The following is a 144,179-nucleotide window of genomic DNA, read 5'->3' as shown; positions in this document are numbered from 1 at the left end:
AACAACAAAATAAATTGGGCAGATACTGCAATGGGTGACTTCAGGCCATGAGCTCAACATTGTCCCATTGTGTGTTATACCTTCAGACAATCCTAGCCATTTATCAAGCATCACTTCTCATTCTGAGGCTTGAAATACCACATGCAGAACAGCAAAAAGTGAGCTCCAAGTTCCAGAAAGAATGAGGGTGCATATGTGTAGAGATATTTTGTGGTGTCGGCCGTTACCTACTGCAAAAATGCTTTTCCACATATACAGAGCACAAATTGTGATTTGATAATATAGTAACATATCGTAATTTCTGTTTAGTGATTCGGTATCTGGAAGGGGCGTGTTTAGGGTGTCCCTTCCAAATACGGAATATCAGTGGTAAATATGAACTTTTTGCTACTGAATTACAGTCGCAAAACATTCACTTTTTACCAACACCTCTAAAAGTACCCATTTGCAAATGGAAAGGGGTCACCACGGGACCCATTCCCCTTTGTGAATATTGAAAGAAATATTTTTTAAGAGCAGGCATTGGTCCAAGGTTTCACTGTCTACTCTTACAAAATGAAACTTAAATGATACATTTTTGTTTTTTTTAAACACATCCCATTTTCTTTTAATAAAAAATCTGCTGCATTAAAAAAAGAAACTTTACCTTATTAAAAACAGTCACAGACAAGGCGGTCTGCTGACCCCAGCATACTAACATCCCTGTGATAGTAGCGATTCCTAATGGGTCACAAATTGTGACCTACAGCATTAGCATTCGTGATGTAGATCTATTGCAATCCCATTACGTATCGCTATTACTAACTGGTACATGTTAGTACATCAGGAATTTTGATTTCTTAACTGTGATTCAAACAGAATCATAATTAAAAACTCACAATCCATAAACTCTGTACATATGGCCCTTGGCTCATGGCAAAAAGCAAGGACTTGCAGATGGTGCTGCCCCTGGCAGATAAGAGCAGTCAAACATATATGGACACATGAACACAACAGGAGTGAAAGGAAGTTCAGCAACTGTGCTGCTGTGTCAATGGCATGTCCTCCGTTCACAGACCTATCAAGTATTAAGTGAAGTATGCCTGACCAGCCGCCTAAATGACATTTAGCTGCACATTGAGCCTAACCAAAGTGTAGGAGAGAAACTCCAACAACACTTCATCAATGACATTCAGGTCTGTATTTGGGCTTTAAGAGCCCATTTCAGTTTTCTTGTATTGCATTGTTTACCTTGTAGTAGTATACTTTATTGTGCTGGGATTACAACTATTTTCAGCCCAATACAAGTACATTACTATAAATACTTTTTAAAAGGTGCTATTAAAGATGATGGTAGTTATTCTTGGAGAGGTGTCTTCTGTACAAGCCCTGTAGTCATATTTCAATGAGTCAACAATGCTTACCCAGTGGTCACTGACATCATGACCCAGCTGGAACTTAGACCTGGCAGTATGTCAACTGGGCCATGGACTCATGTCCTTAACTTTACAGGCAAAAGTACTGATTGATTTTTCAATGAATGTAAAAACCTGTAATGTAATCTTTGTCAGCAATGCAGTCCCTGTTTACATTTCATATATTTTGCTTCATGTTACACCCCCTGAGAGTACTTTCTTTTTCCATATGTTGGGTTTCATGTGTACTTTTTATCATGCAACATATCACTTTTGTATAGTGGATACTGTGAACTGACTCAACTCCAGGTTTCCTGCTTAATTAAGGTTGTGGGCGGGTGTTTATGACAGGACAAGATTTAGCACTTTGCTGCTGCAGCTGAAGGTAGTGTGAATTTCTCATGGTGCTGTCAGTACATTATAATAGTGACTAGACTATATGCACATACAATCTTTGGCCTCTCAGCAGAGCACTCATAGTGATGGTCAAATATGTGCCAATTGTTTTTGCGAATTCATGGCAAAGTGTGCGAAGGGGAGCTCAACTATGGAAATATTGACAGCACCAAAGAAAAAGAAAATGCAATTCTTACAGGTGAGTGGATGGTTTACATTTGTGTGAGCGATGGTGAAGTGGGGGAAATAAACGGGATTACAAGCAGCAGCGAGTGAAATGGTGCTAAGGGGTAAGAGATGACAGGTTTGATATGTAGGTGGATGATTTTAGATAGATGGAGGGGAGAAAAGGGTGTTGGTGCCTAACAGAATGAGCACCTGAGAGGAAAAAAGCAGTAATTGAGATACTCTGGAGCCAACACCCTTTCCCAGACCTTGTTAATCATTAATAATTCATACTGAAATTTTCAGTATTTCTTATTCACAGCAAAATATTTGCTGTTGTCAATTTATTTGATAGTGCTAACAGCAGCCGCGGCCCGTGGAGGGAGTTCTGGTGGGGCAAACAGGCGGGGCGGGGGAGGGGCAGGGTGGGGGGTGATAAACACCGGAATATGGATGACTGCAGGTAAGTAAACAATTACATTAATAAAATGAATTTCGTAGCGCGACCTGCATCGCATTTTGCGATGCAGGGCATGGAGCGAAATTTGTTTCCCACCATGCCCCTCCCCCGCCCCGCCTGCCTGCGCCCCGAAACTCCCTCCACAACCGCGGCTGGCTAACAGACACGACGAAAGCTAAAAGGTCTGGACTGTTTTAGGCATATGCCCTTTGATGAGATATACATGGCTGGTTACCACAACAGAAAACTTACGAAGTGGCACCTATATATTAGTTAGGTGGCATTATATGTGAAGCACAGGCAATCGGGACACATTTTTTTGTCACAACCTTAATTGCATAGGTCACTCCTCTTGGAAAGGAATGTTAATTACATTTCTTTGGCCACATCTATTTTAGACATTCCCAGCCCCTTTTCATCCCAGTTAAAGCACTAATCAACATCATTAAGAACGTTATGGAGTTTAACCATGAAATAACGTTATTTCATCAAAGAAATTTGGTCTAATTTTTAGAAAACTTGATGTGTCTCTGCAGCTGCAAAGTCATCAAATATGAATGTGAAGCGAAGCTATCTCGGGCTTCTCCACTTAAATTATACAATGGCAATTTAACGGATTCTAAAACGACATTATTCAGTCGTCTTACTTGCCTCTGCCATGCTTTCTTCTTGCCAGGCTGGGCTTGTAGGAAGGACTCATTCATGTCTGGTTCGGAAACTGTCAAATAAAAACTGGCTAGTACTGTGAGGGAAGGTGCTTATTAAAACAAAAGTAGAAACTCAATACTTCAGACTGCATAGTAATTACATTTTTGGAAAAATCTACTCAAACTTAAACCACATCTGACTGTGACAGAATTTCCAAGAACTGGCATTTGGGCCTGAAACTATACAAATCCTTTGCTTGTCTATTCTTCAAGGACCCACTAATTTCTTCATTCAAATTTATGAATAACCCCAGCTGAGGGAAATATTTTAAGTCCTAAAATTGGAGAGGGTGGACACTGTAACGATAGCTAGACCTCGGCCTATTTACCTTTTCGTTGCAACCATCTAATACTGATGAAGACCCCATGGGAGTCTAAAAAGTGCCACTCATACATGTGGACTGGCAATCATTGTAGTTTGTTGGAACTGTATTTAAAGTTTGTATTTAGGCTCCTTCAGTAGTTCTCTTGTTGCAACAAGTACTCAAGAAGTGTTTGCCATAGTTCTCCTTCTCTGACTATCGTGCTGTCTTTGTGCTGCATACATTTGTGTAGGTTCTGTCTCAGGTGTACGTGCCTCCACTCATGACTGCTGTGACATGGTGGAGGTTGCTCCAAAGCCTCGTTGATGTGATGGTCATGCAATTTTTCTCCTTCTTGTACTTTCACATTGCCATCTCCTTCCTCTCCTCTTCTCCAAGCTGCGCTGTCTTCAGTTCTCCATTCCTTCTTTCGCTTTGATCCCATCAGCTTTCTGAATACATCCAAACTACCCACTTTTCTTCCTCCTCTTCATGGGCAAATCATTTTAATTGTCCCATTTCCCATTATCCAGTTCATGTCATTTCTTATTTTTTTTCCCAGACTGTACATTTCCACCTGAGCCTTTTGAGTACACTACAAAATCAGCAGCACATTCCGTATCCCTCTCTGTCTCCCTTTTCTCTTCAGATCCTTTGCTGTCAAGCATCATCTCTCCCCAGAAGAAAGCCTTCCACCCTCTTTTATTTTAATACCTTTTTCTTCTTGCTTAGTTGCACACTGCTCTCAAGCATTTTCTGTTACACCACCTTTTCCTTGGGCCTTCAGAGCTCGCCACTGCAGCACATTCTTGGGATCTTGAGTTTAAAATGGTCTTCTGGAGCAGAGCTTCTCCCATGATTGTCCCCTGCAACAGTGATTATGTTACAGACTTCTCTGTTATCCAGGCCTCTTTGTTATTCAATTACATATACATTTTATCTAATTATAACAAATGCACTTGATTTGATAAATATAAACATAAAAAGTGTACATATATTTACTTAAATACATTTTATTAACTATTATCTTTATTTAATTTATACATTTTTATTAATTATATAAAAATAAAATAAAAACATATATAAATAATGTAAAATAAAATATTCTATATTTAATTAACACATTGAACTATTAAAAAAAACCATACATTTAATAACAAAATAAAAACATTAGTAGTTAAAACATTGGATAACGGGAGGGTAAAAATGACTATTCCCACTCCAGTGAGTGCAACAGTAGGGAAAGCACTGGATAGCGTAGGGGTAAAAATTACTATTCCCACTCCAGTGAGTGCAACAGTAGGGAAAGCACTGGATAGCATAGGGATAAAAATTACTATTTCCACTCCAGTGACTGCAACAGTAGGGAAAGAGCTGGGTAGCGGAGGGGTAAAAATGACTTTCCCCACTCCAGAGTGTGCAACACTAGGGAAAGCGTTGGATAGCATAGGGGTAAAAAATACTATTCCCACACCAGTGAGTGCAACAGGAGGGAAAGCGCTGGATAGCGGAGGGGTAAAAATTACTATTCCCACTCCAGTGAGTGCAACAGTAGGGAAAGCACTGGATAGCATAGGGATAAAAATTACTATTTCCACTCCAGTGACTGCAACAGTAGGGAAAGAGCTGGGTAGCGGAGGGGTAAAAATGACTTTCCCCACTCCAGAGTGTGCAACACTAGGGAAAGCGTTGGATAGCATAGGGGTAAAAAATACTATTCCCACACCAGTGAGTGCAACAGGAGGGAAAGCGCTGGATAGCGGAGGGGTAAAAATTACTATTCCCACTCCAGTGAGTGCAACAGTAGGAAAAGCGCTGGATAGCATAGGGGTAAGAATTCCTATTCCCACTCCAGTGAGTGCAACAGTAGGGAAAGCGCGGGAACCCAAAACAATAAAAAACTATCAACTGACCCCTGACCCCTGGAGCCAACATAGATGCAGCTCCCCTCATTGAAAGTTTGGTGAGGAAGGCCTTAGCAGTGATGTCAGCGAAGGGCGGTGCTGAGGGCCCCCAGAGGAGATATGACTAGTGACTCATGGATTATGTCATTTTGAATTGTCACAGCATTATGTGTAGGAGGGTTGGTACAGGGGTGGAGAGGACATGTGGCACCCTAGGATTGGGCAGGTTGCCTAGCTTCTGGAACCTTCCACTCCCCTTTAAGAACTCTTACACAAGAGGGAGACTTTCTCTTTCTTGGTGTTTATCTTTGCTTCACTGCTGGACCCTGGGCAGTCAAGGGCAACCAGAAGGACAGCACCCTGATGCCCACAAAGGACTAAGGACTCTGTTCAATTGACCCAGACCCAGTGGGGCTTCCCTCCTTAGAGGTCCTGAGAACCAGTTGGGGAAAATCCCTGGACTTCAGCACCCATAGAAAAGGACCAGGAAGAAGGCTGGAGCAGTAAGCCAGGAGAACCAACTCAATGTGGAATATACCACTCTGAAGGTGAAAGGTCTGCTGCGACTGTCCCTGGTGGCTAGAGCTCATTACTAGGATTACAATGAGCCCAAGATCTTCAAATTCGGCCCAAAAGGCTCCAAGTTGTGACATTTCAAAGACTGCTAACTTTTTTACAGACAGAAGTGTGGGGCTCTGTTGCCGTTTCTTAACTTACCTGTTGGACATGGAACTTTCATTAGGGTCACCCCCAAACCTTTTCATTCCTCCTACACTTATTCCTGTCCTCATTGTTGTTGCCTTAAGGACTCTTGACACTTTACCACTGCTAACCAGTGCTAAAGAGCATGTGCTCTCTTCTAAAAACCTGGTAACGTTGGTGTTCCGTGTCTCTTTCGACTTTACCCTGCCCGACACTGAGGACCTGCTCTCCACGCCTCCAAACCCATTTATTTCAGCCTCAAGCATGTGCCGCCTTTTGAGCTGGATTGGGCAGCAGGATATTTTCCCTGACGCCATAAAGAGCTAGTTTCTACCCCTTTTTCGGACTTCATCAAAGACTATTGTTCCATATCATCTCTGCGCTGGTGTTTTCTTCACTTCTAGGGGTGGCGCGCCTGTGAAGCATGCTCTGAAAACCTTCCCCACTGACCGGTATTTGATATGATATCCTTTGATGCGTACCCCCATCCTTGTGCCCGGCGAGCCTCCCGCTCTATATCTAGCTCCTTGCTTTTGATAATCACGTTGAATTTGGATGTACCTTGCAACCATTTCCCCTATCTGAACTTCTGATTCCGGATTTTTAGATTTGTGCTGTTGTCCCCCTCCCTTCCACGTTGTGCCCTGATGAATGTTTGGCCCTAGCCCAGGCCGAACACCAAAAGCGCATTGGCGTTTGAAGATTGTCCTGTCATTTTTTCTTCTAGTCTCTATTGTTATTGACACCCATTTGAGACCGGAGTCATTTATAAGAAGTGGCAATTGGTTGTGTTGTGCTGTGAGAAGGGTGAATAATGAGTATTGAAGTATGTGTGGTTTGGTATGATTACCAGAAGGGATGTGTGGGACTTGATATGAATAAGGTGATTTTTTATTATGTGAATGTAAAAATTGTCCAAATTGATGTCTAATTTGATATATGCAAAAAATTCAATAAATATGAAACTTCTTTTCAAATTATGCTCCTTATAATGTTATAATTATAGCTGGTCTAGTGGGCTTATGACTTTCTATGCAAACTTGAGTCTCTTTATGAGCCTTTACATTTATCCTATCTAGGCAGAAGTCTTCTTTTGTTTAATTGTGGTAACATTGATTTATCCGCAATTGGCATATTTAATTTACATGGAAGTCCGTAGTACAGTGCACTATGTGTACCCAGGGCCTCTAAATTAAATGCTACTGTTAGGCCTGCAGCACTGATTGTAACACCCACTTCAGTAGTCCTTTCAACATGTTTCAGGCCTGCCATTGCAGAGTTTGTGTGTGCCATTTTAAAATGCCCTGTTAACCTAGCATGTTAACCCTCTTGCTAGGCCCAGACCTTCCTTCTTGATGCATATAGGTCACCCTTAAGTTAGGCCCTGGACAGCCCCAAGATCAGGGTACAATGTATTTAAAAAGTTGGACATGTACTTTTAAGTTTTACATTTCCTGTAAGTAAAAAAACTACAAAATTAGTTTTTCAATATTGCAAGGCCTGTCTTTCCCAAAATATAACTTTGGGATTTCCTTATTACATTTTTAGAGGAATTGCCAATTGGGAACAAGATGAATATTTGTAGTTCGGTGTCTCCAGACTTACAATTTAAAATCACAACTTATGGTAAAGTCGAATTATAATTTGCAAGTCTGAAAAGCAGTTGGCATTTTCCTACTTTAACCATTCCGTGCATTATGCCTGTCTCTAAATACATGTCTGGGTGGATGACAGTTGGACCTTGTGCATTCCCTTCAGACAGCCACGCACACTTAGGTGTGACTTGATGGGCCTTAATGATCCATTAACTGGCTTGATGGGGCGGAGATAAGCACAGCCCCATTTGCACCCTAATAGGGTGTGTCTTGTCTCTACACAATAGGTCTAACAATCCCGTAATGTCACTTCAGCCAGCCGCATGAGAGGAAGGGGATTCCTTTCATTTCAAAGCCACTGTCTTCGAGCTCCTCCCAAATTCCATAATCAGGGCACAAAAGTGTAAATACAGGACCTTAGACATCACCCCTTCAGTATACTTCTGGGCCTGTGGATACTCTGTCAGGAAGAAGGACTGGTGTGTTGCTGCAAGGACTAGCACTCTGCTGGACTACTGCTTTGCTGTTCTGATCTGCTGCTTGCAGCCCTTTTGCCTGGGAGTAAGAAGGACTGGACCTGCATTTCTCCAAGCCAGAACCAAAGTGACTCAAAGGGCTTGTCTTCATGCCTCCTGTTCTAAAATCTCAGGCACATTAAAGACTTCTAACCACCCTGCTACAGCACCTGGACTCCACCATCTGTGGGTCTTGCCCTGCCAGGTGCTGCCCTTGGAAGTAGGTATAAAGTGCTGCTCCTCTAGAACACTTATGCATTGCTTGGCTGCACCCCACATCTTTGTCGACACAACATTAAAGTAGTTTTGTTTTGTGGGCCTCACTGGGTCCCTATATTTAGCCCGTGCTCCATTGCAGCTGGTCTGAACTCTTTACTTTGTCCTGGTCTAGCGCGATCAGATAACCCACGTAAGCGCTTATTGCTTACAATCACTATTTTGCAGTTTATACTTTAAAACATCATATTGCAAGGTCTAGTTATGGGACATTTGTTGTTTTGATCTTGTTTTGTTAATTAAATTAAGGTCTATGTTTCCAACCAGGTGTGGAATATTTTGTGTGCTATTTTTACTGTTTTACTGTTTTAAGTGTTGCACAATTACTTTACACATTGCTTCTTAAGTTAAACCTGACCGCTCTGAGCCAAGCTACCTGAGGGTGAACACAGGTTAATTTAGGGTGTGTATCTGACTTACCCTTACTGTGATTGTGGTCTATAATTGGACATGGTGCATACCTCTGCCAACTAGAGACCAATTTTTAACATTACCCCTGAGGTGAGCCAGGGCCCGGATGTAGGGGCAAGGATAATGTGTTTATTTACACCCAGGGCATGCATGAAGCCCCCTCCTCAGGTTCATTCCTCTCACCATGGGCCTAATCTCCCGGGGTCCAACGGTTTAATTTTTTCTGGGGATGGGGTATGTGTGGGGCACCTGCCTCAAACCCTTCTTTGGCCAAGGGACCCCATTCCACAGCAAGTACTTATCAGGAAGGGGGCTTATACTCCATACCTGAACCCAAAGCGGCACAAATCCAGGGGGAGCATTTTCTCAATACCAAGTGCTGATGTGCCTGCCCGCTCCCCATGACCATGTCTGAGGGGATTGAGCTGCCTCCATGAAGAGTAGATTTTAACAAAGAACAAGGGAACCCACTCGGTAAGCAAGGACCTGGGGTATCAATTAGTTAAAAGACAAAGGTCCTTGACAAAAAGGATCAACGTGGAAATAATTATAGGCCACAATAAGCACTATAATGAAAAAAAGTCCAGCCGGACTTGAGTTTTACTCAATGTATGAATATGTTAAATTAGACGAACCAGCATTTAGACAGCGGGACACAGTCCTGCATCCACAATGCTACAATACATACACTAAGGGTATTTCAGGCATACACAAATTAGGAGCAACCAACAAATTTAAAGTACATTTGCTTCACATATGTGGAAACATAAAGAATTTAGGCACATAGTAGTACACTACTGTTTAACCACATATCATGTCGACGGCGTTTCGATCCTACTACCATTAAAGGATCATCATCAGGACATTCATTGTCAGCCTGAATGAAAAAGCATCATCTCAAGATGTCTGGTTGGGGTATCAACCTGTGCGTCAGATTGCGGTCTCAGTTTGAGGGATCGGAGTCAGGCAGATCAGTACAAGGTGCCTCGAGGGGTACTAACAAGAATTACCAACTTCCAATGAGGTAATTCAATCATTCGGGTGGTGTGGATTCAATTAACCTGTCAACCACTCAAGGAGGTCCTGGGCAAGTGTGAGCCTTGGGGGATCGTCACGAACCTGCAGACTGGTAGTACACACTCCCGTTAAGGGGCTGCAATCTGGGAACTCGTTCCGAGGCGGCGATCAATTAGAATAATGAAGGGGACAACTCCGGGTTTGGTGATAGTCCTAGGGCTGTCAATTAAAAATTAATAACTGTAACAGCAAGGAGGTCAAGGTCCGCCTCCTTTGGGGCGAGACGCGCGGAAACGAAGCCTGTAATAGGACTCCTGCCGTTCTTGGTAGAACGCCGATAATCGTCCCGGTGCTCAGTAGCGCCGTGGAACTTTGTGGACTTTTTTTCATTATAGTGCTTATTGTGGCCTATAATTATTTCCACCTTGATCCTTTTTGTCAAGGACCTTTGTCTTTTAACTCCATGAAGAGTAGAGGCTCCTGTGGGAGGCGGCAGGTCAGAGAAGGGGTGGGCTTTCCACCCAGTCCCCAATGAATGAAGGCATGGGGTGCCCAGGTGAGAACGAGCACCATCCACCAAAATAAAATAAAAAAAGAGCTGCACTGGAGGAGGTCACCCAGCAAAGAATAGGCTGAGATTATCCCTGGCACAGCAGGAGAGCAGATAATCAAATATTCACTGCTCCAGCTGAACCCCCTCATAATGCCCTGCAGGGCTTTTGCAATTACAAATGTTCCTACTTGTGATGGCCCCACTTTGGCTGCGGCATCACCAATGAAAGACTGGACATGGTGGGGGGATTCAGGAGTGCAGCAGCTCCCACTTAAGAGAACTGACCCTATGTGTCCGGGGGTCAAGAATCCTGGACCTTTCAGTGATTTTGCTTATGTTTTAAAGTCTTCCTAAGGCTGGAGTTTTGGTTCTACAGCTGGGAGTACAGAGCTCTTTAGGTGATTATTTTAAGGTTGTAACTACTGTGGCCTGAAAATGTTCAAAAGAAGGTACATGTGTACCATGCTCTCGAGGGGCTAAGTCTATGGTTGCAAGTTATGTGATCAAATGTGAGGTTTCCCGGGGATATTTATGATTGCTTTATTATGGTTTCCAAGTTTATGAAAATCCCAAGGACAGTCTGCTCAATTTTAAATGTTTTAATTATATAATAATGTGGTATTACTCACAGTAATAAGTGCACGTATGCATGATTAGTACCATTGATGATTGCATTTACATACAAAATGATCTCTTTAACATGTGATTTGTTGATATTGAACCCTTGACCAAGCCAATAGACTTATGTATATGTTTGTGTGACCCCTTTAGGGGCTAAAAGGTGATTTATGTGATGCCATTGATATTATTTTCCATCTACTGATGTACATATTTGTAAAGTAATGCCTAGTATTTCGTAATGTATGTGTAATAAATGTACTTTTTCTTTTGCTAAAGAAAAAGTACTGAATGGACAATCATTTATTGAGTGTTATTATTGCATGCCAGTAAATGGTGATTACTAGCCCACACCACTTTACTTGAATAAGCCTTGGATTGCTCTGCTTCGCTAGCCCTAGAGAGTCAAGTGCTACAATGTGATGCTTGATTCCCAGTAAGGGGAAATTGTGGACCTGTTTACTTGTGCAGGCCACACAACTATAGCGCCACTTTCTACAGTCATAGATAACCTTGATCTTTGTACTCTACCACAACCATTGCTAATGATGGCCTTGATAATACTGGAATCTGTCTGAATCCCCAATAAGAAGTAGCAATTGCCAGTGCATAGATATTGCATGAACTCACACAATATGGTCTCAGACACAACATTTACTCAGAATTACCCTTTCATTAAAAAATAAAAATCTACATTCCTTAATTCCTATCATGAAAAGAGTCCACTCTTCAGATACTGTAAACACACACTCATCCTTTCAGCATAGCATACATAGATTTGCTGAACATCAGGGCATTTTAAATAGGGGAATGCAAAATTGGCATGGTGTGCTTTCACATAATCATGTGAAATTTCAGCAAAGAAATAGAAATCCGTCACTGCATGCTGTGTTTCAGTGTGAAATGGATCCTCACAAGAGGTATTGTCACCAGGATGCATTTTGATCTAAAAAAAAAACAAGAGTACCACAAACAACAGTTGTTCGTGTTCTTTTGTTCCCATGTGAAGCACCTTTTTACCATGAATAGCGCATGCATGGTACGCCACATAACTAAGCAAAGTGAGAACATTGAGTAATTTCAGGAATTTCATGTAACAAGTGTAACCCAAAATTTCTGAAATAGCTCAAATTGCGCCAGCATAATTTAAATTAGAAGCAGCCTTATTTCTACACCTGTTATCTCTCAATTAATTTTCAATAATATTTGAACTTCTAACAAGTAGCACACAAAATACTGGTGTCACATAAATAGTAAGCATGATTGTGTTGTTGACATAAATCACTGCCTAGAACATTAGCAAAGACTTCTGAAGTTCTCAGTTATTAGTATGGTTCTGTTGGATGATGTTTTCTATCACATTTTCCTACCAACGCCATGCCTTATTGTATCCGTGTATAAATTGATTTAAAATACAGCAATGACATGTTAACTACATCCTCTTTAGGTTTCTCACTCAAACTATGGGATGGATTTCACAATATTTCTGAAAATTTGCAGGTAATTGCAGGAGAAGTGTGGCTCACCGGTTAGAGGAGGCAGACCCAGGCACAGAGGTCAGACCCGAGACCAGGGTTCAATTCCCGACACAGCAGGGTCTTGAGCTCAAAATGTCCACGGACTTGATAATTCTCACCTCGGTGCCCACTTGAATCATGGTTTCACACTCTGCAACTCTGGGCAATAGCTTGCTTATTCTCCACTACAGCCCCACTGCGATGGGATGCCTGGCTTTCACCTTGGGGATGCCCAGTAGGGGTTATCTTGCAGGGAAAAGCCAGGACGGGTTCCCAAAGCAAGCGCCTTGAGACCTTATGGTGAAAGGCGCTATATAAGAATGTATGATTTACGATTTATTTACTTGGTAAAATAGAGCAAAAGGGGACCATGTGGGCTAAACAATTATATCCTGAGATGTAAGGCTGGATATTTCTTTGTTGAACTGATGTAATATGAGTCAGGCTTTCTTTCTTAGGATCATCTATCCTAAGCACTACCCAAACACCAGTCAGCATCTTCTGTCTGGATCATTTCAGCACTCATGGCTATTCCTGCCTTCCCATAGAAACCTGGATCTTCAAAATGGAATCCCATGTGTATTCAAACTGTAAATTGCTTTTACCAAGGTAGGTACTTCTGATAATGACCTATATACTCTGACTACTCACCGTATGCAAGAAAAAACGATCTGGAGGACTTTTTGAAATTAGATGTGTGTGCCCCAGGATGCTGTTGTGCATTAGCAAAAACATGTTTTGCCTCCCTCCCTATCCGTTTTTTATTTTGACATAATCCCCAAAAGATGGGTGTGTCTTCTGAAGAAAGATCAGTTGTACACTTATTGAATAATCTTTTGTCTCTTGAGAGGCTCTTTAATCCCCTTATTTTGATGGTGTTCACATAGCTAACAAAGTGGTAGCAGAGGATGATTACGTAAGAACAGCACGCTTTTATTGGAGATTTATAGACTAGCTCAAAATATTTTTCGGTGATTTCTAAGTCTTCGATGCCCCGTTGGATGAAGTAAGTGGTTTTTGGAGTTTGCCACCAGTTTGCCGCAATTCCCGTGCTGGAGACTTCCAAGAAGTGATTTGCTGAGTTGATTTGGTGTGTAAATATAAAAAAAGGTGAATTTATTTGTGTGTGGTGTATGCATCTGTGATGTATGTTGGAGTCAGTGTTTGAGACAAGGATATTTGTTTCTACTTTGAGTTGTTTAGTTGTTTGGATATGCAATGATGAATGTGGTTCAAAAGGAGAATTGATGACTGTTGTATTGATGTAATATTCATATTTGTAAATGCATTTAAAGATCATCTGAAGTTCTATTGGTTGATTTGGTTATCATATTTGGAGAAATTCAAGCTCACCAGATATATTGGTTTTGCTTGTCTGGGATTGTGGTGTAAAGAATAAGGTGCTGCACGCATATTGATAGAGATTCTGAACTAATAGGTTTGCATTTCTAGGTTACATGCTAAATTTGAGTAGGTGATTCTTGCTCTTGAGTGCATAGGATCAAGTGCACCTAGTGTGATTTTTAGTTACTGTGAAGGCTTTGGTCTGTTTTTCTGTTCTTAGTTTTGAATTTTGTTCTCGTTTTCGAAGTTTCATGTTTGGGAATGAATTGTCTCACTTGATTTACTCACACTTTCAAATGAATAAAACAGGTGAGGGTTTATTTAGTTTATTGGTTTAAAAGAAGTTCTGCAACTGTTTTCCTGTACATGGATAAGTCATGCTGTGATTGGTTAGTCTGCCCGGGAGCCTGGTGGGGTGGGTGAAATGTCATCTTAAAGCATCACTCTGATTGCTCGGTTGCGAACTAAGCTGCGCTGTGATAGGTTGACCTCTGACACAGCTGAGTTGGGATTGTTGCTCACTAGCTTGTTTGCTGTGGTTTTGAGTTTATTTTTGAGTCATTTGGACTGGAAATAATGGGAAATTTAATTGTAAAGCCCAAGGTTAGTGTGGTAACTACAGAGTGTCCGAAATTACCAGCAGAAGGAATGCCAGCATATAAAGTGATGAAAGAGATTGGGTACTTTACGTGTCCCTGGATTTCAGATTGGAAAAGGTACACTGCACATGATGATTTTTTACAATTACCATTAGAGGGTACCTTTATCATAACAAAACTAGATTTCTTAAGAAAAACCATATCCAGCATTAAGCTGATGCCTAGACCTACACAGTTTAAAGCGCTTAATAAATGTGATCACATGGGCAACAGAGAAAGAAAGCCCCAAAGCAGGTGAAAATCTGATGTAAGCATTTGCTTGAGAGCAAAATAAATGGATCAGTAGAAACAGATTTGGAGGGAGGATGTGATATAGAAACACAGTCCCTGCTATAATTAATGAGAATGATGATAAAGACAGGAAAAATAGAAAGGAGAAACAGAATAATGGTTCTGATGAGGAGGATAGTTTTGTAATGATCTTTTGAAATCTAGACTGTCTCAATACACAGCAAGATCAGCAGGGACAAATGGGACTAGCTCAGGGCCTGATATGGGTAATGGGGCAGATGGTAGTATAGATGTACAGAAATGTATTGCTACTGGAGTGGTACTGAGTGTACCAGAAACAAGATTAATGGCTGCTCTGCCCGAACACAAGTGAAGATATGCAATTGGGAGTACAGACTCAAGCTGCCACATCTGTAAGAACAGTGGTAGTTGAGGGAAGTTCCTAAACAAAAAACTATTGACATTTTAACATTTTTATTTGGTGAAATGCTCCAGAGCCATATTGTCTTGAATATGCTGTTGACCTCTCCCCTTCTCAAATACCTGCAGAGGCGGGCCTACCTGTTGGCGCACGAGCCCCGGAATTTGCACCAGAAGCACTCTTTTAGAAGAAGGCCAGTCTGGAACACTGGCCAGAACAAGAGAGGGGGTCGAGAGTCGAGCAGAGATGCCTTTCTGTTAACTCACTGGGGACCGATCCCACAACTATAGCGCAAGAACGACAGGTGGCGCTAGAGACAGTACTCAAGGATACAGCAACCCATGGCGGCTCATGATCTCCGGAGGGGCTGCTGCAAACAAGTGTGATACGCAGAGCCGGTTGGGGACTGCTGGGAGCGGGGAGGCGGGGTCCTTGAGTCCACGATATGTCCCTGGTATTTCTTCTTTCCAGGGCATTGCAACTAGGCCTTGTGGGCGCTGCTCAATTCGGGGGGGGCGGGGGAGGGGTTAGGGGGGGGGCTGGGGTATTTAGGTTGGGGTTAGGGTGGGGGGAACTGGTGTGCTGCGAATGGGAACCCGACTGAATAGGCACGATGCAGAGAAGATCGGGGGAGGGGGAGAAGAGGTCACACATCCGCACGATGGAGGGGAAATTTGCTGGTGAAACGATGCACCTCCGATCATATGTCATGTCTCAATCCACAATACCAGTCGCCACCCTAAATGTAAGGGGCCTGACCAGCCCTAATACACAAAAAGCCATACTGTCCTATTTAAAGAATTTGGGGGCAGATGTGTGTCTCCTACAGAAGACCCATATCCTCCCTAAAGACTGGCACCGGATGATGTCCAGGGCATTTCCCCAGCAGTTTTGCTCTTCAATGACGGATAAAAAAGCGGGAGTAGCCATACTCGTAGCTAACCGCTTCCCAGGGCAGATAGGGGATAAACTAGCAGAAGTGAAGGGTCGCCTTTTAGCCTATAAGCTTTGGTTGTTGGGCGCTCGACCTCGGAGCTGGGGATCTGGGTTCGAATCTCGGTAACGATGCCAAACATTCTGATTCTGGGCAAATCGCTTAATCTCCCCGGGCCTTATTTATGAAGAGTGACGCATCGCTGCGTGAAAACAGCGATGCGTCACTTTTCACTGCGCACTCCTTGCGACACCAATGATGCGTCATGTTTAATGTATGACGCATCATGTCGCAAGGAGTTACAGATACGTCAGTATTTCTGACGTATCTGTAAGCGCAAAAGTGACGCATTGCTGGAGTGTGTCACAAAAGTGACGCAACTCCAGCAATGTTTCCTTTCACATGGGGAAAGCCCCATGTGAAAGGGCTTGCGTCAGTCTTACGCCTGCTGTGAGGCAGGCGCAAGATTTTGACGCAACAGCATCCTAAAAGTGACGCAGTGAAATCTATTACGAGGCTTTTTGCGGGGGAACGCCCCCTCTGCATACATTATACCTGACGCAGGTATAATGTGTCGCAGGGGTTTCAAAAGTGACGCATCTACCTAGATGCGTCACTTTTTAGGTTTTGCCTAGCCAATGCGTACGAAGTACGCATGCGCTAGGAAAAACTTAATGATATCTGTGTGTGGGGACTGGAACGTCCCCAGTCTCCCATTGGCTAGCTCCATAAATGGAGGCTAGCCATTGGGAGACAGCTCTGTCCGTCAATCCCGGACCAGATTCGGGGGCGTTCCCGAGAATTTTTGGCTTTTGGCTACGTCACGCTACGTCGGCCAAAAGCCGGGAACGCCCCCGAATCTGGTCCGCCATTGCCGGCACCCGCCTTCCTGCTCGGGGCCGTGAGAAGGAGCCCCGGAGAGGAGGAGTTTGAAGGTTGGTAGGGGGGCGGGGGCATGGATGTCTAACGTTAGCGGCATTAAATACAGCTACTGAATTCAGGTTTTACTTGTTCAATTCCGGAGACCAGCACTGCCCCTTATCCCCGTTTCAGCTCAGCCTCTCATCTTGCCCATGTCGTTCACAAGAGTACCACCGAGCCCGGTGATAAAAAGCCCCAGTAGGATTGTAGGGCAGTGTGCTAATAGCAAGCTGTTACTACCAGGGCACCTGCCGGGAGGCTGGCATGTGCCCTCGTTTGTGCACACTTCCTGGCTCGCCTGTGACTCCCATTTCACAAGTGCTCACATGTCAACGCCCCGGCTGAGGACCGGAGGGCACTGGTTCCTTGTGTGTAATAAGGAGGAAGGGACTCACCTGTGCCAGGCCCGCTGCAGACCTCACCCCACGGCCGCTCCTTTCACCCTAATTATCCGGAGGTGAAATCAGGTGTCTGAGACCTCGCCGTGCATGCCCAGAAGAGACGGGCACCTCCGTCGTCAGAGAGACGAAGCAGGAAGTCCACTGGGCAAGAAGCGAGTGTGGAGTAATAACTGCCGCCCTGGACCGCTGCACACCAGTGCCAGCCGGGCCTGTTTACTCAGCGGCGCGCTGCATTCTGGGGCTTGTATTTTGCGTTTACCTTCCGAAGGATGAGCGTTACATCTCAGCACACAAAGTTAGGTGTTCTAAAGTGCTTAATGAACTCGAGTTAAGTGCAGAGTGAAAATCAGCCATTTACACAGGGCTTTCAGTGGGAGCGAAAAAAGGTGTGTGTGTGTGGAGAGGGTGGTCTCTAGAAGGTGCTGAACTCAGTGCTTCGCATTATGTGGCTATCTCAGCTGCTGGCATTGCCACGGTCCCCCATAAAGGCTTTTTAACCAGCTAAAACTTCTGGAGAGCGATGTGGACCACTCCAGTGTCGCACTGTATTTGAGAATGTGAAAACGTCTGTCTTTGGCTACTACATCCTGCCTTGGCTTTCTAGCAGGGTATGTGTATAAATGCCCAGTATTGACATTTGAAAGTATACTTCAGGGGTGCGTGTATGCATGTGCAGCAGGGTATGTGTGTGCTTTGAAATCTGGGTATCTTTGTCTTCAAGGTGAGTGCGTGTGTGTGTCAGCCTACTGGGAGTATGTACTTGTGTCTAAAGGGGATCTGTGTGTCTGTACATGCGAACGTCTGTGCATGATAGAGTTTCTGCATTAGTGTGTCTGCACTGTGGTGTGCCTCTGTAGGGAGGGCTGTGTGGTACTGTGCAGGGGTGGGTGCATCTGTGTAGTGTGGTTGTCTCTGTGTAATTGGGTTGTCTGTATTTCCAGTGGTTAAGCAATAGGCGAAGACAAAATGTAAATACCCATTGGTAAAGAATTAGGAAGACAGCATGGAGAATTTCCAGGTTTGAGCTAATAAGACAGAATCAACAATATTTTGGCGTATAGACTGAGTAACAACTGGTGAAAGAGGTAATGAATGTCAGTGCTGGAAGCGAAGTTAGTGCACACCCATAAGGCCTAGTACCACATTCAAAATAAAAGCCGTTTTTTTTATGGACTCTGCTTGTGCCTCCATGTGCCCCTGTTGCGCCTCTGTGTGCCCCTGTTGCTTGCTTGTGCCTCTGTGTGCCCCTGTTGCCTGCTTGTTCCTCTGTGTGCCCCTGTTGCCTGCTTGTGCCTCCGTGTGCCCCTGTTGCCTGCTTGTGCCTCCGTGTGCCCCTGTGCCCTGCTTGTGCTGTGTGGGTGTGTGTGGAGGGCTCTGTGTGGCTGTGTGTGTGGGAAGCTTTGTGTGGCTGTGTGTGTAGGAAGCTTTGTGTAGCTGTGTGTGTGAGGGGCTTTGTGTGGCTGTGTGTGTGGGGGGCTCTGTGTGGCTGTGTGTGTGGGGGGCTCTGTGTGTGTGTGTGGGGGGGCTTTGTGTGTGTCATTTGCGGGAGATAAAGCTAGTGGCATTGTAAATGACAATGCCATTTATTTATGTTAAAAAAAACATTAATAAAAATAATGTCAAGAGCAATGCCAATAGCTCTAACTTTAACAAAGGCAAAACCATTGCATTGTAAATGCTTGTTAAATATGGCGCATGTTTTACGCCGCCGATGCGTCACAAAAAGTGACGCATCAGCAGCCCAAAACTGACGCAAGGCCTCATAAATGAGGCCCCCCGTGCCTAACAAAAAAATGAATGTGTGTCCTCATGTAATGTAACTGGTGCTATGTAAAGCGCTCTGATACCCGATTCGTTTCGGGTCAAGTTCGCGCTATATAAAACTCCGCAAAAAAAAAACTCTGGACAGGATACATTCCTGAAAGCAGCCATTTCCGAAGCCCTGAGTGCACAGGAGAGGTGGTTATTGGTCGGAGGCAAACTTAGTAATGGACACGACTATGGATAGATCGAGCCATCGCTATACTCAAGCAGGGGAACTGTCTTCCGAAGGCAAAAGTTGGCTACAGACTAGAGGGCTAGTAGAACTTTGGCAGGCAGCCAATTCACACGCCTCTCAATTTTCTTTCTATTCACACGCACACAGCACGTATGCCCGACTCAACCACCTGTTAGGCACCGCTGAATTGAAAGAACTGGTAAGGGATGTGGACATTACCCCGGCAGCACTCTTGGACCATGACGCGGTAGCAGTGGCCCTGTGGGTTCTTTAGCAACGTCACAAACCAGGAGTTGGAGACTACGGGAGGGAACACTGCATAGAGGAGCGGGTAATGGAACAGATCCACAAGTGCATTACAGGCTACCTGGATCTGAACAACTCCCCCGATATTTCCCTGACCACCTTATGGGGGGCAGTCAAAGCAGTGGTGCATATAGAATTGATAGCTATATCCAGGGCTAAACACAGAGAATGCAGAGAACACATCATGGTGCAAGTGTTGGAACTTGAGAGGGTGCATAGCAGGACCGGGGGCGCCTAGAGTTTGGCGCCAGCTGAAAGCGGCAATGGCCCTGCTGGCGGGGCTCGATCTGGACATAGCTGAGTACGCATCCCTCAGACTCAAACATTCCTACTACATTGGGGGGATAAGACGGGGGCATGCAGGCAAACAAGCTTAGAGCCCGCACCCAACAGACGAAGGTCCAGTCCCTCAAGACGGGTACAGGGGAAGTAATAGAAGAAGATGAAGAGATCGCAAAGGTTTTCCAGACATTCTATTCTGATCTTTAATGCAGGGGTACCCCTCTAAGGTTCCACATTAGCACGTACCTACAGGGCATGAACATGACTGTGCTAGCTCCATGATTGGCAGATGCATTGGCGGCACCGATAAGGGTGGAGGAAGTGAAAGGGGCGATCTCGCGCCTCAACTTATGAAACCCCCGGGGCCCGATGGCTTCTCGGCGGGATTCTATAAAGCATTTTGCCAGATCCTAGCTCCACTCCTGACGTGCCTTTTTAATGCATTACTAGACCTGGGTCAATCCCCCCTGACATATTAGCGGCTTCTACAGTGGTGCTGCCGAATCCTGGAAAAGACAAGACCCTTTGCGGCTCCTATCACCCGGTGTCGCTACTTAACGTAGACTTGAAACTGTTCACCGGGGTTCTAGTGGCCAGGTTGGGCCCCCTCATGCCAGGCATCATTGAACCCGACCAATCTGGCTTTTTCCAACATTGGACGGAGTAGTGATAACACCAAGCGCATTCTACATCTCTTTGACGAAGCCCACCGAACCACCATTGACGCTCTTCTATTGTCTTTGGACAAGGAGAAAGCATTTGACTGGGTGGACTGGGACTTTTTAGACAAGACCCTGGTGCGCTTTGGACTGGGGGACCGGTTTTGAGCCAGGGTGATGAGCTGTTATGATGCAACCACTGCGACAATCAGAGTAAATGGGATCTCATCTCAACCCTTTGAGATCCAAAGGGGACCCAGCAAGGGTGCCCATTGTCGCCCCTCCTCTTCGCCCTATATATCAAGCCACTGGCACAGAAGATAAGGGATAACCCTGACATCCTGGGCATTCCCTTTGGCAGAGAGAGACATTCGATAAGCCTCTATGCGGATGATTCCCTTGAGTCGCCAGAGCAATCGGTCTCCGCATTCTTACAGGAACTAGAATCCTTTGCCAGGTCTCGGGATTCCGGGTCAACGTTGGGAAGTCAATGATTCTCCCAATCAGCCAGCGAGGGGCAACGTCAGAGACGAGTAGAGACGCATATGCAGGGATACAGACAATTAAGTCTATCCCATATCTGGGAATTGAACTGGCCCCATCCGTGTCACAAACAGTCATGCTGAATTACTCCATGTTAATCATGCAGATCACTAGATAGTTAAAGCACTGGAAGGGTCACCAACTGTTGCTTCTGGGTCTGGTAGCAGCAATCAAAATGTCTATTCTTCCTAAGGTATTCATAAATTGCAACACGTGATACAGCAGTTTGTATGGGCAGGGGCACGTTCCCAGATGCCAAGGGAGCTGGGCTATTTGCGGCAGGATGAGGGAAACCCTGGGATCCAGAACGTGTTGAGCGGCACAACTCAGATACCTTGTAGAGTGGAATAGACCGGAATCTGAAAAGAGATGGCTGTTTCAGGATAGGGCGCTAGCGTAGCTGTCCCTCTGTTAGTCCCTTTTTTGAAGAGTGCAAATCTCCAGGTCTCACCCCTAACGCACACACTACTGATGGTTTAGGATGGGGTCACCACTAAACGAGGATTGTAATCTTTCCCCTCACCCATGACCTCTCTACTAGACAACAAAGACTTCTCACCTGGGCTAGACAGGAGGGCGTTCGAAACATGGATTGGCACTGAATGCAAAGCAGCAGGGGACTTCATTGACACAAAGGGGATTCTCTCATTTTCTGACCTCAGACTACACTTTAACCTCCCTAAAACAGAGAGGTTTCATTACCTGCGGATCTGCAATAGGCTCCTTCAGCCGGAAGGGCAGCCAAAAGTGAACAGGAAATCGACTAAATATGAGCGATGGCTGTTGAGGAAGACTACGGACAGGAAAATGATCTCTGAACTGTACGGTAGTTGCGCCCCCAGGCTCCTACAACGCCCCCGGCCAGCCAGAAACATTGAATGAAGGATAGGGGTTGGGACCTTACAGGAAAGGAATGGAAAGACATCTATTACTGGGACACCCACACTGCAGTTAACACCGCCAGCAAGGAAACCGCAGTCAAGATAGCCACGTATTGGCACTTGGCGCCGATACGCCTTAAGAAAGGGAACCTGCATCTTAACGGGACTTGATGGCGGGATGCAGGGAGGAGGGCACACCGGTACATCTGCTTTGGGAGTGCAGGGAACTAACGGGATACTGGACAGCGATTCTCGATGATGTAGACAGAAAATTCAAGACACCAATACCGCAGTTTCTGGCTTATTTAGTGCTGGGACTGGCCAACTCATTAACTTACCCTCTAAGGTCTACAAGGGGGAAACAAATGGGACTGGTCCTGTGGGCACTGGGCAGCCCTCCAAAACATGTTATCGCATTGGGGGACACAGATAAGACTGACGTTTTTGGGGTGGTTACATAGGTTGTGGCACATGTTAGGGATGCAACGGATACTGGCTTCCCTCACTAATTCCACTGAGGGTTTCAGGGAAGTCTGGCAGCCCACAGTATCAATGTTGGCCATTGAAATGAATGAAATCACACGCTCAAAATATCTGCACCTCCTTCGCCTCACAGCCTCTATTGAACCACCTACAGCATCATGAGCTACACGAGATAGGTCCAAGCACACCAGTTTGTGGGTGGGAGTGGGGGAGGGGATTGTTTTCCTTTTTTTTCTTGTTTTCTCTTTCTTTTCTTGTTGTTTTTTTCCTTTTTAACATTGCTGGATAACTGAGAATTTGTATTACGACGAAGCATGCAGATACTTTCCCGGGGAGGAACTACGAGGTATGTATGTTGTCTCATTGCTGCAGAATGTCAATAAAAACAAAGTTAAACCTAAAAAAAGGCTGTTGACCTATAATGCTAATGATATGAAATTTTTGATTAAATAAGCAGCCAGATGTGAAAATAAACACACACTATAAATGGAAATACTTAGCTGATGAATGAATGAGAGATTGGCATTAGCATGATGAAGAATGTGAAACACACTCAGAAAATGGAGTTGACACATGATGAAATTAAAGAGATGTGTTCAATTACATTGAGAGCCCATATTAAAGATTTAATAGAGCATATGAGCGCTTGTAGTGATTTGAAGAAATATTAATAGAGATGGTAGAAAGGGATGGAAACGAGACCGAAAGGGACTGAATGTAGGGTGAGGAGTGTCACAAGTGATTCAGAAGTATGGACAGGAGCAGCTTTGGAGTTTCCTTGGAGAAAAGTACATGGTGGAAATTTTGTGCATGTGCCTTGGGCTTGAGCTGATATGTATGTATTACTAATAATTTTGTGAAATTGCGAGAGGATCCAGGAAAAAGTTTTGAAAAGTTGCATACATACACTCTCCTTTCCCAGATGCTATGGGCTTTTTTGAATATGCTATTTGCTATTGTAGTTCCTAGTGATTTGCGGGGTAGCTGTAAGGCTGTTGTTAAATGGCCTAAACAAGAACCAGTAAGGATTACAATGAGTGGTGCTTCTTTTGAAGAGGTAGTTAGATAAACCGAGTTCCTTAGAAGGATATAAATTGGAATACAAGTTTGATATTCTCACAAGAGTCAGTGCATGCTTTTTATGAGAGGGTTATGTAGATTTTCAAGAGGCATAGTGGAGTCAAAGATCCCTAAAGAGAGAGATGATGCCAGTGAATTTATGTCTGCTCTCCTCAATGGTTTGAGCCAGATATTAGTAGTCACATTGAGCAGAAGGAGATGTGTTGGCGGACAAGGGGCATTGATGAGTTTTCTTTAAATAAACAGTATATAGTAGTGAACATTTAGAAATGAAATAGATAAGGATCAAGGAGTAGTACTTGACTAGTTAAACAAAGCAGTTGAAAAAAGAATCTCAGAATCAAATAGGTTCAAATATGAACTGTGTTTAGTCTGGAATGAATGGAGTGAATAAAATGAAGATGCAAGGTGTAGACAGAGGAGCCGGAATGAATATGAATGTTGAAGTAATGAAAAAGAATATTGCTTGTCACTTCAGTGGGAAGATTGGGCACTGTAAGAAGGAATCCTAACAGGATTCAGGAGAATGTGGTGCAAATGCCACAGATGCAGAAAAATAATGTGATGATTCCGAATATAAACAATTCTGAACAGATTGTGCAAAGTCAGAAATCATTTTATTTATTATTATTTATTTATTTAGGAGTTTTATATAGAGCTAGCTGGACCCGAGGGTATCAGAGCGCTTTACAGCAAGTAAATTATGAGCAAGTATGCAGTACAGAGTATAGTCAAACATGTGGATCAAGCCAAGAATTGGATGAACAAAGGCTCAGTTGCATGGGCTGGCAAAGAGGATGCAGTTCAAACAGGATTCCCCCCCAAAGGTTGCTTTGTTCACACCGGACGAGAGTCCAGAAAGATTTTCTTGATCCAAGTCAGTGCCACTGGTCAAAATATAAGGATAGTAAGAGTGCAGGCTGGATGCATCCTTGGCTTCTATAGGTTCATTCAAGAGTGGCCGAGGAAGTGGATTTTGAGCAGATATTTGAATTTGGGAAATGAGGGTATAGTTCTTATGTGGAGGGGATGGAGTTCCAGATTTAGGGGCGTTTCCGGCAAACAAATTTGTCGCGGTTTTCTGCTTACGAGATTTCAGTGGGATGAGTAGCAGAGTGTTGGATCTCCTGAGGTTTCTGGACTGGCCGGCCTTTTTGAGTTTGGCAGCCAGGTATTCTGGTTTGCCTGTGTGCAGGGCTTTGTGGGTGAGGCAGGCTGCTCTGAAGCTGGCTCTCAATTCAATTGGGAGCCATTTGAGTTCTTTGAGTGCAGGGGAGATGTGTTCAAATTTCTTAGTACCAGTGACCATTCTGGCTGCTGCATTTAACGTTGTTTTCAGAGGGGCGAGGTGAGATTTTGAAGTCCCAGTCAGGGCTGCAATCCCGTAATCAATTCTGCAGAGCACTAGTACGTGGGTGGCTTGTTGAAGGTCTTTGGGTGGGAGGAAGGGTTTGATTTTGTACAGTAATTTCAGATTGAGGAAGGCACTTTTTGCGGATTTTGTGATATGTTTTTTCATGTTTAGTTTCGGGTCTAAGGAGATATCTAGAGATTTTACCAACTCCACCAGGATGAGGTTGCCATTGAGGGCATCAATAGCTTTGAGCCATTCCGCGATTTATGGGGTTTAGTCTTTATTGGAGATGAGGTGTATTTCCGTTTTCTCTTGGTTGAGGTTATTATTTGAGAGCCAGTCTTGTACTTCCCTGAGCGTGGCATTGAGTCTCTGGATGTCAGCAATTGAGGAGGTTTTCCAGGTAGAGTTGTGTGTCATCCGCATATAGGTGAAAAGGGATGTTAGATTTACTGAGTAGGGAGGTAAGGGGTTCGATGTAGATGTTGAAAAGCTGAGGGGAGAGCACTGATCCTTGTCGAACACCCCTGTTAACGGGGTGGAGGTCGGACTCGAAGTTTTGAATTTTTATTCTTTGTGAGCGGTTGTGGAGAAAGGAAGAGAACCAGTGGAGTACTGTCTTTTCTAAACCTGCCCTTTCTTGTAGAGTCTTGAGTGACCAATTTGTGATTGCATGTATCTAATGCAGCTGATAGGTCTAGGAGTATGAGAAGGCAGCATTGGTCCGAGTCCAGTGATTTGTGAAGATCGTCTATGACATTAAGGGTTGCAGTTTTAGTGCTGCAGCCTTTCTGAAGCCAGATTGGTGGGGGTCTGGGAGATTGATGTTGTCCAGGTGTTGGGTTAGCTGGGGGAGTACACAGCTTTCCAGGATTTTGGACAGAAGGGGTAAGTTTGATACCGGTCTAAAGTTGTTAAGATCATCAATATCTAGCTCAGTCTTTTTCAGCAGTGGCATGACTTGGCCAACTTTGAGGCAATCTGGAACGACTCCTGAGCTCAGTGAGCTGTTGATGATCTTGCACCATAGCGGGGATTGGACAAGCTTCATGTCCTTGGTCACTTGAGGGGGAAGTTGATCCTGGGCGTGGGATGAGAGTTTAGTATTGGATATTAGGTTGATTATCTCTGCTTCCTGAATGGGAGTGAAGGAGGACCATTGTTTTGGGGGGTTTAAGGAGGCGCAGTTGTTTGATTCAGACACCTGGGTCACGGCGGAGGGGATGAGATTTGGGCCAAACGCGAGGTCAATCTTAGCAACTTTGTCGCTGAAAAAGATGGCAAAGTTTTCACAACGTTCATTGGATGCCTTAATTGAGGATGTTGCTGGCTTAGAGTTTTGATTGCTGATGATATTGAAGAGTTCTTTAGGTCATTTTTTGCGGTGTCTAGTGCGGAGCAGAAGAAAGATGTCTTTTTGATCTTAATGTGCCTTTTGTAGATCCTGCGGGCTGCTTGGAGTTGCTTGTGATGAAAGGTGGTGGGATTATTCCTCCAGATTCTTCCTGAGCCTCTTAGATGTCTTCTTTCTTCATTGATGTCGGTGGAGAACCATGATCTGGAAAGAATGCTCCTGGGTTTTTTTAGTTTCAGAGACGCAAGGCTGTCTAGTGTGAGTGACATATTGGAGTGGTAAAGAGAGGTAAGTTCAGTAGTTGAGAGGTGATCTGTGCTGTCGGGGAGGAGCAAGCTTATTTTTTCTTCTAGTGAGGCTCAGGAATCTGAGCTGTGTTCCTAATCCATTTGGGGGGGTCCTGGAAGGAGAGTTGAGTTGGGATCATTTGGTTAATGCCAAAAGGATGAGGTGATGGTCGGGCCAGTCTACGGGAAGGATATGGTCAATGGTGATTGCGTTGCTTTCGGCAATGATTGCGTCTAGTGGTGCTCTTCTGTGGTGAGTTTCTTCTGAGCAGTGTTGGGTCAAATTGTTTTCTAGTAGGAGGTTGTTTAGGGATTGAATGAGTTGGTTTTTAGATTTGTTTCATCTTAGATTGAGGTCACCTGGAATTATATTATTTGGGATACAGAGAGCACAATGTGCAATTAAGTCAGAGAGGTGTTCCCCGAATGTAGAGGAATTGCCAGGGGGGTGGTAAAGGAGACGGCAGATTGCTTGCCTGTTATCACATGTCTTGATATTGACTGAGAGACATTCAAAGGTGCTATATAGGCAGGATGTAATTTCCGTGATGGAGATGATGTTCTTGTGAATGATAGCTATACCCCCTCCCCTTTGCTCTTGTCGGTCTTTGTTGATCATAGTGAATCCCGGAGGCACCAGCATGTCCATGTTGGGGTAAGAAAGATTGTTGAGCTAGGTCTCCGTGATGAAAGCAATGTCTATATCATGAGAGAGGATGGCTTCTGCTAGTTCGGTTGCGTGTTTAGAGGCCAATCTGCGGTTTAGGAGCATGCAGTTAATGGGGGACCCTTCGATGTTCCCATTCTTATTAGACGGGGCTCTGGGAAGAGAGGTTAGGTGGGCTGGAGGTCTAAGGATTTTTGGAGGAAGGTGATCTCTTTCAACTCCCGTGATTACTTGGATCGAAGATTTGGGGGAGGAGTTAGGTGGAGAGTCATAGGTCGAGTCTAGTTGTGCCGCTTCTTGAAAGGAAAGTGCGGATTTTGCTCTTCTGGGTCTATAAGAGCCATTTTCCATGACTGATCTGTTGGTCAGAGGCCAGGGCGGGGTAGGGGCCCCATTAGAGGGTGAAGCCTTGCCGTGCTTGGAATAGGTGGGAGTAGGGGGTGCTATGTGCGGCTGGGTGGGCTTTCAAATCACGGCCAAGTTGGATAAGGTTTTGTTCAGGCCTTGGATGAGGGTTTTGAGCTGAGTTTCCAGGAGGTTTAGGCGCTGATTTGTGATGTCTACGGAGGGCGGAGGGGAGACTGGGGCAGCATTGCTGGGGGTGAGGGTCAAAACGTGCTGGCTATTAGGGGGAAGGAGCCTGGTATGACTCTGGAAGGAGTCCTGAGCAGGGGTAGTACTGGCTCATGATGAGGGTTAGGTCTCCATTGGCCTGGGGGTGTGGGGGAGCTGGAGGAAGATTAGGCTAGGGGGTGTGGCTCGCTCCTGGTTGGCAGGTTGGGATGCACGGAGGGGTAGGGGTGGGGGGGTCGTCTTCCAGTGGGGAGGGGATTTTTGATCGGAGATGCAGCATTGTGGGCGGTGTCCCGGGATGGCGGGATGGGGATCTCAGGGGGGGTATGAGAGGGTTCTGGTGTCTCATCCGCCGTCGAGGACTCGCTGGAAGGGAAGGGGGACAGGTCTGATTGCATGTTGTGTACTGGAGCCTTTCTTAGTGATAGGAAAAGGGCGTCAAAACCCTTGAGGTCGTCATTGTTAGCTTGTATCAGGACTGTGCCATTTGAGTAAATGGTTAAGGAGATATTTCTATTCAGCATCTGGTGATTCAGGAGAGAGGACCTCAGTTTGCGGCTATGGGATGTAATGGTGGTTTTGGAGATATGAAGATGTGTGTTGAAGATGCTGAACCATTGTCAGGTCTTCAGTGTGGAAGATGAGGTCCGTTTTGATTGGCCCTTTAGATGAGCAGTGAAAGGAGCCTATGAAAAGTGTTTCAGGGTGCTGTCTGATCAGTCTATGTTTGAAGTGTTTCTTTGCTTTGTCAGAGAGGTAGGGGGGGAAGGAGATCGCAAATGAGTTTGGACCGTGGGGTGTCAGATGCTTCGGTGATCGAGGGGCGATAGCCATATGCGAGGCCGGAGGCATTATGTCAGGGTTAAGAGGGGGGTAGAACTTTCAGAGGTGTGAAGGACAGACTGTTGAGTGAAGGGGAGAGTGCTAACTAGTCTGGGGAAGTTGAGGACCTCAAGGGTTAGCTCTAGTATGAAGAGACCAGGTGGGGGAGGGGGATGGGGAGCTCGAAGAGATACTCTCCGATGGGGGGGAGACCAGAAGGGGGAGGGGGGTTCAGGTGGAGTAGGGAATCTCCGAGGACCCGGTTAGGAAGACTCCGGTAGTCTAGAATGGCTGTTTACACTAACCTGAGAGTCTTTGTTGCGGTGTTTAGCACGTTGTAGGGGCTTTGGGTTGGAGCCCTCAAGTGATCGGTCATAGGCGAGGTCTTTGAGAATTCCCAGAGTTAGTCGTGAGAGATTAATGGGATTAGCCAACGGGGAAAATCCTTTTGGTCATTGCTGAATAAGGCAGCGAAGAATTAGGGGGTGTGAGGTCTCAGGGTTCCTCTCCCTCCTCCGGACAGCCTAGTTGTTATTGGGAGACGCAAAAGACACTGCTTCCAATGATAGGAGGGTCCAGGCTGCCAGGGGACTTAGGTGTCTTAAAAGCTGTCTGCAGTCTTATGGTGCAACAGAAATGGGCTCCTAAAGTGTTGCGTCTCGGGGGCTTAATTTTTGATTCAGTACAGCCTCATTGAAATCTGGGGTCTCAGCTGCCCCACTACAAGGGGCTTCAAGCGACCAGAGGACTTCTGGTGGAATAGAATTGCCAGCTTCTGGTCGGACGTCTGAATTTGGCGGCATTTCCGGGGTCAGGCAGCCGGGGCTCCATGTATGCAGCACCCCAGGGCCCTAGATCAGATTCAGGGCACCCATCTTAACGTTGTAGGTCACAGATGACCTGTTGCAGCGGTTGCAGGTTCTTGAGGGGTTCACTGTAGTTAGCTGGGCGGTGTGTTTCCTTGTGAGCTTAGGTCGGGAGTCTGAATTTGGTGGCCATTACAGGGCCAGGCAGCTGGGGCTTCATGCGTGTTGCACCCCAGGGCCCTTTTTCTGAATCTGGCACCCCGCTTAATGATGTAGGTCACAGATGACCTGTTGTGGAGGCTGCAGGCTCTTGGGGGGGTTAACTCTTGTCAGTTGGTCCGAGTGATTCAAGGAGAAGCGTCCTCGGGTGGCAGCCATTACAGGACCAGGCAGCAGGGGCTCCAGGAGAGGTGCATCTCCGGGCTCTACTCTCTCTACAGGATGATCAAGGCTTCGTCGTGGCCCCAGAAGACCGGCCCAGTCCCCCACCGCCGGCCACTGGCAACCAGGGGTCCTCCAGGGGTTCTGGTGTAAAGCGCCTCCCACTCCGATCACCCCGGCCAACAAAATATGAGGAACAAGATACTGTATAGTTCAGGGAACCCGCAAAATCTATTGATTCTGAATGACAAATCAGCGGGGAGTAGCACCTATTAATTTTGTGGGATTTAAGTCCTGTGAACCGGTTTACGCTGCAAAATGAATTGTGTTATTTATTGCACACCGGATGAGGATTCTATGTAGAAAATAAATTCAATAGTTTAAAGAGGTGAGTTATTCCCAGTTTTAGCTAGAAGAACTGTCTCTCAATTTAAGACATACAGTCAAAGACGAGGTTTGGGATTTCACTGGAAATGAGATTGGATTGAATGAAAGTGCAAAGCTAGTCAAAATAGTGGTCAATCCAGATGCAATAGTTGATAGAACAAGACAATACAGACTTACAAATGAAGCAGAAGAGAGAATGTAGCCAGTGATTTAAACTCTGATTGAGCAGGAAACTCTTCAGGAGTTACTTGGTAGGCCTTGTAACATCCTGTGATTGGAATTAAAAAGCGGAATGGCAAGTGTAGAATCATGCAGAATCTTAGCAGAATTAATATGATTGTTGCTCCATATTTTTCAGTGGTACTGAATCCAGCAGGAAGTTTGTTTCTGGTTCCATCAGAAGAAGAATGGTATACAGTCATTGACTTATGCTCAGCATTCTTTTCAGTTCCTTTGCTTGAGGAATTGCAATTCATTTTTTTGGTTTAATTTTTGAATAAAATTCTCATGTGGTATAGGATACCACTGGGGTACCCACAAAATCCGTTGATTTTCAGTCAAGTCTTAGAAAAAAACTTTGAATTTTCCATGCAACTTAGTCTTAGTGCAGTATACGGATGACTCACCAGACACATCTAAGACAAAAGAGGGCTGTAAATTTGATACAGTTCCCTTGTTAAATCATCTAGCTGACAACAAACATGGGCCATATTATCAAGAACGGGCAATAACATTATCGCCGCTTTGGCGGCAGGAAACTGCTGCTAAAGCGGCAATAAGGGGCTTGATAATATGCCCTATAGAATTCCAATAGAAGCCCAGGTTTGATGTCCTTCACACCAGAACCTGGGCTTCTATTGGAATTCAATAGGGCATATTATCAAGCTCATTATCGCCACTTTAGCAGCCGTTTCCTGCCACTAAAGCAGTGATAATGTTATCGCCCGTTCTTGATAATATGGCCCATAATGTTTCCACAACTAAAATGCGGTATTGTAAGAAGGAAGTCATCTATCTTTTACACCATATTGAGGAAGGTGTGGGGAAATCTCAAAAGAGAGTGTTTCTGCAGTTCTAAAATTAAGTCAGGTAACCACCCAGAGGAAGGTTTGAATGATTCTTAGAATCATTAGGTACTGCTGTGAGTGGACTCCAAATGTTTCCTTTATTGCAAGACCTTTAGTAAGCTTGATATGTAGTAAATTCCAAGATCCAATACCATTTGAAGATGAATGCATTGATGCATTAAAGAACCTGAAGGAGATTTTGTGTCATGAGATCACACTCAGATCTCTGATTACAATTTGTAAAGTGAGAAATTGATGTGCTTTTTCATTTTTTACACAGAAACATGGAGGTGTAATGCGCCCAGTGGCATATCTTTCTGCTGTGTTGGATCTAGTAGCTGTAAGTCTTCCAGATTGTTTGAAATCAGTTGCAGCTGTTTGCATGCCTATTGAACAAAGTAGAGGGATTGTTAAAGGACATACATCAATTTTATATGTTCCATATTCTTGTGATTTTCTTTTGACTAAATAAGGAATACAATATATACCCAAAGGTAGATTGACTTGCTATGGGAAGACTAAAATTGCAGCAGGGAATATTTCTATTCAAAGATGCAATGTTTTGAACTCAACAACACTGCTATCTATTTCAGACAAGAGTTGTGAACAAGAGTTGTGACAAGAGTTGTGAACACAGGGACAATAATGAGATTGACTGTAAACCAATAATAACTACATAGAAATTACTAAGTTATATAAACAGCCAAGACTAGCCATTAAAGAGACACCTTCAGAACTGGCTGATCTGAACCAGCTTGTTGATGGCTCTTGCTTGAGAGACAAATATGGAACATTTAGAACTCCTTATGCAGTGTGTTCCATTTCTGAACTTTAGAAGCTGTTTCTCTGCCAAAAGTAGCTTCATTATAAGTGGCAAAGTTGGTTGCATTGAAAAGAGCTTGCTGCTTATCAGAGAATTTCGATGTGATGATTTATACAGACAGCCCATATGGTTTTGGAGTTTTCCATGGATTTCGTTAATTATGGTTACAAAGGGTTTTTATGACATCCAGTAAAGCTCCTATAAAGAATATTGTTTTTGTACCAGATTTGTTGAAAGCCATACAAAAGCCAAAGAAGATTGCTGTTGTTAAGAGTATAGCAGATAAAGCTGGAAAGGAGATGGTGACCCTTGGAAGTAAGTATGCGTCTTTGAACGAACTGAGAGATTTAAAGGAGGATGCCTCAGAAAAGGACAATAGGAAATGAGAGAGACTAGGCTACAAGAAATATTATCAGGACATGTATGTAAATGCTTGGGCATGAATATGTTTTACCTGACTCAATGTTATGTCCCATGTGTAAGTATTTGCAAAACACATGCGGGTTAAGATATCCTGGTGTGAATACTCAAAACTTACTATAAAATAAATGTTTCCAAAATGTTGCTGGAGAGATTTGCAGTCAGTGTTGCTGTGTCATTTAAATAATCAAGGCAAAAGAACAGATCCAAAGAGGATTATAATGTTCCTCCAAGCTCAGGGAGCTGGTGTGACTCGAGGGGGGTTGTGGTTTCTAATGGGAAAAGAACAACATAAAATGCCAATCAGCATAATGTCTGCCGGAGGGCAGGAGGGGTCACTTGCACAAACAATAACAATAACCAGCAAATTGCTGATTCCAAAGCCCTTCTTGAAAAGGTTGATAAAGAAATCTTGGAATTTAAGGATTATACAGTGGCGCAAAAATCCAACAAATTTGAAACTGATAAAAATAATTACTCACTTGAAAGCAACTATCCATACCTAAACAAAGATTTTTACACAACAACCAATTCCAGGAGATTCCTTAAAAACAACCAGGGACGATCAAAAAATAGATTTCTTACGTTCTCAGATACTTCCTCCTCCTCTAGCTCTGAAGCAGGGATAAGTGACCAGGACAATAGCGGCCCTAACAAAAAAGGTGGTCAACCCGCCCAATTCCAACAAAGAAATAACCAGCAGCCTTTTTTAGGAAGAGGCCAACGGAGAACCAGAGGCAGACCCCGATACAACGCCCAACCATGGGAAATGACAACGAGACGCCAATTTAACAAGAACTAGGCAGATCAGCTGTTTTCAATTTATCAGATAGAAATCTGACTCAATCAGAGATATTGGTACTGGAGAAAGGACTCTCTTTTGTTCCTTCAAAAAGAACGGATTTTGTAAAGATGAAACTAGAAATTTTAGAGTTCTGTCGTAAAATCAGATTAAAAACTTACTTTAAGGACCAGGAAATCGAAGTTAGTGGAGAAGTGACTGGCCTACGCCGTAAATCAAACTTCTGTCCCCCAGGAAATAAAGTACCTAAAGAGGTCTTAGCCTTCGAAAAAACGTTATTGTCCGCAATAACTGAAATGGAGTCCAAAAAACAATTTGTCAAATTTAACCTATCGAAAGAACAAAAAGACGCTATGCTTTCGTTAAAAAATGATACAACTTTGACAATCAAGCAAGCGGATAAAGGTGGGGCTGTAGTTGTGTGGCAAACGGACAAGTATAAAGCAGAGGTGATGAGCCAATTAAACAACACTGAGTGCTATAGAAAAATCAGAAGCGACCCCACAGCAGATCTACAGGGACAACTGTCAAACATCTTACAGCAAGGCCTAGAAGATGTCTTCCTGGGGCCTAAAGAATTTTCCTTTCTTCAGAACAAAAAACCACGAATACCAATTTTCTATGCTTTACCTAAAATCCATAAAAATGAAGCCAATCCACCTGGCAGACCTATTATTTCTGGTTGTGAGTCATTATGGGAGCCAGTGTCCAAATACATTGATTTTTTTCTTAAACCTTTCATTTCGTCAGTTCCAGCACATTTACAGGACACCACTGCTTTCATCAATAGATTAACCAATATTGAGTATGACCCATCTACACAGCTGTTAGTCACCATGGATGTGGTTGCCTTGTATACCCAGATCCCACAGGAGGAAGCACTGGAGGTCCTGACTTACTTTTTAAACACCAGGGAACAACCGGTGAGAGTACCCACAGATTTTATCATTTCATTGGCCAAATTAGCTTTACAAAAGAACTTTTTCACGTTTGGAGCTGATTTTTACTATCAAATAAAAGGGGTGGCGATGGGCTGCCCCTTTGCCCCAGAATTGGCGGTACTTTTCATGGGCCTTTTTGAGGCCAAATTCATTTGTGGCAACAATCCATTTTCTGCACACATCAGACAGTATATGCGTTACATTGACGACGCCTTTTTCTTATGGAATGGCTCTGAGGAACTACTCAAGGATTTCCTCAATTGGTTAAACAGACGCACCAAAGAGATTAAATTTACCATCAACTCTAATGCATACCAGATTACGTTCTTGGATGTCAAAGTGTATGCACTTAATGGCACATTGGCTACAACGTTATTCAGAAAAGATACCGATCGTAATCGGGCATTACACTATACCAGCAATCATCCACGCAGCCTCCGCCAAAACCTTCCATTCGGCCAATTCCTCCGAATTAGGCGTAACTGCACAGTGAAAGAGGAATATTTTGACCATGCCCAAAATCTAGTGGAACGTCTTATGGCTCGGGGCTATCCGAAAAAACTTCTCAAAAATGCAATGCGCAGGGCCTGGTGGATGCCACGTGAAGTTCTTCTCGAAAAACAGGTGAAACCACCTTTGGAAAGAATAGTCTGTGTGACCACGTTCTGCCCACAGGCTAATCAACTCAGGAAGAAAATCAATCAGAACTGGCATCTAGTGAAGAATCTAGAAGAGAGCTTATCCCAACCACCTCTTATAGCTTTCAAAAAAGAAAGTAGTATTGGAAATGCCTTGGTTCGAGCTGCTTTACCAACAAAGGAACCTGCTACTCTACGCAATCTACTTGGATTGGCACCAGTCCGTGGCCACCACAAATGTGGAACTTGTGTATGCTGTGACAAGACCATTGAGGGAGACCTATTCTCTTATAATGGTATACACTGGAAACACACAACATTTACCAACTGTAAAACTAGAAACGTTGTGTACGGGATCTTATGCCCGTGCCAGAAACTATATGTGGGCAAAACCACTCAAGAAATTCGCCAGCGTGTCAGCCAACACAAATCCAGAATAAGGAAATCTGTTGCCAATGCCCCGCTAGTGGATCACTGGATTAAAGAGGGTCACACTGAACATGACCTTAAATGGACTGTATTGTGCAAATTAGAAATGGATTCGAGGGGAGGCGATCTGGATATAAAACTCTGCCAGCGTGAGGCAACCCTCATCTTGAAAATCAACACGGTTAACAACGGACTTAATGAATTATCTGAAATTTCTAGAGCTTTTTGAAAGAACTACAACTCCCACAATCAGAGCAGGTATCACATGACCCGCATCCTCTTATGAGCCGCCACGTTATTACCACCCACACGCTGAACCCGGATACTGCCTCTGAATGATGGCGCTCCTGAATTCTTGAGCGACCCGTACAGCACATCTGGCGAGCTTGATTTAAGGTAACCCCCCTCCCAGGATGGGAAACATTCACCCGTGTGATGTGGTGATTCCCTCTCACGCACACCTCTTCCTTTTTCTGCAGCCCGCGGTGAACGCGACCGCCCTCGCCCCTCCTTTCTAAGTGAACCTTGCCTTTGGATGTTGCCGTCCTTCCACTTCTGAGCGGCCCGCGCGAAAAAATCTGCCGAGACTTACTGAAGGTAAGCCTCTTCCCGGCTTAGTAGCAACCAACTCGTGTCCCACGTTGTGACCTTTCATTCATCAAACCCACTTTTCTTTCCAGCACGCGTTGAATGCTTCCGCCTCTGATCCGTCTGCCATTTGAACTCGGGCCGCACGCAACTTTCCTTTGGGGACAGGTAAGACGCTGTCACCCATGTTTGTGCAAGTGACCCCTCCTGCTCTCCAGCAGACATTATGCTGATTGGCATTTTATGTTGTTCTTTTCCCATTAGAAACCACAACCCCCCTCGAGTCACACCAGCTTCCTGAGCTTGGAGGAACATTATAATCCTCTTTGGATCCACGCTTGTGCACACAGCGCATGCAGGTACTTATAGACACAAAATTTTCCCTGCTTTTAGCTTCACACGACTATAGGGTAGACCTGTGTTCTCATGTTGTGTTATACTCTGTGTTTACAGATTCTTCACTGTGTCTGCATTCTCTGTCTTCACACTCAGGTAGGAGCCCGTGCAGGTTTATAAAGTCGCTTTTCTCCTTCTTAATTTCACTAAAATTCTAAAGGAAATGTTTTCCTTTTTCAGATTTGACGGTCTGGTCCTGATGAGAATCGGACAAAGGGTCCGATTCGAAACGCGTCAACCTTATTAACGCTTCTCACCTTATGTTTGCTCTTGGGTTTAAATAATTGTACTTTGACATAACTGTTTGATATTTAGTATCTGAAAGAATACGTATTGATTCAAGATTGTGATTTGTGTTGCATTTTTGCCATTGACCCACTTTCTATTCCTTTGTTGTTGTTTCGTGCCACATGTTTTTTATGTCTTATGGAGTTGAAGGAGTATGAGTATGTATGAAGAACGGCTGTGTTTTGATTGAAACGTGTCCAATTTTTGTTTAACGTCCAAGAAGTGTGTTTTGTTCCTTTTAAATGTTGTTCTGGTTCCCCTTTTTTGTCACACATATATATATATAAGACAAGGTTTGTAATTGTTTTTGTTGTGTTGTCCAAAAGTAATTTTTATACCAAATTTAAATAAATAATGATGGATTGATTCCAATTATCGGCTGATAATTGAACACTTGTCGGCTTTGGATACAATTTTGATTCTTGAATAGGACTCAGTACTAGCACTCCTTTTGTTCATTTGATTGTCTAATATTACAGCAAGGGTCTGGCTGATATGGTGAAATCTGTCTCTAAACATAAAAATATAGGAATATTGTGTACAGTAGCCTAATTTCTGGAAATTGGATTGTAATTCAAAATCATATCAGGGAGGGGTGCTTAAGGGAGCGTTGGAGGGACCATATAAGATAATCCTGACAACAAACAACGCCTTGAAATATGCAAATGTGCCAGAGTGAATCCACACTACTCAAACAATGAGAGTGAGATTAGCTAAAGTAGAGGCCGAATCAGCTGGGACTCTGTCAAGCTCACAAAGATAACCTCAGTGACAAGCTCAAGTTTGTGACAGTGATCCAGAGGGAGTGAAAAATGTGAGCCTGAAATAGGTGAAGACAATGAGCAAAAACAAACTGAAGGGGTGACATTTCAGGCAGGTTAGAGAAAGTCCTAAAGAAGTAATTTAAATTCATGAAGTCCAGGATCACAGTAGAGATTAGAACGAAGAGCTGGTACAGTGCAATAGACAAATGCATGACTCACAGAAAGAAGGAGCAGTCTCTGATTCAATCAAGGAAAGGTTGTAGTTGGAGATCAGTTACAAAGACCCCAAATGAAAGAAGAAGTTCACAGTGAACATGGCAGAGGAAGGGAAAAGTGATTAAAGTTCAAGTTTGAACTCAAATGAAAGTTCCTTACACAGTAAAGAAACTCTGGCGAAGACTTGCTGAGAGAGAAAGAGTTGAGAAAGACATTCCAAGGGAGAGAAATTGTTTTTAAAAAGCACTGTCAACCAGAAGAAGAGCCTTAGAGACAAATGGATTCTGAAACTAGTGGAAATGAATCACCAATGGCCACAATATCAATAAGGAAGAGACTTCCAAATTAAAAATATGCCTCGCCTGAATTGGAATATTTAACTACAGTTTTGGAACAAGAAGAAGATGATGCCCTATTACTTACCAGCAATATGTATTAATCCTGGTCCTGTTGTCCCCATCCCATTCATGACAAGGGAGATAATCCTATCTCACAAACAGAAAATAAGAACAATGGAATGCTGGATCCTACTCCAATTCAGAAAAGGGGGTGGTGATGGAAAGAGCATCTGAATTAAGCAGAACACTTGTACCCAGTCAACAGATCAGGGCTTGATCCATCACCGTTTTTTAGCTCACTGCACCATCCCAGCTCAGAACCTGGCTACATGCAAATTAGTCTGTCCCTGGCCCAGTGCATCATGGGAACAGGGCAGACCAAACTACCAAGCCAATTCTTTTACTGGGAAGGAAACAAGCTTCCGGGGACTGGTTTCTGGCATTACAGCCGTCTTCGGCCCGGCTTGCTTGAATCCTGATGGTGCAATGAGCAAGGGACTCATGTCTGAGCATACCCTTCCACGCTTATGGTGGACAAAACGATTCAGAAAAGGGGGTGGTGATGGACAGAGTATCTGAATTAGGCAGAACACTCGTACCCAGTCAACAGATCAGGGCTTGATCCATCACCGTTTTATAGCTCACTGCACCATTCCAGCTCAGAACCTGGCTACACGCAAATTAGTCTGTCCCTGGCCCAGTGCATCATGGGAACAGGGCAGACCAAACTACCAAGCCAATTCTTTTACTGGAACCAAACCTACCACCCTCAGATTGAGGAGCAGCTGCTCCTGAGAAAGAGCATGGGCCCGCCATTAATCCAAGTAAGGGTAAAGCATGATCCCTTGAAGGTGCATGGAGGCCACCAACGAAGCCACCACCTTTGTGAACACCCTCGGAGCAGAAGGAAGACCAAATGGCAGGAAACAAAACTGAATATTACTGCCCCAGAGGCAAAACCTCAGGATCCTGGGAAAGCAAGGATAAACTGGGGAATGGTAGTAAGTGTCCCGGGAGAACCAACAGAATTACACTCTGAAGAGTCTCTATTTTGAAGGGCGGTCAAACCACAAAGTTGGTCAGAGCATTTAACTCCAGAACCATACTGAACCCCACTTTCAACTTGGGCACCAGAAACATGATAAAGGAAAACCCCCTCCACCTCTTCATAGAAGGTAGCATCTGAATCACCCCTTCCCGCTGGAGCGACTGGACCTCCACAGACAACTCTGTTCTCTTGGACTGAGAGGACGGCCAAGGAGTGGGACGAACCACAGAATCTGGTGGGGGCACCGTGAACTCAATGTAATACCCAGGCACACAATGTCCAAAACTCACACATCGAAGGTAGACTGCAACAAGGCCAGAAGAAAGTATTACATTTGTCCTCCTGAGGCTTCGGCTGGGGGCACTTCGCCTTCCGGTCCAAAATCCTACCAGAAGAAAGCCTCCCGTGACCCCTAGAAAACTGCCACCTGGAAGGTGGATGAAAGGGGGCCTTAGGCTTTGAAAAATCCTTAACAGCAGAGGACAACTCCAGTGAAGAGGAGTGCTTCTTTTTTTTAAAGCTTATGCAACTTGCCCTCCAACTCTTCCCCAAACAGCATAGTCCCCAGAAAAGGCAAATGCAGGGCTGCTGCCTACTGAGGGCAATTAGTTTAACAATCCCTCAGAATCAAATTGCTCTGCACCACCACACAGGCATCCCCAGAAAGAGCAGAGGCCCTCACAACGTCAAAAGAAACATCTGAAAGGAACTCCACCTCCCTCTTGATATGTTCCAAAAGCTCCAAACAGTCTGAGGTATCATGCAGGGATTGAAATAGAGCATTAACAATGGAAATAAGAGACTGAGCAACATTAGTCCCATAGTTCCCAGCCCTCACAGCCAGATGACACCCAGAGAACCCTTTCCTCAAGGATGCATCTACTTTCTTATCCACAAGGTCTGTAATTACTGAGTCCTTAGCCAGCAAGGTACGACCCATCAGACTGGCCACGAAGGAATCTATCGGAACAGCGTCAGGCAAGACAGGGGACATGTCCTGGAGAGGATACAATTTGGCCACACACCTGCCCATCATACTGCAATCAGGGTTCTTCGACTCCTGTTGAAACACCTCATGGATATAGAGATTAACAGGCACATAAACCTGTGCCGTACTCTGGAACTGGCGAAGCAAGGACCCACCCCAGATGTGCTGGGCACTTCATCATTAGAAAAGCCCATGTTGGATTTCACATGTTGCTGCAAATCTGGCAACATGACTTTATCAACATATTTTCCTTTATGCTCCTCACCCCCCATCCAATCCACATTGGAACTGGAAAACAGAGAGGGTAAACAAGAACAGGGAACTTGGGCTGACCACTCCCGCCCAATTCTTGCAATGTCTCCTTAGTTAGGTGTTTAATACTGGCATCACCCCTACCCTGCAGTGTTTAGAGCATGCCGGATAAGAAGAACAAAAAAAAAAGAACAGGAGGAATGCTGGGTACGTTTTTTTATGTACTCTCGGTGGGAGGGGGGAGGAGTAGGGTCCAGCATTACTTCATTCTTTTTTTCTGTACGTGAGATAGGATTATCTTACTTGTCATGAATGGGATGGGGACAGGAGGGTCCTGGGGGTAGTGAAACTGTGTTGGATGATTATACACGTATGAATCAGTGCCAGAAAAAGGCTGAGAGTGAGTCAGAGACTGAGTTTAAAACAAAAGAAGAGCCACCTTGAATTGAATAAAAAGACTTTATGAGGAAAAATAGTTTTGAGACTGCTGTTGAACAAAGATAATTGAAAGTCAGACTGCAATGAGCTTTTGAATGATCCTTTGAAAAGGAAAAATGAGAAGAGCATTTTGAAATTTTGCTTTGGTTATTGTTTTAATAAATTTAGAATAAAAAAGACTAAAATATTAGTGAATTAAAGAAAAATGTTGTTGAACTTAAATTGTGTAAAATTGCAGGGTTAGTATTGATATTAGCAATATTAGTAGTTTAGTAGCACTGATGTTGTGCTTACTGACTCTTGAGGTAAATGCTTCAGATTGTGTTTATAATGTTAATGCTTTTGTCACTACTAAATAAACAAGCATTTGCAATGCAATAGGTATCGCATTCGCGAGAATTTAAGTTATTGGCAGTGTAAATTACAATGCCCTTTATATGTTTTGCTAATTAACACATAAATAAAAGGCATTGTCATTTACAATGCCAATGGCTCAAACTCCTGTAAATGCGAGAGCTATTCAAAGAAACGGCCGCGATTGGTCAGGCTGCTCAGAAAGTGAAAGTACAAATGGCGTGCTGAACGTTGCAGGAAAGCATGTCGTGCCTGCAGTAAGAGAAACATATTAAAGAAAATAGTGCTAGCAGACTAAAAATAAGACGTACTGTGTAACAACCGAAGTAAAAGGGCAAGTCCTTATGGAAGGTTTCAAATGAAGACAAGGCAGTACAAAGGAGGGATTAACAAGCCTATTAACGAATCAGAAGCCAGCATTTACGAAGGACAATGACACAAGCCAATGACAAATAGGGGAGGAGAGTGGGCGGGGCTTCTATTCCATACTCAATACAGCATGCGCAGTGCAGCGCATGTGCTGCCTTGGTTTGACCTAAAAACTGGAAAAAAACGCACACACGCACACATCACCATTACACAAGACAGAGATCTTTGAATGGAACAAGGCTGAAGAGCCAGAACAGGCATCTACAGAGTTCAAAGTAAAAAGGTGAAAAAGGAAGGCAACAGGTGAGTAAAGTTGGAAAGGTGACTGGTTAGAGTGTAGGGGGTAGAAGGGACACATAAACAAGGAGTACTGTTGTACAAAAGGGAGGGAGGCAAGGGCCGCACCAATGGTGGAGATGGAGGAAGTAAAATTATTATTATTAGAGAGCAAAGCATGGACAGCTGACAGCCCTGAACTGGCCTAAGACTGAAACCCACCACTACACATACTTTTGGAAATGGCTGCAGCTAGCATGTTCATGCACAGGGAACGCAACTCAAACTGTTTGATGAATACATAGTTATTTAGGGGCCAAACCAAACACCCTGTTTCTTTCTGTTACTGCGCCATATTTGTTGTCCGTCTCAGTGGACAGATAACTACTTCCCACAAAAGCCAACTTCTCAAAATTCTGAGTCTTTCAATGTGGGCTACCTTGCACCTGCCTTGGTAGTAGCGTTTGAAAGTGGTGAGTTGTGTGTCTACAACATACAACAGATCTGTCTGATGGCTTTTCCATTGCACATGTGGATCATGAAAATCAAATTGGTGGTCTGGTGGCTGTGATATACCACTCAAAATGTGTCTGTGCATGAAAAAACTTGAGGGCATGGATAAGGCAGAAGACCTTTTCTTCTCACTACAGCTAGCAGACAACTTCTCCTTGTCAGGCTTAGTGGCTTACCACCCCCCAGGCCATTTAATCAATTTTGGGGAGTTGCTGGAAAAGGTGTTAGCAACTTTACACATACAGTATGCTCATTTAACTGTTTTGAAGGACTTTCATTTTCATACGGATGATCCGGAGTGCAAACTGGCATTGATTGCTGCTGTCCGAAGCACCAGCATACCTAAACCTCCAACAGAGTCAGATGCCCCACTCATAAAAAGGGGGATACACTTGACCTTATATCTTCCTTTCTGCCCTCTTTAGTTACAGACAATCTTTATCCTGTGACTAGGTCATATCATTTTCTAATTTTCTCGGATACTTCTGGAGACTCTAATTTCCACATCTAAAATGATTATGACTTCACAACCTTTGCATAAAATCACTGGAATCACTCTACTTCTAATTCGCCCGGAAGTGACATAAAATGTAGCAGTTGAAGAGTTGGTAAAATTTGAGATCTCTTTGGCAGGTTTAAAAGGAGGCATTTAATTGGATAGCTCTGGCGCTCCACTTGACCCCTGTCCACCTAATATTCTTAAACTGCCACTTCCTTTTTTAAATGAACCTATAAATTACTTGTTCAATGGCTTCCTGAATTCCGCTATTGTACCTTCAACGTGGAAAAAAAGCCTTAACGTTTTCTTTGCAAAAAACCCTAAAGCTGACTATGAATGCTGGAGTATTTATAGACCCATATTGCTTGGGAAAATGCTAGAGCAGTGGATCAAAAAACATCTTTCTACATTTATAGAAAATAAAGGGACCGTGCCCTACTCCCAGCAGGCTTTTGACAAGTTTATATAACTGTGAGAAGGCAATTTTGAATGTATCCTATGGATCAATGTTTCCAGCACAGCAAACACCAATCTTTTACGTCAATGTAACACATTAATATACTCTTTGAGTTATTGTCTTGTGCCACTTCAAAAGAACAAATTGGACTGCAGTTACCGTCATGCAACTGATAAGACAGAAATCATGTGCTAGAAGATATGTTGCCCTGGTGAGGTAAAGATAAAAAGGTGGACCACGTTAGCAACTTATTTGGGCCAGTTTTGGAACTTTTCAAGTCACGCAACAAAAGTGTTTTGTAAGGTGTTGAAAACTACATGGATTTGACTGAGCTTGCTGCAGGCAATGTTTGTTTGAAGATCAGCAGTAAAAATCGAGGCAGCAAACCACAAAACAAGCCCACACACACCCGCAAAAACAGCCCACGTACTGACCTTTCAGTCCAGCCCATCGGGCACTGCCTACCATACTGCCTGAAAGACTAGGCTGATCCTGGTAGGTCGTACAATAATTGTGCCTTTGACCTCCTGTTCCTCAGTGTCAACTAGGGCATAGAACTCCATTGTGCAAGACGTGCAGGGCTCGAGTCGGGGTACCACGCGGGTGGACGGCGTCCCCCCACTTATTTTACCAGGAGCTCGATTACTGGAGTAAATGGAGCCACACATTCACTCTTTGGCCTCTCTGTGGTGAGATCGGAGCTCATTGCAATCGCATCTAAGGGGTGAGCGAGGGGAGGCAATGAGTCTGATGGTGCTAACCACCTTTCGTGACATCACTTCCTGTCTTGACGTCAGCGTCCCCTCAACTTCTTTTTTGGGACTTGTGCCCTGAAGACGTGGATTGATTTCACTGTTCGGCAGCTCGAGGAGTCCCCTGAGCCCTGTGTATTGCTGTTTTGTACAACACAACTAAGGATCAGAGGGTACACTTGCAACACCACTGGTGTCACGTTGCTCTTTGCCAGCTGAGATGCGCGATACCTCTGGTGAGTGACGTGCCCATAGGTGGCTCCTTACCTGTACACATTCAGGAAGACGTCAATCTCCACCACGCACAGCGCCTTCGCGGGCTTCTGGAAGGAGAAGCGCACAATACATGGACTCATCATCTCTTCATTCTCCAAGGACCGAAGTGGCCGACAGAATGCACGAGATTCACCTACCATTAAGGTACTGTCTAGTAAACTTCAATAATTGCACAATGCCAGTGAATTCATCATTACTTAATGTATTTAATCCCGTGAAAGCAAAGCCTTCACTTTCGTAGAGCTTTCCACAAGCAGCAGTTACATTACACAATGACATATCCATATTTTTTGTGGAAAAAGAGAGGACATGGCTCAGCACTTAGAGCTGCAGAATTTGGAGCTGGGGATCCGTGTTCGAGCCTTGGTGTTGGTTGTACATCCTGTTAATAGTTGTGGGCAAAGCCTCGCCCTAAAATACACAAAACAATATAAAAAAAGTATCAATCGATATTGGAGGGGTGAGGGTGGAGGGTGACGGCCCACACAAGCACTATTGTGGGAGGGGTAGGGGTGAAGAGCTCAGGAATAATTAAGCGGGTAGGCAAATAAGAAGTGAGCAAAGGGTGTGCAGGAAAATAAAATATCAAGCCTATCCGACCTTAAAGGGACCCCAAACCAACCTAACCTACCAAAAGAAGCCCAACTCGTACATTTAAAGTGCAAATTCGCCTAAATAAACCTAAATAGAATACAAGCAACAGAGCCGGAAGCACAGCAAGAGAGGCAGCAGCAACCTATCTGTGGCATGAAGAGGGGATGAGAGTAAGAATGCTATATTTAAATGTATGCAGGTAGGGGGCTGGAGTTGAACACAGACAAACAGAGCAGGAATCCAAGCAAAAAATAGTCCTCCAAAGAACAGATAAAGAACCATAGTGAAATGAGACAGTACTAAGTATTGCTGGAGTAACCGAAGAGAGAAAGGAGGGACACATTGGCAGTACTGACCACTAGCAAGCAGGGATTTTTGAAGGACTCTGGCATAGACAAATAAAAAGCATTGTCAAGAAACTGATTACTGCAGATCTCAAAGAGACAGTTGCGCTGTCTAGCTCGACCTAAGAATGAGTTAGAACAGGATGTTGCAATCCAACCAGTGCATAGAGAACATTTATTTAGTGGATTTAAGAATAATGTGTATATTAAAATGATTAGAGAATATGAACAAAATAATGAAGCTTAGTGTGTGCTACCTGTGCCCCTACCTTCCTACATCAGCTGGAGAGGGTTCTACTTACGTACAGCTACCTATTTTACTCACTGTTGTGTAACTTATAAATTGCAATTTTGAATCATGACGGGCTCTTTCTCCATATTTGACTGATTTTAATGTGCCTTTAAAGAATTGGCTTATTAGAGAAGTTCAAAAAGTCAATGGGGGAGTGAAGAGGAAAAAAGTAGAATCATCCTTCTCTTGATATTGCCATTCAACATAGGGATTCAACCATGTATTACATGGATATATGTGTGCATATGTGTGTGCTATTCTTATTTGAGGTGTTAATCATGCTTAAGTGATGGTGTCTTCATAAGATCTAAGCACCTTCTCTACTATGATGACCTTGTAGAAGGTCACCCATCATAGTACATCATCTACACCTCCCCATTTTTACTATTCTCAGCTAGGGAAGGCAATAAAGTATATTTTTTCCACTAGCCAGAGAATTTTTAACCATCACACAATTTTTTCATGATCCCACGCACTACTCATATTCACCAATCACTAAATAAAGTGCTCCTGCTCTACGTAGGTCGTAGCACGCCCCGTCCCGTAGAGGGGCGGGAAGAACCCAATGATGAAGCATGACACTGAATCCGGTTTAAGTGTGAGGGGTATTTTACAATTTTTGAAACACTGCCCTTCCTTGAAATTAAGAGAAGGTGCTTAGTTCTTTTGAAGACACCATCACTTACGCATGATTAACCCCTCAAATAAGAATAGCACACACATATGCACACATATATCCATGTAATGAATGGTAGAATCCCTATGTTGAATACAAATTATTAAAGAAGTTAACAGAGAAATTTAAATGTAGTACATTTTTTAGAATGATTGCACAAAACAAGTCAGAAACTAGCACCAATCAAAGATATGTGTATCTTTGGATCAGTTAGAAGCATACTTTTATTAGAGAATACCATGAGATAGGAGTAAAGGTTGTAAAAACTGACAAGAGCAGGGGGTGAATTAGAACAGATACAAGAGAAAGATACATTCTGATTGTATGGTTTACATCCTAGATTGAAAATGGATAAAGAGCGAACAGGTGAGTTATTAAAGGGAGGCAGGGATGAATTTATAGGAGAGACTGTGTGTGATAGAACTTATGAAGTTAGTGGAGACTCTTTGTTAGATGGAGAACATATTTTCAGGAAAATCCATTAGGTCTGTGGGAAACCTGCTTTTCCAATGTACTGAAACAATTGGTTGGTTGGTTTTATTTAGCTTTAGTGTTTTCCAGGGTCTAATATTTGGATGAATTAGGAAGTCGACATAGTTTGAAAAGAGTGGGACACAAGGGCTTATTACGATGTCGGGCGTATTGCCCCCCCCAGGGTGGCGGTAGCCACCGCCAGCCTGCGGGGGCAATCCACCCGACATCCACACTTGTTTTCCCCCCGCCATATTAGCTTGGTGGGGGGACCTCGGCAGACGGAAAGACCGTCCGCCGTTTTTCCGCCCGGTCGCCTTGCGGCCGGGGCGGAAAAGGAATAATATGGTGGCGGTGTCTATCACACGCCGCCAGCCATATTAGGATGGGTAATTGTGGATGCCTTTCCTTGACGGCAATGCCGCCACAGAAAGGCATGCGGTCTTCACTCTGGGGGCCCCCTGTGGGCCCCCAGAGTGAAGGAGGGGTGGGGGTTGCACACAGGGGGGGTACCACATTTGCATAAAGAAAGAGGCAGGCACCGCGCTGTGCCTGCCGCTTTGTTTATGCAAATGCTGAAATGCATTTTTAGCATTGTGGCGAGCGGTGCTGAGAGCACCGCCCGCCACAATGCTAAAAATGCAAGACGTACCCGCCACTGTGGTGGGCACATCCTAATACTCCCACGGGACCCCCGCCCTAATGGCGGGCGGTCCCAATCCCCGCTTGGATGTCCGCCCGTTATCCTAATAGGCCCCATAGTTTTGATCAAGTAGCCTTAGCTATATTATGTGGTATTATTCCTCCTGCTGTGAACATTACGCATTTATGTATGGTTGTAGATAGGATTGCAGTAGGTACAGCAAGGTCCTTTAAGCTAGTATATGCAGCAATGGTGGCTATTAGGGCTACGTTGATGAAATATCGCCTCACGTTTGATATTCTTTAGGCAGGTATTGTGATTAGAGCCATGAAATGTAATTTCCTACCCCACAAAAGGGGAATTATTTATTGTTATGTTACTAATCTAACTAACCCTTCGAATGAGATTACATCTTTTGAGGAACCTGGCTGATGGAAAACTGTAGTTTCATGGTTCGGTGAGTAAGGGAAGAGTTTTGGTAAGGTTGGAGAATGGCTAGGTAATTTAGGTGGAAATGCTTTCCAAGCTGTGTTAGCCACATGATAATTATAATGATTTGGACAATTATTCTGTTTCTTTTGCTGACATTTTCTGAGTGCATGATTATCAGATAAAAAAACAAAGATAATGGTGAAAATAGGTTGATGAAATAGAAGGGCCATTGGAGATGGTATTGGAGAATCTCAAGTAACCAGATAAAAACAGTAGAGGAAAATTCTTGAAGAATCTTTAGAAGATTAAGGCGTCTATTAACTGATAGCTGGTCTATTATGTTTTATTAATGTGTTTATTAAAAGTAATAAGTGGGGGGAAACTGTCAAATCTTTTTCTAAATTTTAGGTGACAACCATGTTTGAATATTAATGATTTTTATAATGAATATAGTCCTAACTCATGAATTATTAGAGATGTATTTGAAATGATTTTATTTAGAGCTTTAGAAGTGTGCTTTTCGATGTAGTTTAGTTATGCCATATTTTTGTAGAGTCACCATTTTATTACAATGGATGCTGGCTTGGTGTTCTGCTCATCTTATGGCTGCTCATCACTGTTCTCAATCAATGTTCCTTTGCATATCTTCTCTTCCCATAGTCTTCACAGAGGATGGGGCACTATGGCAGAGCTGGTTATTTTCCATAGAAAGCAGGTATTTTGAATGAAACTTTCTTAATTTACCTAATGTATCATTCTGAAAAACATTTCTTTTGGAAATTCCAATGTAGGCCTTCTAGCATACACTATGTATGAGTCTAAATTTTAAAGTGTTTCATATTGTGTTGCACATCGCTGCAGTTCACTGTTGTTGTGGAAGCTGATGAAGTTTTCCTTTACCGTATAAATGGGTTAGTGTTATAATTTTGTTTTGACAATCTCAATTCTGAATTGCTCGATATGTGTTATTGTGAGTCATGCCACAGTGAATTTGCAGTTTTTGTTTAATTCCTATTCACAAAATTTGTATACAATCCCCTGGTTTTTAGGGGGGAGTGAGAGCCTTTCTTGTACCCTAGAGATAGTGTTGGTGTTCTTTATGAATTTGACAATAAGATTTTTAGACTTTTGGCCATATTTATAATCTTTTTTCGCGTTGTGTTTGTGTCACAAAAGCGACAGAAAACAGCACAAAATGTTCTTTTTTGTTATCAAAATTCCAGCCCAAACCTGTTTTGCGATGGAAAGTTACCTAAAAATAACACATTGCAGTGTGAAGTGTTGCTTTGTGTAACTTAGCATCAAGTGGGCATTACATGGGTGGTACATGGGCGTTTCCATGCGACTGCCTATATTTTTTAACACAAAACTCTATCCACCAAAAATCTGAGACAGGACTTTGCCTAAACATTAACAACACTTGAAATCAGGGGTTAAAAGGATAAATATATTTTCATTTCTCCTTTTTTCCCAACTTTTCATGTGTGCGCTACTACACAGCAAACATATAAAGGAAATAGAGGAAAGGTTTTAAAAGTTGTCTATGCATAGTATTTTGTACATTAACACCCACGTGCATCAACCTATTTAGGAAGTGCAAACAGTGCGAATCGGTAAATTCGGCCGTTTGCACTTCCTAAATAAGTTTTTGGGATGCATCATGCATTTTTGTGAAATTCGCTATTTTTAGCAATTTCCAAAAATGCGATTGCTTTTAAGGAATCGCAAATAAGCGATTCCTTAAAAGCAATGCATGATTGTTTTTCTAATTGCGAATTAGCAATTAGGAGGTGCAAATTACCACGAGGTTGAACCTCGTGGTAATTTGCGAAAAGTTTTGAAAATGCTCAAAAAGGCATTTTTTAAACTTTCATTTCTCAGACACACATGTCCTTAGGATATGTGTGTGTGAAACATGCACTTCAAATTACATTTCTGGGGTGCAGGGGGGGGTCCTTGGGACCCCCCTCTGCACCCTTGGAATGCATTAACAAATTGCGATTTTCAAAAAGAAAATCGCAATTTGTTAAAGCCTTTCCATTGATCCCTATGGGCCTTTTGGCCCATAGGAATCAATGGGAATTGCGAATTCGCACTTTGGAATTCGCATAATATTTGCGATTCGGTAAAAATAGTGATTTTTACCGAATCGCAAATATTTTGCGAAAATATACATGCATCCCATTTTGCGAATTCCAAATTGCGATTCCCTATTTTTTGCAATTTGGAATTCGCAAAAGGCCGGGATGATGCATGTGGCCGTAAGGGAACCCTTCCAGTAAAAAATCTATTCTAGACTCATTCACAAAACCTTTGCATTGTGGCGCACAAATGTGTGTGTGGTGCTCTGCAGCAAAATTCTGCACTGGCGCTAAGGAGAGGGAATGAGAGAGCCATATCTCTGGAGATATGGTGCTCTCCTGCTCTCTCCTTATCACACAACTCAGCACCGCATTTTTGGCTACTGTGCTACGTTGTGGTGTGAGAATTTAGTAAATCTGGCCCTTATTCTTTTCCACCTGTGACTGCTAGTCGCTCCATTTATGATTTTGTTGCATGACTGGGATTTAAAATAGTTCCTATTTCTGACTATGCACTCTATCTGAGGCTTCATAGTATATCATTTGCATTTTTCTGTATTACTTGTTTTGAGACTTGTGTAATTAAGCCCCTTACTTAGTCCTATGATCTAGAACTCAGTTACGGTTAGGTCCCAGTCCTTATTTATTACTTTGCTAAGTTAATTTATGGGTCTGATGTCAAGCAAGGTGGAGCTTCTTACCACAAGATCAAGGGTGCAGGAGCAAATCTGCCTGAGGTAAATTTTGGGGGGAGCAAAATATTGGGCTGCTGTAAAATATTGGGGTTAGGCTCCCACAACCCTGCATTTTAGGTCAGTCATATGCATGTGGGCCTTAGCCACCCCCATATTATGATGTTGAGGCTATTATGTAGATTGTCTATTCTGCTATTTTGCCACCCAGGGTTTTGCTGCCCCTCTATATCCCCCAGCTCCCAATTATTCATGTCATCAGGTCTGTAAGGGTTACATCACTCTTTGCGCACCTGGCTGGCACAGGAGATAAAATATCAGTGTGTGGACAACCATAGTAGTGTCGCTTGATATATTGCATTAATAGTTTGATTGGACTGAAGTGATTGGTCGCTTTTGAGTGCACAAATGCAAAGGTGAGAGACGGTTGACATTGTCCTCTAAAAGCACTGCACTGATTCAAATGATTAAAAAGTGGAAATACTGCACTCAATGGGTTTCATAAAGCTGTAGTATGGTGGATTTGCCCCGCATGTGCTTGAGTGGCAGTAGAACCCAGGTTACAGTGCTCTAGAATTAGAAGGGTCTGAGGCTGCCCCTGAATCCTTCCAGGAGAAGGGTTGGACTAGCACAGAGCATAGGCACCAGACCAGTCCTTATGGCACTACTAGATTGCTCTCTAGGAAAATCTGACACCAACCCTTAGGGTGCTGGAAGAAAATGTATTGTTGAACCCTGAACAACTGTGTTGCTGTCCCACCAAATCTGGTTTCAGAGAGGGATAATGAGTTGTGTACTGTATAACACTGAATTTTCTCTAGTAGTTGTACAGTAAGCTTGAAAATACAATGGAGCAGGCCCCTCCTTTCAGACACAATGGAGCAAAGTCACTTTTGCAAAGGTAGAACAAATGAAGCTCTCAGCTGCTTCTGGACACTTACTGTTAGGTGTTCAATATTAGCTGATATTGTCACACACTAGAAGCACCCCATGTGTCCCAACTCAGTGTCTGCTACTGCTCCATGATATGAAGACCATCTTTATTCCAGGATTCCTCAGGAGTGGTACTTCAGGTTTCTATGGTCATCACAAGCTGCTGGCCCCTCTGTTTTGCACAGGCAGGCTCCTGCATCTGCAGCATTAAGTGGAAGTCTACTGCTTGTTAGTGTCACTGGTGTTAGTTGCTTCTCAAGTTGTCTCTATCTTCAGGCTTTTTTGACAATGTACATAGTCCTGCAGTAGAGTGATTCAGAGCAAGGCATCAAGGGAACAAACAATAGACCAGATTTTACCATGAAGGCACCAGTGACCAGCAATCTCTATTGGGTACAATCTTTAGGGCAATGCTATACTCAAGTAAACATTTTATGGTCCGTTGTCAACTCATTTAGAATAAATTGTTGGATAGTCAAGAGAGAAAGTGAGAACACATACTCCTTTGCTGGCTACCACTGTCACGGATTTCTTCTGCAGAAGAAAGCTGCTCAGATTCTGAAGCAAAATCTCCTTTTGTGGTAGATTAATACTAAAAAACATTCTTTCGTAATATGTTTCCAAAGATAATTGTTTGGTGAACTCCAAGAACCATTACAAAGGGCCTGGCACACGTCTTGTGCTTGCTTTGCACAAGGTGGGCTTGCTATTTAAAAATAGACCTTGGCTAATTTTGCTTCAATGTCTTGCTCAGGCAATCACCTTCTTTAAAAAGTCTTAGGCTGTGTGTATGGGATTTCATTGAATAGTTTTCAATCAATGGGTATTTAGGAGTGCTAAAAATGACTATCTTTTGTATGTTGTTCCCCCACATTTTTGCTTGACTCTTTTAGGTGGCTGTAGAACTCGGTGCATATTGCCTATGCATACTAATGGGTAAAGACCCTGTTCTCCCTGTTTCAACATGATGACACTGGCATACCCCTAACTGGCATCTTTAATTTACCTATGTTTTCCGAAAGTGTACCTATGACCTATCAGTTAAATGTAACCTGTGGGCTGCAGCACACATTGTGCCACCCAATGCAGTGATAGAACAAACATAACTGCATGCCTGCAAACTTTAACACATTGATACCAGTTTGACGGACAATTCAGCCTGGCAAAATACCTCCTTTTGACAGGCCTAAGTCTCCTTTTAAATATGAATATGTCACTCCTGTATAGGCCTTGCTGCTTATTACGGCAGTGTGCATGGTGTTTAAAAGTAGGAAATGTAACAGTTTAATGTTAATCATGTCCTTACAGAAGACCAAAAAAGCTATTTTCACTGTGGCAGGGTTAGCTGTCCTTTAGGAGAGAACTGGAATTCAATATTACATTTAATATTGCTATCTCAGCTTAGGAATCAACTACAAAGTTCATCTTGGCCTTATTAAAATGCTTACTACAAACCATATTCACTGGTAAGATCAGATTTGTAGTAAATATTTTAGGGCAGGTATGTTTTAAAAGTTGCCTGTTAAGTTGCCTACGAAGTCTAGAAACCCATTGGAATTAACTTCCATCCATTACCCAGGCACTCAAAAGCCCCATTGATGAGGTTTGAATTTGCTCCGAGAGCTGAGAAAAAGACGTTGGGTGCCAGCATGTTTTCTGTGTCTCTGGCAAGCTTTCCATCTGGGCTGTGCCCAGACAGGAACTCAATTAACTTCCTAGGGGATTACCCTGTCATGGGGCAGATGTAGTTAACACATGGGCCTGCCCCCTTCCTTTGTCCACCAAGCTAGTCAGGCACCCATCCTTATGAGAGAGGATCTGCTCCCAGAACCAATTTCGAGTGACCACAGAGGAGGCTTTGCACATTTCCCTGGCTACTCCTCTAGTGTGAAAACTGGAGTTATACACAGGAAAGAAATGTTTTGTCATGTTGGTTTTAGGCAGAGAGGAGCAATGTGGGATTGTTTTCAGTAAACCACACAGGCAGGAAGGGCTCCAAAAGTGGGTCATATGGTAAACTCAGGGAACTTTTAACCATTTGGTTATTCAGTGGGATCCCCAGTACCCTCACCGGATCACTTCTGGACTTGTTGAAGAACAAAAGAGGACTGGACTGGCTGTCTGTGAAATGAGAAGAGCTGTGACAGTTGAACCTTCTCTCAATTTTGTACGCAGGACAAAGAGGGGTCATGAGGCTGACCTGTTGGGGCCAGCGGGACATAACAAACTTCAAGAGACCTTTGCCAGCATTCTCAGGTGACCAGTTCCAACTGGACTTCCACTGGATCCTGCTGCTGAACTCTGCTGGAGTGAGTCATGACTCCGAAGTGCTGTTCCCAAGGTCCTGTGCCCTTGGCTGGTGTGCTCCTTCTAACGTTTCCTGAAACCTGGGGCTTAGAAGCTTTTTGAAAACATTTTTCCTGAGAAATATTGGGGGACCTGGACCAACCTGCGAAACTGATCCAATGAAGGCTCGTTGCCTCTGTGCCAAAGTTTCAGGTTGCTCCCACTATGTTCCTCTACGTAGCACCAAACCCAATTTGATGTCGCCGAGAAGGTATTTGGCCTCGGGGAGCCCTCTTCCATCACAGCCTGGTGTATGTCCAGCTGGATGAGTTCGAACTCCAAAAAGTGAAAAGTATCCTGCCAGTGAGCGAGGGACCTTCTCTGGCTGTGAATTTCAAAATTCTTCAACTTGGAGTTTCCTGCCAAAAGTCAACAGCTACACTTTTGGCAGCTATCCGATAACTTAGAACCGTCTGCGGCCACAGCCTGCTGCCCTGTCCATGAGAGGATTTTAGACTTCCATTCCAGAGACTATGTCTGACTGTAAAACCTTTGACCAGGAAAAAAACCTGGTACTTCTACTCAATCTGCTCTTCATCATAGTTGGCTTTAACACATACCCTTGTCTTGGTCAAGTGCAACCAGGTGACAGTGGTTGGCACTTCATGCTTTTTGGTGCCATTTTGAATGTTAAACTTTTAAAAAATGTATCTCTATCTCTATTGATTGGATGTTTGTTCTGTTGGTGTCATTTAATTTATTGAAATGTACTCTATTTTTCTAAACTTGATGAGATTTTTCTTGTGTTGTGTTTTGAGTTTATTATTCTTTGAGTACTGTATAAAAACTGTACAAATTGTCTCTAACTTAAAGCTGTCTGCTCTGTGACAAAGCTACTAGGAAGCTGAGCTCAGGTTTATTTAAAGACTTTAAGGGTGCACCCTGACAAGGTTTGTAAGGGTTGTGGTTATTATTTGTGGTGATTACTCATCCCATCAACTAATACCCCAATTCCATACACAGAGGATTCAGGGCATATTTACAAGCCCCTATCGCCTCCAAAACGTCACTGTTTTGGACGTTGTGGTGTCAATGGGGGCTTCGCCTTATTTCTCCATGTTTTTGCTGTTTCAATGTATGCTCTGTTGTGCAGCACACATGGAAACAGCAACACACCATTAATTGTTTATGTGCAGGAAGGTGTCCCTTCCTGCACATAAACAATCATTGAAGAAAAGAAAGTTTTGCAACTTCTATGTGTGCTGCATTAACTCCAAAGTAGGGGGAAACACAAGGTTGCACCATAGTTTTGTAAATATGATGCAGCCCGCCACTTCATTGTAAATATGCCCCTAAAATTATTTTCCCTTCCACCTCATGATTGTATACTGCGGATGAATCCTAAAGAAGCAATAATGATATTGAACAGTTAACCACTGAAAAGGTTGCTTTTAGAGAAGCCTCTATGGCAAGAAGCCCCTCGGACAAGCATGCTCATGCTTGAGAAACTGAAGAGAATAATGAACAGTGTAAGAACACGCAGTGCACTGCACACCCTACAGAGGAAGCAACATTAAGATTACACCCTACAAATCAAACAAGACCAGGATTATGCCCTACAAAGCGACCTTGATCTATCTGTTTAGAAGTCATCTTGACACAGCACTCACATCAGTAGACTTCTTTTCAAGAGCCAGACACAAATCTGTTTAGCTACACCTCTCAATCCTTTCCTGGAAGGACCTGGAGTCTCGCCTCATCATGGAACTCATATCTTCAAGTAGTCAAAGCTACTATACCTCACTGCAGACGCTATATTAAGAATGGACGGAACACTCATTCTGTTTGCAAATATAATTTAATATTGAACAAATGCTCCTGTTATGTGCTGCTCTATGTGGAAACAATACTGGCAGCATAAACAGCAAAGAAGAAAAAGCACTAGAATTTGCAGTGATAATAAAATGTCTTTATTGGCTGCATATTTCACAAGTTACATTCATTTTGAAAAAATATCATAATCTCCCAGGATTTACGGTATATATATATATAGATATATTTAAGGATGTATGTCATCAGCAAATGTACAGATAATGTAATCACCACATTATGTTGCTGCATTGAGCTGATTTACATCAAGTTAATCAGGGGCAATGTCTCTATGCATAATGCACGTGGTTGGCTATTCTAAACTTAAAAATTCTTCATCAGCCTTCGCATGTATTCTAAAGGGTAAACATTACAGCATTTGCACTGGATATTGGACATTGTAAAAAAATAGTGCAAAAAGGAAAAATAGGCTTCTCACTTTGAATGTTTGGTTTTCTTGAAGCGCAGGGCATTTTGGTGCAGCAATGGTGGAGAAGAATACAACTGAGAATGGGCCATTGTATTTGATGCTCTCTTTCAAAGAGGCATGCAGTTCGCACGAGAAAATACCATATTCTTTCTGTATCCTCAAGCATTTTAAGAGGGTTTGTTTCTGCTCTGCAGTTCCTTTTTCAGGATGTGTTTCTGTAAATATTCCTTATGTGTAAAAAGTTCAGCATGGATGCTCATATTCATTTTTGTACTTAGACAGAATGTCACATAGACAAACCTGCTTCTGTGTACTCTTTCTAAAATAAAAACTCGACTGTTATTAAACAAACAGGGTGCTAAGAAGCGCATTGGAGCATGACATGTGAAGAGTGTGTGGGCTCACTGAAGATGTCAACAAAGGAAAAGGAAGATGAGAAGTACTATTGTGTTGGATAGCAATCACCATCTGTTATTTCTGCGCAGAGAGGCTCAAGGGTGAAGCTGCAATTTATAAATACGTGCTAAGTTATGGTATGTTAAAGGACCTTTTGATATTTTTTTATCTATTTTTTTAAATTGTGACTCAATGTTGCTCAAAGACCTCTTGAGTTTTTGCTCTTCATATTATTCAATATACACATCACGAGGTGCCACGATTGATGGGAATGTGCTCACTTTCAGTGTGTACAAAGAAAGGGGCACATCATTTTGGTGAACCTAGAAAAGTTGGTGACAGCTCAGAAAGAACAATTTTGGCTCAGTTTTAAGATCAGTTGAAATGAGGAGAAAATCATGCACAAGCGGGCTACTCATCTCCTCTATACCATCTTTACAACTCTACAGTGACCAAGTGTGGCAAAAAGAAAGTTTTTGATTTGAATTGCATTTCTTCAGTGAGTTACTTCTAGCAGTGAGAGTGATATGTAAGATGACTCTCCATGATCCATCGATTAACCAATATGTTTCTCCCATCAATTTGAATGCCTTAGTGTAAGTAAACAACGGATAGCACCACTCTATGCACATCTTAGCGCAGAAGACACATAATGTATTTTGAAATATGACCCCAAATTCAGTACCTCCTGCGCGTGCTAATTAAATTTGCATTGTGGAAATTAACACTTCTGACATATCGATCGTGTTCACTTGCTCAATGGTTTTATTCTTGGTAGTGCAGTGGCAGGTTGGGAAGTAGATCGACCTGCCCCCTACTCCTGTGGCCCTCACGCACAAAGCTGATATGAAGCCATCTTGCCCCACGAGGAGTACAGGAGATGTAGCGATGCAGGTAGGCCTTAGGTCACACCATCATTGTGTAAATAAAGTCACCTTCAGCTCAACACGCCCCTGGGCGCATAGCCATCTTTCAAATACATTTATTGAACTAAAGGATTTACATCATATGACGTCACAGGATGTTCATGAGTGAACGGCTTGCATACATATTTACAGTTTTAGGTAGATATCTCAAAAGGAATATTTACAGTGTAAACGTCAACGTTTATATGTATAGATAGGGACCAGATTCATCACAAGTTCCACTTCACGACAGATTTGTTTTGGTTTTCATAAGTTATCCTTTTGAAATAGTATGCTGAAATCAAAAAAATAGGAAACTTGCTTTCGACGTGGCGCCAGTCACAGCTCCTTCAGAGATTCTGCAAAACAAAATGGATGTGTGTGTTTAAATGGCAATTTAGGCTCACGAATCTCAGGCGATGTCACTGGAAAGGCGAACGTGAATAAATGCAAACAGAAGCTATATTGTCACAAAATATGCTTGAATGCTCACAAGAAAGCAGTCACTTCACTATTTCTATTGCTAGTGGTTGAGTTTGTGTATTCAAGTAAATTTTAATATACTAAATAACTTTGCATTCCGGATATTCACACGTTATACTCATAAAACGAATGTAATATGACAAACTAATCGACTGTTGCTACATAATGTAAAGTTTAGTCTTGGAAAATGAATGTTATTGGAAGTTGGTCTATTAGTTTGCAGAGATTTCTGTACTGCCTATAGAGAGAAAAATCATAACTTCTTCTGGAGTTTTGTAATGTTACACTATTTGCAAAGTCTCATGTTCAACCTGAAAATAGTTGCCTAGTTCCTACTTGCCCTTGGCCTCACTGAGTCTCAGCTTGCGTGCGAAAAATCACAAGAAAAATAATCCCAGTTCACAGGTCAGAAAGAACATAAGGTGGGAAAACACAATATTAGAGGAGCTAAAATATTGGGAGTCTTCAAGACAATAATCAAGAATAGGGAAGTGGTGACTTGATTTGTAGTAACAATTTAAATACTGACATTTAAAAAAATGACAAAAATGCTCTGCGCACATGTGAAGAACTTATTTAGGAAATTATTGGCTGAATGTTGGAACTCTTAGAGAGGCAGATAAGTCATTTATGTTTTAGCAACATTAATGGTTTGGCAAGCCCTGGAGAAACAAACCATTATGGACGTAAATCACAAGAGAAGATAAAATGACAAAGACTGGTGAACAATGCCTTTATAAAATTGGTGAATTTTAATGAATGAATGAAAGAATTAAATTATTAAGCACAGTGAATTTTCGAAGATGATGAAATGAAGAATGGAAAGACCTAAAAAGTGTTTCTGTTGCTGAAGAATCTAAGGGGCATATTTACAATGAAGTGGCGGAGTAGCCTCCATGGCTCAACACAGTGCTCTGCCACTTCTGAAACGCAGGGCTGCTCCATATTTACATGAATAAGATGCAGCCCTGCATTTCCCCCTGTTCTGGTGCTAATTTAGCTGCCAGGCGCCAACAGAGACACCCTTGCACCATAGTGCAAGGGTTCCTGCGTTGAGGGGAATGATTGTTTATGTGCTAGAAGGTGTCCCTTCCTGCACCTAAACAATCTTTCAATGAAGTTTTGTAACCCCTATGTGTGCTGTTTAATGCAGCACACATAGAAGTTGCAAAACATAATTTTATTAATGATTGTTTATGTGCAGGAAGGGACACCTTCCTGCAGATAAACAATCAATTGCCTTTTTCTCTTTCTATGCGTGCTGCACAACGCAGCACATATGGAAACAGCAAAAATTAGGGGAAATTAAAAATGTCTCCTTGTTGCACAGGGGTAAGACCAGGTTTTCCCTGCTGTTAATTTTAGTGCTGCCCCTTGTTTACGCCACCCTTGGCAGCGTCAAAATCAATGGATGTAGGAGTGGAACTCCCACCACAACACCCATTGCTCACTCCTTTCACACTGAGTATAGCATGAAAGGGGGCCTTTTTTACAAGGCAGCGTTAAGCCACGTTAAATAAGGTGAAGCCTCTGTCGTTCCCACAACTTCTTCAAATGTGACATTGTGGTGGCTCTAGGGGCTTGTAAATATGCCCCTAAATGCTTTAAAAAAGAGAAGAGGGACATCCAGAGCCAGATATGGCCATGTTTCTAGGTTGCTCCTAGTTAGGACCCCGATGTTCTTCCTTCTGAGGCTTCTCAGGGTATCTTAAGTATGCCAGCAAATATATTGTAACTTGTGGTGGAAAGGAGATTTCTTTAAACCATGTGAAATGGCATAGTAAGGGACAAAAGAGAAATGTCTGAGGAGTCGGAATTTACACAGAGAGGATGAAACTCCTTGTGCTCCATTAACGTATTGCAGTCATATCAGGGAGAGAAGACCTACATTATTGGGAATACTGTGAGGGATAGGTAGGAACGCTTCAAAGGCTACCAGACAGTATTACGGGTATAGAGTGGGAGCACAGCAAAGTGAGAACCAGAATCTTAGAGTCTTAGGGGCATATGTACAATGAGTTAATGCTGCGTTAGCGGCACTTTTCTGCTGCTAATGTGGCCATATTTGTATCACCCTATGATCAAGCTGTCGCTTACAGCCATTAGCGACAGCTTTCTCGTGAAACCTGTTACTTTCCACATCACCACCCATGTTAGCGATAACTATCTTTAACGACATGTAAGGTAGGCGTTCCCATGCAAAAACGTACGCTAACCCCACTTCGTGATATTTAGAATGATTGCCCTGACCCGTGATACGTTAAAAAAACAGCTGCTAAAGGCTGTTAGTGGCTGGGATTTAAGACCAGAAAATAGCTGGTCTTAAAAATGGAGATAACACATGGGGTCTCAACCCAGCAGGTTATGGTGCTGGACAGCGCTGCTAGAGATGTTGATGTACTGCCCTGTGACAAAACTACAGGGCAGGACTGAGCACCATCAATAAGATAGTGCACATTACTGGGCTTCACTCATGAAAAGGGTTGCCGCGCTGCGACAAGACGGCGCTGCAACACTTTTTGCTACCCCCATCTTCCAAAACCACGGATGAGCTGTATTTACTGGACAGCACTGCATGACACAAGTAATGACAGATACATCTGGACTCCTGACGTATCTGCCTGTGCTAAAGTCACCCATTGCTGCAGTCGCATCATAACCATGACACAACTCCAGCAATACATGGGGCCAGCCTATCACTGTGGCACTGTGTCACCCTTATGCCTGCCATCATGCAGGTGTAAGGTACTGACGCAGTGCCATTATTGAGGGGTTCCCAGGTGTCGGTGCAGATGGAGATCCTTCTGTGGTGGTTGCACACTGCGGTGACATCGTCAGCAAGCGTTGGTGGAATGGTGGTGCTGAGGGAGTTGACGAGACGTACTTTGGTGGCCTTGATTCAGCTTCGAGGGGGGCGATGATGGCAGTTGAGTACTGTGGCATGGTGAAGTTGTAAATGTGTGTAAATGTATGTATACTTGTAAAGCGCACTATCACCTGACAGGCATCTTGGCGCTGTATACCGCTGTGGAACCCGTCCTGGCTTTCCCTGTGAGATGCTCCCTACTGGGCACCCCCAAGGTGAAACCAGGCATCCCAGCGCTTTAGGGCCGTTGTGGAGATTAAGCAAGCTATTGCCCAGAGTTGCAGAGTGGGGACCCATGATTAGAGTAGGCACCGAGGTGAGACATTGAGTCCGTGGACATTGAGCCCAAGACCCTGCCGCGTCGGGAATTGAACCCTGGTCCCGGCCAGACCTCTGCATCAGGGTCTGCCGCTCTAACCATTGAGCCACAGTTGTGATGCATACAATGATGGTCGGTCCGGGAAAGTCCGGTGGTGTGGCTGTAGTTGAGAGTCCTGATGGTGGAGGAGACATGATCAATCATGTCTCCTGCTATGTGGCTTGCTGCGGAGACTAGCTGCTTGAGTCTGATGTTGGGTAGCTACCCCTGGAGGGGGTAGTGTTTTGGTCACTAGGGTTGTCCAGGTGGTTCACCAAATAGGAAGTTGTCGGTGGATGGGAGAACCTGGTGTGCAATGAGGTCTACAATGGCATTAGAGAATGGGTGTCCATGGCCCGGGGGGCGTGCAGATGAGGGTGTCGCAGAGGATGTGACTGTGTTTGGTCTGGATCTGGAAGTTGAGGTTTTCCATGGTCACCGTTGGGTCATTAGAGTACGTGGCCAGTCGGAATGTACTTCTGTAGGTGATTGCAATGCCTCCTTCTGGACGGTCAGGGTGGTCCATGTGTGTGATTTAGTAGCTGTTAGTGATGGCGATAGTGATGTCCGGTCGTGAGGAGATGTTGGTCCTGGTAGGCAATGTGGCATCCAGGGTTGATGGTGAGGTGGGTGCTGGCGCCCTAGGAGTAGAGTGTCCGAGAGGAAGGGTCCTTGGTGCTGAGTGCGGTCCAGGGGCAGACAGGCTTGCCTATGGCTTGCCTTTGGCATGGGAGATATCCATTACAATGCAGGATTTCATAGTAATGCTTTTAGAATGTAAATCCAACAACACAGGTGACTTTACATTGCATTCCTTTACAACACATTGTGAGGTCAGTAATGGAGTATTTTTAATTTTTAAGGTGGGTATGGGTTTTGGGTGTCGGATATGAAATGTGGGGTGTATTATGGTATAAACGCTGAATTTTGGGGTGTGCATTTGGGTCAAATATGAAATTTGGGGTGTGCATTTGGGTCAAATATGAATTTTAGGGTGTGTTTTGGAGTCTCTATGATGAATTTTAGGGTTCAGGGTTTGCTTTAGGGTGCAAGGGTAAGATTTAGGTTTGCACCCACTGAAGTGGGAATAGTAATGTTTACATCTCTGCTATGTAACACATTCCCTACTGTTGCAATATGCCTAGTATTATTATTCATTGGAATGGAAGGCGATGTAATGGTATGCGTCGTAACTCCATATATACCTTTGGCACACCAGTGGTACGCCCGCTTGGCATGGCCGCACAGCGACAGCCATTGAGAAGTGCTGGGGGGGAATGGACAGCTGGGAGGTGGGAAATGCTGCAAAAAACACTCAATGGGGTGTGGATACGGGTGTGTGTGTGTGCGCGGGTGTTTCTAAATATTTAAATGAGAGAAATCCTACCTTGAGGCCGGGTCGGTTTCTTCGTTTCTCCTGAGTCTGCTTCCTGGAAAAGGAAGTAGGCAGCCAGGCTCCCTCCCCTAAGCCAATCACAGCGCTGCAATGCAGCATTGAGATTGGTCATTGGCAACGGGACAAGACATGCAGCCAGGGGCGGAAGGTGTGGGCATATTCTCCATGCAGGGTGTAATGCAGCCTGCATTACGAACAGGGAAGTCGGCATGACTGCTTTGGACGGCCTGAGTGTGACGAACAAACAGTCATTGCGCACTTGAGTGGGCATGCCAATCCACCCATGCCCTGCTCCATGCTTGGAGCAGTCCTAAAGCAACGGAAACATAGCATGATTACATCAGTAAATTATCATCATGAGATGATTATTCCTCTTCTGCGCTGCTTGAAAGCAGTTGGGCAAGGCTCTTCTGCCATAGCAGATGTGCTGCCACTGGGGGTGCATCTTCTACGTGTGCTAGGCCTCGGTGACTCAACCTCCAGGCGCCCGGAGCTACGCGTCCCAACTTCTCCTTACATGGACATTGACATACTGGTGCAATCAGCTGCACTCTCTCCAAATCTGTGAGCAGGAGCCTCAGATAGGTGTGATTTCACAAGCATGGGTACAGCAGTCCCCGCCAAGTCCACTGGTAAACCACCCATTGCAGTTGATGCAGCAGGGCCCCCTTAGGCATGAAGTTGCAGCTCTACTGCCACACAAGTTCAGAGCAGCTCAGGGGCCTCACCCTTCACAGCGTCCGGCCAGCCAAACATCATCTTGCCTGTGATACAGAGAGGTGGCACCCACCATTGGTAATCCCCTCCATGCACCCTGGTGTTGTGGTGGATTGAAGTATGCCATGCAGTCCTCCCTACGTTGGGGAGCGGGAGCGCTTCTACTATTAACAGCTCCAAGGTGCGCAAGGCGGTCTTCCCCCACGGCTCATCGGCTCCACAGCTCCTCCACATCCCACTCCAGGCTCTAGACGCAGGTCCAGCAAGGCATCCAGGCTTCAGACGCAGGTCCAGCGAGGCATCCAGGCTCCAGACGCAGATCCAGCGAGGTATGCAGGCTCTAGACGCAGGTACAGCGAGGCATCCAGGCTCCAGACGCAGGTCCAGCGAGGAATCCAGGCTCCAGTCGCAGATCCAGCAAGTCCATGGTGATAGTTTTCAGTGGTAAGCGGCGATAAAAATAATGCCGCTGACTAGCGTTAGCGATAGTTATCACCATTGCTTGTACATATTCCCCTTGGAGTATCCACTGAAGGAGTTGGACACTGCAGTGTGAAATCTGATTGACAACAATGCAATAGAGGATAGCACATTGTAAAATGCCAAAATGTAGCATCTCAATGACCTGATGAGGGGGGAACACATCTGAGTGTTTTGGTGGTCCTCCAGTTGGTCTGAGCTTGGGATTTTTGATCATTGAGGATGGTATGGTGGCATAGGAGAAATCAAAATGATAGTGCGTCTAAAGTTATTCTTCTTAACTGTGTTTACAAGTGCTTATACAAAATTGTTGAGACTGGCAATATTTTTAACAATGCGCATAGAATTCATCTTCCATCACCGTGGAGGCTGCACTAAAACTGAAAAAGCATACCTATTTCGCAAAGCATATGGCTCTGGGCCCTCTTTTTCAAAATTCCAAATCGAAAATCACAAGCATATCATTTATATATGGGAAATCGATTTGCTCACATCTAGATTTTAACAGACCAAATTGCCCCATTATATGGCTCAATAGCAGTTTTTCTCATACTGCCTTTTGGAAAGCAAGAAAAACCATAAAATGCGTTATGATGCATTGAAGTATCATGATAGGCCTTTCCCATTCTTTTGTTGGTCATAGTATAGCGAATAATTTACCATTTGAAGTAAGAAGCCGCTCTAGTATTGTGGGTACTACAGGATAGGTATTTTTTCCCAGTGATTCCTCACCACACATTATTATAATGCTGTCCACATAAAAGGAACAGCTGGGTTTTGACCTGAATTGAGACCAACTGTGTTTTGCATGCATCAGATCTCTTCACTCTGCCTCAGGGGCTGCAATTGAGGGTGAGGGTGTGTTTTCACTTCTCTAGAGCAGCACGGCCATTTGTGCAAGTGTCTGGCGTCAACAATTTTGAAAAGTAGTTGAACTGAAGTCATGTGGCTTAGCAATGTCCCTTTAATTTTCCGAGTCAACAAAAGCGCAAGCTGTCTCCGGGGAAGCTGAATGAACCAATTTAGTTTACATAAACTGTATTCCGGCTGACTGTATGCAAGCGAAACAACAAAACTACTTGGGTCCATTTGGCGAAGTAGTAGAGTGCTAATTAAACGAATCTGGTCCATTTAGAAGTGAAAAGATAACTATTACCTAACTCAATTTTTAGACCTAGATTTCTCATTGTTGAAAAATACAGTCTTTCATAGAAAGCTCTTAACGTATTTCACAGCCACTAGAAGTATTGTTGAAAACATTCATATTGTATATGCAGTGCCAAGAAAAGATGTTTGATCAGAAAACAGCAGTACCCACTAAAAGTACAAATATATGGCAAGAACATTTAAAATTGGTCGGAACGTGTAAAAAAGGGAGGGTGGTAACCAGCATGGAGGGTCTCTATGTGTTTATTTCTTCAGTTATTTTATGCATTTCTTTATTTGTTATTATTTTATCTATATATAAATTAATGAATTATTTTGGGGAAATTTGAAGGAATGATGAAGGGTCTGAATTTGTCAAAACCGATTGTTTATTAAATGTTTATGATGGACAGGAAAGTGGCGCACAGAAAAGGACTTTTGGAGGGCTTCTTCATGAAAAGGAAAATGGGTTGGGGGAAAGAAGAAAAACCTCTTGCTTTTTTCTGTTAGCCCTATTGTGAATGGTGTCAAGGAGGAGGGCTACACAAGATTGTAATGGAACCTGTCACAATCGTAAGTAATGAATTTGCTTTTTGGCACGTTTACAATGGCACTGAATATTTCTTGAAAGACTTTTTGACACTATCAGCAACAAAGAATCATGAGAGCAGACGTCTTTGAGGGCAAACTTCAAATGTTAAGACTGCTTTTCCATCTGTAAAGTAAAAACACAGAGATTGCATACACCTTTAATAAACCTAGCCAAGATCTGGTGAGAGTAACCTTGCATAAAAATGCTGTGGTGTGGAATACGGCCACTTTTGAAATGTATTAGGATGCAGTAAAGTAACCATATGACTTCCTGTCGATGGAACACTACCTTTCAGGTCCAGGGAATATATTTTCCAAAGTATGTTTTCAAGTGCCTCTGTCCAAGTGGCTCAAATGAACATAACGAGGGCCCCAACTCTCACAAATCACTGAATTTTTGGCAGATGGACTTGGGCTGGAAACAAGATGCCGCATTGACGATCATGCGTTTGGTATTCTTAATGAAAAAAGTTTTTCCTAAGCATTCAGCAATGAAAAAATGAACCTCGAATCAATTTCGTTTACATATCTCATTTGTTTTGAGTGACTGATGGATCTGATTTCTATTGAGCTTTGTTTTGGTAGATAACAGTGCATTATGGTCTATGTTTGAGAAGCTGCTGAAAATTAGGATTTACTACCAAAATACATAGTACATTGTCAATATTAAGGCCAAGGGCTGCACAGGCATCATTTACCAAGGGCCCGAGGTGCTAGCAGGGTCATGAGAAGAAACAAGTCATAGGGTTTTGAGACACTTTTTAGGGTGCTACAGGTGCACCTAAGGAGTAAATGTTCAATTTGTTTGCTTTGCAAGTTTCACCTTCTTTACACAACACTCTGTTGACACACAGCTAACATTCTTGCTGCACTGCTGGAAGGGAGCTAGTTTGATAGGAGATTTCTCCTAATATATTGTTGATTCTTTCGGTAAAAAAGTTCAGACCCATATGTAGATGACTGGCGGAAAAAAAATACCCATCAACATTCTCCATGTGCTCAGATAATTTTTCTATGTGTCAACATTTAGTTTGTGATGTTTGGCCGTAAGAATTCAACTGAGAGTATCTCATTGGCATTTGTGAAGCATGTTTCATTGAATAAGGATTTACATAGACATCGTGGTTAATCTTTCAACTGTATTTAGCTGTTCTGTCTGTTTTTGCTGCTTGGGACTCTGCACTGTAAGAGGAAGTAACTAGGGGCACTTCTGGTATTTCATGGTCATTCCCTGCTCTCCACAGTGGAACCCCCCATCATAGTGATATGACCGCTGTGACCATTTAACCGTATCGCTGCGGCGGTGATTTTCGCGCTGTGCGGCTTTTTTTCAAAAGCCGCGTTAGATGACGAGCTCAGCTCGTCATCCGCACACGCCCCCCGTGGCTGATGACGAGCTGAGCTCGTCATCAGCATCGAAGGGGTTAAACAATGGTTGGAATGGGGCAGATTAAACTTTGGATGTGCCTTCTGCACCAGCTTGCAGATTCAGCCCTATATGAATGACAGTAAAACAGCCTAAGTCGCTCACATCCAGTCCTTTCACAAGAGCGCTGTGGTGGAAGAGGAGCACAGGGAAACTGTTCACCTGGCTGCTCTCTCTTGACACAGACATTCCAGTATGTGATTTACCTTACCATCACTCCTTCTACGGACAAGCTTGCAGAAGCATCCTGGGGCACAGCATGATAGTATGCTTTCAGTATTATAATGCAGAGGTAGGAAAGTAGATTGCTACATATAAATTAGCAGATAATGTGGCATTTTTGCTTGATCCCAATATCTTTTGTTAAATTTGTCTGAATTTGGTGATTTTTAATTCCACTGACCAGGAAACGGAGGAGCGTCACCCTACTGCTTTCTCGCTGTGCGAGAAAGGAGAAGGGTTTGGTTGGGGGAAGGTGGGTGGGCGCTCCTGCAATAGAGCAGGGGAGGAGTGGCTTGCCCATTGTTGTGGGTGCTGACTGTATGGTCGGCCCTCTGGGGCTGACAAAACCAGTCATGCGTACTCTGCCATTTTTCTCCATGTTGGCTGCATTCAGCCTACATGGAGAAAATGGCCTTACCATAGGCACCTGGCTGGATGCCGTCCCCACAAATCACAATGCTTCCATTGCAGCATTGTGATTGGCTTAGGGGAGGGGAAGGAGGCTGCTTGCTTCCTGCTGGGAGCAGTGACGACGGGGGACCGGACCGGGCAAGGTAAGGTAAACACTTTATTTTTTATATAATTAAAATTACCCTCCTCCCCCGCCACCCCACCCACAACGCATGCCGGCCGTGACTGCCACTGACGTTATCTTTAAATCTATTTCTTAAAAATATTTAGCTTTAGATTATGTTAATTTATCACTTTTTGAGACTTGCCATTCCAGTTATATATAAAGTACTTAAGGATTTCCATTTCTGCTTTTCACCTATCTTACTCCTGCTCCCTAACTACAAATAGGTATCTATTTCACCTCTAACTCTTTCCTTTCCAATAGCTTGCTCTGTATCTCACTGTATACAAATATGTGTTTTTGCTTAATAATTGAAAATTGGTTGTGACTGTTTCACCCCGCTTTCAGTAAATTTTTAAGCAGTATGAGTGCACTGGCAGAGTGAGTCACAAAAAGAGAAGTTAGTCACTCATTCATGATGATATATGCCATCCCGAGGGAAGTTTTAAGTACGAAATTAGACGCACCAATGGAAGGTGGTTAAGCAGGTCCTCTACCGTGACATCATCATAATAATCGGAAAAGGGTGGCTCACTGAGATCTGTGTCATCTTGAAGGTTTGCTGGGTTGATTTCTTCCTGGCTGTTGTAAAGAAAGAACACTGGTTTTAGTGTCTGGATCAAAATGTGTCCCAATATATACTGAACTTTCCTTAATGATAAGAAAACTATCTATTTGGTACAACTTTTTGTTGAGTGCTTGAACAATAACAACAACAAAGTACACATTTACAGAATACTTGAAAAAGACTGCTTTCCATGAAGTATATCATCAGGGCTCCACTGACAACAACACCGTGAGAAAGTGAACTATTAATTGGAGGTGGATGTTAGTTCATCACAAATATTAATAATAAAGTAACTAATTTGTTAGGTGCCAGTAAAGGTTTGATCATTTTAAACCTGCGCTCAATCCTCAGTAGCTATTGCATTGAGAAAGCAGGCTTAACTTTGAGAAAATGTGGAAAGTATTTACAAATTCCAAAGTAGGTAAAACGTTGAAACCATATCACAATAAAGTGCTCACTTCAAGATATAAAATAATAGTAAAATGTAGTTAGTACAATGACACTAAAACAACATAACTCCAATATTGGGTATCAGACATATGAATTTTTAAAGCTTTAGGTAAAAAAGCACCAAAAGCACTAAGTTCTACTTCTGGTCCATGGCCGTTGTGGAACGGAAGCTAGGTGGGATTTTAGGCCGCCCGCTATGGGGCCCTAGTTGGGTACAAAAAGTAGATTAGCCCCACAACTGCCTGGAAGTAGGGAAAAGTTCCAGTCTGAAAAGGGACTTTGTTGTTTTTTTGAGAAAAAAATCTTCTTTTTCCACACAAGGCAAAACTAAAATTCAATCCTATGCCATGGAACCGTCAATCAGATACTTTTGGGGTTGGTCCCCCTCAAGCTCTGGAGCAAAATGTTCCCAAATTTCTTTAGATACCCAAACAACCACTACAGTATACTTCCAAGGACCCAGGTCCTATGGGGAAGCACTTAGAGACTCTCATTATGTCAGGCAATAGGCCACAGCAAAGTCCAGGTCCAGTTGCCACTAGTCAGCTGGGATTCTTTACAGGAATGCCCTCTTAAGTTTTTTATGTCCCTGGAACCGCACAGAGGATCAGCCTTACGATCCTTTTAGATCTTTCTGACCTTGGATTTTAAGTGGAAGTCATGGTTGCCAAGTGCAGGCTGTTCAGTCCACCTGGTATTCTTTTGCAAGTCCAGCAGTCATCAGAGGTAGGATGGGCGAAGGTTCAGATTTGTAGGGTCCACACCTATGGGTGGGGGCAAACTGCAACACTTCTAATTCCTCTCTGATCAATGGAGTAAAGGCTCCCAATGCAATGACCTACCCACTTTTGCAGTAGTTACTATTTGCTTAACTGCAAGCAGGACCAACATGCAAAATGTCAGGGCAATTCCAAGATGGTGAAGGTCTATAGCCACACTAAACTTGGCACTGAGGCTGGAGGTATAAGTGGGAGGTATACTATGGTAATCCTAGTGTCCTCCTACATCTAACATTAAAATCCAGTTTGAAGCGGGCTCTCTTCTCACAACAAGGCCAGACAGAAATTGGTAGGACAAAAGCAGGGTTCCTCCAGCAACCAGGCACAAGAAATATAAGAATTGTCCTGGGATCCTATTTTTCCCCTTTCGAATGTGGCTCACCAGACCTGTCAAGAAGCATTTGACACTGAGTTTTCAATAGAATACCAATTGCGCCGACCCTGCAAATTCTATTGAGCTCAGAAGAGCCCATTTTGGTCAGCCTATTAGGTGCTCCTGTAAAGAACTTCTCACTTTTTCACACCACTTTGCAGGCTCAGAACCAGCTGGAAATTGACAGAGGCTCATGCTAATTACCATTCTGACAGCTCACACATGCAAAGAGTAACTTTCTAAATGTTACTTTTCCTTAATATTTATTCAAAGTTGGACTTCTCCATTGAATCATTTTTTAATAACTATTATAAATGTAGTTTCATTATTTTTCTAGTTTGTCCCATTCTGAGATACAATATTAGTATTTAAAGCTGTACTCTGGATTTCTACATAGGACAGCTAGGCCTGCTACAATGAAAAGAGCTTTTGGGGCCTTGTGACTGAAGGAACATGTTAACATTATTTGTCTACACTTCCCACTTTTCAAATACCATGCACCCCACCTTGTGAGCTACAAAGCTAACATATGATAATATTTTAAAGGGAGGATTTTACTAGAGAAAAAAGGATCATCTTGCGTGCTATCCTGAATGACACTTTGCTGCTGTTTTCGGACAGTTTTCGCTGGACTCTAGCCCTTCCCTCCATACCTTGCATCCCACCCACCCTTCCTCTATGCTGTGACTGCATCTTTGACCTATTGCAATAATGCTAAGCTTTGGTATTCGCTGAAGTCCTTACACCATATACCACCCCTATGCGTCTCTTAGAGTTTAACCAGTCATTTCCCTTCCTATGTGTATGTAGTTGACTCTTATCACTAGTGTTTGCAGTGGACCTTTGTACTCTCTACCACTCCTATGTGACCCTTAGAGTATTTCCAGTCATATCCCTCCTGTGTAGATAGAAGATAACTCTATTGACTAGTATCCTATGTGATTTTTAGATTGTATCCATGTGTATCCCCTCCCTGTGTTTAGAGATATAGCTTTAACGACTAGTCGCCTGTGTGACTGTTGGAGTATAGCCAGGTGTATCCCTTCCCCCGTGTGAAGAGATAACCCTATTCACTAGAACAAAAAGAAATGTGATCCTTATGTAACGTAACTGATTCTATGTAAAGTGCTTTGATAACATGTAACGGAACTGGTGCTATGTAAAGCGCTCTGATAACCTAATCGGTTCAAGTTCGCGCTATATAAAACTCTAAAAATAAATAAATAAATAAATAAATAAATAAAATAAGATATAAATTGCAGAAGTCAAGCTACAATGGTAGGCCTGAAGCATTGTTTCCCTTTTTTCTTTGTTACCATAGTGTATGGCACAGTAAGTGCTAAATATCCAGAAGTGACATTTAACTTTCTATGCATTGGGAGCAGATTATACACCATATAAAATGGCCCTACAGGATAGTTAAATACACCAATCAGGGAAGAGCCAGTCCCTACATGTGTAAGGGGTCAGAGTATACACACTGGGCATTGGACAGTGGTGCCCCAGTGTGCAGATGCTTAAAACTAGCAAACAAAATTCAGTGAAAAATAGGGGTGACCTTGAAAAAATGGGCATTTTCTCAAAAACATGAAAGAGTGACCCTGAGGAACAGTGGCAGCCTGGACACAAACAAATCGGCATTGAGCAGGAAATACATAGTCTAGGTCTTGCTTAGCCCCTTAGCTACTGGAGCTTTCAACCCCCGTTGAGCCTTTTTTATTGTCTGACTTGAGATTGAAGCTGTCTCCAGACAATTAAGTGAGGATTACTAGGAGAAGGGCTTTGGCTCCATCCACATGTTGAGAGCCTGGAGTATGTGATTTGATTGAGCAGGACGTGTGTGCTTCCAAACAAAGTGCTTGCCCTTCACACAGCTGTGATCATTTTCTTGATTTATACAGATGCCTCAGCTTGAATTTTCAGAGGCACACACATGACATTGTAAACGTATTGACGTGTTTTAGAAAACTAGTTAATTGATGGTGTTTTTCTCTGGCAGCAGCACAGATGGGAGAAGGGCAGTCATTATCCTACATGGATTTTTTTAGCTAACTTGACAGTGAAACTGTCACCTGATCTTTTATCTAGGCCAATATTATTCTACCGTTCTTTGCTTCCACACAAATACACATCCATTCCCATGCTATCTACTTGTAATGTTTCACATTACTATGCAATATTCCTTTGAAGATAGACCTATTGGCATTGTCAATGCTTGTTTTAAAATGTGGGGATACTTAAATCTTATGCCATAATAACTTTGGTTCCACAAAATGTATCCATGCCAAATTAACACAATTTATCCCCCAAATCCTGGGGATTCTAAAGGTACCCGGGGTTTGAGGATTCCCTTGCAGGGCACCAATAAAACTATATTTGGATTAGAAAAATGGGGGGAAGTGCTATACAAACAAGTGTATATTTTTTCTAAAAACTGCATTAACAAAAGGTTTGCTGTGCTGAGTTCACCACTTTCCTAGGTTCCAGGAACAAGCTGAGTTATAACAAAAAACAACTTTTTTTCAAAATGTTTTGAATTTGCTTAGGAGAGAGTCAATTTTTCCTAAGGTTTGTGGTCTCAACCTACTTGCAGTTTGTGGTCAAAGGCAACACACTCAGTGAACCATTGACTAAATACCCCACCCTTTCTCTTCAAAATTGGCAAATTACTCAATGCCTCACAATTTCTTCAGAAAGAATGCTCTTAGCTTACTCCAGAAGCTTCTGCAGTGAGGCCCTAGGTTGTTAAGAAAGACAGAAATGGGGCTCAAAATGACAGTCTTTTGTGGTCTCGGGTAGTGCAGAATCATCATGTTCAATCAACCAAGATAAATACAAAACCCATATTGCCTCAAATTCTTTACGTCGTCCTTTTTAAAGTGAGGCCAGCTTCACTGGATCATGCTTATATCTCTTCTTATGCATAACTGTTCCTGTTCATTTAAACTGCATTAATATAACTTGCTATACAAGCTTGCATTTCGTGAAACTTTCACATTATCCAGATTCTTGTCACTTTCTTTTTTTGTCAGTAGATAGCAGTAACATGTTGTCACAAGTCACTTTTTCACACAATGTGGGGTTTCTTGGTACACCAGACATCATCTGTTTGTTGTTCACAGAGGAAGTTAAATCCACAAACACATCTATTCTCTACTTTGAGAGTGGTTCACAGGTTCACTTGTACAATATGGCTTTGTCACCCAAAAAGGATATTAACAGCAGTATTTATGTAGTCGGAATGTCCTGCCTCTGTTAACCTCTTGAATGCAATGGCATTACACCAGTGTAACCCCCCTCCCCCACCAATGTTAAGCCCTTTTTTGTGTTAATGTAGCTGGTGCTTCAACCTTTATAACTTTTGTCCACAAATGATATCTACTCCAAATTTGCATCCTTTTTTCGACATCCTGGGATTCTAAAGGTATCCAAGATTTCTAGATTCTGCCAGAGGGAACTGTGAAAATACCCAAAGTATAGATATATTTTGTGTTTTTATGAGAAACATTTAGAAATGTTCTGTGTTAGAAAGCATGTGTGATTCTATAAATGGCATCAAGAAAAGGTTGGCTCTGCAAGAATCACCATCTCTACAGATTTCAGGCACCAGAAATGCAGAGAAATCCAATTAGTAATAACAAATGTTCTACTATTCTGTATTCCCACTCATTTCCTGATCAAAAATGCCACTTGAATGGCAGGTTAAGTGCGCGCAACACAAAACACCCCAAAGCTAAATCTGGAAACTTCACATTTCACCCAGCAAAATCAACTCTTTTATGTATAATATGAGTTGCTTCAGAATTTGGGCCCAAGCTCATTCATGATCCTAAAAAACTCAGACTTTTTGTGGAAAATAAACATCAAATGGGGTTCAAGGTGGTGTGACTTGCATGGCTCTGATGAAGAGTTCTTACCCATAAATATAAAACTTTTGCTTAAAACACATTTTCCTCACATTTCAATGAAAGAGTGTTGTGAAAGCTGCAGTGATCTGCAAAATTCCTACCACCCAGCTTTCTCACACTTGTCTTGAAAAAAATGTCCCACAGATATACTGCTATGCCAAGCACCCGCAACACAAAAAGCCCCAACATAGTAACATAAAATTTGAGAGAAACAAGACCCGGTTTTATGATAAGCTTAGCTTCAAACTGCGTACCCAGCTGCCACCCAGAGAAACCCACCAAACCCAGATATTGCTATTTACTAGACACCCAAGAGAGTTCAGAGTGGCTTGACCCGCACATATCTCATAGCGTTTTCTTACCCATATAGACTTGCAGATCTCAAACTTTGGCTAAAAAGATGCATTTTCCTCAAATTTCTGTGAAAGAAAGTTCAGGAATATACATTTCCTATCAGCCAATGTTCCTATGGATCAAACCAGAGACAATGAAGTCCTTGTGAAGAGCTGAAAGAGTGTGATAATGCTGTCTTTGGTAGCTCAGATACATCTACTATGTAGTTCATGTATCTTGTATTTCGAAATTTCAAGAATATTGCATTTTGCCTGCTATCCATAGGATGTAGATGGTGCCTAACACAAGGGTTGAATGGTGGGACAGCATGAAGAGTCACATCCAGGATTGCCTGAAGATAGGGCAACTCCTCCTAGTAGCCTAGATGTGAACCTATTGGGAAATATTTAAATGAAAAGTGTTAAGTGTCTCTTTAAGAGGGTCAAAGTTAAAACGGTAAAATCCACAAAGAACGATTAAACGTCCTAAACAATCTTATTATTCTTGTTTGAATATAAAGCTCATTAATGAAGAGATTAGCTTCACATCAAAAGTCATTCTGGCTTCAGGAAAGAGAAAGGATGTTGTAGAATACAGAGGTAGAATCCAGTGGAAGACTAAAGTGAGAGCAGCTAAAATCAGGAACGGAGATTAAAGGAAGGGAGCAAATGCTTTGCAATGTACCTTTATCCAGAATAGCCTCGTTATATATGCTTCCAACAGGAAAGGATTTCTGCTTCACCTTGTATTGAGAAGTTCAGTTAACATATAGCAACAAAAGCAGGGCAGACTAAAAGGTGCACTTATGCCCCAATCTGAAATTCGTGGCATCTACTTCGCAAACAAAGAATAAGCCCAAGTTTAACATCTTTGGCCACCACCAAACTTCATAATTCTAGCCCCTGCTATTCATAGACATGCACATGAATAACTTACAAAACACCCCTCAGGTTGATTTCTAGAACAGAAACCTAAGAACAGACCATATACCGTGGATCCTAAGAAACATCATGAACACCGTGTTAGAAATCAGGTTGTTGGTTTACTGGAGTGGGAGCCCTGATCAAGCAACAGCCATACTCCCTTGCAGGGTGAACCTCAAAAATTGAATAAATAAACCTATGCTTTACCCTGGGTAGCTTGGCAAAACAAGGAGTCGAGCCTCACTTAGAGGCAGTTTGTGAAGAATTTATGCAGCCGACAAACAGTAATAATGTGGATACACAACACAATAAAATTACCACACCAATTTAGAAAAATAGGATATATTTTAATAAATGATTTGACACCAAAACAACAATGGTCCAATCAATAGAATTGGAGCTAGGATTTTTTTAAAGTTTTTAGTAAAAATAAGGCCTAAAAGATCAAACCGCCAACCGCTGACATCTAGTCACAAGATGCCAGGTCAAAGAAGAAATATATGTCGGACTGCGCTAGAGGGCAGTTTGGATACAAGGAGTGGATTGGGCCCTGTCAGCGCTTACCTTCAGATTTGGAAAATGTCTTGAGAAAAATGTTCTGAGAAGGTAAAGTTCAGCAGGGCAAGGTTGCAGGAGGTGTCCGATGAGGGAGCATCATCCCCGGATAGCCTCAGGTTATACCCACAGCGATGATTTCTACACTCTGATATAGTTGTCGAAATGGAAGTCAAAAATCTCCTTTGGGATGACGCAGAGGGCTGTAGCTGAAGATAGTTCCATGAGGTCGTATATCCTTTTGTCAAAGGAGCAATGACATGGATTTGCTGTTGTGGAGAAGAACGTAGTGGGAGAAGCTGCAAAGAAAATCTGACCAGAGATGTGCCTCTAGCGGATAGGCGAGCAGATTGGTCCCAGTCTCATCCTGGCTCTCACTTCTCAGAGCAGTTTTTACCTGAAAATGTTCTAAGTCACCACTTTACATTTTGGCTGTCTGAGTACATTTAGCACCGCTTCCAAGGGCCCAGGACTGGAGGGGCGCCACTTGAAAGGTCAGAACTCACTCAGGCTGGGTCCAGGTGTGGTTTTAGGAAGGAGGAAGCCTTTTATTTCTCTGTGGTCCTGAACACAAGGCCAGCAACCTGGCCCATGTGAGACACTCTGGAGGTCCTTGGACAGTGGAAGATCTAGTACTTGTCCCCAGGCAAAAGGTATCAGAGCAACAGGGCTTCTAGGGGAATTATCCAGCAAGTCAGCCGTCTTCTAGAGGAGCAGTCCAGGGAATTTCAGTCCTTCCAGCACCTCAGCAGGCAGTCCTTCTTTCTGGCAGAGTATCCACAAGTCCAGAAGTATACTGAAGAGTTGGTTTACTTTAATTCCCTGGTGCCATCGCTCTGGAAGTTGGCATAAGCTTCTAAATAGTGATTTTAAGGTGCATGGACATTTCCTGACTATCCTGCCCTGGGTCCAAGCTGGCTTAAGTGACAATGCAGGGTTGATAGGCCCTTTGTTGGAATGCAGGCTAGTTGTAAATGGGGCTGTGCTCAGCACGCCATCCCCATCCTGCCAGCAGATGGCCCGTTGAGGCACACCTTTACTGCCTGACTGTCGGGGAATAATTCATAAAGTCTAACTGTCATTTACACCCAGTCATGTGACCCAGATCAGGGTACCGGTACAAAGGGTTAAGGGTGGCGAAATTCGGCTCAGAAGGAGTGGTGTTGTGCCCCAAGTGTGGAAGCCCAAACGAAGATGACTTGCAAATGTTTCTGCAGTGCCCGAAGATTCAGGCTTTCTGAGAGGCCATGAGTAGCTGCTTGTCAAGTGTCCTAGGTTTTCAGATCAAGGTAAGCGCTGAGCTGGTCATATCTGGAAGATCTGATCTGCAAGGTAGGGGCACGAGTGACAGTGCAAAGCTTGTATTTTATGATGTGCTTTTGGCTAGAAGAGAGCTATGTAAGCTCTGGGTCTCCCCGGTCACCCCAACAGAGGGTAGTTGGCTACAATCAATGAGATTTTTCAATAAGTTGGATATTTTGGACCAGACGAGAAAAAGATACAATTTCTGGAAGCCTTTTCTAGCACGATATGGGTGAAGGTAGGGGTTTTGGTTTTGAGATAATAGTCCAATGATTAAGCCTTTAACTGCCTCGGCTGGTGGAAATCTTTTCTGTGTTTTCAGGAAGATAAGGGAAGGGTTTGATTGCATGGCTGGGGGGGAGGCCCTCCAGTGGTTTTTTTCAAGGGTGTCCGGTAGTGGGGGGCCTCTGTTCTCTTAGATTTTATCTACCCCCGCATCCAGTAAATAAGGCTGAAAACCCAGGTCGGTTTCATTAGAAGAAGGCTGGCAACAAGGCAAATGAGGATAAAAAAGGAAAAAAAAAGGGTTAAGGGTTAAGGGCGGAAAAATACCAACTTTCTAAAAGTAGTAGTTTTTAAATTGTGATCTAACACCCAACTTGACCATTAAAAAGTGTTCTTCACTACAGTTCCAAAGAGACCAAACATGACATAGCTACCAGCTCCCAATTGGAAATGTTAACTTTTTAATTGTAATACCAAATCCCCAATGGTATCCTATGGGATGAGTAGGCCTCACAGTAGTGAAGAATACATTTTTGAGTTTTTCATTAATAGGACATATAATATTTAAAATAGCCAGGTCCAACATTTTACTGACATGTCCCCTTGCACAATGGGCTCCCTTAAGCCTACGTTTGGCATGTCTTATATGTAATAAAAGGAAAGTTTAAGGCTTGGCAAGGGGTTTTAAATGCCAACTCGAAATGCAGTTTAAAACTGCATTCAGGCTGCGGTAGGAGACCTGGGACATGTTTTAGGGAGCTACTTAAGTGGGTGGCACAGTTAGTGCTGCCAGCCACTAGTAGCATTTGATTTACAGGCCCTATGTATATGGTATGCCACTCTACAAGACACTTACAAGTACATTAAATATGCCAATTGGGTATAAGACAAGGCAATCATGTTTTACGGAACAAGCACAAGCACTATAGCGCTGGATAGAAGTGGTACAATGCACAGGTCCCTCAGGCCAACAAAAATAAATGCAGCAAAAAATGGAAGCTGTAAAGCAAAATGCTTGGGGGAAGACCACCCTTAGGCTGAGAGGTTTATCACACAGCATCTCAGAACACACTGCTTGCATGCATTAACTACTTTCCTTCCTCTTTGGCCAGTGTATGGCTTCCTGTGCGCTTGACTCTCTATTTAGCAGAAATGTAAATTGTCTGCTTTGATTTGGTCCCGATTTGACAAGAACTTCTGGTTTCACCTATGCATGTGTAGTGTCTTCTCTGACATCGACAACATATCCAAAATGCAGCTGCTGTGGTACTTGTGTGCGGCTGTAAATATGAATGCATTTTTCATCACAGTAGATCATTCACTCTACATTCAGAAGGAAATCATCTTCAAAACAATAAGTAAAGTGCTTAAAATTATCATTTTGTAAAACGGGGATAATTACATTAAAATTCGGAGTACGTAGTTTGACATATAGCTCATACATGAGTTTTCAAAAGATCCCTACATAATGCACACATGTATCCAAAAGAAGAAAACTGTGAAAGGCCAATGACTTGATGATAATTATTTATTTGTGCTTGTTTTCTTGTAATTAACCTCGCCTAAAATGATCTACATCCCTCAAATTGTAGAGGTAAAAGCTGTATTGGTACCAATCCAGTCTTTAGGCTCAGCAGACAAAAGTCGGTAACAAATACCTTGCTTTACAAAATAGAGACTCAGTTTTTGCATGATCACTACGTTCCTCATTACAAATGGCCCATAGTGAATTTTGGTATCACTGACTGACACTACAGGCTATTACCACAACTTAAATGGGCTATTACAAGTTTTAACACCTGTAATGAACAATAGCAGGACGACAACACAGTAACCACAGTGATTTCCGTTTGTTTTATTCATATTCGGGGTTCATTGCAGGCCGTTATTCAACCTGCCTTTAGCTATTTTAAATGTCAGTGGAATTACCAAACTACTTGTAATCCTTGCTGAAACAGGGCTGCTTTCTGCAGAAATGGGATTACCTTTTCACATCTGGCTGTGAAAGCTGTCAAGAATTTTGAATATTAAGAAACATCTCTAGACGGGTTTAGCCTCATTTTAATACATTTGTGAACTGGTGGTTGTAGTACAAAGGAAATTTAGTGAGCTTGTGCTTTCTGTTGAAAAAACGAGAACTATTAATTCAAATAAAATGCATAAATAAATACAATACAGGGACTTCCAGTGACCAAAATGTAATATGTGAGCAAAATAAGCATGTTAACTTTCTTAAATATCTACTTCAATAAAAACGATGTGTTTCATTGTTATGATGATCACCTACCTTCGTTTTCCTTTAAGCATCGCATTTAAATACTTCTTTACAGCCATTTGCTTCCGTAAGCGGCTATATTTGTCAGTGAACACAGAGTCAGAATGACGTTTGACTGGCATCTGGTCTTCCAAGGCATTGTTGCTGTTTTGGAGAGAACATATGAGAAAAATATATTAATTTTATATTTGACATTACCTGTGCACAGTGAGATGTGTAGCGTTGAGTGAAAATAAGCATGTGACAATTATTTTGTGGTGTTGTGATCGTATCTAGGACCCTAATTAAATAATCCCGATTTATGCCCTTATGTGGTTATAACAAATCATACCCTTATAAAGGCATAAAAATCAAATCCATATTTAGTAAAGCCAATGCAAACCAAATATGGCAAGGCTACTTCCTTAGACTCCTAGAAAGTACAACGAGTTCTTTCAACAAACCAAACCTCCAGCAACCTGGGAATTCCCCATGCTTTTGTTTTGATTTGTCTTAGAACTCCTGCGAGCACTGAAAGAACGGCCAGTTCTTAGTGACATCTTTTATTGACGTCTTATGTCCAACCTTACGTCAAACACGGCACCTTCCAGGTATAAATATTCCAGCGTTTGCCTTAAGCAACACACAGTGGTTTGGAGCAGAGCGGCTATCTACTCATCCAAAGCCCAGCTGATGCGAGAGCCGAAGGAAGCCGTCCCTCCCATTTGACGCACTGAGAAAGACGCTGTCTTTTTCTCCTGCCGAGAAAATCCAGCTCCAGTAAATCCAGTCACCCTTGCGGGTTACTGGGAGATCGAGTCTTGAGAGCGAGATACAAGACCTCCTTCATTCTAAAACCAAGGTACAGAGCTGATTAGATCCTTAGAGAATTCTTGAGTCAGATTCTTGGCAAAAACTAACTTAACTTAAACTGCAGCTCATTTACTCCTTCCCACGTACTAGGCTTAGGTTAGGTACATCGGGGTAGGCGTATCTTAGAAGCACCAGTTGAGTATGTTTAGTCAAACTTTTATTATTGTATGTAACTGTATATATTTTATACCTTTTAAGTATCATATGGCTCAGAAACCATATCAATGCTTTTACATTATTATTTCATAATACTCCTTTTACTGTACGCACTTTACTTCATAACAAGTATTGCAATTGTGGCAATTTATTTCTCTTGCATGAGAAAGAAGACTGCTCAATAAATAACACCTTTTATTGAAAACGCCCGTCTCTCTATTTCTCTGCACTCTGGTGAAACTAAGTATGCACCATTGACTGCGTGAAATAGCTATCTATTGTTTTTACACAACTCTGGAGATATACTCCTTATTCTGGGGGAGCAAAGTTGTCATGTTTATGCGGTTGTCAGAAGCTGAATCCCTTCTTGTCTAATCAGGGAAGTTCACTCCTCCCTATTCATTTGAGAAAGTTTCTAGTGACCTCTGAGCTAGCTGGCAAACCTAAATTAATTCTAACATATTCAATAGAGACCTAGTCGACCTCAATCCTACGTCTAAACTATTGTTTATGTTATTCCAATGCGCAGAGCCTATTGGGAAAATAGGAACTACACTACAGTGGTGCAGATAAAGAAATTAGATATGATTTGGCAAGTAATTTACATATGTTGCTCTATGAAAAACGTCAGGTTTTATACTCAGTTAAGGTGTAATAATTCGTCAAATATCTGTAACTCTAAATTCAACCCTTTCTTGTTTTTTTATCAAGATATATGGCATTTTGGTTATCAATTACAAAATATGACCTGCATTTAACACCAGTCAGACAGTTAAAAACAGCAGGAATTTAAGATAAATGTGAAACTTGTCACTTGTATTCCTGTAATAGGAAAGTTCACCTTTGCATGACCTCTCTCTAAGTACCTTCTTGAGATCGGGCCACCAAATGTCTTACCCACTGACCTACTTTCGTAGCTTACTTAACCTGTTGTTTAAGTGGGTATTGCCTCTGTGTGCCCGTGTGTTTTTCAGGTCTGACTTTATCCAAGACTTTTTGATTTGAATAAAATTTTTTGTAAAATACCCTACTACTTTCAGCCAGCCCTCTTCATCCATTGATCACTTGTGTCATTCACATTTGGATTCCACCTCCTACAGCATACTGTGTGGGGCAATGGGTCATGCCACTTCAGATATTTGCTAACTTCACAGTAAATCAAAGTAATTCCCTTTAGTGCCAAAGACTACTATGGCAGTGCATGCTATCTTTGCTTTTAGCCAGTGTTTATTTCCATACAAGTGAGTGCCCAGGAGCTCCTCCAACAATAAAGTCACAAAACCCATCACAAAGTAAACCAAAACAAACTCTGATACAGCCGTAGGGCTGACAGCCATTTCCAGGCCTGTCGGATCTGCAAATGCTTGTTTTCTGCGTGCTAGCTATAGTGGACATCCTTTAGTCACGGAGGGTAAACAAGCACCTAGCCAAATTGACCATTTTCTTAATTATTTTATTAATTTACAGGGTGGGGCCAGATAAGAGAGAAAATAAATAATAATGATGTGAACATGGCATGTATTTGTGTGGCGTTTATTCATTCCCTGAGAGCCTTTCACTTTCATTACATTTGCTAATAGCAGTGAGTGCTGCCAGAATACACTGGGAGTGACTTTGTAACCATAGCGAGAGGGAGAACTTGATTGTGTTTCATGTATATGAGACAGTGGTCCATGTTCTAAAAAGGATGTCAACTGCCCCCTAATTGAGCATACTGCAAGCCACTGAGGTGTTCTATAGCTGTATAGAGACATACAGGTAGACACCAAGGAGCAGATTTACTAAGGACTTGCATTACCCTGCATGACAAAATTTGTTCAACACAACGCAAGTCCTTATCTCAGATGTACTAAGCAAGGCAACTACACTGCATGGTTTAGTAAGCACTGCCTTGCATTACTTTGCGTTGGGTAGGCATTACATGAGTGGAGCATTGGCATTTCCATGCATCCACCCATGTATTTGGATGCAAACCCAGATTCACAAAGACTTTTAACCCCTTGCATGCTGATGACGGCCGGGAGCCGTCATGGCACACAGTGCTCGTGTGCTGCTGACGGCTCCCGGCCGTCATGACCAACACCCGCGATCGGAATGTGCCTTTATGGATTGCTTTTGTGCAATTAAGAATATGCCTCTAAGGATTGCTTTTGCTCAGTAAAGTGTTCCTTTCTGCACACAAGCACACAAGCAATCCTGCCATAACTCAGGCACTCTTGTACTATTGGTGCCAGGTTGCCTGTGTTGGAGCTAGGTAGCACAGGGTGCGGCAACATGAAGGGAAAGCAGAAATGCTCCATATCTTTGTAAATATAGGTCATTTCTGCACACTCCCTTTTACACAACGCAGCACAGCAAGTTGCCTTGCTCCATTGTATTGCTTGAAAGACGATTAAATCTGCCCCCAAGTGTCCTTATTCGGTCATGAAGTTGACTGAAATAGCTGATTGATGTACATATGTAAGTAAGTGTTGCCCTTTATAAAAGGATTATTTCCAGGTCATCTTCTATTACCCCAAAGATCACTTATGGTTTTTCTGGTTAGGCCAAAGTATCTTATTATGTAATTGAATTTGTTTTGCTTTCTGGAACTTCTAGATGTATTGTTGTTGTTACAAACGCACGCATAAGCGACCTAGAATGCAAACAAAATAAGCCTTAGCAACTTTAATTGGTCTGGCGATTGATGACGACTTTCCGCGTTACAAATGTTTGGCTCATTTAGAAATTGGTTTTGTAAATGCTTATTACAAAAAGCAATCAACAATGTGTGGCCATGCATGTACACATGTGCATGTACAGGAGGCTAGCTTGAAATGGTATTTGAAACTGAAGATGGGCACCCACAGGTACCATGCACACATTTCAGCAGCCATTTTTGACTGGTTCTAAAGCCTATTCAATAAAAGGAGTCTCTTGGAATTCCCATGTGGAATGCAGAGAACCGCAGGGCAGAGGGTAGAATCCAGTACCAATGTCTGGGTAACAGCTAGATACTCAAAAAGTCAGAAAATAACTAATAGAACTTAACTGTATTTTAAAAAGAACAACTTAGCACACAATAACATGGCATTCAAGGAGACTACTTTAGTACCTAAGTGCATAATGTTTACGAGTAGAATGCAGTCACTCAGAGTAAAGCAAAACATTGGTTGAAGTGTGCTGACAATGTACCATGTGCTGTATACTCAGAGAGGTGGAACAAAAATCTGAATTACACAGAAGTCCAGTGAATGAAATGGGCGGATCGGAAGGCCCTATGGGTAAGAATTTTACATATATAAGATTGCTAAATCAAACGGTCTTTGGTAACACAACCCAACAATAGTACTACTTGCACTGCTTATGCTTTGTATGTTTTAAATTGAGTGCAAAGGCCCAAATACTTTTTGCTTCCATCTCTAGCAAATGTGGACAGATAGGAACTAAGTCCCCAATCATTCCTCCCTATCGGTCGGTCTGTAGCCTTGAGGACGTTGTGGAACACCTCAGGTGAGATCATATCTGGAGGATATGAAAATCCCTCCAAATCTGGTGCATCAAGGGGTAAATGTTGTGATGTGACTACTAGTTTTTAATAAAAGATCACAGGTGAGTACCAACTTAATGTTCCTACTACAAGAGTAGTCAAGTGCCCAAACATGCCTCAACCTACATCAAATAAGAAAATGATACACCGCCATTTAAGGAGAACTAAAGCTTCACAGAAACCATGGTTATTACACTCAACTGTGCAATATCATGCTACATTATATCCCTGATGATCTCCCTCACTTCACCACTCCCAGGCATAGGTATTCCAGGGCACAGCTGTACGACATAGGTAAGCAGTCACACGGTGTTAGCACATCAGCTCTGTATTCCTCAGTGAGGACAAACTCGCACTTTTCATAATAAGGGGGGTAATGAAAAGTGGCCTCCTTAATGTTAGGTCACTGCCAGTCTAAGGCCCCTTAATTTGCAGACCTTTTTCTCAAGTCCTCCAATAGTACTAAATGTGTCTTCAATATACTGAGAGAGCTGACCAACCCAGAGTGCACAAGGAATAAGATCGTGCCCTCACAAGAACTGTGCAACGGATTGGCAGTGTTCTTTCAGGAAAAGATAGATAGGATTATTGAAGGCCTCAAATCTGATACCCCTCTGGTCACAACCGTAAATGTTGAATTTAGAACACCTAAAGATTGTGAAATCAGAGAAATTAGGGCTTAATCTAAGAGTCAGGAAATAACCCTCGATCACTGGGAACTGCCGTAGGAAGAAGAGTTTATTAAGGTGGCTATGGGGGGTTTTTCTGGCTCACCGCTGGACCCATTTCCCCAGAAACTCTGGAAAGAGCTTGGTCCTGAGGTCTTTCCACTACTTCACCAGCTATGCAATTAATCACTTAGCAGTGGAGTGGTGCACCCCTGTTGGAAGATGGCGGTGGTCTCACCCCTCTTGAAGAAACCTTCACTAGATTCCCAAATGTCCCTACTGCCATATCCAGTGAAAATACGGGAGCACCTGGTCAGCCGCGCACTTTCGAGCTTCCTGGAAGGCAATAATAAGCAGGGGGATGAACAGTTTGGGTTCATACCAGGACACGGGACCAAGACAGCACTTGTTACTGTGTTGGACAATCTTTGGATGCGTGCGGACAAGGGACATGCTGTGACTCTGATCTTGTTAGATCTGTCCGTCGCATTCAACACGGTAAACCATGTCACACTGCTGTCGAGACTGGAGGAGGTGGGGGTGACAAATACGGCTTTGAGCTGGTTCCAGTCTTACTTGGCAGATAGACGGCAGGCCGTTGTCCTCCTTCCCTTCCAGTCAGACTTTACTAATAATAGGCACGGGGTACCGCAGGGGTCATCTATCAGCCCGATATTATTTAATGTGTACATGCGGCCGCTCTTGGATGTCATCAATGCCCACAATATTAGTGTTGTGAACTATGCTGACGACACCCAATTAATAGTGTCCCTGGATGGTGATCAGGCGGATTCCCAGGATACCTTCCACAAGTGTATGTGGGAAATGGCGTTGTGGTTAGGAGACAATGCACTGCAGTTTAACAGCGACAAAACAGAGATCCTGCACTGTGGGGTGGGCAGAGTGCCTTCAGTTCTACCTTCAGATTTCTGGCCCTTCCCCACAGATGGTCCTATGGGACCGGTGAGCATGGTGTGTAATCTGGGGGTCAGTTTTAACGACAAACTTAACCTTGAATCGCATGTTAATCAGGTAGTCAGGAACTGCTTCATGCTCATCAGAGGACTCTGGAAAGTTCTACCACTGCTACCCCTGCAGGCTAGAGGGTCAGTGGTTAGGAGTGTCATCCTTAGCCGCCTGGACTACTGTAATGCCTTATTGCTGGAGTCCCCCAGGTATTTAATATCGAGGCTTCAGAGTATTCAGGCGACAGCAGCAAAATTGGCCTTGAGGAGACCTCGAGTCTCATCAACTTCCCATGCATTGGCAGAGCTACATTGACTCCCGGTGAGCCAAAGGATTCAAATTCATGGTGATCTACGACTCTGGTGCCCGACTACAGGTGCCGCATCTGTGTTTGTAATTGGTTTCTGCCCGTATTGGAGGCACCACTCTGGGAACGGTCCCAAACTTATTGGTTGTTGGAACCTCGCCCGATTCAAAGCGAGGTACTCCTTCTGTGGAGAAAATATAACTCCTTACTCCTTTCCTGGGTGCGAAATTTTATTCCTTAAGGTCTTTATTTCGACTATCCCAAGCACCCTCCATCCTAACAGATCAGCGAACAATCTTGGCGCTTATCTGCAATAAATGGGACTGTATTAAGAACAAATGATGAAACCCCTGGGGAACATGAACGTGGTACCCTCAGAATCATTTTAAAAGTACTGCATTATTGGGACGTCTATTACCAGGATAGATTTTTCTTCTATAATCGTGACGTTTGGCTTCGCACTAAATATATTGTTTTGCCCTGACAAAGTTCCCGTGGCACAAGGGGAACGAAACGCTTTGGCTGTGCCTTTGACGATTGACAACTTTGATGTTGAATAAAGAAGAGACATTTAAAAATACCTTTTGCTCTACTGACTTCATTGGAGTGCACCTTTCCTTTTGTTTTTGTTTTTGTATACCAGCAAAAGGATTTTGTTCAAGTCGCTGTGTATTGCCTTCAAGACACTTCACGGTACCGGGCCCTAGCCACTTCAGGGTAGGTTTGGTTGGTATGACCCTGTACGCAAATTGCGATCCTCTACAACTAGCCTGGCAATCACCCCGAGGTTCAAGCGAACCACTATAGGTGGAAGAGCGTTTGGAGTAGCAGCTGCTCGCCTATGGAACAGCCTCCCTTTGGAACTGAGGCAGACACAGGAACTGCTGTCGTTTCGGAGGAAAGTTAAGACATGGCTGTTCCCCAGAAGGTAACCAGTAGTCAGCTTTGCGGGTCATTTCATTTCAACTTACGGTGTCTTAGCGCCAGGATGCCCGTGGGGTTGCAGCACGCTTTATAAGTGTGGAATACATACATATATACACCAACGATAAGGTAAAAGACCATAGTCCTCCGTGTTATTATAGATCCCTGAGACAACGAATATAACCTGAGATGTATACAGAAATGTTCTCATACATAATGCCAAAGCACTGATACAAGCTCACACGTGTATTTTATCTTAAGCGTTCATAACGTGTATAGAGATCAACGGACTCTCTCACTAGCATTGCAATTAATAATGATGGCCAAAGAAATTAAGAAGTCATTCTGCATTGATAAACACTGTGCAACAAAGCTATGCCTGACACTATCGCAAGTCCCTATTTTGGAATTCCCTCCCCCAGTTTTCCAATCAACATGTAGGACTGTCTTTGGGGGACTGCCCAGTGGCAGCACAAGTCTAATTTAAAGTGCTTTGCATTGGCATTCATACTCTTTAAGGGATCAGCCATGATTCCCTAAAGAACAAACTTGCCCTGCAACTTCCATTGCGCCCCTTGACACAATTTAGCGATTTCTCTACTTTTCCTGAGGAGAAGCCATATTGCATGAGTGACAAATGAGATTTTAGGACATGCATTATTGTGAAGTTCTTACTTACAATCTAAAATGCATCCCCTAGCTCTGCCGGCCAAGCTCTGTCTAGCACGCCTTCTGCACCCAACCCAAACTCTAGAAGCATGGAATGCATAGCGTACAGCGCACAAAGTCGTCAAAGCGAAAGGCATAAATAGTTACATCCTGGCCCCTTTGGCAGAGTGTAAGGGTGAAGTAAGATGAGGGAGCGTGAGAAGGGGACTACCCAGCACTTGATGGGAGCAAGGAAAGAAGGTGGGGAAGGAGGGAGTAGATCAAAGCAGGAATGATATAACAGAGCCTTGTGAGATCAAAAGGAGGAAAGACACACTATTTGTGGATTAGCATCAACGTGTCTGCTATGAGTGGTGGTAGACACACTAATTGTCTAGTTGCCCCAGTCCTTTTTATACCACCAGTTCTGGTGTACCGTTTACCAGAGCCCCTCTCTAATCATGCCTTCTTGCTTCAGGGCACCTCCCTCATCATTCCCTTCTCTGCACGCTTGCTTTCTTATTCACACTCACTTCACCTAAATTATAGCAATTCATTTCTTCTAAAAAACGTGTTTAATTATTATCAGCCTGAATCGAAGGGGCTAAAACTGTGTGAGCAATCTTAAGGTCAGGATTTCTACCTAGTATTGCAACAAGTAACAATATTTTCCCACCTCTCCCTTATGCGCCAATTTTAAACTGAAAACACTCTTGGGCCGTAGTTTGCCACCACTGTACTACAGTGTCTCTGTGTTTAAGTCATCAACGCAGCAATATAATGTGGTTGCATCCGCCAAGTCAAGCTGTAACTTTCAGAGAATGTCCCCTGCGTAACACAGACAAATCTTATAGTTTGAAAGGCCCACCTTGAAGACATATTCAGTTGATGAAGCCGTCTGGGTCTGATTATTTAATATTTTAACACATCTGTCATTCAAATGTGGGCCACTGCTCTAACACATATTAGTTTTTGCACATCTGATTTGCAAACTCACGATTGGTAGGATTTTATCCACACAAAGGGGATTGGCATATTCTAAAATTCTGACAGTTTTGTGGAATAAACTTGTCTGCAGATTTGGATGCAGGGGCAGGTGTGTGGCGTTTTCTGGGTGAGTACACTTTTGCAAGTTGGTGAACGCCTACACATTCATTCACGTGTAGGTATTTAACAAAGGTTTGCAGCGTGTTTTCCCCCCTTGAAACCCTTGCCGATTTACCGCTGTAACGAGCAGGATTCAGTGTGTTTTCAGGTTGTCAGTGGAGATGGAATGGCACTACTCTAATTCATGGGGATGGATGTAAAATGGGTTTCAAATGATCAAAACACTTTTCAATACAGAAAATAATTTTTAAAAAAAAGTTTTTTTCCACTTGCATTTTTACATGAAATGTTAATATGCGAAAATATACATATGTTAAATTTCCATATAAGGCAGCACTTATGTTTTGAGTACACATGAATACCCACCAGATGTGTAGATATTCTTTCACAATTCAATATAAACCTGTTAATTTACTCCAGATGTACTCAAAATCATGCAGAGTACACTTTTAACTTTTCTCATCAGTTTTATGAATCGGCATTTCTGTGTATATAGTTGAAATGCCTCAAATAAAAGGTTTCACTTCTCTTCACCAACATCTTGTAAGCTCTATGACCTTTTGTAGCTCATCACCCTTTCTGCTACTTTCCTTCTCTACTAATTTTCTGACACCGTTTCTCTTGTACGGCACTCTATTGCTTTGCAACTAGGCCTATGCTATACAAACCCCTTTCCACATACATTAGCATGTTTTATCTGTTGGAACTGAAGAACGAATATTCCTCGGTGAAACCTTATCTGTTGTTTTTTTGGATTCACTTTTCTAACTGTAAGTAATTAGGGTGTTAGGGACATCATTTTTTTCCGACCAGGTCTCACCTCAAAAGACATAAGAAAAAAAACTAAAACTTGACGGAACACATTGGATTGAATATAAGATTAATTGGGTTAAGGAATCTTTTTTTGATTTCCCAATCTGCATAAATTAAAATTGGACAATATTTTTTGTGGATATGACCCTTTTCTTATACTTATACGTAACCTGAAGCCTGTGAGCAGTAGGAAATCAGACGTTTTGCAACAAACAAATCAATTATGATCCTTACTTTTCAGAATTATCTGGGTTTCATGGAAAGCTCCTTGTTACAAAGTGTCACAAAGCAAAAAATGCATGCACTAGCATCACCCTCTTGAGGTCCCAGAAAACCAAACAATTCAGTGTGAAATGATAAAATAATCACTAGCTGTAATTCACATGTAAATTGAATGCAAGAGCTTACTTGATGTTCATATGTTCATATGTCAAGCAAAATACGGACAAGGAGACTGGTTCGAGGAAACAATGGGCCTCATTATGATGGCAGTCAGACAAGCGTCCAACCGCCACCCGTTCGGGCTTGAGACTGCCCGACAAGGAGTCCAGGGTCTGATTTTATTACAATACGACTGCCGTACAGGTGGTTGTAAACATCCCTTTTTCCATTGCGGCTTGTGCTGCTGCCGGGAAGAGGGCCACAGCACAAGTCGCAATACAAAAATAGTATGTTTTTGAACATCTGTGGTCCACAGTGCATGGAAGCTTGGATGGCCAGCACATGTGCCCCCAGGCCACATCGCGGAGGACTACGGGGGACTGGGCCATTCTAGAGGCCTCCACAATCCCTTGCTGACAGTCTTTTCCATGGCAGTGGAACCGCCATGAAAAAGGCTGTCGGAAAGGGACATCGCAATCCCTGGGACAGTGCCTGCACAGCCACCATCCCCATTGTAGGGATTACGGTTTGACCAACACCTTGAAGCTCTACTGGAGTCTGTCTGTTCCTCCGACATCTACCATCTGACTGACCTCATCGTAATGCGGTGGTCGGACCGCTATCCTGGCTGTCTGGCGGACAGCCACCAACTGGTTGTCAGTGACAGTCCACCTGACATCTTAATCAGGCTCATAGTTTCAAACAAGACAATCTTCATCCCAATCCACTATCTGATAGAATGCAAACTTGAGAAATTTTGAAGCTGTGAAATGTTGCAAATTTCAGCGCTAGCATTATTCACGATTTTCACTTGTTTATTTAAAAACAATTCACAGGCCTATAGTGGACTCAACGTGAATGGTACAAATAACCTAAACAGTGTGGTATATTTTGAGCTGGAGAAATCTGAAAGCCCATGTTTATCAATGATAGCATGCTGCTCAACTGTACCTGCCACTCCAGGCTCATTTTCAAAAGGATTATCAGCACTGATTCAGTGCCCTGAAATAAAAACCACACATACCATATTCTATCCTAACAGCCACAATTGGTGAGTTCTGCAGAACATGCAACATGCTGCACCTAAAACATACCCATAAATAAGTCAACACATGCCGAAATCATGGTTCATTTAACACCTCAGTGACACTAGACTCAGGTTTCCTCTTTTCGAATCATGTCATGCTTGATATGTTGGTGCTTATATTCCCTCATTTATCCATTCATTCATTTCCATCACTATAATTTCTGGCATGATTTTAATTTTCCTTAAGCTCAACAGGTGAATACAGCAGTTAAATACAACAACTTGCGCCCAGTTCAGGAATTTCAAAAGGAAGCCCCTAACTTACTAAAAGCCAGGAGGTTATTGAAAGCCCATCAAATGTCTTGAGAATGGTGGAATGATAGGACTCTTCAAAATGTGAGAGCATGCAATTTTAGATGATTTTATAAACATTATCCTGGAGTGCAATCGCATGACATGAGATAGAATCCGATACAAACTAAGTGCAACATGTAAGGAATATTCCCTTGAACAGAGTATGCTCTCTTTCAAGACACACTGATTGAAAATACTTCACACAACCATGCAATATGCCGACATGCATGTAGCCACACAGTGAGACTTTGCAGCTATTATCAGTTCTCTAATTCCTATGTAAAAATGTAAGTTTATATGAAGTCCATCGCACACTAAAGCCCCCCCCCCCATGCTTGACCCATCATCGTTCTCAGCTGTTTTTTGGTTCAATGCTTAAATATGTAACTTTTGGATATTATGGTAGTGAGAAGGACTTTACCTCACTCGTTTTCCAATGAGAGACTCTAGGTATTTCCTCGCAGACAGCTGGCCCAAGAGTTTGCTGTAACCGCTGGTAAAAAGCCCATCAGCATGTCTTGAATTTCTAAGTCAGATAACAGAAGCAATAAGGCAAAACAAGTTAATTTTCTTATTCATGACTAAATTGAAATCTCATAGGTAATGCAGTTAATTGTTTCTTCTAGGTTTTCACTTGTGTTGCCAAAATAGTTCATTTTGCAAATGTGTCCTGGGAGCACTCCAGGCTTTTATTTCTATTCTTTGTTCTTGCAAGTTGGTAGGCCAGTGCCTAATTTGATCCTGTGGCTGCCGGTGGGGTTCACGGTCACTCATTTTTGGGGTATAAGGTTTATTTTCTACATCAGACATGTAAGGGAGGAAGAGAAAGCCGGAGAACCTGTCACAAAGGGACAAAGCAGGAGCCTACAAGAGTGAGATAAAGGGGCATGGAGTGTCTGGTAGTAGATTAAGGAGGCATGAGGTGGATTTAACACTACACAATCTTGCTTTTTGGTGCACCTACATTTAATTGCCTTGACTACTGCCTTTTGAGCAGAATCTAGGGCACCAAGACTCATTCTTTACAAATTAAGCCCTGGAAGTGGTCTAGACACTTTTGTGGCAAATTCTTTACAGCTAATTATGTGGACCACAAGTAGCACCAGCGCAATATGAAGTGTGTTATTTTTTTATCATTTGATTGGACAGGTGGCTACATGCAAACGAGAGAATTAATTTGCCCTTATAAATGTGCCATATTACAGATGTAACAAACACAAAACGTGCCTACACCCACTTTTTTATACACAATACTATTTGTATAGGTCAAACAACCACTTTTTTAGATTGACCCGGTATTTTTTATTTTATACCATTCAATTTTCTTTTTCTTTAAAGGCTTTTTATCAACACATTGATGTCAGAAAAAAGAGACAACTGTACATTCATATATTTACACTGATATACAATACAATATACAAACCTAGATAGAACAATACATATATACACTAAAATAAATGTATAACATCATCCATCCTAAAAAATGTTTTAAACAAAAACAAAACTTAATATATTCATGTATATTTGATTTCAGGAAATGAAGGACAAAAGCAAAAGACGAGGAGTACAGTCAGTAAATAAAATCAATCAATACTCTTTAGACTAGCTACTGCCAGTTTATGCTGTAATAGACCATTTACTCCTCCAAGTTTAACGACGCGTTTCGAAACCAGGAAACCAGTTCCTGGAATCTCATCAGGGCTTTTTCTTTTGTCTATATGTGATGTAAAGAAAACAATAAAGTTTTATTTACAAAATTCGGTGCTCTTCTTCATTTAAGTTACACCAATACACTTTTGAAATCTGTCTTACTCTGACTACATCAACCTACCAGGTATATCAGTGTAAATATATGAATGTACAGTTGTCTATTTTTTCTGACATCAATGATAAAAAGTCTTTAAAGAAAAAGAAAATTGAATGGTATAAAATAAAAAATACCGGGTCAATCTAAAAAAGTGGTTGTTTGACCTATACAAATAGTATTGTGTATAAATAAGTGTGGTATAGGCACATTTTGTGATTGTTGCTTGAGAAAGGGTCCAGCCTACCCCATGTCCCGATGAACCTAACTCCTTAGGGTTATAAATATTACAGATGTAGGCACATGGGTAAATCAGCCCTCAGGAGCATGCTAACTGTAAGTGACAAGAAAAGGGTATATAATTGGTGCACCTGATGACTGCACGATTGCAGAGGGGGTATCACGGACCTCAGGGATCTTCTGCATACCACCTGAGAAAACTGCAGCCACACACATCACCCTTGTCAGGAGAATTCTCACCTCGGTGTGCATATGCAATGAGCAGTTTTAGCATGCATGTATTTGCAGAGGTAACATGTTCAGGAAAGTGTACAATTCTCTTTGGAAGGGTGCACTGATTACCGTGGGTCTATTAGACAGATCAGAAGTGCTGGATAGAAATGGATGAATACGGCTGAAACCACTAATAATTACACTGGACGTAGGCCATTCTATTATCTTTGAGCTCAATGGTGTGATTTCTGTCATGGGCCTAACATACTTTCAACGGATTTGGCAAATGTTACCAACAAAGTCAATCTGAGCCAAACATACATTGATTTAAATACATTTGATTTCAAAGGCTTTGGCCTCGTTGTGTCTCAACTGTGAGGGGCAGCTTGAGAATACTGTGTCACAAAGGCACATCAAATTGTGGCTTAGGAAACGTTTAATCTTTTCTGGAGCGGTAGACTGAGCCCCGGTGGGAGTTTAAGACCCACGCCTGTGTACACCTATGCTGCTTAGGGCAATTCAGTGAGGGAGAGCAAAGTGAATGGAAGTGAATAATCACCCAATCGTAATTATGGGCAACTGGTCTGGATACATTCAATTCCATTGTTCTATGTGCTAATCTGCACAGACAATCTGTACTTACTGGTCAAACTTTTTTTTGCTACAATTCATACCTGTCAGGCAAAGGCTGGTCCTCTTCTCTTCAGTGGGGTGCATGAATGATGCAGACCCCTAGATATTATTGAAAGAAACACGTAGCAGGCTGCTCTTTTTTTGGTATTTTCTCAGATGTAAGTCTAATACAGGCAGATATAGAGCTGATTATCAACATCTCCTTTATGCCTTAAGTAGAATATGTGGAGCGAAGATGGGCTTGTTGGTTAGGACCCCTCTAGGGGTATAACCCCTACATTCACACTCACTCCAAGAGTACCGGGCTGCTGGCATTACTTATTCTCATCCTGCTCTGGCCTGTATATATGTTTTATGTTCTTGGTTATCTGACAGAGACCATGAATTTTAAAAATGAGACAATAGAGACGGGGACCGATAAATAGCGGGGTATCCACATAGGTCCTGATGAGAGCCCTGAAACCATAGCGGCCTAACCACGAGGGCTGAAACAGGTCAACATAGATTACAGTGTAGGGATAGTAAATTAATTTATTAACATTCACCTAATTTTTTTTTACCATACATGAGGCATCCAGTATTAAAGGGATACTGTGGTGTCCTTGAGGTATTTTTATCTTTACACTAGGAGACCCCATCGCATGTAGTATCACAAGTGCTCCCTGGAATATGGCTGAACCCATTCTGGGGAATAGGAACCAGGGTGCAAACCGATCGTGACGCATGATACCAATGGGGCATGTGAGGGTCAATAAAACCTAAGATAGGTCTTTCCTTTGAAATTTTGGGTCTAGCCAAATGGTGACTAGTGACAAATAGGTAATAGGACATTCCCAGAGCAAATGAGGGGCAAATGAGGAAACCCATTTGCCTCTACGCCTGTGCCCTAATGCTGACGCGGGTGTTAAGACAAAAAAGCACTCAGGAGGCGCACTGACAATGCTCCACCTCAAAGGTGGAGCACTGTCAGTGCGTTGCCTGATGGCAGCCCTCTGGCACAGAGAAAGGAGGTCGCATCTCCCCCCCCCCATATCTCCTTGCAGGCGGGTGGAGTCACTGACTGCACTTGTCTGCAAGGGGATCTATAATCCCCATCAAAAGTGCAGGTGGATTGCTGTCTGCAATGTGAAAACACGGAATGACTGATTGCAGCCGCTCTGGTTTTCCCATGAATGCGTTGCCCTGAGGGCAGCGCATTCACCATAATGCAGAGCATTTCCCTTCATTTTGCTGGGAGCACCTTTGATAAGGTGTGCCTAGAGCAATGAAGGGTAATAAGCTGCATCTCTAATGAGGCCCCTGGTTCTATTGTATCTATAGTTCGGGTACAATGGCAACTGAGACTTTGAATTGATCAACAGCCGGGGTTTAGAGGATGGATGGAAGGATGGATAGATATGATAGTGCATTATGAATGAATTACTTTGACTATAAATTTAGACATATAGATTGATTTATAATCAATTGAATGATTGAGAGATAGGTAAAAAGATAAACCGAGACAGATAGATAGATAGATAGATAGATAGATAGATAGATAGATAGATAGATAGATAGATAGATAGATAGATAGATAGATAGATAGATAGATAGATAGATAGATAGATAGATAGATAGATAGATTGGAGTGAGGGAGATAGACTGATAGATAGATAGATAGATAGATAGATAGATAGATAGATAGATAGATAGATAGATAGATAGATAGATAGATAGATAGATAGAATGCCTGCTTACATGGAAAATCATATATCACATTGTGGTGTGTCAAAATACGCACCTGCCTATTGGTCTTGACATGTCAAGATATAGTTTATCATTTTCTGGCAAAGTATTTTGCAAAATATCAGCGTCAGCTTTTAGTGAACCTGGTGACTGATCAGCTTCATTATCTCCATCAAATGGTATTCTATTCCCCAACCTGTTGGAGCACAGAGTGGAAAGACATCTATTATTCTTGACACCGCGTATAAACCATTGACTTCATTTTAAAGAGCTTGAGCTCACAATGCTACTTAATCAGGGATAATGTACATCTGTTTTGTATTTGTTGCTTTTTGGAGAAACACTTTTCAAATGAAACACGTTTAACGTATCATAAATTATTTAAAAATACAAAACATTACAGTGCTGTTCTATTAATTGCTGACAACATAGGCAAGGAGCAAATGCTGATTTTTGTTGATAACTTCGAATTTAGTTTGGACATGTGGACCTTCATCCCAGTTAATCATGACAGCGCACACCACAATTAAAAATATTTTGTTCAGAAAAAATTGTGTAATCCTCCTTCACTAGGCCATCACTCACAGTCGGGCAGGAATACAATCACAGCCCTAAAAAATACACTCCTCGCTGCATGTTTTTCTGAATGAAAAACAAATGCTCCCTTATTTAGATACACCAAGATGAGTAGAAACTAAGAGCAAAAAGGTGAATTTTCTTCATAAAACTTGCCATGAGGAAATTAAAGAGGTGAACTTTTTTTGGAAAGGTTTGGATCATTCGTCAAATATCACCAACGAAATTAGACTAAAAAAAAACATTTTTAAATGAAGCCTAATAAGACCATAAAATACAAAGGCTCTAATGACTCATGTGTATTATATTTGTTTAAAGGTATGTAATGCTTTTCTTGTTTCTTGACTATTATATCTTGTCAATATACACCTTGTTAAAAAGGGCTTTCAAGAATACTACTTTGACAAAGACGTAGCAGAATGTAACGAATCAGAAACTGAACAATGTGCAATTTTTTTGCAAGTTGCACTTTTGTCACTGGTAATATATGGATCACTGGAGAGATGGAGAAGTAAACCATTTCTTGTGTCTGTCATATTTGTACTGGCTGTGCACCCCCATACGTTAGTGTCATCCCTGCTAATGAATGTGTGTTTAGGACACACTTAATTATTTTCATGAAAATGTAACCTAAAAACTTATGGTTTGGAGTTTTAAATTATTCTGATACTTGACAGAAGCAGGCAGAGACACATTTACATTGAATTCTGTATAAAACCATCAAAAGAGGGAAGTATATATTACAAGTAACACACTTTGAATGATTCTGTTCTGTCCATGGATTATTTCCTTACTGCAAAACTCTGGGGCATATTCACAAGGAGCTATTGCCGAATTAACGGAACTTTATCGCAACCAAAGTTATGATAAATTTACCTCATCATTCACAAGAGGGTGCTAACAGCCCACAGCACCAGTTTTCCCACGATAGCAGCCGCAAAAAACATCGCCACAGAGGACCCCCGCAACTATCGCTAATGAGATTCAGAGTAGGCATTCCCATGCACAAAGCCGCAACAACACCACACCTCAAAATTCACGACAACCAGACAGATCGTCGTTAAGAACACAAAACAAGCGACAAGGCGTGGTAGCAGCAGGAAATTTATACCTGCTCTGACCTAGTGTAAAGTTGGACGGCAGCCTGCACCACAATAGGAAGCCCAGCCCAGGGCATCATCGGAAGGGCAACAGATGCCATGGAGCAACTGAAGCACAGACAAAGACAGGGCCCCCCCAGGAAACGTCCACTACAGACTGAAAGGGACAACCATCCTTCGTATCCTGCCCATCATCCTCCAACAGGCCACCAGCACCAACACAGCGGACACCCAAAATCCCACCCCACACCAAGCTGCTGGCTGTACTGCACCTGTTGGCCCCTGGCACACCCCAACCAACACCTGCCAGAGTCGGCGGAGTATCACAGCCAGCCATATCCAAGTTCCCCAAACCTGTCCTGGACATCACCATCACCCAGGTACCCCAGGCCCCGTAGACCAACACAATGCACAGGAATCGCTGGAGACCAATCAAGGAGCATACGCCATAGCCAGATACACGCACTTGTTGGGGGCAATCAACTGCACACATGTCCCACTCCCACCTGTGCCCCCTGGCGACAAAGCACACAATCAGTGCAGCAGGAAGCACACATCACACATCAATGTGCAGGCAATATCAGAACACTGCAAGACCTACACCAATGTCACCTCCAAATACACAGCCAGTGTGCATGATCCCTTGACCCTCCGATAGGCCATCAGCAACCAGCCTTCCCAGGATGGCACCAAGGGAATTGAACAGCCCCTTGGCAACCATGCAATCCACCACTCTGGCAATGCACATGTCACAAGTTCTCAACCAACATGCACACCAAGATGCCCACGCACCAGGCACGATAGAACAACTTAAAATGGTAAACTGGGCAAGCCGTGAACATGACCAATCAATGGCATGGCACCTCAGCCACACAATAGACGAATGTGGGGAGAAGAGGCAACCAGGCATGTGTGAAGAATGCATTAGAACCATGTTTGGGAAAGTACACAATGCCCAGAGTGTCGGCGAAGTGCTGGACAGACCGCAGTATGCAGAACACACCCATATCCACAGTGACATACACTTCTGGTGTATGGAGTGTAGTGTAGAGTGGATGCAACCATGTCACCCCAGCCAGTGGGGGTCCTTGCTGAAATGTTGCCTGTTACGCCCCCCATAAGCGTGAGCAGAGTGGGATGGCCAGGCATACGCCAGGCAAGCATAGGGGTGTAAATAAAAAGCACGTAGCTCTGGGTGTGAACCTCTTCTGGAAAGCCCAACATCTCTGCCAGGGCAGCGCCCCCCACCCCGCCACAAGGCCAATGCTGTCCTCATTAGTGGAGTTGCCTGAGATCCTGTGCGCCTGACGACAAACCAGTCAGGCCCAAACCTACGCAGCCAGGCTACACTGATAAGCAACCAACACCGGTGTGTGTCAAGGAGGGCCCACCACGTGCCTCTGTAAGCTCCAAGCCCAAAGCCCGTGACCCGGCCAGCCTTTCAGACCTCCCCTGTTCCCCCGACACTGGCCCACATTACTCCTTCCTCGTTGACATATTCTACCGGCATCCTCTACAGCCCAGTGGGTCTTATATGTGAAACTGTGTCACAGCTCCTGAATGGCAGTGACCCCAAATCCGGGTCAGTGGCCACAGCACCAGACCCCTTTCGATCCATGAGTCATAGTTCCATATGCGCATCTTGCAACATGTGCTACCAGAAATTCTGTTCAACACCAGCCGGCGACACATGCTGCCACAAACTCTGTTCAACGCCAGCCGGCGACAAGTGCTGCCACAAACTCTGTTCAACTCCAGCTGATGACACATGCTGCCACAAACCCTGTTCAATGCCAGCTGGCGACACGTGGATGAGGAACCAGGACTACACTGCCGACCAGTAGGTCTCACATCCAGCGCCTTGTAACAATTCACGAATGGCAGAGTCCACACCAGTGGTCGCATGGAGAGGAGTAAGAGGAAGATGCGGTTCAGTCCGGACGAAAGCCGGGTCACAGTCACATAGGTGACCAAACACGTGGTGCCACTGAACCTTAACAGCGCAGGCCGGTGGGGCCACCAACCTATGCCGGCGACACTAGTGGAATGGCCCGTGCTGACCGCTGCCCCCGGCCTTCACTGCTCTCGTCCTAGGCTGCGCTCGAGTGGGTCAAAGATTCGGAACTGAACATCGAGTATGCAAAGGCAGATTACAAATCATTGCACGCAAGGAGAGGCTTAAGAGGTTGACGCCTTGCATATTGGCGAAGAGAAAAGGATCATCATTATGGAGGTGTTCGTACACTAACGACAACTGCCCAGGTGTCACTTGCGCTGTGCATCGCGAGTCAACAACACATGGCTGTGGGCCACTGCTGACCGCTGCCCCCGGCCTACACTAGGGACCAGTAGATTACAGAGTCATGGTTCAGCAGTGGTGGAGTTCATATCAGTGTACCGGCATTATGGAAGACTGCATCCTCACTTAGCCCCGGTGCCACTAAGTCTGTTCCCTGACATTCATGGACACTCTCTGGTCGAACTGTGGTGGCGTCTGAGCCTATGGACTAGGGGGAAGTTTTCATCCTCATGTAGCTGATTGGTGGTGGCAACAAGGCTGTTGCATTCAACTCCGCCACTTGGTGCTTCCTGATAAAATCAAACCTATCGGCGTCTTGCCCTAGAGGACACCTTCCACTGTCCGCCGAAACACTCTGAAACATACTCCTCGGACATTGATGGTGACCTGCTCAGATTGCATGGCCCATCTGACTGCACCGCAAGTCACCGACCCGTGGCTTGGTGCCTGTGCCAGCTACAGTGCATCCGGGGACACTAACTCTGTGCTGGTCCTGTCCGGGACCCCTTCTTTGGAGACATTGGCTGGGCCCTGAGGAGGACGCCTTGGGGTCATCAATGCCATTACTCAGTAGCCTTGCTCTGTACTCAGCCTCCGGGCCCAAATGCATCCCCCCAGGGCTCACGTACCAAAGTGAGTCTAGACCGGCCCGGACGATGCATCACCACAGGAGGCACACGCCACCACCGCAAGGGCCACCTCAAAATGCCATCTGCCAGAGTCGAAGCAGTGGCCCTGACAGATTAACGGAGTTGCTCAGGCCTGTCGTGGTTGCCATCATCAGCCTGATACCCTGCTCAGCATTCCAGGTGCCAGTGACTGGGTGCACTACAGGCCATTGTCCGTTGCTGATTTTGTTTTGTGCTGTGGAGCAGTTGCGCAGGTATGTCATCTCAACCAGTGTGGGGGCCCTGAGATGTTGATGGGGAAGATGATGCAGGTCTAACACACCCCACTGCATCTGCATCAGGAATATATCGAAGGGACACAATCTGAGACTTTTTCTTCACATGAGCGCACTCATCTCTAGTGTCCAAAGCCCACTGCACTGAAACTCACGGACACTTCTGTTTGCATGTTGGCTGTCCTCTGGACTTTCTATGGCTCACTCCATGTTGCTCAGCAGTTGACTCTGTATTGCATGTGATTTCTGTTTCCGTTGCACTGGTGTCCAATGTTCAAGTGGTTGCCAGCACCAGACATTCCATGGGGAAGGGCTTACACTCACCTCACACACAGCCAGCAGTGGTGTCACGGTACATGTGGCCCTGCCAATAAAGGGGCTTGGTCCATGTGCCCGTAGCCAGTTCAACATGATATCTGTGTGTGTCCCTGTGGTCTTGTAGTATGCATGTGGGCCCTGGGCCCTAAGACATTGCATTGCACAGTGTACATCAGATGCAGACATGTCACCGAAGTTAGCGGGTTGGAGCTTGGACATGTAGCTTTGTCGTCACGCACTCCATTTGTAAGGGGAGTGGCCAAGGCCATTGTACGCACAGCCAACATGGTTGTGTGACTTCTATTTGAGCGCCCCTAGGCGTGGTTCTGTGCTGTGATGTGCATCTGCATGTGTCTCTATGGCAGTGTGGGTCTCCTTAGTGGGGTGTGGGTGGGCCCTGAAGGGTGATAGACCCCTACGTATGTGTCCTTGTTTGCATTCCATGGGTTCGGCCCCACCCACACCTGATAGGTCGCCTCCTTTTGGCGTGCCAACACATGGCATTGGGGTGTCATGTGTGGGTGGGTGAAGTGTTGTGAGGCAGCTGTGCTTGTGGCTGCTTCCTGCTGTGTGATCTGTTGCAGGCTCGGTGTTCCACCCTGAGTTGCTTGGCGGGCCGAGTCCTGGTGGGGGTTGCTTGGGATATCCATGGGCTGTTGTAGGGCATCAGTGTCGATGGTGTGGTGGTCCTTTCCGGCATCACTGATGTGTTGTGTTCTGTGATCTGCTAAAGGTGTTGTGTGCCCCTCAGCGATGTGAAGGGGATGTGCATGTGGACTTTGTGATGACATATGTGTTGGCGCATTGGGCTGCTTTGCATGCAGACTGTATGACAATGTACATTGTGACTATTTGGGGGGTGCTGGATTCTTCTGCTGGACAGTGTACATTTGGACTACATGATGGATGTGAAGTTGTACTCGTACATTTCCATTTCACTGTTTCCTGCACTGTCAGATGTAGTGGGCATGTTTCTGTGCATGTGCGGAGCCAGTTGTGTCCTCTGTTCTGCAGTGTCGGCTATGCGCATTGTTCCACATTGTCGGCAACCTGGGTGTGCTGTTCGTTCTATGTGCGTGTGCTGCAGTGTGCCAAGGAGATCTGGGTTGGTGCCTGGTTTAGGTAGTCATGTCATGCGGGCGCCTATTGGCCTGCTGGATTGGCCTCCTCGGTACTCCGACTGCTATCCAGGTGGTCTGCTAATGGGTCCATTGCTGGTAGTGTTCTGTCACCTCCGTGATGCTGGTCTTGTTTTCCTGCAGTCTACACCCCGTCTATCTGTCTCTCTTCTCCTTGGCTTTCCCCAACCCTGTTGTTCCTTGCTGGTAGTCTGTGGGGTCTGTGGTGTTCGAGTCGGCCTCTGCGCTGGGTCAGGGTGCATCCATGTTACTACGTGCTTTGGCTTATTTCTGGTGTATATTTTCCATTGTTTTTATGGTACATTGTCCCGCCAGATGTGTGGGATTTGCACGGCTGTGGCTGCTTTTCGCTAGTTTTTGTACTGCGTTTGGCCTCATCACATGTTTTTTAGCATAAGAGTATCGCATTTTAGCGGCGTGGCATTGATTTTCACGCGGACATTTGCCGCGTTATCTGGTCTCTATCGCATGCTACCGCCTTGTTGTGAATCCCACGTTGACACAAGTCATTACCCTACTCTTGCGGTAGTTATCACATGTTCCTGTGAATATAATCATAGATGTTTTCAGCTTCTGCTAACTAAATACACTAGATAAACCTCCAGAAATTTTCTGAGGCCTATATAAAGCTTTTATCATTGGTTTTATTATACAGGTAGATGCAAGAAGTAAGAAAACCAATGTTGGGAAAATCAGAGAGATAAATAAGGTGAATACAAGACTTCAGGAATCCAGTGTAGAATTGTAGCATTGGTCCCAAACAGGCCGAAGCACCTCATGCATATCAACAACAAAAAAAAGAAAAAGTTCTGGGATTTTTTCATGGCAAACATTAATAGGTAAGCATTTAGCAGGCGTTTAGAGGTTTTATAAATGTAGTAAAAGCAGTGGTAGGCTAGTAGTCCTTGAAACATACTAGAAAGATGTATAGCTAGGTGGTACATAGTCTGTCTCCTATGGAGGAGGACTTTACATATAATGGGGACACCACCAATGGAAAGCTGATGATCAGGTTGACCTTTGGCTTGGTAGATAGGGTACCAGCTACCAAACTCTAAATCAGACCCTTTGTCTTGGTTAGAGTACCTTCTTACCAGTTGCCATTTTTAATATTAATGGGTTTGTTACTTGCTTTAGTATGTTTTAAAGATTGATTTTTGGATTTCAGGAAAAGAGGAATAACTAGTTCTTTGTATTTCAAAAGATTTCACCTTTAACTACCCCCTTAGAGGCGGCTGGACTTAGCGATCGATGGAGTCATTAACAGTGTGGCTAACAGCAATCATGTAGGACCTGACTCTGTAAGAGCAGAACAATTTTAGAAGTTAAATCCTTTGATGAGTACACATCTTATTTTGCTATTTTATACTATGTTGCAGAGTGTTAATACCAAACTTCTGATATGAATTATGTGTTTTTAAATCTTAAACAAGAGGGTGATTCAGATCTTATCTTGGGAAAGAGAAAGCAAACATGAGCAGGAAATCCTACCGTCAGTAAATATAATGCTCAGGAAGGATTTATTAGATGTTAAAATATTAACAAAATTGTGTTTGATCAATTCACACTTATCAATCATGAAATTGTAGAGAGTTGGCCTATATGGCTTGGCATTGTGGATTCAATTAAGGTATTCAATGATACCAGAAGCAATTTATATTGGAATCCAATGTAATATATGGTAAACCCCATCAGTTCAAGTTGTCTGTCTCAAGTCAGTAGACAAGTTAAATAGAAATGGGCTGAAGGGGTGATGCTGCCATTATTACTTATTAGGAACGTTTTAAAAGATATTACACAATGCATAAATACAATGGATGTCACTATGTACAGATAATAAGAAATATTTAAGTGTCCTATGTACACTAGCATCTTTTAAAATCATAGCACAAAATTAAAACAAAAGTCACAGTATCTCAACAGTGTAACCAGGAGTAAGCGTGCCCATCCAGTCCCTCAGGCCTATATTCTTTTTATCTTGCAAAATTGCGGTTCATTCTATATAATGGAGAGTTCCAGTCAACAAAAAAACATGGCTATTGCCATTCACAATAGTAGTTATGTTTGATGTTTCTTTACCCCCACGCTCTTTTTGCCTTGCATATTAAGGTTGTGGAAGTTTGGTTCACGTGGTTACCACAGGTCCCCTCATACTGGATGAATGACTTTTGATTAATACACTTGGTCATGGACAGGCATTCTGTGATATTTGTATCTATTATAAATAATTTGGTGGTGCTTTGAGATACACGTTAAATATGCCCAAAACCAAAATGATTATGAGAATATAAAAATAACTCAACTTAGTGAAACAGAAATGTTGTAGTTAGAAGTACCATTGTCACAACAGCAGATCAGTGTATGCCAAGATTATTATTTCTCTTTTCTAAATGGGGGTTAATAAATGATGAGAAATTAATCAATTTTTACTGATGGAAATTTTTCATGCAATTAATTAGGATTTCTTTACATTTTCACTTACCATCACTTACATTGTGATCAGTTGTTTAAATGACTAAAGAGGAGTGTGTGTTTCCATATCTGGTCAACATAAAATCAATAACCTCACCAAAGAAATCATATTATGTTTTGATGATTTTCTTTTATCTCCAATGTCTTGATTTCAGATTATACTACTGACAGTTCTTGCTCCATTAAATTAAATACCTTCTTCTCCCATTAATGTTGTGCAACAAGCTAAAGGATTAGCTATCTCATTATGCCAATAAGTCAATTTATTTATGTATTCCCCCCCCCCCAGAATTTTATCAGAGCGCTTTACATAGCACCTGTTGCATTACAAGACGACACATTTATTTTTGTTAGGCACGGGGAGATTAAGTGATTTTCCCAGAATCACAGGATGTTCAGCGTCATTGCCGAGACTCAACCCCAGTTCCCCAGATTAGAGATCGACCGCCCTAGCCGTTAGGCCCCCTCCTCTCCCCAGGAGAATAAAATAATAATAAAAGTAATCTAACTGAACACACCCTCATCTTGAAGGATCTTCAAAACATTCATATATTTGTGTCTGCTTACATACTCACATTTTCAGTTAGTATGCAATAGGTTTTTCCTATTTTCAGATGATTTTAGGGTATATGTGTGCAATGTAGAGAACTGGCAGAACTCCTCAATGCTTGGTCGTCTATTTAAAAATAGTAAATTACAACTTCACAATTTGGCTTCAGTATCAATTTCATTTATTCAGTATTTTGACCTATGTCATTCTTTTCCAAACGTCATCTTTAAAATATATTGATATGTAAGTGATAATCCTCATTTATTTTTTGATTAAGTTTTTAAAATACATTGCCAGAAACTGACTAAACGGATTTTAATGCTTCAGAAATGTGTTACTCTTAATTAGTATATTTCATCTAGAAATAAACAGATGAAACAAGTATGATACTTCAAAGTAAACATTTTAATTAGACATGAAGAACTTTAGCAGTAACAAATTAAATGTAATAAAAGAGGATGGAACAAGAGCTAAAGCACGACTACTGAACTTCAACAAATACAGAACTTCCTCTTGGAGGTGTTGCACTCACCATCTGAAATGTTTTCTGGTTTATGTAAGTGTGTGATGAGTACTTGGAGTCATAAATATGAAAGGCAAGTTAGTGACATTTCTGGAACCAAAAGCATTATCTATATGCTTTTTCTTGATCCACTATATGCCCCTAAAAACGTTTTTTAACCGCTTCGACCGGCCGTCCTCTGCAGACACCAACCGTGACGTCGAATGGCTGGGGGCAGTCCGACGCATGAAAGTGGTAAAAAGTAGCAGCAACCCATCAAAAACAAACAATGTATAGTAAATTCCTTTTTCAAATAATGCCATTTGGGTAAACTAACTACGCTAGCAGATCCATACTGATATGAGTAACAATAGGTGGAATGTTCCTGGCAGTAGATCACCTAGTAGGTGATAGGCACATTGAAAGATGGGCTCTGTAGATTTTTTGAGAAGTTTGCAAAGAAATGCAAATAGAACCTCTACACTGATGTTCAATAAAACTTTGGAAAAATATTTTTTATTTGATCATGAAGAGAATCTTTAAATTTACCTGTAATAAAAAGAATAATACTTAATTATTTTAATTTGCTTAATTCCCACATGTATTTTACTTGCTGGCAAAGAGTCTTACTCACTAACAACTGGTGCGTTAGTAGGTGTGATTCATTCTTGCTGTCCTCTTGGGTAGCTCATGAATGTCAGGAGTAAACCAGGACTACTCCTGGTTTACTTTTGGCTTACTACTGGAATTCAGGGGTGCTGCTAGAATTTGTCATGGAAGAATAGTTGAGAATCGGCAGCCATATGTATAAATATTCATATGGATAAATATCAACAGAGATTCCTTCATTAATACATTTCTCATAAATCAAGCAGACGGAATATTTTGCACTCTTAAACATTGAGTGTGAAAACCCTTCTCAAGCAACAACCATAATCTTTGCTAGAGTGATCCACAAAAGTCACTAAATTAGCCTGTGCTTAACCCTCTGGTAGCTTTGAACAAAAGTAGCTAGGCTTAACTTAGAGGTGGTGTGTTAAATATTTATGAAGCACACAAACAGTAATAAAGTGAAAACACAACACAAGAACATGTTCACAACAATTTAGAAAAAAAGAGTAAAATGTAATAAATAAGAAGACACCAATACTTATTAAATCCAATCAGCAGAACCGGCGAAGTGCAATTTAGAAAGTTTAAGTAAAAATAGCGCCAAGAAGCAGAAAGAGCTAAATGTCTGGTTAGCCTGAGACAAATAAACAAGATCAGGCGGACTGTGTTGGAATGTGGGCCGGATGCAGGGACCTGGTTAGTCCTGTTGACAAAGTTACCTTCTCAAAGTATGGCGCACAGAGTTCAAAACTGAGGGATTTAACAGAAGGAGCTCAACTGATGCCAGCCAAGGTTCTAGGACCTGAAGAAGTACCTCTTGGGGATCAGGAACTGACTCCAGCATGTGCCAGCAGGGTTCATTTAGGTCCAGTTGCAGGTCCAGACAGACCCAGTTGCAGGTCCAGTTGCAGCAGGTCAGCTGGGCATTTTCAGGTAGGCCTCCGGAACTTTTGTTCTCGGTAGCTGCAAACAGGTGGTCTGCCATCTGATCCATGGAGTCACTCTGGTAGTCCTGGGATCAAGCAGCCAGGCTGACCTCAATCAACAGGGCAGTCCTCTGAAGGTATGATGCAGGCCTCAAGCAGCAGGGAAGTCCTTTGGTAGCAGCAGGGTAGTCCTCTGAGGTATAAATCAATCTTCAAGCAGCATAGTAGGCCTCTGAAGTAGAAGGCAGTCCTTCTGCTCCTCCGCAGGTCCAGGAGTGAACTGAAAAGTGGATCTGAGGGTCCTAATTTTATATCTAATTTGTTACCTGGTGGCAGTTTTGAACTGGAAGAAAGTTCTAGAGTTTTTCCCCCACAGAGGGTACTGGAATTTCATTCCTCGAATTCCATGCTCCGAGAGGTCTGGGTTGACAAAAAACGAGTGTGAATTTCTTTGTAAGTGTGCTAAGGCAGCTCCTTTGGAATGTAAGTGGGGCAGGGAACAGCTCCGCCCCTCTTATCTTGGCAGGATGGCCCATGCTGCCAATGCCAAGTCCTCTTTATTCTTACTGTCTGGGAGAAATACACAAAGGTCAACTGTCACTCTAATCACAGTCATGTGACCCATGACACAAGCTGTGGGCACTAAATGGTTAGGGCAAGAAAATGCCACCTTTCTACATATGACCTTTGTCAGAATTGTGACCTAAAATTTGACTTTAGCATTATAGAGGATTTTATATTACAATTCTTTAGAGAACAAACATGATATTTCTAGCTGCACCCAAACAAAAGTTGTCACATATCAAATGTAATCAGGTTACACATTGGTATCTTATGGGAGAGGTAGACCTCACAGTAGTGATACATGAATTTAGAAGCTTTTCACTACCAGGACATATAACAATTAAAAGCACATGTCAACCCTGTACACTCACCCTGCACTATGGGCTCTTGAGGGCATAACTTAGGGGTGTCTTATATCTATTAAAAAGGGAGGTTTGGGATGACAAAAGGTCGGTTTTACAGATCAAATTGGCAGTTTAAAACTGCACCCATTCTCCAATGACATGGGGGAGACATGTTTAAAAGGCTACCTAAGAGTGTTGCCACAACAAGTAATGCAGGCCAACTAGGGGCATTTAATGAACAGGCCCTGAGTACATGTTGCACCACTTTACTAGAGACTTACAAATAAATGGAATGTGCCAATTAGGTGTAGGCCTATGTTATCATGTTTTAAGGCGTGAGCACAAGCACTTTAGTGCTGGTTAGTAGGGCAAGAATGCACAAAGTCCCAAAGACCAACAACAACGGGTTCAGGAAATAGGAGGGATGAAAGCAACATTTTATGGGTGACAAATGTGAGGGCCAAGTCAAACAAAAATGTAGTAAGTGGAATTTTCAGTTTAGTAACTGGAGCAAACGATACAATATTATCTTAAACATATAACCAAAAATATTTGTGCCAAAAAGTGTATCTAAGTGTTGTCATGAAGGAGTAGGGTATGCACATTACTCGAGGTAACTGATTTAACTACAGCTCCAGCACTCCATATGTAGAGTACGAACTAACATATTATCTGACTACTATGGATGTATACAAGACTTATAAATATGTTCCACGACTCCTTCTAAGCTGTTCCTAATGGCAGTAGAATTCATTCATGTGATTATGAGGAAAGACCCAGTGAATAAAAATCTTAACTTCAATTTTCAGTGCTTAAATTAGCCAGTCAGTACCTAGACAAATGTTTTAAATGACAGATTTTTTAGAGTTTCCCAGGCCTTAGTCTATTTAATTTTATTTAATTTTCCTTTTTTTAAATGAAAAGCCCATTCCATGTCATAGGAACCAGAGCTGTTTACAAAATTACTAAATTGTGAGAAAAGAAACAAAACAAAGAATAATAATAATTAAAAAAATAACAATGATAATAGTTATTATAAATTGCAGAACACATAAATAAACAATTCAATTACTGCGTATGTTAAAGTGAAAAAGATGAACTTTCAACAGCATCCTAAAATGAAAACAGGCAGAATGTGCTTTGCCAGAAGGGAGCTCTACTATGTGATTGCAGACTCATGTAGAAACTTGAGCCAAGAGCTTTCATTTGTGAAGTAGGTTATATCTAGCAAAGAATGAGAACTGCTGCTCTCCAGAGACAACCATTTTTGAGCCATATAACCCAGCCTAACAATAGGGATTGAAATGGGGTAGTGGATGTCTATGACCAGCCTGATGAAGGAATACAGCAGCTCATTTAAAGTGGACAAGGACTTGTCTAACTCCAACTGAGTAGAGCCCTCACATTATCCAGGGCTGAGTTGGAAAATGCCTGGATTACTGTTTTCAGATCGTTGATGGGATGTACAATTACAATTCTTTTAGCTATTGACATTTCCTGGCAGACAATGTTAAGTCTATGGTAGAATCCAAGGTGGAAACTCTGTTCCTTAGTATGAGGCACCAATGTTGATTAAATCTGTAAGTAGCTAATCCAGGCAGGCATTGCTGAACTGGCAATAAAGAGATTGAGGAAATGAATGGTAGGAACATTGGGCCAGTTGCATTATCGCATTGGTTGAATAGTACTGAATGTTGCGAACCAAACTATGGGGCTCATTAGAATGGCGGACGGACCTGCGTCCGTCCGCCACCCCAGAGGAGGAGAGACCGTCCGCAGGGGCAGCGGCGGTCCCTCTGTGCTAATTAGGATGTGACCGCCACCCTGGCGGTCACATCCTGTATTTTTAACATTGCGGCGGGTGCTGCTTGAAGCAGCACACGCCGCAATGTTGAAACAACCATGTTTTCCGTTGCGTGCACGAAGCTGCAGGCACCGTGTGGTGCCTGCCGCTTCGCGTATGCAAAGGCAGGCGGGTACCATAGTTACCCCCCATGTGCAACCCCCACCCCCCATTCGCCCCTGGGGGCCCGCAACGGGCCCCCAAAGAAAAGTCCATATGCCTTTCCACGGCGGAAATGCCGCTGTCTAAAGGCATAGGACCGCTGACATCCTAATATGGCTGGCGGTGTCTGATAGACACCGCCAGCCATGTTAGAGCTTTTCTGCAGCGGTCGGAAGGCGACCGTGGCGGAAAATCGGCGGACGGAAAAAAGATCCCCCAGCCATCCTAATCTGGCGGGGGGTCTTTTTTCAGTCCGCAGTGGTTAATCCACATCCTCCGGGCCGGCGGTGGCTTCCGCCGGCCCAGAGGATGCAGATTAACCGCAATCCTAATGAGCCCCTATGTACTAAGAGGTCATATTGGAATTGCAGTGTGCAGCAATCCAACACACATAATTAGTATTTATCAAGTAGGTCACAAATTGTAACTCAGTCAAATTGGATACAGTCACAAATATGGTGGTCTACAAATACCTTTTGATTGTATTTGAATAAATAAACCATTTTTAAGCAGCCTGATTTCCGTTAAGGAAATACGACTGCTTTTTTGGAAAAAAATGTTTTCTCATTTAAAAAATGTCTAGGAGAGTTAGCTACTGCCCATAGGACTACTGCCTACTTTTACAGAAACATTTTCCACAAGTCACCCATGAACTTTTGCAGTTGAGCTACCACTCCAATTTGGGGCAACGTCTCAATAATGTGCAACTGTGATTAGGGTCACAAACCATTGACACATTGGATCCAAATGATATATATGGAAGGGACATGAAAACTCGATCCTTCCAAATACTGAGTTGGTATCTAGACTTAATCCCATTTTAGGAGCAGCAAAATTTTACAGACTTGTAAAATAGTATTGAAACATAGGAAAACTCTGGTTTGTATTTTCAAACTCTGAATCGCAACGTTTGTAACCATAAAGAGGACAGTACTTCTGCCCCTTTGTAATTAAGTTGATAATCAGTGTGCTCAATTGTACTCAAATTGTGCATGTTGCTGTTCTAAACCAAGAAAAACTTTCTTACACCAGTAGAAGGGACAAGTGGAATCCTGTGAAGTCTCAAAATTCAGTGCCAGATCAATTAAGGACTTGTGTTGTGGTTGCATGACACAAGTGATTGAAAGGCAACACAAGTCCTTAAATGGTATTTACAAAGCAATGCAAGAGGCTAGTTGCACCGGCTTGCATGACTTTCTTTAAAAAGTTAATGGAATGCAGTGGCTTCTTTTGCGTTGTAACATTTCCTAACGGTAGGCATTCCATGGGTGGAGCGTGGGCATTCTCGTGCATCCACCTATGGAATTTGACACAATCTCAGATTATTTTAGGGTAGGAAACCTGGGATTGCACCAAAATGGTATCACCCACAGAGAGGCTAAACAAGAAGAAATATCTTTTAAGTGAATTGTTAGGCTCATTTGAAGATTACTAATTTATTAATAAATTCTGGTGCATGGATGCCTTGTGCTAAATTAAAAATGAGGTTGATGTCACCTACCACGATCACGCTGTCTGAGGAGCATGGGTAAAAGGTGAAGAGGTGCAAAGGACCCAGGGAATATTAGGAAACCATGCTTTCAATGCAAATGTTGAACTTTGACATGGACATATACAAAAGTGTTAAACTTTGTTAGAAGTTTAGGCTAAATTCTATTGTTCAGAAATGTAACTGTTTTAATACAACAGTGGCAATCTATGGAATCGATCATGTATACATGTAGGTATGTGTGTGGACTTGTGGTATTTGTTTAGTGTTAACTTAGCCAAAGGCAGCAGACATTTTTTTAGAATGTCATAAGTGTCATAACAACCTGTTCATGTGCAAGCAAGAGGGTGTTAATATTAAAAGGATTGAGCTGTGGACTTCTTATTGGAGAAGGTATTGGAAATTCACTATTCAAAGACTGGATAGACATGGTCTTGCACAAGAAGACCTGGACAGACATATCATCTTATAGAGAAAAACAGGTCCAATCATCCGCTTCACACGAGGTGTGTGCAGATCTAGAAATGAAGGTAAAATTAATTTCCTTATCAAGCATCCCATAAAAAATGTGTACTTTTAATGTCAGGTGTCAACATCAAATTGCTGTGCTGTGGAGTCCGGGGGCCACTTATTGTAAGAAACTATCACAAAAAAAACCATACTCCTTTATAAATCAGTAAATGGGAGAAAGCAATATATGATGGAGCAATTTGCCCAAGGGTAAAAATGTAGATAATAAAAAAGGTCTAGAATATGACTGGAAAAAATATAATTAATAATGCTTAATTAAGTCAGAGGGAACAGAGCAGACTTCATTTATTGAATTACTTTACGCACTGAATGTTGTGTCAAACTTGCTACTATTCTCAATAAACTGGCTAAAAACTCGATTACTTTCTGCATGCATTGAACATATAAACGTGTACATCTATTAAAGGTGTTGTTGGTCAGTCTGCTAAGTTGGTGACTAGGTAATTACCCAAATACACTAAAGGTAAACGTACTGGAGTTACAATAGTGAGAATACAGAAGTATCAATTTATCTGCAGTCATAGATGATAAAATATATTATGCCATTATTGAATATATTGTTAGAAGATCCGAAACAATTGCCTTAAATCTGCTTTGCTGGAATTCCCTCTGGGTAGCTGACAATATAGTTGGACTTGAGATAAGGAAACTGGGTGGGGCACAAGAGGATAATAAATGTAGGGCATCAGCCAACTTTAAGACAAATGTATCAACTTAGCCCTAGCGGAAAGGATTAATGCTTCAGAAAAGCACCATATAGTGTTGACTAATTCAAGCCAGAGTTATTAGACTTTGTCGTGACTTATAGGTACAAAAAGGCATACTCCTGGCAATCAAGAGCAAGGCAAGCGTACTACAAGCATAACCCACACCTACAATGTATAACAAAAGGGCCCAATAAGTTGTATTATATGTGGGATACTGACAAGAATAAATATGAACTTGTGTTTTTATGTTTTTTTATTTAATTACTAACCACTCCCACACCCAGGGCCACAATGGTGTAAAGAACTAGGAAATGGAGCGGAGGGCAGACTGACACTCCAGAAAAGGTAAAACATATAGAAGATTCACAAAGAAAATGCATTTTTAGCTTTCACTCTAAGAGGAGAAGACCCTCAACGCACCTTAGATCCAAAAGTAGTTCATTCTCAAGCTTAGGCCCTTGAACACAGAATGATTTGCCTCCACAATGGTTGTGCGTCTATATAAATACACTGCAAAAATGTTGGGAAAGTTTGTAGATTGACATCTGTCGCAAAAACATTTTTTTTTAACAAATGTCTTTGTCTCACTCATCCCTCCACACTGATGCACATCTCAACATCGTAAGAGGTATGGCACAGTGGCCAGGGCGACTAATGCCGGAATACGGGGCTCGCGGTTTGATTGCAGGCGGCAGGTCAGCCCAGCACCATGTGACTCTGGGCAATAGCTCACTTATTCTTCCTGAAGGCCCTCAGCGCCTTGACGCCTTTGGGTAATTGTTAGCGTTTTACAAATACTGGATTTACATTTATTTAACATATCTTTAAAAACAGGAAGTGCGCTTTCTTTGCTTATTCAAACTAATCAAGACAATGAAATTGTAAAATGTACAACTGACCCTGCAGAAAGGTAGGCATCCTTGTAGGGCACTCCTTTTTCATGTCTAGCACTCGAATAATCAGCCTTGCTGCTATACATTTGGAGTAGATCACAGACACCTCACAATTATACATTATTTCATTATGCACATTAATTACAAATGGATTGTAGGCATCTAGTAATGTACAAAAAAGCCCTCTTGCACCTACGAAGTAATAAGCACTTCCATTTTATTGTGATACGTCTTTCACCAAAAGTGTTTTTATCCTGTGCACGCAACTTTTTGTGAGTCTAGTAATATTTTGTAAACTGACCAATGTACTAATAGGTTGGTTCACAAAATACCGAATCACAGGAGGGCACATAATGACCAAGCCAAATATTATTCATAAAGCAGATCGCAATGCCCGACCCATTTTGAGTGGCTACAATCACAGGGATGGTGCCCTGTAAGGGACAGAAGACCACCATCCCTATGGCTACATTCCAAAATAGAAATCAATTTTTTAAAGCAGCCTGTGTTCCTTGAATAAACCAGCAATGCATTTTTATTTTAAATAAAATGTTTTTGTTTTGGAAAACTTCAAGGGAGACCAGGTTGCTGCATTCTCCCCTCGAGGCTCCCAAAACAATTACTATGGGGGAGTGATTCTTACGGGACCTCTTCACCCTTGCGGATCAGCTACCACCTCAACTCAGGGTAAGTAACTCATCAACGGTTTGCACATGCAATTGCAGTCATATACCATTAATACAAGCCTTTCAGAATCAGAAGTAGGTGGGGGATGTCCCTTTCACACCTCCTCTTATTTGCAGTTTGCAAAGGATTGTAAAACTCCTTTCATGAGTTATGTTAAGGGGACTTATAAAGCGTATGGCTGCCCCGAAAAAGGGGGCTTCCTGGCACTAGACCTTGGCAATGGATGAGCTGTAGCCAACAGCCTAATAGGGAGGACAGGCATTAGAAAGGGGAAAGAATCTTCCGCTCCTGAAATGACTTTTGTAATAAAGACACACCCCTTGCCTTTGCAAACCCTATGATTTTCAAATTACAGGGATTGCAACCACAAAAGAACTTTGCAACTACTAATGAACATTGGTATAATCCTTAGGTATATTGGCACCACTCAGGAGAATAACACATGTTTTTGTACATAAAACCACTTATTTGGAAGACGGTGCTGTAAGGTGAGGAGAACCACCAACCTCCACAAAATTGCAACCAAAGCCAACAAAATATACAAAGAAATATTCTCAGCACATGTCATAGGTGTATCAACAATTTGTTAAGTGCACAATGTAAGCACAAATTAGACACCGGTTATTTCAATTCTTATTTTTTTACTCCTTTGGTCTTGATTCAGACAGCCAACACGTGTTTCTTCGCTTACAAAGGGAAATCGTCCCGCGACTTACTCAAGGCTATGTCCTTTTTGCTAAAGACCTTTCTTTTGTGGTGATATTTCCAACCCACAAAGTGATTCAGTATCTTACGCAACGTCGATAAGGCAGTCCATGCATCTGAGAGATCCAATTTTGTCCCCAAAATATTGAGCTTGTGAGTCTGGCGGTCTCGTCCCTAATGTCACTCTCCATGTAGTTTGAGTACTTGAGCTGCACGGAGAGCGACGTTTGCAGCCCGCCTAGTGCTTAGACTCCCACGAAGAGCAAACTCCAAAGCCTCCCTGGTTGCCCTCCACTGGCTTCCAGTGAATAAAAGAATAAAATACAATGCACTCCTAATATGTCATCAGATCATATGGCATAAAGCCCCCGGCTATCTGACAGGGCTGGTTACCAGGTACGAGCCACGCAGATCACTGAGATCCAGTAGTATGGGCACGCTTGTGACCCACCGCTACAGGAGAGAAAAAATGGGAGGTCGGTCATTCAGAGTGGCGGCTGCCACAGCATGGAATAAACTTCCCATCGATCTCCGCCTGGAGCCTTCGGAGACTATTTTCCGACGGAAACCTAAAACCCATTTGTTCTCCTTATAGTCTCTTACTGCCCTGTGCTTTTTCGCACTGTTTTTCACCCCCCTTATGAGTCTTTTTCCTCTCTCTTAGCGCGGGGACACGCCGAGATGGCGTACTCCATCCAGGCGCTCTATAAATGTCTTTATTAGACAAGAGACTGTCAGACTCACGCCTGAAACGCCTAAATGAAAGTTAGTAAGTGTGGTAAATAATGCTAGGCAAAAAGGAAAAGTGTATGAATTTTCCAACTGCTTTGTGGTTGGCTAGTAAAGGAAACGCACAGTGAATGTTGTCACCAAACAGACATGCTTTTCCCGACCGCTGGTGATTTACGACTAGGTAAATACCTATAGAATACCATGTGAAAGCAAAGCTCTGGAACAGGCTGTGTTAAAATCTACACAATTATCTATTCTATTGTGATTGCACCCCTTATAATAGCCTTGAATAGTGATACTACAATGTAATTTTGCTGTATGTGTATTATATTTACCTACATATAGATTCACGTTTAATTTTGGGGAATAATTCAATCAAACGTTTTTTGTAAAACTTGGCAAAAAGTATCTTTGATCTTAGTATCTTTGATCTAAAGAGTATCTGATGGTTCTCGTTATATTAGCTAGCTTCTTCAACTCTAGGCAGAGTCTCAAAACAAGGCTTCACATGAGATATGCGAGTTCCTGGCATTTTCTGAAGGCTGTGAGTTATGACACAGATGAATGAATATTGAATGGAACAAAATAGACCACCAATGTGAGAGAGCAAAACTTAAGGTGCTTTCAACACTCTGGAGGCTTGCAGTTATCACTGACTTTTGGGGCTTGGTGATATGTTTGCAAAGCTTGGGTCTCTTTCAGAGATAGATCGTAGCTGAAAAATACCCAATTTGTGTAGGGAACTTGATGTAAGGGAGAATCCACCTGCTACATTTCCTCCATTGTAGGGACAGTATGGTGGAGGAAATTCAGCTGGTGGATTTTAAACCATATTTAGATTTTCTTTCAAATGCTGGAGAACTTTGGCTTATCACTAAAGTCTAAATTAGACCTAAATTCATAAAAGTCAGGGTCACTGGACAATATCAGGCCATGTAATGGGTCCTTCAACAAGCACTTTTAAAAGCTCCCATAACAAGGTTACTTAGAGCCTCATTTAGAGTTTCAGGGAAGGTTACTCTATCACAAACCTGATGGATGTTCAGTCCAGCTAAGTATAACTGAATTATATCCAAAGGCACTTGAAAGAAGGCAGACAGGATATCTATCCATCCCTTTGTGATAGAGTAACCCATTCACTCTAAATCCGGCCCTTCATTGTTGTCATGGCAATTACATCTTAGGCTGAGGACATCTGGCGATTTCTACTAGGGAAAGGTGGCTGCCATGCAGTGCTTAATGTGTGCCAGTGTTTGCAGGTGGTTGGCACTGTCCCTAAATTTTGTGGAACGAACTTATGTTTCATTATCAGACGTTGGCTTAGACCAAGAGACAGACAGAATGGATTCAAATAGGGAGAAATGGAGAACGATGGGGGGGGGGGGGGGACAGTGGCACAGGGTAATGGCATGGATGAAAAAACTTCAAGGATGAGGTACAAACACAGGAAGTGTATAGTAGTGGACAAAGGAGACATAAAGTGGAATTAATATCAGACAGCTTTGGTATTCGCCAATCCTAGCAGTGGGTAGGCAGGCTCTTAAGAACAAAACTTTGGCCCGTGAACATTTTTTTTTTACAAACTATTGCAGACACGTCACTTTTTTAAAGTGTATCTAATCTGAAGCAGGCAGTGAAGTTAACCATAAAACTATATTGCCTAGGAACAGGGTTTTTTTTGGTCCTGGTCAACACTTACCTCATGGCTGAGTACGTGCCCAACGCCGGCAGCGCGTGTGCCCGGAAGTAAAGGAAACTAAACAAAGCGAAAGACAGCAGCAACTGCACGCTGCTCCGGTGCTCCATCACTGAGGCTCTAACAGAGAAAATAAGAAACAAGCATCACTCACGTGCACGTTAGATTTTTTGATGGCATCTGTCGTTAAAAGGAATCAACGCAAATATCTGCATGTGTCTGTCAGTTTAGGCAGCTGCCAGTAGCAGAGGAAAGCACAGCGCAGTGTAATTATTACGTTAAAGACACTGCAAGCCCCCGCACCTTCCCACATGCAGCCAAACGCCTGAAAACGTGTAACAAGCGGAAATGTGTAAACCCTGAGGACACCGCTGCTCGTTGAGAAGATGCTACCCCCACGAGGCACGGCTGCGCCTTTGAGCGCGCGAGTGAGATGCGTAAGAAGCTTCCCACTGCCTGAGCTGAGTGCGGGTGCTGAACAGAAAGTGGAAGGGGACTGCTGGGACAGGGCAATGCCCACGGCTTAATGGTGGGGACTAAACAGAAGGCGACTGTCGGAGGAGATGGAGGCGCACTGCCTAAAGTTGAGGGCAAAATACACTGTAATAGATGACGGAGTGGGAAACATATTTTTGCCCGGGGATCGGGGAAAACAAAGTGGAAACGGAGGACAAAGTCCATGGACTATAGGGTGTGGGGGGCAAAGTGTCACTCCACTCCCTTGTTGGACGCAAGCTCCGAAAACATGCATTAGGTGTGTCTAGAGAAACGTTATTAATTTCCAGATAAAAGCGAGGATGGTATCTGAGTCGAGGTGAAGCACCCCCGCCCCAAACCATCCACCTCCCCCGGACCTTGCGTCTCACCATGCAGTAGAAGGCGACACACGTCCTTAATATGCAACAATACACAAGCCTATAAGACAATGTCATCGGACCAGAGTTTTTTAATAGTTAAAACTGACTGGGTTTCTTCACAAAAGACGCGTCCGCCCCTTACACACGCCTAGCCGGAAACTAGAAAGTTTAAATTCCAGCAGCAGCAAATACTATACCGGTAGCCCCACCAAAATACCCCGTGTGTGCACAAGCTGCAATATGACTGTCCTTTAACATTTAGGACACACATCGAGTATTAACAATGTAATAAGAATAGGTTTAAGGCTTTGAAACGTTGGTGCAAAGTGCCACAAGGCAGCCAGATAACACTGTATTAAAGTGCGCGAAGTACCCTGGGCACACAAAACTAAGCTCTATGCTCAAAGCTCAAACTGTCAATGTTTATTCTTAATGGTGGAATGTAATGAAAACCATGCATTGCCCTAAAGTTAGATGTGTAAACGTGTCGAAAAGTGGCATTCGCTTTATCAAAATGAATAGTTAGTATCTTAAAGTGTCTGGTACAGTACATAGAGCCGCAAGCACATTCGTGCGGAGCTATAAGTCGCCGTCTTGAGCGAGGTATTGAAAGAGACGTCAACGTGGAGGTCTCTTTTCAAGATCTAAATGTCATTATTTTAAATGAACCGTGCCGCACCTACTAGTGAACATATCGATTGGTTTAGTAGGCACGGTTGAGCTTTCCATGACACTACTGAAGTATATCCGTATAAAGTTTCTATTTTTGTTAATACAAGTTTGCGAACAGTTCTTGTTTGTTCATAGTAGTTTATGTGCACAATAAAATGTGAATAGCTACTCACGGTGTCAGCGCGGGATCGTCTGGTTCCCTGCAGCTGGGACACTGCACCACCTTGGAGGGGCTGGGAAGGGTGCTGCCTCTACCCTGCGCTCTCAAACAGGTCGCTCTCCAACCTCCGCGGTGCTGAACCCGTCCTCAGCTGCGGGAGGTGAGAGTTTGGGCTGCAGAGAGTGCGCACGGGCCTCTTCTCCTGCTGCAGGTCCCTGTACCGACGTCTCGCTTCTCTGGTGCAGCCAGCTCGCCTCACTGCACAGCTCTGCTCAGCCATGGCAGGGGCTCGTTTTATAGAATCCCGCATCTGCCTCACAAAAGGCAATCGGGTTATTCGCGCCGGAGGACGTCACTGCTGCTCCCAGGGGGCGCTCCGCGGACGTCATCTACTCCCAGCGCGGAGTTGAGGCGGGGCCCACGTGACCCTTGGCTCCGCGCACTCTACTGATTGGGGACATTTGTTTTAACATTGATTTAGAGCAATGAGAGGCATCCGACGCGGGACGTTTCCACAGTGAACGAGATCTTACATCTGAGTGAGGGCCAATAGCATGTGGGGCGACAAAGCTCAAGGCCAAGGTGGTTCAGTGGGCTAATGCACCACGCAGAGGTGCGAGTGCACACTGATAGTCGTTGGTGCAAATGCTGGCAAGTGTGTTCAGACTTTCATCAATTTGAGAGGAATACAATTTGTAGCTGACGCTGCAGCGCTATGAAACTACCTAGGTGCAGAGTGCAACGGAAGCATGTTTTTTGTCCCACTGTTGAATACAGTGTTTTGATTTATGTTTTCATGAACCGTTTGTCAACTTCCTCTTTATATTCGTTGTAAAAACGTTGGTAACCGGTGCTCTTCGTGTCACTTTGCACCCGCACTGGTATAGTTATTGACCAAGACACCAAATATACCTCATACAACTTTGATACGGATCTATTAAGAAAGACCTCTTTAAAGTGTGCCTATCTTGAGCTCCGGCTCGCATTTGCATTTCTCGGTCTAATGTCTGCTAATTTAAATACCAGCTGAGACGGGTTTTGTAGAAGTCGGGTTCTATTTGCCAGTAGCCGAAAGTCGATTGCAAAAGGCGTTTTTCGACTGCGTGTGCTTGCCTATTCCCTCCACCATTAGGGATTGCATTCGTGCACATCTTGCATATTCTCGAGCGAAAAATGTATTTGTCTCCACTTTTCAACAAAATGACTTCACATGTCAACCAAGGTTGCCATTACGTTTCAAATCTGGCTGACTGACAACATTAGAAATGTTAGTGCTTTATGTAGACATCAGCTGGAATGTTAGTACTAGTTTGCAGAAGGTTAGGGGGGAATAGAGCGATGGGGAGGGGATGGGTGATGGGAGGGATGTACACTGTAAGAAACCAGGGCTGAGGTAGCGGTCAAGGTAAGAGTGCATGCTAAAGAAGCCCACTTTTATTTAGAAGAACTGATTTGGTGAATTCTACCTAAAACTTACACTTCAGGATATGGGGCAGTGCTACAAGGACTTGTAGGTTGGCCACGGGGGTTAACGCAGCGCCCAAAGTGTTTCCCCGTGTGGGCAACACAGTGGCAGTGTTTTGTGGAAACAGAACATGGGTTTTCGGACAAATCATTTTACCTGAAATCTTGCCACACCTGTAAAACTGTAGCCGAGTTTACTCAATGAATCTGAAAAAAGGTACCATTTTGATGTGTCACCCTTGTTGGATTGGTCTTTCAAAGTGTGTATTTTGGATTGGTCTTTCAAGTTATGAGTACTTGAAACGTTTGTTTTTCGTGTGCTTTTCCCTAATAGATTTGAAGGCAAAGCTATTGTGCTTCTTGACTATAATTTGCTGTAGCTTCTTTTGTCTCGTGCCATTTAAGGCATCACATGCTTGGCGAACATTATGCAGTTCTTAATCACATTGCCTAACCTAGTTATACAAAAATTAGAGAAATTACAAATAAAATGCCTGGAAATTTGTTTCTGGGATGACGGCTGTGACTTAAGCCAGAGTTCCTGCCATGGCCTAATTCCAGGAAATCCGCGGCTTGTTACCCAGCGGACTGGAAGCGGAGAAGGTAAATCTGTGGACCAGCAATATGGTTAGCGGCTGCAACGGGTTCGTCGAACCATCCTTGTGAATTTTCCCCTCGGACACCCATGTTACATACAGCTGCAACGAGTACACGTTGAAAGTAGATTTTTTTTTGTTGCCGCCTGCTTTTCTATACAAGCAGCTCAGTTGGAAAGTGGATGGCATTGAAAAAAGTGCACACAGCATAACCACTCAAAAACATACTTTTTTTTAACTCGTACGGAAGCACTGGCAAGCCGGTCGTTACATAAATAACATAGGAGGAACGGAAGGCCTACTTTAGGTTATTGTTTATAAATACTCTAAAAAGTGAGAGTTGGGCACAAAGGGTTAATGGCACAGTAAGATAAATACAATCTCAGAACAGCGTTCAGGCACGTTAATCCAGTGTCAGCCTGTGCGTGAGTGATTTTACTGTGCTATATCGTAATGTGAAACAGAATTAGTAACGTGTTCTGGGAACATCGGATACAGTGAGTTGTCTACGGTCATGCTAGAGCGCGTTGACTAGCGCGCCATCTACTGGTCCACATCGGAATACTGTTTCTGAAGCCAACAGTATTCTTTTGAGCATGCGCGTCCGGGATTCTTCACTCCCGACAACTTTTAAGCTTTCCTCGTGGAAGTGCATCCACCAATTTGTTTTTGTGAACATTTAAAGAATTCTTTATTTTTTTTGCAAAAGCATCTATAGTAGTTATTTTCTTATGACGCGTTTACTCGGTGGGAGGGAGGCAACGTATTCTTTTCAAAGTAGTTAAAAGCAACATTTTCTCCTAACACTTTCAGGGATATGGAAGAGGTGACGTCCCAGCCGTGGAAATGACTCTGCCCAACTTGAGATAAACAAAATAATTGAACACGATAACCGAAGACATATTGACGATCTTCTCTTCCTGATATTTGTTCCTAGATATAGTGATATGACGAATACACTCGAGGACTTGAGCAGAGCGTGCGTCCTCTTTTTCTGAAAGAATACAATTTCATGCTCTGCTGAGCACGGTTTCCATCCAGTTTATTTTTATCTGCCGCTTTTGCAGTTGTCACATTAGAAATAACTTTTATTCTACGTTAACCCTGGCTAAGAAATATCTTTCGTCTCGCGTGTGGACCAAAATCAGTTCCTGGAGGATGTTATATCATTTCCTACTGCGCGCAGAGCACGAGTGGAGCGAGTAAGCCTGTGCACCAGTCTTCGAAGTAGGCGGGATCTGAGGGGCACGACTACCCATACAATTCTAATTTAAGTAAAACAGTTCCCCTACTTTTTGTACAGTTATGAAAAAAATTGCACCATGAACCCTCTGGTATTACTCAAATCTGGATTTTTGAAGCACTTTATCTTAAACCTTTTTCATATTTTGTAACAGCCTACCTTATACTAAGTATAATCCAAGTTTAAAATAATGTCTTACATATCCACAGTGCTTTCTGTCACAGACTGGGACCTTGTTGCCCTAAACATACACACTTGTCTATTCTCTACTTCACAAACCAGTATTCAGTTCTGGTGCTCTCTAGTTACAAAGCAATTCATATGGGGGATGGCATATGCACACCTTGTTTTGCTAATTTCTTCTGTTTTTTCAACTTTATCTCATTTTCCATGTTTATTCAGTTTGCGTGCCGACTGGGACCATGCCTGCCCTCATGGCACGTATGTGAATATAAACAATAATTACAGCAACTCTGTACTGTTTAACCAATCGCACAGCTTTGGGTGAAGTGATTCACAAGTATTTGCATAGTTTTGAAAGTGTTCTTATTCTTTAGTTTTAACAATTCATCCAGTTCACTTGCTGTTTTTGTTCAGATAAGACTGTCCAGAAATACTCATTGCTTCACATGAGGCAGTTGTGTCCATCCAAGCCTCTTACCACTTCACGTACGGGACGTTAAATTCATGTGACCTGGTCAGAGCCGGTCGCTCCTCCCGCCGCGTGGCCCACCCCGAGTGTGCTCGGTTTCCGCCTGCCGCCACCGCTGCTGCTGCCAAGTTGGTATCCTGCCCCCTGAATTGTGCCTGTTATTGTATCTTAGTCCGTTAACTGTTGTACCCCTGCTCAAGTTTGCTTTGCCCCCTGCATTGTGCCTGTAATCGTCTTCTTTTGTACCCCTACTCAAGTTTGTTTCTGCCCCCTGCATTGTGCCTGTAATCGTCTTCTCTTCTCTATCGTGAACTGTGTACCCCTGTGCCCCTGTGCTCTGTTATCGTTCCCTTCGTCGTGCCCCTGTTAGTTTTGCGACCCACAGCCGTTTCTGCTTCTGAACCCACCCCGCTCCCTGCCGCTGCTCCCCCGCTGCCCCACCCCTGTTCCCTCCAGCAACACCGTTCCCCTCCCCACTCGCCACCCCGCTCCCCCCTCCCAGCTGCTCCTCCCTCCCACTGAACACAAAGGGTAAGGCCCGCGAGGCGGGGAGCTGGGACCCGACCAGACCTGGTCAGAGCCGGTCGCTTCTCCCGCCGCGTGGCCCACCCCGAGTGTGCCCGGTTTCCGCCTGCTGCCACCGCTGCCGCTGCCAAGTTGGTATCCTGCCCCCTGAATTGTGCCTGTTATTGTATCTTAGTCCGTTAACTGTTGTACCCCTGCTCAAGTTTGCTTTGGCCCCTGCATTCTGCCTGTAATCGTCTTCTTTTGTACCCCTGCTCAAGTTTGTTTCAGCCCCCGGCATTGTTTCTCTTCTCCATCGTGAACTGTGTACCCCTGTGCCCCTGTGCTCTGTTATCGTTACCTTCGTCGTGCCCCTGTTCGTTCTGCGACCCCACCGCCGTTTTTTCTGCTGAACCGACCCCGCTCCCTGCCGCTGCTCCCCCGCAGCCCCACCCCCGTTCCCTCCAGCATCACAGTTCTCCTCCCCACTCGCCACCCCGCTCCCGCCTCCCAGCTGCTCCCCCCTCGCTCCGCCCCCCCACTCTCCATTTATGGCAGAGTCCGCGCGTGCGCGCAGCGTTCACGCGCAGCGGGTGCGCCAAAGGCAAGCCAGTCTGCGCCCGTCCGCGCCTGGACCGCGCCCAGCGCCAGACCCCATGGCCCCCGCAGATGCCATCCCACCCGCCGGACGTACGACGCCGCCACCCTCAGCGCATTCAACACCGGACGCCTCCCCGACTGCCACCAAGCCACCCCAGGACGCACCCACGGACCCTTCACTTGCCAATCCTGCAAGTTCGCCTGCATCAGGACCTGCAACCCACCTGCACCCACCAAGCCAAACACCAACAGCAACCACCTGAAGTGCATCCTGCTCAACACTGCTCCGTCCACAGACACACTGTGGAACTATGGAACCTGCTCGAGACCACATCCCCAGACGTCGCCTTCCTCACGGAAACCTGGATGAACGCCTCCTCATCGCCCGACATTGCCATCGCCATCCCGGACGAATACAAGATCACCAGGAGGGACCGCACCAACCGTACAGGAGGAGGCATCGCCATCGTCCACAAGAACACCATCCGCATCATGACCAACTCCGACGACACCCTCACAACCGCCGAACATCTTCACTTCCAGATTCACACCGACCCCAAGACCACACTCAGAGGCACCCTCATCTACAGACCCCCAGGACCCCGCACTCAATTCAGCGAAGACATCGCAGACTTCATCAGCCCACACGCCCTTCCCTCCGCCGACTACATCCTCCTAGGAGACCTCAACTTCCACCTGGAGAACAACAACGACAACAACACCACCACCCTCCTGGACAGCCTCGCTAACCTCGGACTCAAGCAACTGGTGAACACCCCCACCCACTACGCCAGACACACGCTTGACCCAATCTTCTCCTCCAGCAAGTACATCTCCTTCAGCCACTCCACCGGACTTCACTGGACAGACCACAGCTGTGTCCACTTCAGCTTCAGAAAGACCACAACCCACCACCTCCCGCAACAAGTTCCCCACAGGAACTGGAACAAGATCACGACCGACCAGCTCACCGCATCACTGAACCAGAACCCTCCTGCCAGATCAACGGACCCCAACCAAGCACCCCACAACCTGGCACAGGGGATCACCAACTGCGCCGACAACCTCGCACCCCTGAAAACCCATCCCAACAGGCCCGGAAGCAAGAGAGCCCAGTGGTTCAACGACGACCTCAAGAACTCCAAGAAGAACTGCCGCACCCTCAAGAAAACCTGGCGAAAGAACCCGACCACAGACAACATGACCGCCCTCAAGCAAGCCACCCGCAAACACCACCAGCTGATCCACACCACCAAGAAGACAGCATTCAAGGAACGATTAGACAACAACGCACACAACAGCAAGGAGCTCTTCAGCATCATCAAAGAGCTCTCCAGCCCCAGCACCGGTAACAACGACATCACTCCCTCACAGGACCTCTGCGACTCACTCGCCACGTTCTTCCACAGCAAGATCACAGACATACACAACAGCTTCGGTGAACAGTCCACGCACCCAACCACAGAACCGACGCCCCCCACCACCACCCTCCGCGACTGGACCCCAGTCAACACAGAAGACACCATCCGGACGATGAACACCATCCACTCCGGTTCACCAACCGACCCATGCCCTCACCACGTCTTCAACAAGACCGACTCCGTCATCGCACCCCAAATACAGGACATCATCAACTGCTCCTTCAACACCGCCACCTTCCCGGAGAGCTGGAAGCACGCCGAACTCAGCGCCCTCCTGAAAAAACCATCGGCAGACCCCACCGACCTCAAGAACTACCGCCCCATCTTGCTCCTCCCATTTCCTGCCAAATTCATCGAGAAGACCATCAACAGACAGCTGGCCGCCTTCCTCGAGACGAACGGATCCCTCGACCACTCACAGTCCGGCTTCCGAGCCAATCACAGCACCGAGACCGCCCTCATCGCAGCCACTGACGACATCTGAACCCTGCTCGACAACGGGGAAACAGCGGCCCTCATCCTCCTATACCTCTCCGCAGCGTTCGATACTGTTTGCCACCGCACCCTAGTACAACACCTCAGCAACGTCGGAATCCAAGGGAAGGCCCTGGAGTGGATCATCTCGTTCCTCGCCGGAAGAACCCAGAGAGTCCGCCTCCCCCCGTTCAGATCTGAGGCCTCCGAAGTCATCTGCGGCGTGCCACAAGGATCATCACTCAGCCCCACCCTCTTCAACGTGTACATGAGCCCCCTGGCAGCCATCACACGCCAACACAGCCTCAACATCATCTCCTACACCGACGACACCCAGCTGATCCTCTCCCTCACCAACGGCCCCGCCACCGCCAGATCCAACCTACACAAAGGGATGAAAGAGGTAGCCGAATGGATGAAGAACAGCCGCTTGAAACTGAACTCAGACAAGACGGAAGTCCTCATCCTTGGACCATCACCGTCTGCCTTGGATGACTCCTGAGGGCCCCCGGCCTTAGGCAGCGCACCCAAACCAACGGATCACGCACGCAACCTGGGCTTCATCCTGTACTCCTCCCTGTCGATGACGAGACAAGTCAATGCTGTCTCGTCTTCATGCTTCAATATCCTACGCATGCTCCGAAAGATGTTCCGATGGATCCCCACCGAAACCAGGAAGACGGTCACCCAGGCACTTGTCACCAGCCGACTAGATTACGGAAACACCCTCTACACCGGAACCACAGCCAAACTGCAGAAAAGACTCCAACGCATCCAGAACGCCTCCGCACGACTCATCCTGGACATCCCACGCCACAGCCACATCTCCGGACACCTGAAAGACCTGCACTGGCTCCCTGTCAGCAAAAGAATCACGTCCCGCCTCCTCACCCACGCACAAAAAGCCCTCCACAAACTAGGCCCCAGGTACCTCAACGACCGTCTGACCTTCTACACTCCCACCCGCCAACTAAGATCGACCAGCCACGCACTCACCGCCGTTCCACACATCCGAAGAGCCACCATGGGAGGAAGATCCTTCTCCTACCAGGCAGCCAAGACCTGGAATTCACTCCCCATCCACCTCCGTCTTACCCAAGACCACCTCTCCTTCAGGAAGCAACTCAAGACCTGGCTGTTCGAGCAGTAGCGGACCCCCCCACCCCCCCAAGCGCCCTGAGACCCTCCGGGTGAGTAGCGCGCTATACAAATTTCTTGATTGATTGTATTACAGCGGATGTGTTAATCCCAATGCATTTCAGGCTCTCATTTTTGACCCTTCTTCACGGGTAGCTGTTCGAATTTAAAAATAATATAATGCCTATGTAAGTCAGCCATAATGCAGCAATGTCATATTTTGTAATAACTACACATTCCGTGTTAATCAAATCCATGTTCTGCCCTAAACATCAAAAGTAAATCAACCATATACCGTCTATAGTGTTTCTAACCTTGCCGAAAGTTCAATTTGCGCTATAACCACCACAACTCCATCCTCGATATTAAACCTGCCTTTATGACCGCGCTGCTATGTAAAACGTTCGACCCACCCCGTGTAAATTTTATAATCTGCATGCTAAACAAACCGTTAATCTCTGTCGTTGAACTTTAAAAGTAGGCCGAAGCCCTGTGTGTAAAACAAGCAGAATGACTCTTGAGAAACCAATATGTCCCATTCACCTGCTAGAATGTCAATTACAAAAGTTATTACAAAATATGACATCGTTACATTATGGCTGACTAACATAGGCTTTATATAATTTTTAAATTCGAACAGCTTCCCCTGAAGAAGGGTAAAAAATTAGGGCCCGAAATGCATTGGGATTAAAACATGAACTGTAACACATGAATGTAATGTCCCATACTTGAAGTGGTAAGAGGCTTGGATGGGCACAACCGCCTCATGTGAAGCAATGGGTATTTCTGGACAGTCTTATCAGAACAAAAACAGCAAGTGAAACTGGATGAATTGTTAAAACGAAAGAATAAAAACGTTTTCAAAACTAGGCAAAGACTTGTGAATCAGTTCACACAAAGCTGTGCGATTGGTTAAACAGTACAGAGTTGCTGTAATTATTGCTCTCTAATTACACACACGGACCTCTACAGTGCATTAACTAATAGAAGTTTCATGAATTACAATAGTGTATTTCCTACTGATTAACTTAACTTGTATTTATTTTGTATTAAAGTTGTGACTTATTTTATATGTAGTTTCCCTGAAGATGAAAGACTGAAAAAAGTTACAGGATATTTTGTTTTTTTAGGCACATCGTTGGCTCCACCCTTCACGCTCACTCACCCCACCCCATTTGAATGCAGCATCACAATTTCCATACTTTTATTAACACACCTTGACCACTGCTGAGCACTGAAAAAAAGGTGAGGCCCTGCCCCGCAAGAAAAATGGGGGGCGGGGGGGAAATGGAGAAATTGGTGAATTTTAATAAGCTCATTGTGGTTCTGCTTCCTTGTTATAGAGACCTGTCTGTAAATAAGAGGTATGGTGTGGGAGAGAGTTAACAAAAGTTATAACTATATTGCTACATTATATTACATTTTGGAGAAATTGTGAAGATATGTGTTAGAAATAGTAGATAATAATATTTTTCAATAATATGTTTCTTACATAAGTGATCTCTAAAGAATAGAAGGACTAGTCCCACTTTCTGGAATTTAAACTTGTGATGTGTTGTCTGATCATCAACGCATATCTCTGTGGCAAGAAGTTACATCACTGACCAATCCTATTTGGATTCCAGAGGATTTTTAGTCAAGACTTCTAAAAGGATCAAATTTATAAGAGGCATGGTATGCACAGTAGCAATATAAAGTAGAAAAGGGAAGGATGGTAAGGGATGCAGTTATAGTAGTGATTAGTAAGATGCATGTACATGCCTAAGTAATAACAGCTTGCAAATGGACTAATGTGTTTTTGCAGAGATCGGTGCTTGACCCCAGGGTTACAGGCTCGAACCTCAGAGGATCTACTCAGCCTTTAATCCTTTGCGACTGATAAAATGAGTAGCACAGAGTTGGATAACAATCAGGGCCATAGTGAAAACCAAAATGAATCCTGGCAAAGTGTTCAAACCAGCACGCTCTGCAGGGGCACAGCCAGAATGCGACTATGGGCTTATGGTTGGGTCAGAGCAGTCCATCTTGCTCTGAAAATAGCCCCAACCTGCTACGTAATGGGAAAGTGCCATATCGGTAGAACAGTCTATTCAGCCCTGGATACAATACACATCTGCTATTATTATCAATATACTCTTTGATGTGGAGCAGCATCATTTTGGCTCTACCCTTACAAGTCACAAATACGTAATATATGTGAACTTAGCACATGTACTTTGTGCGTTCTAATGATATTAATGTATGTGTTTAAAAAGGAGGACCGTAATAGTACCTTTTGCTATAGGCCGATCTCCCTTCTTGGCTCAGTGGTAAAGGTTGTGGTTGGGTGTTATTAGAAAGATTATCTTCCTGGGCAGTAGAGCACAAGATCATTTCTGATATTCAATATGGATTTCTGCCAGGACAGTCAACTGTCACCCAATCCCTCAATCTTTACATGATCCTTGAAAAGTACACGATTGCTCGCCCAGGTACGATCTATTTGGCCTTCATGAACCTTTCGTCTGCGTTTGATTGTGTCAACTGGGTCAAATTGTGGCAGTCCATGAGGGCCATGGGGGTGGAGAGCAATATCATTAATTTCCTAGAGGATCTGCACAGGGCCACCAAGGGCAACGTTAGATTCTGTCAGGATCTTTGTGTGTTCTAAGGATTTTGATATTGGAAGGGGGGTATGGTAAGGCTGTATTTTTGCCCCATTTTTGTTTAACCTCTATTTAAACAATCTGGACAGAGTTTTAGCAGACACAGGGACAGATTTTCTGTATGTAGGATGACGGGGGCTTCCCGTCCTTCTATATGCGGACAATGCTGTCCTTATAGCCAGAACTGCTAAGGGTCTTCAATTTCCACTTGACGCCTTCTTAAAATTTTTGGGGGCTCGAGATTTAGCAATTAATAGCGCTAAATCCTATATATTGCAGGTAGGGATGTGGCCCAAGAAAAAGTTTCTCTTTACAGTAGGTCCCAAGAAGGTTCCACTGATGATTGTCTTTTCATACATGGGGATTTTATTGGACGACCGTTTGAACTGGGGGCCTCTTATTCTGAAGAAAAAGGGGGAGCTGGCAAGGCTATTTTCAACTTTGCTGCAAAGATGGGCAAGCGCCCAATTGCAGCCATGCTGAAAGTCTATCAGGCTAAAAGCATAGCTACAACTTGCAATGGTAGTGAAATTTGGGGGTATATTGCCACAGATGCCTTGCAGGTGGTTGAGAACACTTTTATGAAGCGGGTGTTGGGCGTGCCAAGCGGTTTGTCGAATTTGGTGGCTCATGAGGAATTGGAGGTGTCTTATCTATGTGACACCCTGGCTTTGAGCCCCCTAGTGTTCTGTCTCAAGTGTTGACTGAATAAGGATTCAGCCCTCAGCCAGCAGATCAAAAATGAATGCATGAGCCTTGATAATATGTCCTGTATGAAATGGCTAAAATACATTAAATGTTATTTTGATGAGTTGGGGTGCCCTGAACGTTTCTCAAAGCCTGGTTCAATTGTACAAAAGGATGTGGAGTTTGTTAAGAAAGCTTTGAGTAGCTTAAGGAAACTAGAAAGAGACGTGCAAGAAGTGCAAAAAAACTAGTGTCCGCAAATTCCTGATGTTAAATACAAACCCATCCACTGAGCCTTATCTCCTGGGGTCGCTGTCTACATAAGAGCAATTTTTATTGTCTAAGTTCCGTCTGAATCTTTTTCATCTGCTACTCGCTGTTCCAAAAGGGTGCAGTAGAGGTCAGGTGTTAGCACCCTCTGGCTGTGACAAAGAGTCCCCACAGGATTTGCTACACTTCATGTTTTTTTGTAAATATTATGAGGTACCCCGGAGATATTTTTTATTGCCCCTAAATAAAGGAGTTGAATTTTAACCAGGTCCGCCCAGAGCTTCTGTACTTGCAACCGCTGAAGGCTGATTGTATCTTTTTCATCGTGGGTTATCTTTTTCATCGTGGGTTATCTTTTTCATCGTAGGTTATCGGAAATCTACGGTGAGAACCAGTGCCTGTCTGGACAATTAGCCACCCTTCTTGTTAGAGGGTACACTCCGTTTTATTTTTTAATATGTGAGGTAGCCCAACGGGGCCCCTTTTTGTATTTTATTGATATGAATTGTATTTTGTATGTAATTTTATTGTATCATGTTTTAAATGAAATTTGGATGCTGTGAAACTTGTATGGTTTTCTGTACATGAAACCGAATAAAGTTGATTTGATTTGAAAAACACAATATATGTGATCTTAGCTCATTACTTTGTGTGTTCGAAGGATATTAATGTAAATTGTTGCACTTGACATCACTATTAAAGTGCATCTACTATAGAATTAGAGACTTATATATATATATATATACATACATATATATATATATATATATATATATATATATATATATATATATATATATATATATATATATATATATATATATATATATATATATATAATATTATGGCCGGCAGAGTTTGGAAACAATAAAGAAGATTCTGTGCACTTAACTGTGGTCCCTGCTCCATTTGAGAAACTATACCTACTGGCGGTCGCCAGTAGGTAGTTATAGTTAGGACCTAGCAACCATAGGAAATCCGCAACATTCTATTGGGAATAACTTTGGCGCTGGTGGAGGAATTTGCGTGTAATTTTCCAAAATTTAGGCCAGCTCCGCTCCGCTTCTTCCTTCCAAGTTTCGGGGGGATTCGTCAAGCGGGGGCCGAGAAAAAAGGGGTGTCCCAAAACGTGTTTTCCCCAGGTTAATTTCCTTACGACGAATGGACAAGGCTACAGCCCGAACCGCTGAACGGAATTACACCAAACTTTGCAAAATTTTAGGGACTGGTATGCAAAATGCCTTTTCTATATTTGGTGAAATTGCTCCAGTGGTTTTTACAAAAATTAGGTTAAAAAACACATATATATCTAAATGCGCGCTTCAAGCGCTTACCGGTACGCGTACCGGGAGCGCACCCGGCGAGACACGGAAGTGCACGAGCGGAAAGCTGATTGGCTCTCCGGTGTCTGTCAACATTATAAACAGTCCGGAGAGTCCGCCATCTTGTGTCTCGGTAGAATCGAGACACAAGAGGTGAAAATAAAAAGGGGGAAATTATTATAAGGGGGCAGGGTAGACCCTCCCTGACCCACTAGGTTTTCTGAGGGGGGCCTAGAAGAACCCTGAAGGGCAAAAAAACAAATTTTCTTTTGTTGAAATTTTCACGGGGTAAGCGCAGGGTGCGTTCCCATGTACGCTTCCCGGTACGCGCACCCTGAGCGCACCACGGGGAAAAACAGTGTACAAAATTAGAGTAAAAACTTGATAACCTCATACATCATTCCTTTTTCATTTCCACGGAACACCCTGGATCTTTATTGCACAGCTTAGAGCCTATTTGTGAAGTAAGAGGCCTAACAGACATGCTGCCTAAGATTCCCTACTAGTACATATCCTAAAGCCTAACTGACTTCAAAAATACATTGTTAGAGTAAAACAATAATTTAGAGTGCTTAGAGGTAGGGTAGCTCTGAAAAGAGCTGTTGTGTTATGTGGGTGTTTTTTGTACCTACAAGTAGGTACCAATGCAGAGTCTCAAATTCAAGAGGAAGACTATATTCCCCTCATCTGTAAAATGTACACCATCTCTCCTATAGATGCCTTGCATGTTGTAACGCAAGTTGTTGTGGTATATGGAACCCATACCATAGTCTCTGAGGAAAGCAGAAACAGATTTATTTACATGTTTCCTTGCTTTCTCAATCTGTGGACAAAATTGGTTGGACCAGTTCCATTTTTGCCTTTGGCCTATATTAGAAAATACCAAGGCAGTTTTTGGAAAAAGTGACATCAATTGCCCAAAGATGTCCTTTAAAAGCATTTCCAGACCTACTCCAGTGAAAGTGCCCAGGTCATTGCCACCACAGTGCACAATTATGAGGTCAGGGTGTGGTAGATGCATAAAGGATTTTACCAATGGTATCAATTGGTGACTTCTCAATCCTCTCTGTCCAATACACACAATGTCCACATTGCCTAAGATCACACTGTGAGTCAAGCCTTTATCCACCCTCTATCACTCTTCTTTGTTCAACGTCATTGCTCTTCTCTCACCCTCCCTCACCCCCGTTGCCTTACTGCACTTCCCTCACTTATCGTCATTCCCCATGTTCACTCCTCTTCCCCTCCGTCCCCTCCCTCCCTCCCTCCCTCCCACACTCACTTTCTTTCAGTCCCCCTTCTTTACTTCCTTTCCCCTCTCTTCCCTTCCTTCACTCATTCACTCATTCCCCTTCCCTTACTAACCTTACTCCACCTCACTCACTCCTTCTCACATTCCCTCTGTCCTCTCACTTCTTCACTGCTCTCCTCTCACTCTGTCTGTCTTACCCTCACTCCCTCTGTCCCCTCATTCTCACTTCCCTTCAATCACCCTCACTCATCTTCAAACCCTCACTGTCATCAACTCACTCTCACTCACTCCACCTTCCTTCTTCCTCACTCCACTAGCCTCACTCGCACTCCCATTACTTTATCCTCCCTCACCCTTTTTCCCTCAATATCAATCCCCTTTTTTCACCTTGACTCATTTCTTTCCGTCACTCCCTGTAACTCTCCTTTGTTCACTCTACTTCAACTCACTCTTGTTTACAACTCACCTTCTCTCACTCCTCTTCTGACACTTGTTCGCTCTGTCACTTTCTCCCCTTCATTCACTCATTTCATTCATTCATTTATTCAGTACGCATTCTCAGAAAAAAAGAATTGCAAAATCTGTAAAGAATATAGCTCTTTTTGGAGAATTGGAGTTAGTTCTTAAAATAACTTTTTTTCTTCTTCTTTTCTTTTTATATATTGTTTTAACTTTTTCATAATGATTTAATATTTTTTTTTGTATTTTTTTCAGGGGAAAAACAAAAAAAGGGATTCCAAAACTGCTCAACAGGAGCAAAAAAAAGGTGAAAAATTAGGGATGGCAGCTGTGTTCCTCTCTCCTCCGAGCAATCAGTTCAATACTCAGCTCCCCATAACAGAGCAGTTCATCGCAGTCCATGCATAGAATTTTGATGCGTGCAAACTGCGGCTGCACATTCAGGATCATTCTTCCACCTTCTCTTCCAGAAGCTGTTGCACCACCAGTCGAGGTGCTGGCCCCATCTCTCGGTGCATTCCGTGCCAGGTCCCTGACACTCTCCTGGGCATAGTTCTGGGGGTGCCTTCTTTGCACATGTCTAATCATGGTGGAGTTCCCAAAACTGTATTTTTTTCTGGGGTCACCACGTGAAAGAATTGTGTGATATATCTTGCATTCCACCTTTGGAGCATTTACTTTCTTCTCACCTTCTGGAATGCTGAAAAACTTCCAGATGAAGTGTTCCTTAACTTTTGATTAAGGAGAGTCCTCATGGAGAAACTCATCAGAGTCATTGCTGCTTGATGCTCTTGCAGCCATTCTTTCCAAAGAATTGAAGAGGAGAAAAAGAGAACAGGTCTTGCTCTCTCCAAAGTGAAAGAGGTAGTGAAGGAAATGGGTTGGGTTTTCATTAGTTGTAAAAAAAACTGTTAACAACCAATGAAAAGCGTTATTTTAAGGTCACATGACTTGACGCACTTACGCTACGTGCTCCGGAGCGCTTCCGGGGGCGCTTACGTGGCATGTACGTAGGCACTTCCGGGGGCGCTTACGCGGCACGTACGTAGGCGCTTCCGGGGGCGCTTACACGGCGCGCCTGCATGACATTTTGTTAAATTTTAGGAAATGCGTTTTAAGTTAAAATACGGTTATTTAAAATCAAAAATACTACTTTTATAAGTATGCCACTGAATGTCTTGCATTATTATTTACTTTAAATACATACTTATATTTTTTTTCGCATGCGGAATTAACGCTCTCGCTACGTGTACGGGTGCGTTTACGGGCGCGCAAACCCTGAGCGCTCCGAGGTAAAATGATGAAAAAAAAAACTACAGGAAAAATATATTGAAAAATTAATTTTAAGAATTTTTTTATTCAAAATATAATAATTAATAGTTATAAAAAACAGCTATTAAAAAAAATTAATAATTCACTTCAAAAATTGGAGGTTACAAACTCGTTATAGTAAGGAATTAGCTTTTAAAAAACCTTTAAAATTCACTGAAAAAACCATACGTTTCACACTCGTTATAGTTAGGAATCAGCATTTAAAAAACCTTTGAAATTCACTGAAAAATCCATAGGTTTCACACCAGTTATAGTTAGCTGAACATTTTAATCATACAAAACCATTGAAATTCCCACGTTATAGTTAGTTGGACTCACTATAACTCGCGCGCCCGCAATCTACTGCTGATGATGTCACATATTACATCATTCATGACATTGTCAGTGACATCACTGATGACATCACTGATGACATCTGAAATGACATCACTGATGACATCACTGATGACATCTCAAATGACATCACTAATAACATCACTGATGACATCATCCATGTGATAATACGATGCACCTGCTCACACTCTAATCTAAGCTTTGATACACCAAGTGTTAAATACAAACTACCATTCCTGAAATTATTGACACACCAATACCAGTAACTACATACACACTCACTGATTCCTAGGTCTACACACACATCCACTCATTCACACATACAATCACTCATACATACAGACACTCATAAAGACAACACTATCATATGCACTCATACACCTATACAGACACTCACACACTGCCACTCATCCATGGAGCTACTCACACACCTAATCAGTCATGCAAAGAATCAATCACACTCCCATTTCCTCATCTATACAGTTATATAGACAACACCTCAAATATACAAACATATACTAACACATACTTACTATCTTATACAATCACTGATACAAGTACACATTGATCCATACAGCCACTCACACAATCACTGGCTCTCATGTATAGTCATTTATATATGCCAACTCTCACATGCACTGTGTTTTACATATCTACTTACTTGGAAATGTAGCACTGAGATATCCATTCAGTCACCAAAACACCCATGCACACAGTCAACCGCCCATACAGCTGTTTCCACATGCACTCTTGAAACCATACACCAGGTGAATCAACTGCTTACACATCTATGCACAGAGTCACACACCTCCCAGCCACCCACACACACACTCAGCCTCACATACAAATACTTGGGCAACCAATCAATAACCCATATAGCCACTCATATAACTACTGATCAACACATGCAGCAGCTTACACAACAACAGACATACAGATGCACACATTCAGACAGTTTAGTCACTAACCAGTGCATTCAGTAAGACACATGTAATCACTCACTTATACAGTCAGTCATGCACCTACTAAATCCTTCATCAGACACTTATACATCCACTCACTCTTCAATATGTAAAACATATTTAAACTTTACAGAAACACACAGTCACTGGATGATGTCATCAGCGATGTTATTAGTGATGTCATTTGAGATGTCATCAGTGATGTCATCAGTGATGTCATTTGAGATGTCATCAGTGATGTCATCAGTGATGTCACTGACCATGTCATGAATGATGTAATATGTGACATCATCAGCAGTGGATTGCGGGCGCGCGATTTATAGTGAGTCCAACTAACTATAACGTGGGAATTTCAATGGTTTTGTAGGAGTAAACTGTTCAGCTAACTATAACTGGTGAGAAACCTATGTTTTTTTCAGTGAATATATATGGCGTCTTACCATTGGATAATGATGATGAAATACACCTATTTGGGCAACATGTTCAGCTGCCTTGTAAATAGTGCATGTTCCTAGCAAGAGAGCAAGATACTATTTCCATGAGTCCTGACCCTGCCATGCCCCTTGGCACATTGCTGTGCTAGCCTGACTTGCCATATGCAACTGCTGCAGTGATTCTTTTTTTTCCCTTATGCTTTGTGAGGAGAAATGTCCTGTTTATGCAGATCATATTTTCTGCTGTGATTCTGTCCTTCTCTCTCTTTTAGACAATTGCTATTGCAAATTTCCAGAGAACATGCTGAGTCTCCAGAATAACCCTCTAAGGGGAGTTCCTCCTTCTGTTTAGTTATTTGAATCTGTTCTTAAATCTACTTTCTCTTGTCCAGAAATAACTCGTCATGGGTTCTTGTTAGGGTAGAATAGATCCTTTAGTTTATAAAAGGGACAATACTCTGAATGGAGCACATTGTTTTATTTTCTATGCCGGTGTTAACCAAAATATTTCTCTTTATTTCTGTAATTGATTTGCCACTAACTTGAATAAAAAAACACAAATATCGAAAAATCTACTAAATGAGAGAATAAACTTTTAAAACTTCACCATCTCTCTCTTCGCTGACTGAACATCAAATGTAATTATTTGTCTATTTTTATGTGTAATGCTCCATTCTAAAATGGTGGCAAAGATCCATTGGCTGAAAAAGTTATGGCATTTCCAGGTTCTCTAAGTAAGTCTGAGGTAACATAAATTGTGAAAATCAATGAGAGATTTCTGCGCTGGCAATATCGTTGTCACAGTAAAGAAATAAGTCCCTTCTTACACCCTGCAGTTCACCCCGTTGGTCTGTGGAATTGTCTCCACACACCCTATTATGCACACCCATTCCCGTGGTGAGTAATTTCTACTGAGAGACCAGTCTTTCTCTGTACCCTACTATGTATGCTTCATGAAGTGAGAAGCAGTCTCAATGGAGAGTCCATTCTCTACAAACACCCTACTACCCACTTCTGTTGTTCTGGGGAGTGTTTTCAGTCGAATGGGCAGCACCTCCCAAGTCTCTCCTATGCATGCTTCTTGACCTGAGTACTAGTTGCAGTGGAGAGGCCAGTCCCTCACCACACTCTACTATCTATGATCCTTGCTTTTGGAAGTGGTTTTAGCTTAGAGGCTAGTTTGTCAGTCCATTATAATATTCACTGGTACTGCTATGGGAGAGGTATCTGCATACAGGGTCATTTGATTGTTGGTTATTTTAAAAAATTGCTCCATACTACATGGTTGGATTCGCAAGACACTTGAAGGCGTAGGAAAAATGGATATGGAAGAGGCCCCTGTTTGCTTTCCTCTTAGGACCTAGGTATCCTAGATCTAAGAGGTTTATTTATGCCACTTACAATGAAATTTGGAAACTTTCACAGATTGATGCTGCTCTTTGTCTGCGCCTAATTGATCAAGCCAATTTAGAAAAAGTCCTTGCTGTAGTATATAATAGCATCAACACACTTACCTCATGCTTTTATACCTTAGACAATATTGTTTAATCTGTTATTGATATTGTTCAAAGTGATGTATCTGTGATATATCATGGTCAAAATCAGTTAAGATTGTTATGCAATTTTCTTGGACATTGCAAACTCTTAAAATGGGTAAAGTGCCCTAGGATTATTTGAATGCACCTGCTTTGTTTTTGCCATTTAATCTAACTGATAATGAGAGATTTATGTCCATGAAAGATGCTGCATATACACTTTTGCATATTGAACAATTGGAGCTCTTGCTGTTCCCGGTAGCGGAAATGGACTCTGCTGTTTGGTTAACACATGGGGGTATCTCTCTTCCTTTTCACTGTTTCAATTTAAATCATGTATGCAACATTTTCCGTTTCGCCGTTTTGAACCACTGGGTAGTGCATTTCTACATGAATTATGGTCTCTACCTTTCACTTGCAGATGTCAGAGGGAGGGTAAGGACGTTTTTCTCACAGGAGAGGACTGCGATTCCACACTAGAACATTCCCTGGTTTGCAAACACGTTAAGTTGCACGATGCTTGCAACGTGTCAGCGCCCAATATGGCTTGTTTTTTAAAAGGGACCACAGTGCAGTCAATAATTCCCACTTTTAAATTGCTTGCTAAAGGCATTTATCCTATTTTTAACAACCAAGACTGCTGTGTTTGATGGGCAGGAATCCCGTATTTAGTAACAGTTTCCCAGAGCATAACTTGTTGTAGCAATGTGCTTTTTCAACCCCGCATGGGAGTCTAGATAGTTGAATTTGGCCTTCCATTCCAACTTTGAAAACAGATTTCAACAAATTGAGCAGGCTCAAAGTGCTATTATTCCACCGAAAAGTGGCTCTTACTTTGGCCCGTGAGGCCTTCGAGTTACAGGTGGCTAGGACATCTAGTGAGATACAGTTCCTTCTGAACCCTAACCTCCCACTTTACTTGGGGAGCTTATACGCCAAATATTTAATGTGTGTAACAATAAGGGCCTTGCACATTTTTTTAAACGTGTGGGATCTGGCCTTGTGACTACTTTTCAGACGATATTTGCAGTAACAACTTTTATTCATTCTATTCTTTCCAGCATCTTCGTAGGGTTCCCCTTAGTATTAGCGTTAGGTACTGGAATCCTGCTTCTTTTTTATTTTTTACTTTCGATTTTTTCCATTTTTTTAAAATGGTATGAACTTTGCTTGAATTTTGAAATATTTTTTGGTCCTTTGCCTATGTCCTATGACCTTACCAAGGGGAGGGTGTTATATGGCCCTTAGGGACATTGTCGACATTGCTACATTAGCATGAGCTTCGCAGCCATGGTGCTGCTTTTGTGCATGTTACTACATGACTTGTTTCTGCAAGAATCTGTTTGTGCCTTTCACATGAAAACTGGCTGCTTTTCACTCTCTCTGCCTTTCCTGGAGTTTAGTCTGAACACGATGTGCAAGGTCGATAAAAATGCCCTTGTTATTCTGGTCTGGTCAGTCCCTAGCACCTAGACATAACATGCTACACACAGCTGCAGTACTGAAGACTCATGCTTTGATATTACGTTGTTGCATGATGTTTTAACACACTTGGAGAAAGCCCTTCCATGGGGAAAAGCTCTGCTGTTCCAATGATGTAAACCTTACATCCAGGTTTTAAGGTATGGGGTCTGCTGTCAAAGCATAGAGATCTTTCTTTATATGAAATAAACTTCTTCTACTGAAGGGTAGGGTGGTTAGGCCGGAGAGCCCTTTTTCCACTGTCTTTATATAATGACTTCTAGAGCACAATAGTTAAAATAAACATTTTGAACTATTTTTAGTGACTCTGCCAATTCGTATTGTGGACAAGAACGAGTGAGTGAGTAAAAGAGTATGTCTTGCTCCATCGATTCCTGAGAGAGTCAGGAGTGTTGTGTTCTGGGTTGTTTGATCATTTGTAGCTTTGTGATTTTTCGAGGAGAACAAAGGAGACACTATAACTAGTCAGTTTTGGGATTTTGAATACTAAAGTGGTAGGTTGGTAGACCCCTATACACTGAGGTCCTGTTTTCCTGCCCATAGTTCTGTGTATGTGCAGAATACTTGCAACAGGGCGAGATAGAAAAAGACCCAAAATTGATGGACGAAATGCAGAACAAACCAAAAAATTCAGCCCTAGTCAAGAGGTCTGGGTTAAATCCATCATTCTTTTGCTCACCATGCTACCCCAGCGTAGACCTGGCCATATGCAAATCAGTGTTCAAAGTGTGCCTCATGGGAATAGTCCAGCCGGAACTGCCAAGCCAGGACCTCCCTGGACCAGAAACATGCATACTAGTACCGGTTTCAGGTTTCACCCCTCATCAGCCAGGATAGCTTGGTTCTAGTGGCACAGTGAGCCCGGGACCCATGTCTGGGCATACCCGGCGCACTTAGAGCAAGACACATAATTGAAGGACAGAATGCAGAACAAATCAAAACATTCACACCCAGTCAAGAGATCTGGTTTAAATCCATCATTCTTTTGCTCACCATGCCACCCCAGTTTAGACCAGGCCATATGCAAATCAGTCTTGACCCGGTGCCTCAAGGGAACAGTTCAGCCCGAACTGTCAAGCCAGGTCCTCCCTTGACTGGAAACAAGCATCCTAGGACCGGTTTCAGGGTTCCACCTCTCAGTAGCCAGGATAGCTTGTTCCAGTGGTACAGTGAGCCTGGGGCCCCCGTCTGGGCATACCCGGCACACTTAGGGCGAGAAAGCAAACAACACACTATTGATGGACTGAATGCAGAACAAATCAAAACATTCACCCCAGAGATCTGAGTTAAATCCATAATGTTTTTGCTCACCATGCCACCCCAGACACAATTGATGGATGGAATGCAGAAACTACAAGAAGCAAGGCACCACTGTAGATGCTTAGAGAAAACCTGGTGAAACCAGAAAACCACAGAAGCATGAAATAACCACAGAAGCGCCCTGAAGGAATACCACCAGAGCATAAGAGACTCCAAACGGACATTCATATGAGACAAGATCCATACCAACACTACCAACGCCAAGGAACTGTTCAATGTCATATAGTAGTTCTCCAAACCCCCTAACAAAGCCACTGATGTCACACCTTCCCAGGAACTCTGCAACAAACTAAGCTCCTACTTCCATCTGAAGATCAAGACCCTCTATGATTACTTCAATGAACAGAAGATGGACACCACCCCTCTCCCCACTGCCACCGACAAGCCTACCGTCATGACCTGGAATCCCGCCACCGTCAAACACATCACCGCGACCATGAAAAAGACCCACTCAGGAGCCCCAACAGACCCCTGCCAAGCACACATATTCCACAGGGCCGCCAACGCCATCGCACCCAAACTCGGATGGACCATCAATGCCTCCTTCAAATCCGGCATCTTCCCAGATGACTGGAAGAGGGCGGAGGTTAAACCCCTCCTCAAGAAAACAACGGCTGACCCATCCAACCTGAGAAACAACCAGCCCATCTTTCTCCTCCCTTTCATGACCAAAGTCACTGAGAGACTTGTGAATGCCCAGCTGACCGCCTTCATCGAAGAGAACTCCATCCTAGACACCCCCCAGTCTGGATTTCACAGCTACCACAGCACAGAGACCACCCTTCTCGCCGCCTCTGATGACATCTGCTTGCTTTTTGACCAGGGAAACACTGTGGCCCTTATCCTCCTAGACCTCTCCGCAGCCTTCGACACCGTTTTACAATGCACACTAGCAGTTAGACTTCACGATGCAGGGATACAAGGAGCCACCCTCGAGTGGATCCAATCCTTTCCCTTCGGCTGAACTCAGAGGATCAGACTCCCTCCCTTCCTCTCTGAACCCATTGATATCAACTGCGGAGTACCCCAAGGATCATCGCTCAGCCCTACGCTTTTCAACATCTACATGGCCCCCCTCAACACCATCGTCAGACAGCATGGGCCCAGCATAGTCTCATACTCCAACAACACGAAGAAACCCGATGACACCAGGCTCTACTTCCATGAAGAATGTCGCAGCCTGGATGAAAGACAGCTGCTTGAAATTTAACTCAGAGAAAACCAAAGTCCTCATTCTCGGACCCTGCACCTCCACCTGGGACAACTCCTGGTGGCTCTCCACCCCCGGGAATCCACCCACCCCTACAGACGACGCACAAAACCTCTGCATCATTCTCGACTCCTCTCACTCCATGAACTGCCAGATCAACGCTGTCGCTTCCACCAGTTACCTCCGCAAGGCCTTCAAATGGATCCCCCCTGACTGCAGAAGGACCGCCATCCACGTGCTCATAACCAGCAGACTGGACTACAGAAATGCCCTATACACCGGAATCAACAGAACTCTTCGACACAAACTCCAAACCATCCAGAATGCCACAGCCAGACTTGTCCTCAGGACACCACATCACAAACACATGACCCAACACCTACAAGACCTCCACTGACTCCCCGTCAGAAGAGGGCCACTTTCAAACTCCTCACTCAGGCCTACAAATCCCTCAACAACATCTGACCAGAGTACCTCAATGAGAGAGTCTCCTTCCACGTACCCAGAGGAACCTCTGCTCCACCAACCTCGCCATGGCAGAGGTCCCCTGCATCCGCAGACACAGTGCAGACAGGAGAGTCTTCTCCTACTTTGCTGACAAGACCTGGAATGAACTCCCGGTGATCATCAGACGCTCCCCAACCCTGCACACGTTCAGGAAGGACCTCAAGAACTGGCTTTTCAACTGAACTGGAGCTACCCCCCAGCGCCTTGAGATCCTCATGAGTGAGTAGCCTGCTTTATAAAGCCCTGATTGATTGATTGAAACTGCCTGGGAAGCTGCTTTTAATGAGCTTTTAATGAGCTTGCACAGCAGTATCGGTATGAGTCCGGATTTGTTCTGATCCTCATAATGGTACACACGTAAAAGGAACGATTCGGACTGGATATTGTCTTCAAGCCCGTAGCTTGATACTTCGGGTCAGTAACATGGCAGAAGAAGAAAATAGTGCCAGACTTAAAACGGCAGAAAGGCTATTTAGAGATGGACCTAATATTGAAACAACAACCAAATCATCTAAAGATGATACTGTCAATAAAGAATCTTTTCAAACATTGAGTCGTAAATTGGAGAAACTAACTAAAGCAGTAGTTTCTAAATGGTGGGAGGTACAGTCCTTAAGAAGATACATTGAGGTGGGTAGAGTACCACGTGGTTTGAGAATCATGATAACTCCCACTTATGAAAATCCCCACCCAGAATTTCTAAAGGAATGGGCTGAGGTAAATGCCGAAAGCTCCAAACAGATGACACTATTACTAATTAAATACGCGACCATGGACAGGGAAGACATCATACAACAAATCAAAGACTTATCAGTCCAGTTGGATCTCATAACCGACAAGGAGTCTGTGGCCAAGTTTATAAAAGAAATGAAAGACAGAGTAAAAAAACATAAAGAGGTAATAACCACACGCAAGGCTCACAAGTTCCAGCGTGACAGAAGGAACTATGAAACTGGGAGAATTTATACTTTTTCATGAAAGTACGATAACATTTGGAGGGAACAAATGGAAGTCACAAAGAGAATAAGACAAGATGTATCTCCAGGCCTGGGCGTAGTTCGCAGAGTTTAGCTATGCGGAACTCTGCAAAGTTACAAAACAACTCCGCAAAGTTCAGAGAGTGGCAGAGTGCCGTGCAAACTGCAGTTTGTGCTGGCATTCCTGCCGCTCGGGTAGAAATTCTACCCGAGCCCTGCTCGCGCTCATGAACCTACCATTCGCGAACGTGAACTTACCGTTCGCGATCGCGAGTGGGGAAAATACTCGGCTGCACATCGCGAAGTAGAGTTTTATGCACTCCACGGAGTGCAAAATACTA

General features: G+C 43.3%; 1 protein-coding gene across 1 annotated transcript; it reads right to left on the bottom strand.

Annotated features, from left to right (window-relative positions):
* Window positions 1-57,344: 57,344 nt before the first annotated feature.
* Window positions 57,345-119,290, bottom strand: VIP (vasoactive intestinal peptide). The gene is made up of 7 exons (XM_086926907.1): window positions 119,034-119,290; window positions 117,335-117,451; window positions 95,636-95,776; window positions 91,387-91,491; window positions 79,246-79,377; window positions 68,010-68,124; window positions 57,345-57,642 (listed from the first exon to the last, which is right to left on the bottom strand). Exons 2-7 carry the CDS (start codon window positions 117,439-117,441, stop codon window positions 57,634-57,636), a joined length of 609 nt encoding a protein of 202 aa, XP_086783033.1. The 5' UTR covers window positions 117,442-117,451; window positions 119,034-119,290; the 3' UTR covers window positions 57,345-57,633.
* Window positions 119,291-144,179: the final 24,889 nt, after the last annotated feature.

Source organism: Lissotriton vulgaris, chromosome 6 (genome assembly GCF_964263255.1).
Source record: "Lissotriton vulgaris chromosome 6, aLisVul1.2, whole genome shotgun sequence".
Classification (NCBI taxonomy): domain Eukaryota; kingdom Metazoa; phylum Chordata; class Amphibia; order Caudata; family Salamandridae; genus Lissotriton; species Lissotriton vulgaris.
This window is presented reverse-complemented; position numbering and strand designations above follow the sequence as displayed.

Coding starts and splice junctions, on each gene's coding strand:
- VIP (XM_086926907.1), bottom strand. CDS start 117,441: ATGGAGCACCGGAGCAGCGTGCAGTTGCTGCTGTCTTTCGCTTTGTTT. Junction 95,777..117,334: donor GGCACGTACTCAGCCATGAG/GTAAGTGTTGAC, acceptor GTGCTCCAACAG/GTTGGGGAATAGAATACCAT. Junction 79,378..91,386: donor CTCATTGGAAAACGAGTGAG/GTAAAGTCCTTC, acceptor TCTCCAAAACAG/CAACAATGCCTTGGAAGACC.